Below are 110,307 nucleotides of genomic sequence, written 5' to 3'. Positions count from 1 at the left end.
TATAAACATGGACGTTTATATGTGTCCATTCTGGGCACCACAAGGCACTACAAAACGAAGGGCTAGGATGACCCTTTGGTGCTGATTTTTTGGGCACACCCTATCTATGTTAAGACCTATCAAATGAATGCTTTGGATCATCCAAACAGCGTGGGCCCACTGTATTTTTTTAAAGGGAGGAGTAGATAAGCTTATCTAGGGGACCGAGTAGAAACACTTTCCTCATATATATATATATATATATATATATCAGGTTTGCGATAGTGGATGACAAAATTAATGTAGATGGTAAGACCAAAATGGAGCGCGCAAGGACAAGGAAAAGTGTTATGCGTGGAATGACGGGCCACATCATTCTTCTAGATTATTTCATTATTATGATGTCTTTGAATCAGGGGGTTGACGTTGGAGTTTGAATTTTTAGAAAAAAATGGATTTGTTTTTTTTTAAATCTTTGGTTATATCTAATTTCCACAAACTATATCTAGTATTTTTTTTTATGAGTTAGCCTGTTTCCTTCTATGATAGCGACTCAGATTTTGGGATTGAAAAAAAAAAATTGCCCACAAAAATCTAGGTCGTTACAGGTGGTTCTCCAATCACTTCGATATCTTGAGCGATTCAAAGTAATTCTTGAACTTGCTCAAGAATTGGTTTTCCATCTACCATCTTGAATTCAACATACTTATTGATGAGAAATGATCTATTCCCTGCATCTTTAGTATTATATTTAGCTTGAAGTGCATTCCATAATTCTAAAGCAGTTTTGTATTTCTTGAATAAATCAAATAACCCATCACTAATTGCATTTAAAATCATACATCGGCAAAAGTAGTCATCTTCCAACCACTTGTGTTGGTCTTTGGTACATAGTCCACTCATCACTTCATTACTTGTTCCTTCGCTAGTCGTTCCGTCATTGATACTCGTTTCTTCATTGTTCGTTCCACCATTGTTTGTTCCTTCAGGATATGGAGTTTTGAGAACATATGCCACTTTTTGCATTGAAAGGTAGAAGTGAATCTTCAATTGCCATCGTTGAAAACTTGATTCGTCAAATCGTTTTAGTTTATCACCATCTTACATATGAATTTTGCCAATGGACGATGCCATTTGAAGAAGAATAGAGTTTATAAATTGCTGGCAAAATCTTGTTATGGAAGCAATTGAGAACAGAGAAATGAGAAAAGAGAAGTAGGCAAGCCAAGCCAAAGCTTTCTCTTATAGACTCTATTTCCCCACTGATGCAGGTGGCTTCACAGAAATAAGTCCCGAGGATATAATGCCTACATCAAGAACAAGGGCTGCACCCCAAGTTCAAGACAACCAGTTTGCCCACTTAGAGATAATTGAAGAAGAGTGTAAATATCAAAACGAAAACAGTAAACATGAAGAAAATTCCAAAGAAAGAAAGACAAAAAAATGGCTAAGTGCTGGAAGTTTTTAACCTAGTGCCTTTGAGTATCTTTTATAGATAATTAAAAGGCACGAAAGACACCCCCCGAAGTGTCCCTTGAGACACCCCTTTCATGATCGGTAGTGCCACGTCATCGACCGTTGTCATGACCGTTAAGACACCCTTAGGTTTAAACTCTTCTAACCGTTGAGATCCAACAGTTAAACCCGCTAGGCAGAACCCGAAAATTTTAAACTTTGATTTGAAGGGATACGACATTTTCAACGGTCGGATTATCCCTCCTAATCTTTTTGATTGATTTATTTCTTTCTTTCTTATATATATATATATATATATTCTCTCGAGGCTAGCCATATATGCCAAGCCATGGTGCCTCACACATGTGAGGACTTGTGTAAAAGAAAGAAAAGGGAAAGGCCATTTTTATAACCTCTTCCCACCCTCCAACTTTTTCACCAAACCGATGTGGAAATATTCTTTACAAGAGCTTTTCACCACTTTTCAACTTTGTTTTTGGTTTTTTTGTCTTTTACGAATTTTGTTTTATTGACAGTTGTTTTTTGACTTTCACTTTCTCTTTTATTGTATTAAAATACACCAACAATATATGGGATGGGGCCATTATCTCTACCCAAACAGCCAAACCTATGCATTAAGCTGGGGCCTACCATTTTACACCTCAGATTTTGAAGGATACAGCCCACCATTTATCCCTAATGTTATCGATGGGATGGCGTCACTATCTCTACCCAAACCTATGCCTGAGGGTGGGGTCCACCATTTTACACCCATCCATAGCATGGTCCTGGAGCACTAGTATATATAGTAGGTCCCACATGAATATAAAATTTTACTGAACAGCGATAGCAAGTTTGGGAATTAGAAGAGATAGAGTGTAAATATGGGGAGATTTTAATTTTTTATTTTTTTGGTACTTTCGGGTTTATAATGGAAAAAGAAAACTAGAATATTAAAAAGGAAAATTTCTAAAAAATAGTGATTTTTATCTGAAAATCTCAGAAAAGGGTTAAGTTGGCTAATTTCAAAAGAAGGGGTGAAACGCATCCCAATGAGTGTCTTAGGACAAAAATGCCCTTGTGTTGGTTTTCCCTCCAAGAAAGCAAGCAACGGAACCCAATGCATTTCACCTAACATTTTGACATTTTCCCACCTCTCTCTCTCTCTTCCCCCCCCCCCAACAGGAACAATTGAGGGGCCCCCAAAATTCTCCTCCTTGGTGAGTTGGTGCCCAAATCCAACCCACTATGACGGTGTACCGTCCAGACCATAGGATGATCCAAGCAGTCCATTTGATAGGCCACATCGTAAATAGGTTGTGTCCCAAAAAACCATTTCCATATGATGATCCTAGCCCTCAGATATAAAGAGAAATTGCTTATTATGGAAACCTCTATACATTGGAGGGTTTGTGATCATCCTATGCAAATGATTTTTGGGGCACAAGCCATTAATGTTATGGCCCATCAATGGACGGCTCAGATCATCCTATGGTCTGGACGGTACACTTCATTTTAAAAATATGAGTGGGGCCTAAATTGGGTTAATGTTACTGTACGAACCACACCATAGGATGATCCAAACCATGGACAGCTTGGATCATCCTATGTTATGGACGGTACGCTTCAATTTGAAAAATATAGGTGGGGCCAACGATTGGGCCTTAATGTTACTGTACGACCAACTCTATAGGATTATCCAAACCATGGACGGCTTGGATCATCCTATATTGTGGACGGGCCTTAATGTTACTGTACGACCAACTCCATAGGATGATCCAAACCATTCATTTGATGGGCCACAATGTAAATAGGTTGTGCCCCAAATATCATTTCCATAGAATGATCCCAACCCTACAATCTATAGAGGTTGCATAAGATGTAGTTTCTATTTAGATTGAAGGGCTAGGATCAGCCTATCGAAATGATATTTTGGGATGCAACCTATTTACGTTTATGGCCCATCTAATGGACGGTTTGGATCATCCTATGGTGTGGTATGGGTGGGGCCTACGTTGTGCAAAGATGGGCCCACCATTCCACCAACGGTTTCTGTTGGGCCCACCATCTTTGAACAACATAGCCCCCACCCATACCACACCATAGGATGATCCAAACCGTCCATTAGATAAGCCACAATGCAAATAGGTTGTGCCTAAAAAATCATTTCCACAGGGTGATCTAATGAAATACAATGCAAATAGTATTGTACGGGTCACACCTGAAGGTCGACCTTTTTACATTCTTCGCAAACATGTGCGGATTTGCCATAATAGGTCGACCTTTATAGCATATGTACAAACAGGTTGGAATTTGCCTTGATAGGTCGACCTTTTCACCATTTGACCAAACATGTAGGAAGACCAATTACAGGTCGACCTGTAGGTCCACCTTTCCACCATTCCGTCAGACAAGTGTAAAACATGTGAAAAGGTATAATTAGTGGTTCCTAGGTATAATTAGTGGTTCCGAGTGTTTAAAATCCAATAAATACAGTCATTCTCACTTTTTATAGTGGTTTTGACTGCAAAACTATTTCAATCTCACAATTTAAACTCTTGGAACGGAACAAGTACTAAGCCATCTAAACTATGAACCACTATAAGATCTAACTGTTTAGACAACTATTTAACCCATTGTTCATACATTCATTGCATCTTTGACATCCATTGAAGTAATATTAGATTGTGTGAAGCAATATTTCTACCTTGGAACCACTATTTATACCTTGGAACCACTAAATACTAGTAAATAGTGGTTCCTAGGTATAATTAGTGGTTCCGAGTGTTTAAAATCCAATAAATACAGTCATTCTCACTTTTTATAGTAGTTTTGACTGCATAACTATTTCAATCTCACAATTTAAACTCTCGGAACGGAACAAGTATTAGGCAATCTAAACTATGAACCACTATAAGATCTGACTGTTTAGACAACTATTTAGCCCATTGTTCATACATTCATTACAACTTTGACTTCCACTGAAGTAATATTAGATTGTGTGAAGCAATATTTCTACCTTGGAACCACTATTTATACCTTGGAACCACTAAATACTGGTAAATAGTGGTTCCTAGGTCTAATTAGTGGTTCCGAGTGTTTAAAATCCAATAAATACAGTCATTCTCACTTTTTATAGTGGTTTTGACTGAATAACTATTTCAATCTCACAATTTAAACTCTCGGAACCGAACAAGTATTAAGCCATCTAAACTATGAACTACGATAAGATCTAACTACTTAGACAACTATTTAACCCATTGTTCATACATTCATTGCAACTTTGACATCCACTGAAGTAATATTAAATTGTGTAAAGCAATATTTCTAACTTGGAACCACTATTTATACCTTGGAACCACTAAATACAGGTAAATAGTGGTTCCTAGGTATAATTAGTGGTTCCTAGGTCTAATTAGTGGTTCTGAGTGTTTAAAATCAAATAAATACAGTCATTCTCACTTTTTATAGTGGTTTTGACTGCATAACTATTTCAATCTCACAATTTAAACTCTCGGAACGGAACAAGTATTAGGCCATCTAAACTATGAACCACGATAAGATCTGACTGTTTAAACAACTATTTAACCCATTGTTCATAAATTCATTGCAACTTTGACATCCACCGAAGTAATATTAGATTGTCTGAAGCAATATTTCTACTCTGGAACCACTATTTATACCTTGGAACCATTACATGGTTCCAAGGAATATTGTGTGAAGCAATATTTCTTCTCTTGAACCACTATCTATACCTCGGAACACCTATTTATACCTCGAAAACCACTATTTATACCTCGAAACCACTACATAGTGGTAAATAGTGGTTCCTAGGTATAATTGCTGCTTCTGAGTGTTTAAATACTGGTTCCCAAATATCAATAATGGTTCCGAGAACAAAATATTGCTTCTACACATTTAAATAGTGGTTGTAATTGTATAGACATGAGTTTCATCCTGGTTTACTCTAAATAGAAACATAGAGGGCAATAGAGAGATAGAGAGATTATGACAATACACCATAGCATTGGAAAGAGGATGATGACAATAACAAATGCCTAACACAACCATAACAAATCCCTAACAAGTAAACAAGATGATGACAGTACACCATAGCAGTGTAAGGAACATGTTAAATGTATGCAAATGTATCACAATGGACCTACTTGAGAAGCTTAGGTTTGAAAGCCAAAGAAAAATAAAGATGCAATAAAATCTACATTTTAGGAGGAGGGCGTTTCACCTCTCTACAATGGAATTTCGTTTGGAATTTTTGCAACAGCCAATGGAGTTTGATTTTGGTGTGGGAAGAAGAAGGTAAAAAAGTCAAATTGGTAGGTGAAATGCATTGCGATTTGTTGCTTTGTTGCTTACTTTCTTGGAGGGAAAAGAACCATAAGGGCATTTTTGTCCTAAAACACTTATTGGAATGCGTTTCACCCTTTTTTGCGAAATTAGCCAACTCTACCCCTTTTTGAGATTTTTAGATAAAAATCACAATTTTTTGAGAATTTTCCCTATTAAAAGCTATAAAATGTAAATTAAGAAATAATATAAAATAAAAATAGGACACTGTTATTGGTTCTATACGTTTTGATAATAGACCAAACTCACATGGTTGACTTTATAATTTAATCATCTATCAAAAGCTATTATAATTCCCAAAAGCTCTAAGTAGCCAAGTAAAACAGAAATGACAAGGTGAGTTTGGCCCCTTATCAAAACGTGGTAGGTGCACAACAATGTGAGTTTGGCCCATTATCAAAACGCGGTAGGTGCGCCTAAAAGTATTGTAAAATTATCACAATTTTTTCATTATATTTTCACAATAAATGATTAATATGAAAGTATCACAATATATTTTTAAATCTCAATATTATTTTGGAATTGTATCATATTAACAATTGCAATAAAATCGCGATATTTTGAAAAACTCAGATATTTGTGACTATGGTGGAATCCTATATGAATTATAAAGCAATCAGGACATTAATGAAGAGTAGTGTTTAATGTCAATATGAGGTTGGTGTCATAAGGTTACATGAACTTGCAGCATCCACATCAAATCACAAAATCTACATATAAATATCCTTCACAGAAGCAGGTAGTGACGGGAGCAATAAGTTATGTATAATGGTGGGAAGATCAGTAGTACAAAAGACTAAACACAGATCAATTGACGCTGCTACTCTTGCTTGGTACGCTTCGCTGCTCTTTTTGCTTGCTTCTTAGAACCATCAGTTTCTAGTTGTATCTTCTGAGAGGCTAACCCATTGCCGTTCTCAACTATTTTGGGGGTCCTTTTTGATTTACCTGCACTTTCTACTGCTTCTTTGAGCTTGCCATTGTTATCTTGGTTCGAACACTCAGATGCTTTAACAATGTAAATCTGCAATAATACGTTTGAAACAGGGAGCATGTCACTTGTAGTGCATAGAATACAGTGATGGCAAGACAATAGACTTGAAGGAGCTATTGTTAGCATCAATTTTTGTTTAAGCTCTAAGAATTAAGAGCAAATTTCTCGCTATATTTATTAGGGGGAAAGGAAAGGATATTAATGAATTGTCATACCAGTCACCCAGTGATTTCCAATTGGAAAGGAATGATGTACCTGCCAACTAAGTTCATGGGTCCCCCTCATTTACATCAACAGGAACCCCTTGTAATTGCCTGTAGGTGTTATGGTACTACGTAATTGTTTCTGTGGAGTTTTGAAGGAGCATTACCAATGGCAGGAAAGTTGGCATTGCCATTGTACTAATTGTGCAACTTGGGGGAATTTGGATTGAGCTTTTACCTTGCCATTGGTTGGTTTTTCAGCAAGATCTCCGCTCAAACCAACAGATGTTGCACCTGTAATCTCTGCCCAAGGAATGGGATGGATCCATAATAGTGTTACTCGAGGTGGGAGACTTCCTCATCTTGCTTGTACCACATGGGTGTTTGTAATGTACTATAGTGACAACTCTTCTGTTCAAGGCACTGCTTTTCTTATATAGTTCTCGTACCTAAGAGATGCCACTACAAAATCTCCCAGAGAAGATATGTCTCAACTTGAGTGGTATGTACCAGTATCTGATTTGAGGCAGGGGGCCAGCTTTAGCAGAGGGACAAATAACAGTAGCATGACAGTCTTTGAGAAACACAAGCTGAAATGTACCCATTGTGCAAAAGAAGACATACCAAAGAGATGCATTTGGATCTTAACCCTCATCTTCCGCAGAGGTTCAAGAGATGTAGTGCTTATGCAACAGCCACACAGGAAGGTCTTTTCTTATATGGGCATGGTTTCCTATGAAGCTCTATCGCAGTTAGACTCAAGTGACACATCCACAGTCCTGCTCATTGACAGTCTTTGATAGCACCTTGCTCTTCTAGATGCATCTACAAGTTCTAGACCGACTGTGGAGCAGCCATGTACTCGCACCCCTGCCCATATTTCATTTGGTAAGAAATATGGTTTTCTTTCATTTCTTTCATGTCCTAGTAGTTCAATTCGGAAAATTGCAAATGGATTTGATACTCCAGTGTCATGGAAAGGAAGCTCAGAGTTTCTTCTTCCTTGACATTATCTTTTGTACTTGATGCTCCTTCTGTTTCTTCAAATCTATTATCTGTTAGCAGCCTGACAAGAAATTTTAATTGCAGTGTGATCTTTTTCGTTCATATTATATTTTTCAGGACTTCAAAAATGAGGAAGATGATTGGTAGTGATCGTGGGAGTGCTGGTGTATCTCCTCGACCCAGCTTTCTCCTTCATTCAAACTCCATCTAGAATAAAGATTGGGTGAAGCTGCATGCTCACCTTGGTCATGTTTTTTTTTTTTTCTAATTTTGCATAGTTTGTTTTCACACTTTTGAATGCGCATGATATGATGGATCTATAAAGCCAGACTTGCCCGTTATTGAAATATTGTAGAACCATCTTTTCTTCCATTGGCAATAAAAGCTCAATTCTATGTTATATTGTGCATTCTGATGTATGGGGACCTTCTACAATTGTCTCTGTGTTTGGATATCGCTACTTTGTTTCTTTAGAGATGAAGTTCAAGGATCTTTCCGCACTCAATTTGAAACAAATATCAAAATTATTTGATCAATTAATGGAGGTCAGTACACTTGCCACAGTGCAAATTATATACTGGGAATGGTATTGAGTTTCAAAGTTTATGTCCTTAATACTCCACAACAAAATGATGTAATGGAGAGAGAAAGAAAGAAATCTATTGGAAGTCACCAGGGCCTTGCTCCTTGTAATGTATGTTTCAAATGCCTATTGGGATGAATCTATCTTGACTATTCCCTATCTAATCGATCATATTCCTTACAGAATCCATAATGGGAAATCTCTAATTACCATGCTTAAAGCATTTGCTCCCATGTTTGTCACCCCTCAGAAGGTTTTTGGATGTGTTTGTTTTGTACACATCCTAAGTCAAGGACCGGACAAACCAGGAGCACAAGCAGTCAAATGTCTATTTCTGCGTCCTCTAATACCTAAAAGGGTATGTGTTATAGCCCTGTGACAGTGTGTGTGTGTGTGTGTGTGTGTGTGTGTGTGTGTGTGTGTACGCGCGCGTGTATCCATGGATGTCACCTTTCATGAGAAGTTTCTTATTTTTTTTCTACTTATCAAATCCATTCATGTTCCAATTCCAGTAGAAGTCTGGTTCATCTTCCAATCATCTTTGATGTTTATGTACTTTCCATTTTTTTTCCTTTTTGATAAGTAAGCCTTCAAGTAATCCATCTAAACAACTCCAGGTCTACACTCAACGAAAAAAGGGGATATGAGCAAGGTACGGTCTCTAGCGACCAGTAATAAGCAAAGGCCTTTGATTCAGTTGGTGATCCTTCTTTTCCTCAAATTTTAAACTTAAAAATGAACTTACCTAATGCCTTAAATGAATGTTAGAAGTCGTTTACTAATCGGCATAGTTGTAAATTTCATTTCGTTTTACCCGAAATGGGTGAAACTTTTTGGTTCCGGCCGAAAACCGGAATGAAATGGGTATAAATACCGTTTCGTTCCAGATTTCAGTGGATTTCGGAAATTCTCAATGAAACTTTCTGAAATTTTGTCCGAAATGGCCGAAATTCCGGATTTCGTCCGAAATTTGAAAATTTAGTGATTTTTTCTTCTCTCCTTGTTTCTTCTTGGTTCTCTTATCTTATTTTCTCCTCTTCTTAGTATTTACATATAAATGTTAAGTAAATGTCCATTTACTTAACATTTACATGTAAATAAATAAGGGAATACCCCCCCCCCCCCCCCCCCATTTGGATTTATTAAAAATAGTTTCAAGACCCAATTCTAAATGGATAAAAAGTCAACTTTCTAGTTCTAGTACAAAATTCAAAAAAAACCTAGCAGGTCCAAAATCTTAACTTCCAAACGATAGGGTAGTTTTTCAATTTTAAAATTCATAAATTCTATCATGTCGAAACATTATTGTTAACTTACCAACTTCCCCAAAAGCTTAAGTTGTTGGAGAAAGATGTTATTTATCTTTTATACTTTAACACTCTCCCGCACATCTGACCCACTTGGCAAACACGTGGCACATGTGGTCCCACTTTGGGCCGACCATCGCATGTGGATTTTTGCTATCTAGGAGGTTTGAACTCTAGACCTTTGGCTCTGATACCATGTTAACTTACCAACTTCTCCAAAAGCTTAAGCTATTGGAGAAAGGTGATATTTATCTTTTATACTTTAACAATTATTAAATCCGAAAAGTCCAATAAAAAAATCTCATAATTTGGTCTCTAAATTGTTTTCATCGTGTCCGACACTGGTCAACACATGCATTTTAGCTGATAGTGATCTCCCTTTAAGTAAATGTTGGAACTTTTACATATATATGGTTCATTTAATTGTTTCTTATATTTTTTCTAACAATTTCTGATTTTTTTGAAAATTTGCATATTTTTAAGTAATAAAAAAATTCCCCTCATCATAGCAGAACGAAAAGTTTTGATCAAAATTGGAATGGAATGACCAAAATATTCCTTTCCGGTCGCCAAAACAAAATGGCGACTAAAACAAAATTTACAACTAAACTTCTCACCCAATTTCTAACTTTGTTTCATATGAGTTGTTATCCCCTTCCTACAAAGCTTACCTTTCATCCATTGCATCTGGTTTTTGTTCACACTAAATTTTTTGATGCCTTGGCTCAACCACAGTAGACGGAAGCCATTCTTGAAGAGATGCAAGCACTCAAGATAAATCACATAATGGGTCTAGTTGAGTTGCCAAATGGAAAATATGTGGTAGGGTGTAAGTGGGTATACATCGGGAAACATAAAGCAAACAAATTCATAAAGCGCTACAAAACCCATTTTGTAGCCAAAGGATTCACCCAATTGTATGGGGTCGACTATGAGGATTCACTCTCTTCCATTGCCAAAATCAACTTCATCAGAGTTCTCTCCTTAGCTACCAATGAAGAGTGGCCAATGTATCAATTAGACGTGAAAATGCCGTTTGGCAATTTTTAAGAAAGTCTACATGTATCTTTCACTAGGATTTCCGCCAAACGATGAGAGAGGGAAAGTATATAGGCTGAAAAAGCGACATAAGGGAGATAAAGGAGTGAACAACAAGAATATGCACCAACAACCAACAGATTCTAAGTTCTGAGATATTAATTTTACTCCACTATAAGTTATATAGATTTCATACATGCACGCAAGTAGTTCATAGTTCAAGGTTCAAACAAATACAGCTTATGCAAGTTCAGATTAGAAGTAATAAATTTAATGTTTTAAGTCCTAAAATGTGTTTTTTTTTTATTATTAAAATTTGTCCGTGGTTTCTTATATTTCAATTTTTTATTTTTTGGATTGTTAAAAAAATTTAAGTATTAAAAAAAATTCTTCAGTCATAGCATTTTTTCTGAAACGAAATGCCGAAATGTTCTGTTCCACTGTCCAAAACAAAACAAAGAATGAACCAAAAAATGCAACGTATATTGGTGTGCTCATTTTTTCATTAACTTAAGATAATCAAAGGAATTTTGATTGACCTAGCATGGCATTAGTCGGAGTTGGAAGGGAACTCGGCCAAGGTAAAAGGAGTCAACCGAGAGTCAACGAATGACTCCAAGTTTTTAAACAATGATCAAAAGTTAATGAGAAATAATATAGCTTTAAGAGAATAACAAAATCAAAGGAGCAATAGATGATCATAACCATCTCCAATAAACAATTCAAATGCATAAAACTTAATAATACCTTGAATCTTTCTGGCTCGGTCAATTCAAAAACCAAAGCATCACCATCGTCCAACCCATGATCCATGGAGAAACCTCTCCATCCACCACTCATACCCGCTCTACTTCCAATGTAGATTGCATCATATTCGGACCCATTCTCATCCTCCAAGACCATTTTCAGCTCATGTGGAGGAAGGTGGTCTTTGCAAAACGTAGACGGGAGACCCTTAAGATCATAATAAAATAAAGTACATTTCTTGGTAAGATCCGACCTTTGACACTTAATTTATACCGAGACATGATATAATAAAATGCTAACTTACCAGCCAAAAACAACTAGACACGTGTGATCGAACCATCGATTTAATAAAAGATGGATTACCGGATTTTAAATTACTTTGAACCTTCTCTGCACACTTTATGGCATATACTCGCTCTTCATAAGATGCAGCAGTTACTGGTCCAGACGGTCTTCTAACAGAGCTGAAATTCCATAATAACAAGCATTAGCAACTCAAGAAGAACTTGGAATAGACAAGAAGTGGAAGATTAAATTCAATTAAATTCAACCTTCTGCGGAAATATCGAAGTTCATTGTCAACCTGTTACAAATTCAAAAACTACTTTAGTCTGGGATGATATCGAAGTTTAAATGCAAATTCAAATTCTTTTCTGATGACATTAAAACACATATTTATTACTTCATCACGGTATGAAGGAACTGGATTCCGGGCTCGTGAAGAGCGTCTTAACTCCAACACCTCTAGGCTAGTCTTTGATTTGTGATTTACATGCCGTTGCTATATTTGAAAAAGAAAAAAGAAATTAAACAAAATTCAAAATCAATAACTGACCTAACGTGATAAATTTTTACAAGAGCAACAGACTGAGATTTAAAAACAGCATAAAAAGCTCATGAACTACATTTGGCTAAGCCACCAAAATGCTTCCATAAGAAGCCTATTAGACCAAAATGCTTTCATTAATTACTGAACCAAATGAGGAATTGCCTCTGACTCTGAGTCAATTTCATCCCCATCCCCTCAAACCCCAAACCCACATACCACCCAAGACAAGAAAAAAAGAAAGCATTTGACATTATAATTAGGGAAATGATATCAGCAGCGCAATGTTTTGTTATATGCGCGGAAGCATCTTGTGTTTTAGTATTTAAAGGGCTTGTAAGAGCTTTTTGAGAACTGTAATATCCTTTTGACGGCCCTTTAAATACCTAATGACAAGATGCTTCCGCGCATCTATTTAAACAGTACAGTGCGGATATCATTTCTTTACAATTATCCAATAAGCTACATTTATAAAAATCCTAATCCCAATGAAGCATGTTTGTGATTGCATTTAGCTTGTGAACAACTGAATTCCTTCAGAGATTTAAAATGGGGATAAGTTCAAACTTACCAGAGACTTGTGCTCAGAAGTCTCAACTTCCAAGAGGCTTTTGGAAATGCCTGAAATTCCCAAATCCTTGAATTCAAGAAAGAAAAAATACAAACAAGTAAATCACCACATTAAATGTCTACAACAGATTCACTTAGTTTTATATCTGTTAGAGAAATTTACTTATAAAGTGTAAAAATAATAAATGTCCATTTGAAAGCCAAGAATATTGGCACATGTTCAATATTCATCAGTGACACACACAGGCAACACACACATGCTAAAAATGATCTCTTGTATACATGCATGCTTTGATACCACTTGTTGCGGCAAGAAGCCGCCGCTAGAAATCCGGTTATCGGAGACTACTCAAAGCAAACAATGACAATAGCCTCTGGCAACCCTCAAAATTAGCCCAAACTGGTGTATGCAACAATTCAAGAGTGTAGTGAAATAAAGAAAGAAAACAAGAGAGCAAGAGACACAAGAGATTTACGTGGTCCGGCACTTTGCCTACTCCACGGGCAATCCGGCAAGTAGAAATTCACTATGAACAATAGGAAATTACAAACAAGGGTGAAAAACCCTTACCTCTCCAACAATGGTAAAAAAAACCCACCAACAACCTCTTCTTTCAACCCGAGCAAAACTCAATACCTTCTTCCCAATGTCTTCACAACCCCTAAAACACCATAAAGAAGTCCAATAACCTTGGTTCAAAGCCCTCACAAGAGAAGAAGTAGAAATCCTTGGAGAGAGAAAACCCCTTTTTCTTGTAGAGAAAAGCTCTTTACCTCACCTAAGAAAACAAGTCCCCCACTTAGAGATAAAAGCCCTCCGTAGTGGTCTTATAAAACACATTCCCATAATGCCCTTCTTAAAGCGATTAATTCCAAGTGATTTTATATCACTAATCCAACAGTTTTACTCTAATTTCTAGATGAGCTACTGACATTATGGACTTGCTAACTAAGTTCAGAGCTCGAAGGGAAGTATTGCTTATGGGGCAATCTCTGTCCCGTTGTAATCTTCTTTTCTTCATGTAATATGCATTTTTCCATCTCAAAAAAATGCATGTAGGTGTATACATACACCAATATTTTGAAAGAAAAAAGGATGTAAGTGTTCTTCCAGCATTTCTCTCAGCACAATAGGCTAGAGAAGAAAAGGAATTCATTTTTTAATGTGGTTCAGTCACTTCATTTTCTTAGACTGCAGAAAGTTTCTATCCAATCATAAGTTTGTTCTGATCAATCATCAGTGACAGAAGAAACATTCGACTATAAAAAGATAAACATACTCTTAAAAAAAAGATAAAATACTGTGGGTTTTATTTTTCTTTTATTTTGTTTTCAGAAAATCCTATGGGACCTATGCTTACTTGCTCCTTTAAGAATGAAATGTTAGAATCTTTGAGGGAGTGGCAAAATCCTCCCACTTCCTATATATCAAAGTTATCACTGCAGTAATAGCATGCGCAAGGATACTTCTTCTATTTCAATTTGTATCGGCCTATGAGCTTTGAGAAGGATGGAGGGAGGTATGCTTCAGCATGGAGAGGAGGTTACTGATTGTCCAAGCATGGATACCTCCATTAGAATGTATGCTCAAATTGAATTTTGATGGGTCTAGTATGGGAAACCCGGGTTCGGCAGGCATTGGTGGGGTATTGAGAAATTCAGAGGGGAATACCGGGTCAATAGGGACAGTGGAAGGTAACGAGGCAGAGATTAGAGCAGTTCACCGGACGTTAAAATACCTAGATTTAGATATGTTTGATAGAACAACTATTGAAAAATTGAAGGTGATTCTATGAATGTGATACGTTGGTTGAGAGGGTCGTTGGTCCCACCCTGGCGCTTCGCAAAGTTTTTTGATGAAATTCAGGACCAGATTGGTGGATCCCTCCTTGACATTTAAACATATCAAAAGGTCGGCTAATAGTACTGCAGATAGACTGGCGCGGGACGATGTTGGAAAGGTTGGGGTCGATTTTTTCGATTTCTTCACCCCTTGACTTCTACTACAATTTTGCATGTCTTCGATGTAACCCTTTATATTGATCATTTGCAGTTTTGTTGAACCATCTCTGTCTGTTTTAATGAAATTGCCACCATTCATTAAAAAAAAAAACCTAAATTTCAAAAAATAAAAAATAAAAAATCATACACTTTTTCACTTACAGCACTAAGTATTTTTCAATTTCAGAAGATTTCAGTCAAATGATATGTAGGTTTTGATCATTCACCACCCTGAAGAAAATAAAAGTTCAATAGCTAACACAAGGAATCCAATTGGGTTTACTTCTTACATATTTTTCCATGACTAGGCTAGGAAAGAAAAACAGAACTACTTCTGAAAGAAAATAGCATATGGGTTGCCAAAGCCCATCACTTCCTTTATTCCGATTACAAAAGATTTCTACCCAACACATTAGAGAGAGAGAGATGCAGAGTTTTTGCTTTGAGAACAGACCTGAAAGCGCTTAAGGTTATCCTGGAGTCTTTGCTTTCGAGCTTCTTCGTAAGAGTTACTCTTCCTAATCTTGGCCATGCCGAATGCAAGGAGCTTATGCTCCCTTCTAAAACCCTTTTGAAGAGGTTTTAGAAATGGCGCCTTTTCAGCGTTTTGAATGTGTTAGGCTCCGTACTCAGTGCCCCGCGCGGACCATGGAATTTGTGGTCCCTGGTTCCGTTGGTTTCATGGTGGGCCACATACGCTGCAGTACCTTGTTTTGAATTTTGTTTGAGCTTTTGTTGTCAGCCCTTAAATTCGCCGTTTCACCCCTCTCTATTTTGTCTTCTTTTGCTTCTCCCCAGAATGTATGATATATCCAATTCCCATCATCTGCATCCTTAGATAACGGGAACACTTGGGTACTCCCCAGGGCTATTTAAATCCTTATAAAAGTAAACTTCGTTTAACAATCAAATTACGAGGAATGCTAAAGTGAAGGGCGCCCTTGAAAAATATCAGTAATCCTAAGGGTGTCAATGGATCCAGACGGTCCGATGGATCGTCCAAATCCGAACGTTAATGAACGGGATCTAAACATACTAATAGGATCCATGGGCATATTTTGGATCATCAAATATGAGATCCGAAAAATTTCGGATTGGGTATGGGCATGCCACAGATGCCCATTGGATAGTCACGATCCGAAATGTTTTGCAAAAATACCCTCAAAATTTTGTTAATGCTAACCGTTCTATGAAGGGTATTTTGGTCAAAACCTCTCTTATCACTTGATGAATCATATGATAATGTGATTTCACTCATTTCAGTCGTTTCATTTCATACTTTCACAAAGAAAAAGAGAGAGGGGTTTTAGGGTTTTGTTCTTTTGGCAACCCGGCTGCCATTAACAACAACAGGGATCCCAAATCCCAATATCTCTTTCAAGAAGACAAGAAACTCAAGAGGACTCCATCGCGAGACTCCCTCATTCTTAGATCTTACATTGCCCTAACAAGCTTTCAGATTTTTATTCCATTTCATTTTTTTAACATAAAAAACTCATATCTAGGGTTCCGATTTCTCTTTCCTTTGCAGCTCGCCATCAACAAGATCGATCCCTCTGCACTGACATCTCTTCAAGCTGTTAAATTGCTCGCCTTAAAAAAAATAATTGTTTACTTAGCTTAGTGGGACATAATAGGACACTCCAATGGACGGTTCGAATTAAAATGGATCATGATCATGACGTGGAAAGCAGGATCCGAAGAACAATCCGACTCCAACCCGATCAATAAGGAATTTGAATGGATCGTGACTTAGGTGGATCCGTTGACACCCCTAGTAAGGGCAGCCCAATTGGATCCACTTAAAATTTGACTAGGTGGATCCAGGTTTTTAAATTTTGGTTTCGGCTAAAATTCCGGACTTATCCAAAAACCAAAATTTCAACCGAAATTCCAAAATTTTGGGCAAATTTTGGCAATTGCGCATGAAACGCCGGATTTTTTGGACGAAATTTCAATCGAAATTACCTAACTTTCGATCGAAATTACCTAAATTTCACCCAAATTTTTAGTAATTTCTTTTGAAATTCATGAGATTTCCAAAATTTCGAACGAAATGTGGTAAATTTTGAGAATTTCAGTTTTGGTCCTCACCGAAATCCCAAATTTCTGATTTCGGTCGAAATTTAAAACCATGGTGGATCTAATGGGGCACAGCAGTTTAGCATTCCTCTTAAATTAAATATCTTATAAATGTAAACATATGTCGAGGAATGCTAAACACAAGGGTGCCCTTGCATAAATGAGATGAAAGGACACCCCATGGTTGAAAGCATGGTTTGAAATTTCGACCGAAATCCGGATTTCGGTCAACACCAACACCGAAACGACCGAAATCTGAAATGGCCGAAACGTACAAAATATTAAATTTTAATTCCTTTACAAATTTTAGCCGGAATTCCGGCCCAGAAAAACGACATTAGGAGGGTCTGTATCGAATTTTGACCGAAATTTCAAGATTTCGGCTGAAATTTCGGTTTCGGTTGGGTCTGAAATTTATGCCGAAACCGAAATTTCAAACCATGGTTGAAAGTCACCAAAGTGCACTCAATGCCTTTGACTTTTACATTTTTTTATGCTGTTATAAATGCGCTCTGGTGACTTTCAACCAATGAGGGTGTTGTTTCATCTTATTTATTCAAGGGCAGCTTTGAGTTTAGAATTCTTCATATCTTTATGATTGTTAAGCATCTTTTATGTTAAATTCCTTTTCTTTTCTAAAATTCAAATGCATTCTACATACTTTATCAAAAGTCTATATCAATTACAACAAAATTTAATGCCTTATTACAAGATTTAGCGTAATCATATAGTTTGCTTATATCATAATTTAATATCATAATGCAATTATAGGAAAAGGACATAATACAATAGTACGGAACGGTCTACCTACCTCAATTAGTTTTTACATCTTTGAAAATCATACACTGTGGACCCCGATCTTGAAGAGGTAGTGAGGTGAGGGAAACTAGTCCCCACACCATCCTCTGGATCATCCACGTGTGAAGGAGAGCTCTGCCAAGGAACTCTCGAAACGGATGCCACCCTCATAGCATAGCACGAGTGGCGATATAAAAAGAAAGAGATATGTCTTGATCCGGAACCGGGGTTCGAAATCGAGACATACCTAAAATAAACTCAGAGTCGCCATCCATGGATATGCCATGGAACCCTAAAATCAAATCCTCTGTGCAATGGATAACCAGAAATATATATGGGTTCGTGCCTGATTACGAATGGGAAAGGTCTGAAGAGCACCCCCAATTCGTCCGAGTGCAAGCACTTGGTCTCTTATGCCATTTTCATTAACTCCAAAGAAGTTTGGGTAAAAATCATGTGAAATGGGAACAATCCTCAGGAATCGTCTACCTAAGCATGCATTTCCTGAGGATAGAGAAATAAGAAGACATAAAAAGAAATGAAAGATGTATTACTTAAGCAAAGCTAGGTTATAAGTGACAAGCCTAATGGGTGTCTAAGTTTCTGGTGGACACGCACATGCAGGCTACAGCTAAAGGTATAAGGTCAGTACAAGAAAGTAAGAAAACATATCAAAACATGAAACGCAAATCCATACTATATATGACTGAAACAGACAAATCCTAAAACTCTAATGTAGGACTGGACTCGGACCAGAATGGCCATCCATCCTAGCTGCACTACGTATCCCGGCCTTGGGAAGAATCGGAGTCCACGTAGTTCGATGCCCTATTCTAAACTACGATGCCTAACCATCTAGAACCGCTATCCTAGACTCGATCCGCTAGACTCGACCGATTTTTAAAAGCTTTTTGTATTATTATTTAAATTCCAGTGAGTGGTGGATTTTAGGACACCCTATATGCCCTAACTAATGCAAGTTGATTAGCCTTAAGCTAATGTAGATTGATTAGCCTTAAGCTAATGCAGGTGGTTCCTACAACCTATGTGTAACTAGGCCGTGCATCCTAGGAAAAACCAAGGGCTGACTATATGCCTAGTCTAGCCATCGGTTCGACTAAATGTCTAACCGATCGACTCGAGGCCTCCTAACTCTAGAGACACTCACACGACAGGACACACCATATCAATACAAATCAAGACAAACTCCTAACTCTAGAACACAACCTAAATAGCTAGGACACAATCCTAACTCTAGAGGAAGATCTTTTTTGAAAAGGGCTTGAATATTTTTGTAATTTTTGAGAGATTTAAAATGTTTATTTTTTAAAAGTTTGGCTGGACTTGGGATGTGGATCCCAAGCTGCACTACGTACCCTGTTGAAAGGGATCAAGCCAACGTAGTTCGAAAACGAACTCTCTACCGATCAAACACTTACAACAAATCAACTATTTTTTTGTATTTTAAGTTTCTAATGTTTTTGAGATTTTTAATGATTTCAATGTTTATGGATTTTAAAATTTCTGATGTTTTCACCCTTTTGGTCAAAGACCGGAGGGAATATACAAAACAACATCCTAGGGACGAACCCTAGGGCTAATAGGAGAAACTAGGCTCTAATAATACCATTATAAGAGCAAATGAGTCCAAGATTCTCTAATAGCAGTAACTGACGAATAAATGAGTCAAAGACTCTCTAATAAAAGCAACTGAAGGATAAAAGAGTTAAAGACTCTCCAAAAAGAGCAACTGAGGGATACAAGAGTCAAAGACTCTTCAAAAGAGAGCAAATGAGGGATACAAGAGTCAAAGACTCTTCAAAAAGAGCAACTGAGAGGTACAAGAGTCAAAGACTCTTCAAAAGAGATGGAAACACGAGTGAAAGACTCCACTAACAACAACACAAGTCAAAGACTCCACTGACAACAACACAAGAAAAGGCAAATGAGTCAAAGACTCTCCTATAACACCACCTAAAAGGCGAATGAGTCAAAGACTCTCTAATAATACCATCTAAAGGATGAATGAGTCAAAGACTCTCTAATCAAGGACTGACTCTTATGCGAATTGACTATCGAATAAGGAGAGGCTCACAAGTAATAAGGAAAAAGAGACCCTGCATATTTGGCAAAGGTAAAACACCCAGCCGGGCCGGACAGCTACCTAGCCCTAGGGTGCAACAAATGTGCAACCCAATACCCATAAGGGTAGGGGTATGCAGCCAAGCCGAGTAGGGTGTTCTCCCAAAAACCAAACGGCGCACTAAGAGAGGAACTAGCGAGAGAATGAGACCGGGCGGGTCTCCCAAACACACACAAAGATGAGCTCTAAGCGACGAGGCTTGCTCCCAGAGGAGAACTGCCTAACGAGACAAAACGTGTCTCCTAGAAAGGAACTCTCTAATAAGACCAAATGGTCTCCTAAAACAGGAAAAAGAAACTACCATCTAAAAGTTTCTAAAAACTAGAGAAGTCTGTTAAAAGAGAAGGGAACACTACATGGACTAAACAAGTCCCGTGAGCCTAAACTAACCTTACAGAAACACAAATTGTCTCTCTAAAGGGGAGGCTCCAACTATCGCCATCATAGCCCTCTTGCAATGAATAGAGAAGCAACACCAAAAGACTAAACAATTGCTGCAAATATTCAGAGCACTCAAAGGAATGAGTTCTACTCAAAGACAATATTTCATATCATGCAAACTTAACTAAATTACCACTTGACCAGCCGCTGGGTAGCCTAATGAAATAAAAACAATATCAAACACTTCAAAGCCAACCACAAACCCCAATACAGGGACTCCAATGAAATCAGATGATGCCAAAGTAATCATCTGATTTCCTACACATATAATATTTCTACAAACCGCCTTGAAATCAGACGATATTCGTGTCAAGGACATCGAATAGTGCAAATCATCTGATTTCCTTCTTGAATTAAACAATTTATTTAAAATAAAATTTATTAGCCCAGACCAGCCGCTGGGTAGCCTAAAAAGTTAACTAAATTACAATTACAAAGACTATAAACTTGCAGGACAGTAATTATGCATTGATGGATAGTATATATGCATTTTAGCTTAACCAAAATCACGATTATAAAACACAAAGTTGTAGGACAGCAGCTATGCATTATTGGGCAGTAGAGATATGCTTTCTAACTCACCTAAAATCACAATTATATAAAGCATTAGAGACTATAGAACAGCAGCTATGGATCAATGGACAGCAGAGATGTCCCTTTTGGTTCAACCAATCTCATAATTACGATGTATAGCAATTATAGAACAGCAGCCCTACTAAGATGAACAGCAAATGTGCAGTATAGAACAACAGTTCTATGCTCTTTGATCCAACCCAAAAACAACAGCTATATAGCACATAGAATGTGGGACAGCAACTATATGAAAACAGACAGCAAGTATGTGCTTCTGAACCAAGTAAAAACCACAAATGTGAATACATAACCAGTAGGACAGCTGTTAAATGTGAAGATAGACAACAGTTCTATGTTCTTTGATCCAACCCAAAACAACAGCTATATAGCACACAAAATATGGGACAACAACTATATGAAAACAGACAGCAAGTATGTGCTTCTGAACTAAGTAAAAACCACAAATGTGAATGCATAACCAGTAGGACAGCAGTGAGATAGCAGTGGTGTGCTTTTGAAACTAGTGAAAATCACAAATGTGAATACGTAACTAATGGGACAGCAGAGTGCACATAATTATATCTAAATTGGGGCTAAACTATGGACCAAACTGGCTGACATGGGCTGAGATTAAGCCATAACAAGAATTATCGCCATGTATAGAATTGTGCTAAAACAGGGAGCATATCCCTGGGCTAAAATGTGCTGGCAAGGAGCATATTCATGGGACAAATTAAATCTAACAAGTCAAATATGTACAGCATTCAATTGATTCAACTAAAATTCTGGAGTTTAAATGACATAATTGTCTCATAAATTCCAACCAACAATCTAAACTATGAAGCTTCACATATACAGCCATGAAATCCCATTGATATCCCCATCAATACACAGACATATGTATGCTTACACGCACAGCACGCATGAAGGTAATCACATAGATGAGACAAAATTCTTCATGTATGAATAGAAGTATATTATTTCCAAAAATGTAACACTATTGATTTCCAGATCCAAGAAATTTTGGTCATTAGATGACAGAATAAACTCAAATTGAACAATAAATATAAATAAAAATCAATAGAATCACCATCTCTTTATAATCTAGTAAAAATAGATTAACACTATCTCCTCCATCGAGGAATAAAACAATCAACATTTCCACACAAAGCTTAACATCATATAAAAAATGAACAGATTCTAAGTAGGAAATATTAGATCTATAATTTAGAACAAAGATATACTGTAATAAAGACTCTTCGCTTAGATAATTGAAAAATATGATATGATGACGGTATTTACCTCTAGAATTTGAGCTATCTTATGAATTTCTCCACTCCCGCCTTGCAGATGACGAACACTCCTTCAGAATTTTTCCGAAAATTGAACCAAAAGACAGAGAGTCATTGGATCGGCAATGACTTCGATCGGAAAAGACTAGATTCAAGGTTTTCACAGCTAGATCTAAAGGTTAGAAACCTAAATTAGAGTTTCAAGGTTAGGGAAAATAGATCTAAGGGTTTAAACATGAAAAAGGGTATAGATCTGAGATTTGAGGACTTAGGATAGCTAGATCTGATAATGAAGGAGACGGCTATGGTAGGAATGAGGTCTGGACACGTGAATTGAGGTAATAGACGAAGAAATAAAAGGAGAAGAAGAAGGTAAGGTCGAGCTCCGGTGAGGCTTCCCGGAGAAGATGACCGGAAAAGGAAATCCCCTTTTCCAATCCCTCACTCCCTTTCTCTGGAATGAAAATGAGAATTCTCTCCCTCTCTACTTGGATCTGAGATCTCAGATCTGAGATCTCTTCTTTCACAGATAGATTTGAAGGCGAGAGAGATAGTGGTGAGAATGAAGGAAGGTAGAAGAAGAAGAAGAAGAAGAAGAAGAAAGAAATCGGAGGCTTACCGGAGTTAGATCGGAGAAGGATTTCCGGCCATATTCCGGCAAAAAATCGCTGGAAAAGAAGAATATGCCGGAGAAGAAAATAAGAAAAAGGGGGTTAGGGTTACAAAAATGCTCTTCTCTCTCTCCCTTTTCTCTCTGCTTTGGATCGGAGGACGGATCTCCGACAAACGATCGGAGGAAGACGATCGGGGAAGGAGGAAAAAGGAAAGAAAATCCAAATTTCCCTCTGCTCTCGTTCTCTCTTTTCTCAGATTTGACGAGAAAATGAACAGTCTTCTTTTTCCTTTTTGATTTTTGATTTTTATATTAAAAATAAGGGTGTTGATATCTGCACCCCTACTTGATGAAGCGCACGGGAATTGATGAGGCACGCCCGCCAGATTTGTCCTATTAGGTCTGGGCGCGCCCATCACAGGATAAATCGCCCCCCTTTATACATTCAAGCCCCACTTCTTTCCCGGCTCGTCCCATTTGACAAATTGAGTCGGATTTTGATGAAACTTGGCGGGGGTCTTGGTGAGACCCAAACCTAACCTAGGGTAGAAATTGGGGTCCTAACTCATTGATTGGGTAAGGCTTCACACAAATACCGCAAACACGGGTCGGTCAAAATGGGGTGTCTACATACACACACCACAAAATGTGTTTGAAAACCTATGACTTAAGCCCAAAGACCATGGCCCAAAAGCCCCTGAAATTTAAAGTAAAAATGAAATTTTATACAGGGCCGGTTGACCGGGGTGTACCCGGCGACTGCGGCAAGGTAGCTGGAAATCCAGCACTTATTAAATTTTAACGGGCCGTGCGACCGCGGAGGTGTCCCTAGAACGCCAGGAACAATCCGTCATTGGTTTGGGCGGGCGACCGCCGTGGGTCAGTCGACCGAGATAGGCTTTTTAGCCGAATTTTTGACCAAATATGTTGACCTCGCCGAACGACCACCATGGGCCGGTGACCGTGACGACAAGAAATTTGAAAATAAAAAAGGGCTCCAGATAGGGGTGGGAGACCGCTGTGGCCCGGTCGACCGCGACGGTCGGGCAAATTAGCCGTTGGGGCTTGCATAGGTTGACTTTTTCAACCCCGTTTTTTCCAGTTTTACCCCAAAACCGTCATATTTTCAAATACACTATATATACATCATTAAAACCTATCTAAACAAGTTTTTGAACATTTTCTCATTTGAAAACCTTATAAATACAATCAAATTTCAAATTTCAAATTTGAAATACAATCCAATTTCAAATGCTTGAGTTTCCACCAGTACATGCACTATCATAAATGAATCATGTAATTAAATAACATAATATTTACAAAACATGCATAGAATACATAACCATTTGAAAACCTTTGAAGTACAATTTACAAGATATCAAGAGGACTCTAAATACATTCTAAAACAATACCGTTGAGTCTTCTTGGAATGTATTTGCTCATTTGCACTTCCTTGGACTTCGACTTGAGTGAATATCTTGAACTTGATTCGGCTCTTGTGACTTCTCCTCCAATCTTCAAATGATTCCTGAAATACAAGTGTGACAACCCAAGAGGGGGGGTGAATTGGTCAATTAAAAATTCTTGGCTTAATTAAGTGGATTATTAAAATTATTTTTCTAATCAAGCATTAATTAGTCTAACCCTTGTTCAAATAATCAATATAATGAAAGCTAAGGTTTAGATATTACTTTATGCTTATGTGCTCTAACCCTTGTTCAATAAACAACAAACATAAAAACAGGCAAAGGGTAGAGTTTACCAATCACAAAGATGTGCAAAGAGAAGGAGAAGAGAAAACATCCGCAAGGCGCAAGATTTATAGTGGTTCGATCTATCACAAGACCTACTCCACTCTTCCAAGTTTTTCTCCTTGGGCACTCCACTAAATATGAGATTCTTCAATAGGGCGAATCTCCAAGCCGTACACCCAACTCCTCCAACTCCAAAGGGAACAAACCCTTTCTACACGAAGCCTTGCCGAGGGTCACACCCTCTTACAATGATTCACCTTTGTTAACAGGCCGAATCGAAGACCCTCTGATACAAATGAAGAAATAAAAAGAAAAGAACTCTCAATGCCTCTTAAATAGGCGGATTACAAACTTTTATAGCTCACAAACAATCCAAGAAAGAATACAATGTAAAGCCTATGGAGTACCTCTTGATAGAATGTAAACATCAAGTTCAAAGAGGTTTAGCTTTTGATAAAAAGGTTTTTGGCTCAACACATGGCTTGTTGATCAAGAAGCAAAGGAACCAAGAGCTTGCACCTACAGTGAAGACATTCTCATTTGAAGATGTTCAAGTCAAGAAGCTCAACATGAAGATCCCACAAGTTCCCTAAGCAAGTGTCAAGAAAGAGCTTAGAGTGGAACATGCCATGGTAACACCTCATGCACCTTTCAACATATGCACAAATTTCATAGAAAATCTTGAAAAGAATAATTCACATTGGAAACAAAAATACATGTTTTTCTTTAGCTTGATTACAATATCCAAATTTGAAATGGATAGAAAACTTAAATTTGATTGGGTTGAGTATAACCTTGGTAAATCACATGATCGGGTTGAAGATACCCTTGTCATTATAACGATCCGGGTTAAAAGATACCCTCGACATATACTTTCGAAGATACCTAAAATATTGGGAAAAAGGGGTTGAAAGATACCCTAAGTACCTTGAGACCTAAAGATTTTCTAAGATTAATTATAATCTTCAAATTGAAACTTACCCTAGTCTTAGTATGGAATTGTCAGTATGAGTTGTGTTTCGCTGATTTGGTACCCACTACCTGCCAGCGGGTCTGTACACTGGATGTGGTCACGTACACCATGGTCAAGATGGAGCCCATAATGAAGCTCGGTCCTCAGTGATGGATTTGCTGGGTTATTTGTGTCCTTTGCCATAGACGATGGATTTCACAGGCCAACACTGATGGATTTCAGGGTGAGGACGATTGATTATATATTTACGCACAATTAGAACTGTTTGGGGGTAAAACTGTAAAAAACAGGGTTGAAAAAACAACATGCGCAAGCCCCAATGGCTAGTTTGCTCGACCGTCACGGTCGACCGGGCCATAGCGGTCGCCCGCCCCTATCGGGTGCCCTTTTTATTTTCAAGTTTCTTACCGTCACGGTCGACCGTCGATCGGCCCATTGCAGTCGTCCGGCGAGGTCAACCTGTTTGCTCAAAAATTCGGCTCAAAACCCTATCTCGGTCGACCAACGCACGGCGGTCGCCCGCCCAAACCAATGACGGATTGTTCCTGGCATTCCAGGGACACCTCCGCCGTCGCCCGGCCTGATAAAATTCAGTAAGTGCTGGATTTCCAGCTACCTTGCCGCGGTCGCCCTGTACACCCCGGTCGATCGGCCCTGTATAAAATTTCATTTTTACTTTAAATTTCAGGGGCTTTGGGCCATGGTCTTTGGGCTTAAATCCAAGGTTTTCAAACACATTTTTGGGTGTGTCTATGGTTTTCAAAGATGTAAAATCTTTAGTATGAAAACCATTTGAAACCCTTTGAAAGTGCAATTTACAAGATATCAAGAGGACTCTAAATACATTCTAAAATGATACCGTTGAGTCTTCTTGGAATGTATTTGCTCCTTTGCACTTCCTTGGACTTCTTTGGCTTGAGTGAACATCTTGAACTTGATTCGGCTCTTGTGACTTCTCCTCCAATCTTCAATACATGTTGAAAGGTGTGTGAGGTGTCACCATGGCATGTTCAACTCCAAGCTCTTTCTTGACACTTGCTTAGGGAACTTGTGGGATCTTCATGTTGAGCTTCTTGACTTGAACATCTTCAAATGAGGATGTCTTAACTGTAGTGCAAGCTCTTGGTTCCTTTGCTTCTTGATCCACAAGCCATGTGTTAAGATGAGTTGTCTCATGGCGATTATGACATGAAATTCCTGTATATAACACAACACCTCAAAGCAACACATTAGTCCATAAATGCTAATCAATTTGGTTTGCTAGCATCAAAACAAGAAGGTAAGGTGAATGATTGACCCATGGGAACCCTTGGGCTTACAATTCCGAAGGCTAATTTCCAAAGTCCCAACTCCTTCCCTTCTTTTCCCTTGAATTATCAAGATCCTCCCCCAAACAGCCTTTCCTCTCCCTCAAAATCTCTCTCTCCCTCAAAATCTCTCTCTCTCTCTCTCTCTCTCTCTCTCTCTCTCTCTCTCTCTCAACAAAGCAAAGGTAAGGAGCATGGGGTAGTCAACTTCTTTAAATGGAGAGTAAGGATGAGTCATGTGACCCTCCCTCTCTCCTTAATGCAGGACATAAGTGCTTTGTAAATCTGAAAACACATTCATCTCCCCCTTTTAAAGCAAAACACAAATCCCATCTTAAATCACACATTTTCTATACTCAAACATGTGCCCTAAGTGAGAACTCAAAGCTCTTCTTCAATAGAGGTGCATCTATCTAATGAAGTTATTCTTGATAATTTAAGAGGTTGGGAGCCAAAAACACCCATGGTTTTCACAAGGCTCCCATCTCACTCAATATGGTAAGCATCTATGGCAGTTTTCTGTAGTTAATGGCTTTATTTATGGAAGACCATTCCTTTTCCAGTATGTAATTTAATTTTCCCTAAAACCTAGCCAAAGAAGCACCAAGGCCTGGACGTTTCCATGCTTGGAGACTCCATTAAAGAAAAAAACCCTCCTTCAATGGTTAATTAAGGTTCATCTTTCTAAACCTCCCCCTCTCTCTAATAATAATTGGTGAGCCTCTCTTCCTATCGGCTACAGCTAAAGGAAAAGATGCACAACGTAGGCTAGAAATCTCCCAAACTTGTATCCAGAATTCAATTTACATATAGGCTATTTGTTTGATAACCACACCATCATACAAGCATCTAAAAACTTATGTCCATCTTTTGATAAAGATACCCCAAACATAACAATTTGGGGCCAGGTATCTACAGCTTGTGCATTTGATTTCAAGGGTAATTGAGATAAACAATTACCGTTTATTGAATTTTCCGACAATAACAATTACCAGGCCAGTATCCAGATGGTACCCTTTGAGGCATTGTATTTCTAACACCCATCCCATTTAAGACAAATAAAACTACAATTTTTATAACATCTTGGCCATTGATTTTTCGTTCAATGATCAACGAATAATAAGGGAAATTTTAGGGGGTTAAGGTTAGCAAGATTTGGAAAATTATTCTCACAAACATGTATATGGCACTCCTCCCTCTCACGTCAAAAAATTAAAAAAATTTGACGCCCAAGGGAGAGAAAGAGAGCAGAGAGAGAGAGAGAGAAAAGAAAAGAAGAAGAGTGTGAACCATTGGAGAGTAGACTCAACATTCTTCGATTCCTTTCATCAGCCAAGTAAGTACACCAACCCTTTTATTAAAAATTTAATTCGAGATTGGGGGTCTATACTCATGTTCTGCTGGATCTAAATATGTCATATTATTTAATAAAAGTTACGGATTTCAATGTTGTTCAATTTCTAATCAGATTTATAGTTGGTTTATTCAATAAAAATCTTGTGTTTCATTTATAATAATAGACACTCGGATTAACAGTTGAGTTTTTAGTTAATAAAAATCATAGGTTCTATCTGCATAATTTAATACATACATTAACAGTGAAATTTCTTTAATAAAAAAATCATATATATAGGTTGTAGTAATCAATACTACAACTATCAGTAATATATGTATTAATAAAATCATGAACTTTAATTATAATCAAAATTAACAGTGGCCTTTTTGGTTAATAAAAATCGTAAAATCCATTTCTTAAATACAAATCATGAACTTTTTGATTTTATTAACCATCTTATGCGAAACTATATAAAGTTTGATTTTTATTATTTGTAAACAAGATTTGATCATAGCTAGTACCCAACTACACAAGGTTTCTATTCTCATTAGTTGACCCTTTCTTTCTATATATATATATATATATATATATATATATATATATATATGAGAAAAGTGTTCCTGAGCAGCCGCTCAAATAGCTTATCTGAGTAGCTGCTTCAAAAACTCATGTGACCCTCATTTTTGGGGTGATCCAAAGCATTCATTTGAAAGGCCCTTCCATGGATAGGGTGTGTACCAAAAATGAGTCTTATAGGATCATCCTAACCCAGTCAAAGGTGGAGGGGAAAATGGACAGACACTGTTTCTGACCATTTTTTCCCTCCACAAATGGCAGGGTTAGGATGATCCTAAATGGCTCATTTTTTGTACACACCCTATCCATGAAAAGGCCTTCCAAATGAATGCTTTGGATCACCCCAAAAAAGTGGGGCCACATGAGTTTTTTAAGCAGCTGCTCAGATAAGCTATCTGAGTAGTTGCGCAGGAACACTTTTCACTATATATATATATATATATATATATATATATATATATATATATATATAGAGAGAGAGAGAGAGAGAGAGAGAGAAAACGGTTCCTACACATATGTGTAGAGAGTTCTCTACTCACTAGCTTAAAATACAGTGGGGGCCCACATTATTTGGGTGATCCAAGCCATCCATTTTAAAGGCCCTCACATAGATAGGGTGTCTACAAAAAATCAGATCCATAGGATCATCCCAACCCTACGATTTGTGGAGGTAAAATGGATGTCTTTAAACCTTCACAAATTAGTCCATTTTTTGCCTCCACAGTTCGAATGGTTAGGATGATCATATGGATCTAATTTTTTGTGGACACCCTATCTATTGAGGGCCTTAAAAATGAATGGTTTGGATCACCCAAATAATGTGGCCCCCACTGTATTTTAAGCTAGTGTGTAGATAACTTATCTACACATATGTGTAGGAACCGTTCTCTCATATATATATATATATATATATATATATATATATATATATATATATATATATATATATATCTTTTCGTGTGATCATCAGGACAAAAATGATTTCCATATATTTTCAAAGACTCTTTTCTTAAAAATCAATATTCAAAACAGTGAATAAAACACAGATTTGTTAATAGGAACTTACGTGTTATGGTCCCTATGTGAAGCCTATGTATGTGTGATAAACCAATGTAAGTTTGGCTATACGAATATCGAAAAAAATCAGCGCGCAACTGTTGGTTATGTGGGCTGTTTTGTAAAGATTCTATTGAATCATTGTTTCCATATTATATGTATGGCATTCTATGAAAGATATGGTACATGTATATATTGAATAAGCCTTAGAGAGCTAGTTTTTATAAAAATCAGTACCTAAATATGTTAGATAACAATTATAAGATATTTATAAAGTATTATATTGAGTACAAGAATTTGATAGATAGGCCCTAGAGTTAAGGGTTAGGTTAGGAATCAAATTAATAGCGATATCTGAACTAGAGGACTTGAAAATCGACTATAAGAGGGTCAACTTGACAATGTAATCAAGAAAATAAATAAGATAACAATTAAAGATCAAATAAGATGGTGACATCGGAAGGATGTGTTTTCAGAGCAAGGACGTCAGCTCTCGTAAGGATTACTAGTATTCATTCTCAGACCCAATATCAAGGCAGGTGATAGCTAAGTCAATTATATGAACTTCAATACATGTGATGGTGATGGTGCAATTTTGTGTTACTTATTTGGAATCTGTTCCTCACATTTTAAATCCAATTTTTATGATTCGTTACGCTCTTGAGTATCAACTTCTTGATGAATTCTGAAATCTTGTTGCTTCTGTCTTTGTTAAATCCTCGAAAGATATTTCTAAAAGATAACTAAAATGTTGTGTCCTTCGGAAGTACGAAGCAACTTGAAAATAGCTAAAGTACAGAATAAGGGATGATCTGTGATCAAAGAGCCAAACACAAAAAAGCTTGAAAGATAGTCAAAATGCAAGGGTGGGAAGAGCAGATACACGAAAAACTTGAAAGATAGCTAAAGTGTAAAATGTGGGAAATAAAATATGAAAATTCGAGAAACCGAAACGACTTTGCCTATTCTGTAGTTAAATTGTGCTTTGGATTCATTCTCTTTCTCTTTTGAATTCTGTCTCAAATTAGTAGATTTTTGAAAATTATTTCTTCAGCCATTCTATATGTCTTTGTCATTTGTATTCTGCCTAGATCCGTTATTTGTATTTGGGCTTTATGTATGATGGTTTTCTGTCAACCTGCTTCTAATCCAATTTCTCTACAGGACAAGAAGAAAAGCGTATGAGTGCTTTTGCGAACGAGGATATCTAATTCGTGGGGCAGGAGTGGAGTCAAATAAAGAATGGAGATGACAAGCCTCGTCAATCTCTTTTAATTATTTTTCTTAGTTTAGGAAGAACATTTAGTTTTTGGAAAGATGATGTTTATTTAATTCATTTCAGTCTTTTGGGAACTTATAAATTGTAGTGGGATTCTTTTAAATTGGAATAAGATGACATGTCAGGCAATTTATGATCTGGTTATTATAAAAAAAAATTCAAGGTGATTTTTGAGCAGGTCATGCTGTTTGTGGCGACCCGTCTGATTGGGTTGCTACAGTATGAAAGGAAATGCATGCCTCCCATTTGCTGGGATGACGCGGGTGAAAGGAGAATCTTGGGTCCGAAACTGGTTCATCAAGTAGAGAAAAAGATTCGTTTAATCAGAGAGCGACTTAGGACAACCCAAAGCCGACAAAAAAGTTATGCTGATACCAGGAGACGAGATTCAGAGTTTTAGCCGGGTGACCATGTATTTTTGAAGATCTCTCCTACCAAGGAGGTGATGAGATTTGGGATCCGACGAAAGTTGAGTCCCAAGTATCTAGGACCATTTGAGATCCTGGAGAGGATCGGGAGGGTAGCATATCGGCTTGCCTAACCACCAGCTTTGGTGGGTGTGCATAATGAATTTTACATCTCCATGCTTCAGAAGTATGTCCCAAACTCAAGTCACATTATTGTGCCAGCCCTGCTTCATCTTAGGGAAGATCTCACATGTGACGAATAGCCAGAACGGATTGTGTATTGGAAAGATCAAGTTTTAAGGCACCGAACAGCTTCCTATGTCAAGGTCAAGTGGAGTAACCCTTCAAATAGGGAAGCGACTGTAGACACCCTCATTTTGCTCCGTTTCAAAGAAGTTAGGATTTCCATGCTAAAACTCCCTAAAGTAAAGACTACCCAAGTTATTCCAAGTCATTTCAGACCATTTTCTAAAATTTAGGAAAAGCCCTAAATTGTAGGAGAGTCCTAGATTTTAGCGTAGTTCCTACATTTTAGGATAAAGCTTTGGACCCGGCAAAGATATCCAATAATCCGAGTCGTGTCGGACCATTTCCTAAATTTTAGGAAATGCCCTAAATTGTAGGAGAGTCCTACGTTCTAGGGTAATTCCTACATTTTAGGATAAACCTTTGAACATGGGAAGAACATCCAGTAATCCGAGTCATTTCGGATCATTTCCTAAATTTTAAGAAATGTCCTAAATTGTAGGAGAGTCTTAAGTTCTAGGGTAGTGCCTACATTTCAGGAGAAACCTTTGAACCCGAGAAGAACTTCCAGTAAACTGAGTCATTTCGGACCATTTCCTAAATTTTATGAAATGTTCTAAATTGTAGGAGAGTCCTACATTTTAGGGTAGTTCCTACATTCTAGGAGAAAGCTCCGAACTCGGGAAGAATGTCAAGCAATCCGAGTCGTTTCAAGCCGTTTTCTAAATTTTAGGGAAATTACTAAACTATAGGAGAGTCCTACATGTTAGGGTATTTCCTAAATTTTAGGACAATCTTCGTGTCTTGAAGGAACATCCTACGTTTTGAATCGTTTCGGAGTGATTTGGAAAGACCCCAAAAATGTAGGAGTCCCTACGTCTTAGAACATGGTCGGTATCAAAGAGTCCCACCCTACTTCAGACTCCTTACTCTCTCGGGTCGACCCAAGTGTTCTATGACCCCCTGAACCATCTCCATCCCTTGTTCCACCCATTTCCTATCTTTCCTCTCTCTTCGTGACCCTACCTCCCGTAGACACCCCATTTTGACCGGACCCAAGTTCGCGTCGCTTGGGTAAAACCTCGTCAAATCAGTGAGTTGGGATCCCAAATTGAATCCTGAGGCAGCTTAAGGTTTTCCATAGGTCTCCATAAAATTTCGACAAAATCTGCTCAGAAATTACAAATAGGACGAGCCAAGAAGGAGGTATAGCATGAGTATAAGAGGGGGGTGAATTATCTGCGAAAAAGGATATCTAAATGAAAAGGGGGGTGAATTATCTGCAATAGGTAGCTAACCAAAGTAAGGGGTGAATTAGCTCGTCTCGGACGGAGCTGATTCGCGCGCTCATCAAAGTTTTGTGCGCTTATTAAATCTGGTTGTGCCACTATCAGCAACCATATATGGGTATATAGGAAAAATCAACGAAAAAATGAAAAGGGGGGGGGATTCTTATTTTTCGTCTAAAATTCTAGAGATTGAGAGAGGGAGAAGAAATCTTCTTCTCCGTTTGTTTTGATCGGAGTTCCGATCCGGTTGTTCTTCAACCCAAACCTCTCATCTTCTTCTTCATCACCTCAATTAGAAATCATTCCTTCTTCTCTGCAATTTTGATGGGATCTAGGGATTCCGACAAGCCCTGTTAATTCTGAGAAATCGAGAGAGTGTGAGTGAGATTTTTCCCCAATTACAAACCCTAACCTCGGCCTTCTTCTCTCCGATCTACTTTTCTCCGGCAAGGTTCTGAGCTCCAGTTAGGTTTTCCGACTAATTTCGAGTTGTTTTTTTTTATCTCTTCTTCTCTTTGTTTTTTTTTTTTTTGATCTCTGTGCAAGTTTTTGAACTTTAGATCCTTCTTTTCCCCAAATTAGAACCCTAAAATCTAAGCTAGAATTTCATATCTGTTTATTTTCGTTTGTATAATAAACCCTTGCTTCAGTTCTGTCTATCTAGATTATTTCTTGTAAGTCTTAGATCCAAGATCTGTTGAAGGAAGAGGCGATCGGAGCATCCATACGTCTTTTGGAGTGTTTTCTCATCGATTTCATTCTCAGTTACTCTTCTTTTGTTTAACTTAATTTCTTTAGATCTTGTAGTTATTTTCATGAGAATTTGGGTTATAGTTGTAATTCAGTACTTAATCTGCTCTTTGATGTTTGGAATTGTACAGAGTTGTGATGAATTAGTTATTCTAAACCTATGATTTCATAGATATGAAGTTATTTCATCATCACTATATTGATCTAAGATTTGTTATTGTTGTGTGATTTTTGGGCTAAGTTGTATGATTAATTTTCTCGACTGATGTTTGAGATTTTATGAATTTGAGATACTTTGGATACTCCTCGTTTATGATTTGTGTTCATTATGATTTTAGTCCTAGGTTGTAGCTAAGTTTGAAGAGTTTTACATGATCTCTGTGGATTTATTCTTCTTCAGGTATTTGGCCAAAATAAGTTAAGAAAATTATCGTCCAAATTTGTTTGTGTGGAAAACAGGCATTTGGCTACATTCTTCTTATTGATGCTGCTGGAATCTGTCACTGTGGATGATTGCATGCATTTAGATGCATAATTTGAGATGCAGATCATGCTTTGAGATGCATTTTAAGAATTCTTGGAACTATTTGCATTATTCTCTCACAGGATTCGCACACTCATGTTGTAGTTTAACACATATTATGTGTGATAAAAGACAGCTCAATCAGTGTCTTGATATGGATCAAATTCTTATAAGATTTGTTTGGTTCCAAGGTAGTCACTTAAATTTATGTTTACTGTGTAAAAGGAAAATGAGACAAGGTAAGTTAGTGTAGTGTAAAAAAAAAGAAAAGAGAAAAAGGCTATGATGATATCATTTCTTTAAAATAGATGTAGAGGGCTGAAGATTGTACTCACATATTTTGATATCTACACTGCTAGCCTGACAATTGTATAGTTCCATTTTATCTTCAAATTTTTAATTGGCTTATGAGATTAATAGCGTCCTTGGTATTTAAAAAATAAAAAATAAAAATAAAACATATATGCTTGCAATTTGTTGGATGATTTTAGAGGAAGAGATTGGACTCTCATCTCATTAATGAATTGAATGCACTGAGTCTAAAGGAATGATATATGTGTTCACAAATTAAAAGGGCATTGATTATGCTAGATTGATGGTTTCTTTTTATCATTCTTCTGTGCTTGGATTCTAAGTAACAACAGTTTTGATAGAAGCAATTCTTTTACACTTTGGATTTGTTTGTGGAAATATTTCTTTCAAGGAAAAGATAACAGTATCCTTTAATCAGATATTCTAAAATTTGGGGAGGTATTTCATAGGTAGATTTTAACTCTATGTTCTCTTTACTTAGTTTTTTTTATTCATTTATTTTTGTCTTAATGATAGAAAAGTGAAAGAGGTGAAATTGTTGAACTTAACATGATGGAATGAAGTGTGTGTGGGTCAAGTATATGAGTCAGGGTGATATGCTCTGTTCTGTGTTAAATTTATGGACATGCAATGTCATTTCAAAAATTGTTTTCTCACAGAAGTACCTCTTATTACCATCATTTTTTTTTTATGTAATGACAAGCATTGTGTTTTTTTAAGGAAATATGGCTTATATATATATAGGTGATTTATATAGTTGTCTGCTCTTCTAACTAAATTCAAAATGATACATTCAAGTCCCACGGTTCATTTCCAAGGTGCAATTTTTTTATGTTGTTATGCGTTAAAGTATATTTTAAGTGTGAATGCATGTATCTTTAAGTGTATAGCTGTGCGAATATGTGCATGAAATGGATGAGGTTATATTGTGTTCGTTTGAAAAATCCTTTAGGTTAGATGATTTCCATGTTATAAAGCCACATTATCTCCTTCTAGTTCAATGATGTTTTCCATGCTTCAGCCCCACTGTGTAGCACAATTCTTTCCATTGTTTCAGCCTTGTGTTGGCCCAGTTCAGCCCCTGTTTGGTAGACACAATTCAGCCCTGTTTTGGTATGGGTTCAGCACATTCTCTACACAATGGATCGGCCCCTGTTTTGTATAGTTAAAGTAATTGATTCAGCCCTTGTTTTTTTTATGGTTTAAATACATGTCCATTGGTTTCTTGTCAATGGATGAGTATTGAAGTATATGTGAATGTGTGGCTATGTGTGCTTGTAAGAATGTGTAATTGCGGACATGCTAATAATTGGATGGGGCATTTTTGTGTCATGTAAGTTTATCAAATAGTTTACTTATCTTCTTAGTGTTCCTTGAGTGAATTGTGGATCGAATGATGCTTTGGATAATTTGTTAGGCACTTTTCACATGAATATTTGTAGGACAACTTCCCAATGATCATTGCAGGATAAAGTTTATAATGATATCCGTCATATGGAGTTTATATTGATATCTCCTCTTTGTACCTAATGATTAGATGAGCTAGACCTTCCCTGATTAAACTTGAGCATAAGGGGAGGATTGTTAGTTGATGTTTTATATGGGCAAGGAAATAGTGCTGCTGTTTCATGTCTCATGTCATAGTGTATCATATGGTTCGAAAGATAGATTGAGTTAAGATGATTGCACTAGCATTGTGAAATTTTATGATTTTTTGGGAGTTATTTGTACTGGAATTTGCAGAATTTATGTGGCATTCTTTTCATTTTTCATTTTCAGTTGTAGTGTTAAAAATAAGATCCACATGTTCTGTTCCTCCTGAAGTGTCTCTTCAATGTTTATGCAATGGTTATGATTTGACCAGGTTTTTATTTGGAGTCCAAAATAACTTCAGATCTTTAACATTCTATTGATCAAAGGTAAATTAAATTCATGTATTTCATTAGGTGGGAATTGGTTGGACATAAAAATGTTGGAATAAATGACTTAATATGTTCTTATGACTTGAGCTGGGGATCTGAGAAGGCTCATCATTGTGCTTTGAATCTCTTGAATAATTTGTCTTTCTTTGGATAATTTAACTATTTTTATTCAAAATAGGAGAATGGGGTACTTTCTACTTGTGAGAAATAATGTTTATTTCATTAGAAATGGTCTGAGTCACTCATGAATTTATGCATGGCGAATGGCCATTTGATGAGTTGCATACCTACTATACTATAAGTTTGTGCTTTTTACAATTGCTTTTTTGGTTTGGTCAAGAGTACATAACTGCTGTCCTATAGGTTTCTATGCTTCATAATTGTGATTTGGTTGGCTTAAAAATCACATTATCTGCCATCCACTGGTGCATAACTGCTGTCCTATAGGTTTCTATGCTTCATAATTGTGATTTGGTTGGTTTAAAAATCATATACCTGTTGTCCACTGGTGCATAACTGCTGTCCTATAGGTTTCTATGCTTCATAATTGTGATTTGGTTGGTTTAAAAATCATATACCTGCTGTCCACTGGTGCATAACTGCTGTCCTATAGGTTTATATGCTTCATAATTGTGATTTGGTTGGTTTAAAAATCATATATTTGCTGTCCATTAGTGCATAACTGCTGTCCTATAGGTTTCTATGCTTCATAATTGTGATTGGGTTGAGTTAAAAATCATATATCTGCTGTCAATTGGTGCATAACTGCTGTGCTATAGTTTCTATGCTTTATAGTTGTGATTTTGGATGGTGCTCTGAGATCATGCTTTCTCCTTTTGACTGTCTCAACATGAGCCCGTCTTTTGAGGGACTTGCCGAGTCCAAGTAGTATTCCCTCTGTAGCGTGGTAGACTTACTTAGTCTTTTGGAAGATCTTTGAATCTTGAGTTAGCCCTTCTTGTTTAAAGGCGATTAGGGAGTTTCCTTTTAGGTGGCTTATCTAGCCTCATGTTAGAATATCTTTCTTTTAAAGCGAGTCTTTGACTCGTTTGTCTTTTCAGTGATATTATTAGCGAGTCTTTGACTCATTTGACATTATCAGAGTCTTTGACTCATTCGTCCTTTTAGGTGGCATTATTAGAGAGTCTTTGACTCATTTGTCTTTTAGGTGGCATTATCAGACAGTCTTTGACTCATTCGTCTTTTTAGGTGGCATTATTAGAGTCTTTGACTCATTTGTCTTCTAGGTGGCATTATTAGAGTCTTTGACTCATTCGTCCTTTTAGGTGGCATTATTGGAGAGTCTTTGACTCATTCGTCCTTTTAGGTGGCATTATTAGAGAGTCTTTGACTCATCTGTCTTTTAGGTGATGTTATTAGAGAGTCTTTGACTCATTTGTCCTTTTGGTGGCTGTTTTGGAGTCTTTGACTCATCTGTCCTTTGTGTACAGGAGACTTGCTCAGTCTCATTAGAGCTTTGCCTTTTAGGATCTTAGATCATTTCGTTATCCTTGATAGTTAGCTTACTTGGTTTAGGGTTTTCCCTGTTAGCCCTAGGGTTTGGCCTAGGGTGTTGCTTTGTGTATTCCCTTAGGTCTTTGACCAAAAGGATGAAAAACATCGGAATTTCAAAATCCAAAAACATTGGAAAAGCTTTAAAATGCAAAAACATCTGAAATTTAAAACATAAAAAACATTTGAAAACGTAAAAAGCCTTAAAGCATCTAGAGTGTTGAGTATTTTTTTAGAAGTAGTAATTAGAAGAGTTCATTTCGAACTGTGTTGGCTTGATCCTCTCTCACGAGGTACGTAGTGCAGCTTGTGATCTGTATCCCAAGTCCAGCCAAACCTTATAAATAAACTTAAAAAAAGATCTTTCAAAAATCTTTAAAACCTTGTTTTCAAAAGATCTTCCTCTGGAGTTAGGAGTTTTTCCTAGATAGAGAGTTTTACAGTTAGGAGTTTATTCTTGATAGGTTCTTTGATTGTTTGTTTGTTGTGTGCTTGTTTTAGAGTTAGGGGTCTGTCCTAGAGTTATAGGAACGCCTCCGTCCGGTCAGTTGGCGATCCACATCGCCGACTGATGACTAGAATAGGATGCATTAGTCAACCCTTTGTTTTCCTTAAGAAACACAGCCTAGTTACACATAGGTTGTAGGAACCACCTGCATTAACTTAGGGCTAATCTACATTTAGTTATGGCATATGGAGTGTCCTAAAATCTACAATTCATTGAAATTTAAATAATCGCTCGAGAAGCTTTAATAACTAGTTCGGTCTTTTAGATCGAGTCTAGGATAGAGGTTTAGGAGTCTTAGGCGTCATAGCTTAGAATAGGCGCGAAAACTACGTTGCTCTGATTCTCGTGGAGGCGGGGATAGGTAGGCTTCTTTGGATGAACATCAGACCATCCGAGGACTCGGGCTCAATCGTTTAAAGTCTTAGGTTTTGTTATGTTGTGTGTTTTGCTATGTTTTCTTACTTTCATGCATAGACCTTATACCTTTAGTTGTAGCATGCATGTGTTTGCACATCAGAACTTAGACACTCATTAGACATGTCACTCATAATCTAGCTGCGCTTAGGTGACACATTTTTTATCTTGTTTTGTGTGTGCTTATTATTTCATCCCCGAGTCATGCATGATTAGGTAGACGTTCACTCTGGGATATTTATTCCCATTTCATATGATTTTCGTCCGAAACTCTTCGAGGTTAATAATAAATGGCATAAGAGACCAAGTGCTTGCACTCGGACGAATTGGGAGTGCTCTTCGGACCTTCTCCATTCGTAACCAGGCACGAGCCCATATATATTTTTAGTTATGCATTGCACAGAGGATTTGATTTTGGGGTTCCATGGCCTATCCATGGATGGCGACTCTGAGTTATTTTAGGTACGTCATGGTTTGGAAATTTATCCTTGAATCAAGAGGTATCTAGTTTGTACCGGCACTCGTGCTATGCTATGAGGGTGGCACCGTTTCGAGAGTTCCTTGGCAGAGCTCTCTTTCACGTGGATGATTCCAGAGGCCGCTGGGGGCTCGTCCCTCACCTCTCTTTGGATCGGGGTCCACACCTCCTTGTTTCTCTCTCGCCCGAACCCGCATTGGATAATGGATTATCGATGATCGCAAGATCATGAGCCAAGATCAATTTTGGAACGATGATCGGCAAGTTGGGATCACTTTGGACTGTAGTTTTATGAACTAATGGCCGAGACCATCTTATCTCAACTCGATGATCAAGATGGGAGTGTTTGGATCGCTTATCGCCTAAGAATGCAAAGGCTTGGATTATCTGCGATATTAATGGCTCTCATTAAAGATGGAGCATTTGAGATTGAGATGATATTTTCCTTGGAATTCTTATTCGAGGAAAACATCTCCCTCATCATTTTACTTTCCTTGGATTCATTTTTTTTTTCTCTGAAACCATTATCCAAGTAAAATGATTTCCCATCTTTGAGTGCCACATGGTGTAATCTTGTCGGTCCAAGCAATTCTTATTTATTATTTGTTGGGAAACACAATCTTGACCTCCAAATCGAGAGAAGATCTCAAGATAGTCAATCAAAGCACATCTCAGCCGTCCCTCGGAAGACAAAAGCACTGTATGTAAAGGCCATAAAGAAGGGGTAGATTTTCCATTTGCAAATAAATGGGGCATTCCCACGATTCTTATAAAGGTTAGGGACAATTTGGGCATTCCACAACAAAAGCAAGAGAAAAAGTATGGAAAAGATGAGAACAAGAGAGAGAGAGAGAGAGAGAGAGAGAGAGAGAGAGAGAGTTGGCCATTGGCCACTCTCTCAATCTCCCAACCGACCCCCCTACCTCTCCCAAACGATTACCCCCCATTCACCCTAATTCGTCTCCCATTTCTTCTCTCTCTCTATCTCTCTCTTCCACCTCACTCTCTCGTCTCCCTCCACTCAATGAATCTCAAATCTATCTCAATCTCTCTTTCACTAGAAAATTGATCCAAGCCATCCATTTGATAGCCCATCCAACCAACCACCCTCTCCCTCCACCTCATTCCCCCATGTGCAAAGAGAAAAAGGATTTTCCTCCCATTTTTGTTCGATCTTGACCGCCCATGGTTCCCTCTCTTAGATGATTGCAACCGAACCATCCAAATCAAACCACTTTGGGGAGGTGGCAAGCTTATCACTTGCTAGCCAATTATGGCCTTTCCATCCCTCTATTGATCATCTCAACCATCGGATCCCAACCAAAATAATCCTAACCTTCCACCCCATCCTCTTTTTGAAAAACCTAAAATGACCCTAACTTAGCCTATGAATAGACCCCCCCCCCCCCAACCCATTGGACAGACAAGAGAAAAGCCTATTCTCCCCACCACAAGTTCACTAACCCAAGAGCCTCCCCCAGAAAGGTTAGTCCAATTGCCCCATCCTTCATCCCCCCCTCAAGCCACACAAAAGACAAGAAAATAGCCTACTCTTCCCACCACTTTCCAATTGTCCCCTCTCCACCCATCTCTCAAGCCACACAACCCAATTAGGAATCACAAGAAAATTCGTCCAGCCCTCCCACAAGAAAATTCGTCCATGTTTTATTTCCCATTTTGATAGAAAATAAAGGAAAAACCCCCTTAGTACACCACAAATTGGATCTCCACACCGTTTTCATCGAAACTTCACCGCCTTGGATCGAGCGAATCTATCGGAATCGGCCACAACCATACGAAGTAAGGTTATCCCCTTCCGGCAAGATCGACATGCGCAGCGAAACAAAAATTGCATACAACTTTAAAATTTTCTTTTCGATCTTACTATTGCCCAAGATCCTAGAGCCTAGATTAGTTAATTATGTCAATTAAACAAAAATAAATACCTTTTGAAGATGAAGTCAATGAACAACGCTGCTTGATCTGCTCCTTGAACGGTTGCGATCGTTCTGAGCGCTGCGAGCCTCGCAAGTAGAACCGATGGATTCTTTTTCTTTGCTCGAATTATAGTGGATGTGAATAACTCTGATTCACTTCTTTAAGGTCTGATCTAATCGGTACCTTTATTATAGAGAACAGAGAAATTGAATGGAAGCCTTTCTGTTTGAACCTTTTTCAATTGGAAGAGAGAGAGAGAGAGAGAGAGAGAGAGAGAGATGAGAAACGATTTTCCAAAGAGGGGGAGAAGAGGGGACTAATTTTGGAGTATTCCTACTTCTAAATTTTGTTCAGCTCTCTCTCATATATAGGGGTGCAACTCGGGTCATGTTGGGTCGGGTTGAGGCCAACCCGACCCAACCCGAGGAGCTCAACCTCCAACCCTAACCCGACCCAACCCGACTCTCAACCCGGCATTGCTAACCCAACCCAACCCAAATTGGTTTTTCCCTAACCCGAACCCAACCCAACCCAACCCAACCCAAATTCCCAAGTTGGGTTTTTCTCTAAAATAAAAAAATGATGGAATCTGCCCAAATCGAAAATAAGGTAGAAAACCCTAAAACCTAAAATCAAAAAATGATGGAATCTGCCCAAATCTGCACTCATTTTCTAAAACCCTAAAATATAAATGCTTTCTCAAGAGAGCAAAACACTAAAACGAGAGAGAGGGAGGGAGTCGTACCTGGTTTGTGGAGGAGATGGAGCTTCGGGGCTTCAATGGAGAGAGATGAAGTCTGCTTGAAGAAGATGAAACCGAGCTTCTCAATGGGTTTTTACTTTTAGCGCACGAAAAAAAGACTAAAAAGTTATGGGACTATGCAATCGTTTGAGACTTGAGATCATCCAATCAATCGTTTTTTGCATGCTTCAATCTTGCAGTTGATGTCTCTTCTAGGTTAGGGTTTTTACTTTAGTCTGCCTTTAGCCCTTTACTTTTTGTCTTTTTGTTTTTGATAAGTATCTATTATTATATTTGCAATTGTAAGGATAGAAAGAAAAAACAAAACGTCAGGAACTACAAAAAGTCAATATTTATCTTTGCCGGGATACGGGTTGGGTCGGGTTGCCTGATGCCCAACCCAACCCGAATTTTGGTCGGGTTTCCCAATCCCAACCCGGACCCGAACCCAACCCGCCCAAAAATCGAGTTCAACCCGACCCAAGTTGCACCTACTCATATATAGAAAATAGAGTTTTGGTTTGATAAATCCTTATTTTTCTCTCCCAATTCCTATCCAATTGAGAAAACGACTTGAATTGATTCCTTGAAGAATGGGACTCTCCCAAACATCCAAGGCTATGTGGGGACATTCAAGATACATAGGAGAACATGTATTGAAGTCTCTCCCGCCCTTGTGGCCTTATCTCATAAGTTGGTATTGGAAATAAATTGCTTGCTTTGTAGATCCTACAATTTAGCAATTCTTATCCAACAAGGAGTTTGAGTGCAACTCAAAGTCCTTGAGCAATTGAGACTCTTTTCCCCAGCTCTCCAACTGATTTGGGCATGTGGTGGGCCCTACCAAGCTTATCCAAATGTGTAGTCCTATCCTAATTCCCAATTCCGTTCCAATTCCGCAAGTTTTGCAAAACCGGTTTCGGAATAACTATCCTCATTTGGATTACACATTATTTTGCTTATTATTAATCAAATTAATAATACATAATAATGTATAAGAAGTAAATAATTAACTAACAATTTAATTAATTAATAACTCACATCAAATGGGAGTTATTTTGACTCCAATTTGTCTTCGAAAAATTCTCTTATTGTTTCTTGTTAACAATTAACAAAGACATGTATATATATAAATATATATACATATATATATATATTTAATTAATTAATATCCACATTAATCTAACGGATTATATCCGTCCGTGCAATTACATAAAATGCATAACCCTGATCCGTTTGGATATTACCGGGTCATTCGAGTTATGAGTGGGATCGTCGCAGGGATTCGACGGTCGATCTTGCAGAACCCTATGGTGGGCCCCACTACGATCTAGCTCTGTAGTTAAACTACACTCACATTAGGTCAGTCGCCTCCATCAAGACGTAACCCTGAAGATGACCGTCAGATCATCTTACCCCTAATCAGATCTTGTACGTGCAAGTCATTTCTTCTTGACTACGTCTACTGAGTTGAGTCATACGCGGGGAGGGGGGCATCTTTTACCGCCTTGGCCCACTCTTGGTATATCATTTTAGTCAAGTGGTGTTCGGCCTCCAAATGCAGTTGTAAAATCCTTTGAAAAACTATTCAATATTTTATAAAACTTTCTAATAAACATTTTATCAAATCCGCCTGGCCAGGCTATTTAATAGGCATACCGCTCTGACAAAATTGTAGATGTCAATCCCTAAATTTTAGAGCGAAGAATCCCTTGTTGAGTATCACTATTGGTCTCGAGTGTTTGCTCTAGGATATAGCTCTATCCGAATGTGACTCTAAACTAGAATCACTATGAGATAGACTAAGACCCTAGAACGGGCCTACAGACCAATAAGATCCCTCAGGTCTAAGGACATGTGAAGGGTCCTGTCTGGAAGAACAACTTTATAATCTCTTGTTCACAAGTTGATCTTTATTTGATCTGATTCAATTGCGCGATCCAATAGTCGCACCCACTCTTCTTGCTTAGGGTCCACTACCCAGATTAATGAGATAAGTCACCTCACGACACGTGCATGTAAGCAAGACTGATGCTACTTGTATATAGAAAGAGATGTCAAGTCTCTTTCCCAACTAGGAACCATTAATGCTTACATAGAACCAAGATGTCATATCTCCTTTCTCCCTTGGATCTGTGAATCCTTTGAGCATGGACTTTCTACTATGCTACCTAAGGATGAACATGTGTCAATAAACAAGCACATCACAAACATTTATTAGTATAATTACTCATTCATGTCATAAAATAAATCTGTATTGATTAATATAATGCCATTCTATTGGCTTTTCAAGGCATATACTCTAACACCATCATCATTCAAGGCATTCTCCTGAAGATTACTACAAATCAAAGGAGCAAAAATCAGAGGTAGGTGTATATTTGCTAGGATTATAGTGTAGGATCATTTTATGCATCCTAGATCGTACAATTTTGTCTTTTGTGATCATTTCTTGGAGATCAAATGTCAAATTTTGGCTAGGGCTATGATTTGATATATGTAAGTAAGATCCATGATTAGATTAATGGTCATATCTAAAGAGATCCGGATTCTTTCATAAGGTTTGGGCAAAAGATGTTGAAAATAAGATTTTAAGCCAAATCTACAAGTTCTAGAAATAAAATTGGAAATTCAAATTTTTCATAATAAAATGGTATAAAAACGTTAAAATTTCAAGAGAAACCCATTTTAAGGTGAAAAATGAGAAAAATATCAAATCAAGTAAAAAATTTACAAACTTTTGTTTCCAATAACAACTTAATGTCTGAAAGCAATAGAAAATACCACCACACAATTTTAAATAATTTTTTATTTTTTTATGAATTATTTATCCGAAAATGATACATAATGCATAAATTCAATATAAAATGTGAAAACAACTGGAAATTCAATTTCTTTGAATCTAACCTTCAACTTTAACTATTTTAAGATTCAAAAAAGACAAATTCAAAAAAGTATCTCATAAGTATTTTTGTGGATTTTCCCTTTTTAAAAGTAATAAAATTTGGTTTAATAATGGAATAATTAAGGGAAGTTTGTTTTATTCATGGAATGTCAAGTTCAAAGGGCCTTCTGAAGTTATTAATCTTGCCTCAAAGGATTTTATGATTATTTCATATATTAAGCATTCTTTTGGCATAAAAAAACCTCCTGAAGCGACGAGGTAAGTTTCGCCCATTATCAAAACATGGTAGTGACAATATCAGTAGCATAAAAATATCATAAAATTATCATGATATTTCATAATAAATGAAAAAATGAAAGTACCAAGATATTTTCTTTAAAATCTCTATATTTTTTTTTTATCAAAATGTCACAATAAAATCACAGTATTTTAAAAAATCAGATATTTGTGAGTGGTAAAAACCTATGTGGATTTGAAGCAATGAAGACAATAATGAACAGTAGTGTCTGATGTCCATATGAGGTTAGTCTCATAAGGCCACAGAAACTTTCAGCATCCACATCAAATGACAAAATCTACCTTTAAAATATCCTTTGGAAAAGCAGATAGTGATGGGAGCAATAAGTTTATGTATAATGGTGGGAAGATCAGTTGTACTACCAAAGACCAAAGGCAGATCAATTGACACTACTACTCTTGCTTTGTACGCTTTGCTGCTCTTTTTGCTTGCTTCTTAGAACCATCAATTTCTACTTGTATCTTCTGAGAGGTTGACCCCTTGCCATTCTCAACAATTTTGTGGGTCCTTTTGGATTTACCTGCACTTTCTACTGCCTCTCTGAGATTGCCATTGTTATCTTGGTTCGAAAACTCAGATACTTTGACTATGTAAACCTGCAATAATATGTTTGCAACAGGGAGCTAGTCACTTGTAGAACGTAGATTGCATTCACGACAAGACCAATAGACCTGAAGAAGCTACTGTTAGCAACATTTTTTTATATTTAAGCTCTAAGAATTAACAGTAAATTTCTTGCTATATTTACTAGGGGAAAAGGAAGAGATTTTGCAGACACAAAACTCTAATGGGATCGTTGGAGTACTGTATGCCGGTCGAAGCTACACATTTCTGCTTAAACATTTGAAACACAACAAAAAAGCTACGATTTACGGCGCCTGTGATCATCATACTATTGATTTTTTCTAAAAAAGATGTAAATCAAAAATCAAAAGAAACACCTCAAATGATACATATAAGGTCGTTTCCTTGCATTAATCGATTGTCCTTCCCTGTCTCCATCTTCATCTCATTTTTGTGATTCATCAAATCACCCACCATTGTGAGCATCGTCACCTCGCTCCTCACACCATGGGCTGCCATCACACGTATATAATCATTTCTTCGTCTTCTTCAATCAGAGACTCACCTTCTCTTCGTCGTTTGGTAAAAGGGAGAGGAAAGAAAACCAAACTTATAATCCCTATTTCTTAAGCTTTATAAAAGGGACTAATATCAGCACTACCATAATTTGATAATGTCAACAATCTCTTCATTTTACTATTTTTTTAACTTGATGTCAAAGACTATAAATGAACGTATAAAATAATATCTATCAGTCCTCCTTTGAAATTATAACTGTCTATTATTCAGCACTACCATATTTCCAACCATGGCAACAACACACGTCGCTTTCGATGTTGTTAAACCATTATGCATGGGTGTCTTAATTATGTGATGGTTTATAAGTGTGTATTTGCACTTATTCTAGCATTTCCTGAAGTTTTTTCTTAAATTTCCTTTATTTGCATGGGTTTCCATATGATTCCATGATCTTACGAAATTTCTAACTGAAACTGAAATGATTATGTTTCCATGACGCTCGAAACACATACCGAAACCAAGTTGAATACATGCCAAATTGGAAATATGTTCTAGATCTATTACAGGAGACTGACAAATTGGGAGCAAAGCAAGCTGATTGCTGCATGGAACCAGACCATCGGTTGGACGATTATTTATGCCACTGTCACTTGCCCTAACATTGTTTTTGTTGTGAGTATGGTGAGCACTCACATCAGACCACACACCTAAAAGTTGTTGAGAGGATCCTATGGTACCTCAAGGGAACCCTAGGCATAGGAGTCTTAAATGCCAAGAAGAGGCTTATTTGACCATAAATGCATATATTGATGCAGATTAAACATAAGCAATCCCACACACTGATAGGAGATCTACGAGTGGTTATTGCAACTTTGTTGGGGGTAATCTATTCAATTTGAAGATTAAGAAACATGTTTTGGTAGTCAGAATAGGGCTGGCAACGGGGCGGGTCGGATGTTGGGGTCCCCTACCCCTTCCCCTCCCCTCTGCGGGGATGGTGGGGAATCCCCCTCCCCTCCCCGCGGGGAATATCTATTCCCCTTCCCCTCCCCGCCCCGCCCCAACATCAACCCCTCTTTAGTCATTGATACACTAATGCTGGGTGTCCCTAATCAACTTGATGCAATTTCAATATATAAAAATGTTATAAACTAACATACTTATAGACGAAGGAGATATATTTCTTACTCTTCAGAAGATAGCAAACCATCCCATAAGTTGGTCTATAACATACTTATAGACCATTGGTCCAAGACCACGGCGCTTTGATGATCCCAACCATCCCATAAGTTTTTAGATCAAGTGGTGTCATAGCCACTTCGAGTACCCAACATCCAAACCCCATTTTGGATCATTAATTTTGGGAAATGTTATGAGCACTGTTGTATTCTGATGATCGCACTCCTGACTTTATTAAAAGTAAGGTATGGCCCGCACCATAGGATGATCCAAACAGTCCATTAGATGGTGCACACCCTAAATAGGTTGCACCCAAAAAATCATTTCCTTAGGTTGATCCTAACCCTCCGATCTGTAGAGGTACTGAATGATCCTATTCCTCTATAGATCGGAGGGTTAGGATCAACCTATGGAAATGATTTTTGGGGCACAACATATTTAGGGTGTGCCCCATCTAATGGATGGTTTGGATCAGCGTATGGTGCGGGCCATACCATACTTTTAATAATAAAATGCAATTTATTTTGGCTACCGATGTTGGCACTACGATTTTTTGATAATTGCATACACTCAGCTTGTCTTTATTATTTCAACATCTGTCAAAAGGTTATTATAGTTCCCAAAATGCTCTCAGAAGCTAATTAAAAGGAAAAGACAAGCTAAGTTTATGTTTGGGGGAATCTTGTAGCCGATCCACAGAGTTTCTAGTAGTTTTCCTAAAAAAAAAACACTTAAAAATATACAAAAAAATGGCATTGATTAACGGGGCAGGGCGGGACCGGGCGGGGACAACTCTATCACCTTCCCCTTCCCCTTCCCCTCCCCGCACCGGGGAATTTTTAAAATCCCCTTCCCCTCTCAAATCGGGGAATCCCCGCTCCGTTTGGGGCGGATCCCCGCTTTTTCAGGTGAAATTGCCAGCCCTAAGTCAGATTAGGTGCTAAGGCAGAATACAAAGCTATTATAAAAGCAAGCTGAGGACTTTTGTGGATATTCTATTCAGAAATTAGAATAAGAGTGGACAGTCCCATGAAACTCTATTGTGGCAATCAAGCAGCCATCAGAGGATCATATCACCGACATTCTTACCAAAGCTATTCCTAGAAATTGTCTACAAAGGATTCTTGGAAAGTAGGGCATGCTTGATATTCACAGTCCAGATTCAGTGGGAGTGTTGAAGTTAATTCATAGTTCTTTTTGTACGCCAACTACAGAATATTACATTTTGCATCAAGCAATGGTCTTCTGAGAAGTTATTTGGCATGTGGATCTTTTCTTTATAAGCTTGGGATGAATTACCAAAATAGCATCTATTCAAAAGATTCCTGACTTAGTTAAATTCAAATCAACCAATAAGGGAGATAAAGGGATGAGCTACAAGAATATGTCACCAACTACCAATAGATTATAAATTCTAAGCAATTAATTTTATTCTACCAGAAGTAAGATTTCATACGTGGACACGAGTAGTTCACAGTTCAAATGGATACAGCTTATGGTAGTTCAGCCTGAAAGCAATGTTTCAAAACTTGAACTCGGATGAGACTGGGGCAAAGGTAAAAGGGAGACAACTCAAGCTATTCGACAATTGACGTGGTCAATTTTTCATTAACTTGGAAAATCAAAGGAGTTTTGATTGACCTAGTATAGCATACTTCGGACTTGGAAGGGAACTCGGCCAAGGTAAAAGGAGTCGACCAAAGCCAGTTGACAATTGAGTCAGAGTTTTTAAACAATGCCCAAAAGCTACAGAAATGATATAGCTTCCAGAGAATAATAAAATCAAAGGAGCAATAGAATATCAGAAGCATCAGCAATAAACAATTAAATACGTAACGCTAGATACTACCTTGAATCTTTCTGGCTCACTCAATTCAAAAACCAAGGCATCCCCATCATCCAATCCATGATCCAAGGAGAAACCTTTCCATCCACCACTAAGACCCGTTCTACTTCCAATGTAGATGACATCATATTCAGAGCCATTCTCATCCTCCAAGACCATCTTCAGCTCACGCGAAGGAAGGTGGTCTTTGCAAAATGTAGATGGTAGACCCTTGAAATCATAACAAAGTGAAGCATATTTATTGGTAGGATCTGAACTTCGACGCCTAAGTTGGAGTGAGTACATGACATTATAAAATGCTAACTTACCAGCCAAAAACAACTAGACACATGTGATCGAACCATCGATTTAATGAAAGATGGGTTACCGGATTTTAAATTACTTTGAACCTTCTCTGCATACTTTATGGCGTATACTCGCTCTTCATAAGATGCAGCATTTATTGGTACAGACAGTCTTCTAACAGAGCTGAAATTCCATAATAACAAGCATTAGCAACTCAAGGAGAACTTCAAACAGACAAGAAGTAGAAAATTAAATTCAACCTTCTGCGGGAATATCGAATTTCATTGTCAACCTGTTACAAATTCAAAAACTACTTTAGTCTGGCTTGCTTTGAATAAGTTTGGCTAGCAAGTCAAATCAACATCAACTGTAAAACAATTGCAATTTGAATGATATAACATGAGCTCTACGTACAGAACAGCATATATACATGAATATGTACGTCTAAAACCAACAGTGGAATGAGTACAAGATTTCCGGAATACTTTTGTAGTCCAGCTTGTTTCGAATAATCGTACTCACCGTAGTTTTAAATTTTGCCCGAAATATTTCAGTTCCGGCCAAACTGAAACCAAAAGTACATTGAATCGGATTTTTACAGGATTTCCCCGAAATTTGCCGAAATCTGAAATTTCAGCCGATTTTTCACCCTTATTTACGAAATTTTTACAGAAAAGTTAAATATTTCCACCGAAATTTTATAAAATTTCACTGAAATTTAAAGATTTCCAATGAAATCACGAAAATTTCCACTGAAATTTTATACACTTGGTGAAAATTTAAAAAAAAAAAGACAGAAATTTTTGTCAAAGTTTTGCATGATTTCGGCCAAAATTTCCACTGAAAGCAACATTTAAAACCTTGGTACCTGAGTTATAAATTCGGTTTCGTTCGCTATTTCGTTTTGGCTACCGGAATGGGATGTTTCGTTCGGCGTTTCGTTCGAAACTTTTCGTTCCACTACGACGAGGGAATTTTTTCTAATAGTTAAAAATATGAAAAAAATCAAAGAAAAAAAATCAGAAATTGTTAGAAAAGTATAAGAAACAATTAATTAAACAAAATATGTAAAAGATCCAACATTTACTTAAAGGAAAATCACTATCAGCTGAAATGCCTGTGTTGACCAGTGTGTTGACCACTACGTTGACCAGTGACTGACTAGATGAAAAAAATTTAGAGACCAAATTATGAGATTTTTAACCGGACATTATGAATTTTTAAAATTAGAAAAATACCCCATCGTTTGGAAGTAAAGATTTTGACTAGACCCATTTTTTCGAATTTTGTACTCTAATTGGAAAATTGACTTTTTATCCTTTCAGATTTGGGTCTTGAAACTATTTTTAATAGATCCAAATGGGGGGTATTCTCTCATTTACATGTAAATCTTCATTTACTTAAATGACTTTACATGTAAATATTAGTAAGAAAAAAGGAAGAAGAAGACATAACCAAGAAGAGGAAACAGGAAGAGATGAAAAAAAACAAGATTTGGGGAATTCCGGACAAAACAACGCATTCCGCCTGTTTTGTCCGGAATTCTGGATTCCGATGGAATTCCGGCCAGAATGACTGGAATGGACTGGAACGGAATATATGACCGTTCTGTTCCGGATTCCAGCCCGGAACCGGAATTCCGGTCCATTTCGGCCGGAACGGAACGGAATTTATAACTATGCTTGGTACTCATAACCACATAACATTAACCATAATGGTGTGAGAAGAAAAATAATATAAAGAAGATTGCAGGTAGAAGTGAATACCGAAAATTATATATGAACACATGCAACAAAAACATGTGTTTCAGATCGTGCACACTGTAAGCCACTGGTTATATCCATTATGTATAAATAAATCCATATACATGCATATCTAGCAGCCGGCAACCCAAAAGTACAGCGCAAGAATAGATACTATACCAAGCATGTGTTCTTATAGCCATTAATATCCTGAAACGCAGTATAAATGCAATTTCTTTTCTGATGACATTAAAAAGATATATTTCTTACATCATCACGGTAAGAAGGAACTGGATTCCGTGCTCGTGAAGAGCGTCTTAACTCCAACACCTCGAGGCTAGTCTTTGATTTGTGATTTACATGTCGTTGCTATATTTGAAAGAGAAAAAAGAAATAAAACAAAATTTAAAATCAGTAAGTGACCTAACATGAAAAATTTTTACATGAGCAACAGGCTGAGATTTAAAAACAACATAAAAAATCATGAACTGCATTTGGCTAATCCACCAAAATCCTTCCATAAGAAGCCCATTAGACTAAATAAATTGATTTTTCATTATTTAGTGAACCAGATGAGGAATTGCCTCTGAATCTGAGTCAATATCATCTTCATCCCCTCAAACCCGAAATCCACACCCCACCCAAGAGTAAAAAAGAACGCATTTGACATTACAACTATCCAATAAGCCACATTTATAAAAATCCCAACCCAAATGAAGCATGTTTGTGACTGCATTTAGCTTGTGAACAACTGAATTCCTTCAGAGATTTAAAAGAGGGATGAGTTCAAACTTACCAGGGACTTGTGCTTAGAAGTCTCAACTGCCAAGAGGCTTTTGGAAATGCTTGAAATTCCCAAATCCTTCAATTTAAGAAAGAAAAAATACAAACAAGTAAATCACCACATTAAAATGTCTACAATATATTCACTTATGCCCTGTTCGTTTGAGATTATGATAACCAATGGTGAGGCCCCAAACCAATTATTGGACACAAAATTAATGTAATTTGAGTCTAATAATTGGTTGGGGGCCTCACCATCGGTTATCATAATCTCAAACGAACAGGGCTTTAGCTTTATATCTGTAAGAGAAATCTACTTATAAAGTGTAAATATAAAACATCTCCATTTGAAAGCCAAGAAAATCGATACATGTTCAATATTCATCAGTGACACATAAAGACAAGACATGCACACTAAAAACGATCTCTTATATAAAGGACCATTGTCCCGGGCCATGGAGATTAGCGCATTTCATTCATCTGACATGGGATCTATGCTTGGGGGTAAGATATTAGTTTTACTTTAGATTCTAAATCAGCTATTGATATTATGGACACATTAACTAAGTTCGGACTTCGGAGCCCAAAGGGAAGTTCTGCTTGTGGGGCAATCTCTGCCCCCTTGTAAGGCCCTGTTTGTTTCAGATTGTGAGAACCGATTGGTGAGGGCCCCAATCGGTTGGGCCCTCACCATCGGTTGTTACAATCTGAAACGAACAGTACCTAAGTTGTAATCTTCTTTTCTTCATGTCATAGTCATTTTGCCACCTCAGAAAAGAAAAGAAAAGAAAGCATGTAAGTGTTCTTCCAGCATTTCACTAAGCATAATAGGCTAGAGAAGAAATGAAATCCTAGTTGTAAATTTCGTTTCATTTCGGCCGAAATAGCCGAAATGGCTGAAACATTCCGGTTTTGTTGTAAATTTCGTTTTATTTCGGCCAAAATAGCCGAAATGGCTGACACATTCCAGTTTCGTTCAAAAACTGGATTTGTCCGATTTCGGTAATTTCAGACGAAATTCACCGAAATCCAGAATTCTGTCCGAAATTTGTTCCATTAGTTGTTTTTGTTCCAGTCTCCTTGTCTCTTCTTGGTTCTCTTCCCCCCTTCTTTACCATTTTTATTGTCCATTTACTTAAGATTTACATGTAAATAACGGAATACCCCCCATTTGGATCTATTACAAATAGTTTCAAAACTCAAATCTAATGGATAAAAAGTCAACTCTCCTGTTCTACTACAAAATTCGAAAAAAATTGGTCGGGTCAAAATCTTAACTTCCAAACAGTGATGTATTTTTCCAATTTTAAAAATTCATAAATTCTATCATGTCCAAACATTATTAAATCCCAAAAGTCTGGTAAAATAAATCTCATAATTTGGTCACCAAAAAATTTCCATCTTGCCAGGCACTCGTCAACACACTGGTCAACAGTCAACGCAGACACTTCAGCTAACTAATAGTGATTTTCCTTTAAGTAAATGATGGATCTTTTACATATTTGGTTCATTTAGTTGTTTCTTATATTTTTCCAACAATTTCTAATTTTTGGGATTTTTGTCATATTTTTTACTATTTTTTTCCAGAACGAAAAGTTCCGAACGAAATTTGACTAAAATGATAGAAAAATTTCACTCCAATGGCCACCGAAACAAAATTTACAACTAAGAATGTAAGTTTAAAGTAACTGCAAAAAGTTTCTATCCAACATTAAGTTTGTTCTGATCAATCATCAGTGACAGGAGAAACAATCGACTATAAAAAAGATAAGGGAAAATACACTTACACCCCCTCAACTTTCTGACACATTCAACGATGACCTTATAGTTTCAAAGTGGACAAAACCGAGATAATGTCTGTCATGCCCACCCATCTTAATGAAAATGTCCTCTTCACCCAAATTAGGACTTTTACAGCTGAAGAAAACCTCGCCGGAGGTTGGAGAGGACAACCGACTGGTTTGGTGAAGGTGGCAGGAACCGGCCAAGCCTCCTGCTTCTCTTTCTCTTCTTCTAACTTCTCAAAAACCCTAACATACCTCCTTTTCCCAAAACGTGAGAAGCCCCTCTGCCAAAAACGGAGATGGAGACGATAACGGCAGCCGGAGATGACGATGGCGGTGGTGGCAGATCTGGTGGTGGAAGGAAATGACATAACCCTAATCCCTCTGCAAATGTCTTAAAACCAGTGAGGAGGGTATTTCTGTCCTCAAAACAATAACTCAGGTTAGTTTGAGTCATCCCGTCAGGTTAAAGTGACGGACCGTCAACGGAGGGGGTCTACCTTATACACATTGAAACCTCAGGGTGTGTAGTTGATGACTTTGAAACTATAGGGTTATCGTTGAATGTGTCAGAAAGTTGAGAGGGTGTATCTGTATTTTTCCCAAAAGATAAACATACTTATTCTTCAAAACAAGATATGTGGGTTTTATTTTTGTTTTATTTTATCCTCAGAAAATATCTAGACGAGTACAATTAGTTTGGCAATAACCTGAAATTTCAGGAAAAAAAAAACACTTTTCACTAAGGCCCTGCTTGGATTGCATGAATTTTCTGGAAAAGTTTGGAAAGGAAAAATATTTCTAAAATTTCCTACTTTTTTTACACAAGAAAAAAGACAACTTAAACCAACCCTATTCAATTTTTACATAGAAGGGTCTTCAATTTATGATAAAGTTCCTCTAAATTAACCATGATCATATCAGTTTCCTCTAAATCAAGGAAAGAAAAGTTTTTCCCAAGAAATTTTTTCCTGTCCGAAATGTTTTTCTTGCAATCGAAACATCACGCAAGTTTCTTTCAATTACAGAGCACTAAGTTTCTTTCAATTTCAGAAGATTTCAGTCAAATGATATGTGGGTTTTGATCATTCACCACCCTGAATAAAATAAGAAGTTCAATAGCCAACACAAGGTATCGAGTTGGGTATGTTTCTTGCAAATTTTTTTCTTAGACTAAGCTAGGAAAGAAACACAGAACTACTTCTGAATAAAATAACATATAGGTTTTGGTTATTCAATACATATATATATCTTGCCAAAGTCCATCACTTCATTTATTCTTATTACAAAAGCTTTCTACCAAATACATTAGAGATAGAGAGAAATGCAGAGTTTTTGCTTTGTGAACAGACCTGAAAGCGCTTAAGGTTGTCCTGGAGTCTTTGCTTTCGAGCTTCTTCGTAAGAGTTACTCTTCCTAATCTTGGCCATGCCGAATGCAAGGGGTTTATCAGTTTATGCCCCCTTCTAAAACCCTTTTGAAGAGGTTTTAGAAATGGCGCCTTTTCAACGTTTTGATTTTTGAATGAGTAAGGTTCTGCGACTCAGTGGCCCGCGCAGACCATGGAATTTATGGTCCCCTGGTTCCGTTGGTAAGTGTTATGGGACCCACGTCACACTTCAAGGTGGGCCCCATACCCTGCTCTACCTTGTTGAGTTGTTTCATTGAGCTGATATTGTCACCCCCTTAAGTTGGTCGTTTCACCCCCCTTTATTTTGTCTTCTTTTGCTTCTCTCCTGAAAATATCCAATTCCCATCCTCTCTGTACGTAGTATAGATAATATGAACGCTTGGTCAGCCCCCTAGGTTATTTAAAACCTAATAAATGTAGAGTTTCTTTTGACTATCAAATTAAGAGGAGTGCTAAAGTGAAGGTCACCTTGCAAAAGTCACTTAAATTTTGATTAAGTGGATCTAATGGGCAGCCCCAATTTAGTATTCCTCTTAAATTAAACATCTTATAAATGTAAACTTAATAATGTAACTGTTGAATATCTAAACATGTAAGTTTCATGGAATATTCATTGGCCCAATTGTAAGAGAAAAGCTGAGGCCCAATTTGTTTAAGATTATGACACTTGATTGTGAGCCCACAACCAGTCGTCATAATATTAATGCCCTGTTTGTCTTAGATTATGGCAACCAATTGTGAGTGCTTAACCGATTATTAGACCCAAAATTACATTTACATTTGAGTCCAATAATTGGACGATCGATTCTCATAATCTTAAAGCCAAACAAGCAGGGCCTAATGAGGGACGAGGATAAGGAAGGAGGTTTATAACAAAGGTGATTGATATTTGGACAACCATGTTTTTGATAATGAGTCCACCTCGAGGGATTGAAGCCAGGAATGTGACTTAAAGTGGATCTCTCAAGTCTCAAGAGCTTTTAATAATGTCAATACAAGCACTCTGCTAGCATTCATGGGAAAACAACGGTCTACTGAAACTTGGTGCGGGCTCTCTCAATGTATTCGCAACCCCACCTTCATCTTGGTCTACTCAAGGCATTTGTAATTTGTAAACTCTCAATGTACACTCTTTCATGCATTTGTAATTTGTTGATGATTTGATGCTTTTCGCTCCAACTGATTTGAAGTCTACTCAAGGCATCCTAGATTGTTTGAGTAAATTTGCCGATATCACAGGATTGATAGCGAATATTCAAAAGAGTGAAGTCTTCTTTACAAGAGTGGACCCAACACAAAAAGAGCAGACTATGACCATACTTGGCATGACAGAAGGAACCTTTCCTAAGAGATACCTAGGGCTTACCGTACCCTTTTCAACTCAAGGTTGACAACAAGTGACTGCCAACTACTAATTGGGAAAATCGGGACACGGATCAGCACATGGAACAATTGGCACTTCACAAGAGCGGGGAGAGTTGAGTTAGTGAAGACAGTTCTCAACTCTTACCAGCTATTTTGGTCGTCAGCTTTCAACATCCCCAAAGGGATCTTGGCTACAACCGAGAGATTCTTCAGAGACTTCATGTGGATGGGTGCGATACAAAGAGAAAAAAACACCCCATTTCGTAGGAAAGTCTTTGCGGTACAGTCTGCCGCCCCAAAGATGTAGGCCTTGGTATCATACCACTTGAAGATATATATAAATAAGGCATCCCAACTCAAACAGCTATAGCACAAAGTTAAAGGCAGGAATACCTCTTGGATTGATTGGGTCCACAAGAAGTATATCGAAGGCCGAAATTTCGGGGTTATAAATACTCCCCCTAGTTCCATCTTGGGGGCACCAGAAGCATCTTCCAAGTCAGAGAAGAGACCAAGCAGTACATCTGCTAAATGATAGGAAATGGCAAAGGAATCGACTTTTGGACTCAGCCTTGGCACCCGGATGAATCTATAAGCTTGCAAATCTCTGAAGGACCAGTGGACAGTACCCTCACTAGAAACTTTTTTTTTTTTTTATGAGTAAGCTGGGGTTAGGCGAGACCCCCACCAGATTCAATAAAGAAAAAGGAATGTACAAATAGGCAACAAATGGCCAAAAAAGAAACAAAAATTACATGCGCCAAAAAATGAATCCTTTCCTATCCTGCTGTAACAAGTCTAGCAGTAATGGTGGCATTAGGAATGGGACTATATCATTTCCCTTACAGGGACATGCTCTTTTGGACAAAAAGTCAGCTGGGGCGTTTCCTTCTCTCCAACAGTGGGATAATCTCCACGATTGGAACTGCTGAAGAGTGGTTTTTAACTTTTTATAGCATGGAGAAGAGGGATCACCTTCCATGGCGGATCAGTGCATTGATTTTTAATGTTTACTGCGAGTTTCGAATCGGCCTCAATCCATACAACATTGATTTCTTTGGCAATGGCCAATTCGATACCATTTAAGATGGCCTTCATTTCGAGGATATGAATGCCTTCTTTAATTGTCTCAACAGAATATAACCCAACTACCATACCTTCATTGTTTCTGAGAATGCCTCCCATTCCCGCGCCATCCCCGTTCCAAAGACGCATCAGAATTCAGTTTAAATTCCTCAGCCTCTGGTTTGTGCCATGAACATTGCTTAGCAGATATCCGAATAGTTGAGCAGCCTTTCTGTTTGTATCATTCAGAATGTCTCGGTGGTTGTCACCATTGACCTTGACTTTGATCTCCTGGATAATGTGACGGAGGATCTGGGTCACGTGGTTCAATTTATTTTCAACTATTCTGCTATTTCTGTTCCTCCATATATGATATATGGTAGCCTGAAATCCGTATTTTATTGCCGCTGTTCTTTGACCTTCTCCCCTGAAGTTTTCTCGGATCCACTGCTCTTCATCTATTAGGGTTCTGTTAGGTCTTCTCCTACTACCAATTCTCCGTAATATTGATCTCCATACCCACAATGAAAAGCCACAATTGAAGAATAGATGGTTTACCGTTTCAGGTTCAGCGGAACACAGGATACATCTCCGATTATGATCAGAATTGAGGAACGGCAATCTGTCCATAGTGCTTAGTTTTTGTTGATGATTGCTTTCCATCTAACAATGGAGTGCTTGGGGATGGCCCCTTTGAACCAGATTGTGCTTGACCAACTTACGCCTTGAAAACCCAGATTGTGCTCGTACCCTCACTAGAAACTTACGCCTTGATCAACTACAACATCAGGGAGAATGGGATGAGGTGTTTGAAAAACCATCCCTTAAGGAAGCAAATCACATAATCACCAAAGCTCTCATATCACCAGCACAAAGAAAATCAAACAGTTTGGAAGCCAGCAAAAGATGGCAACTTCACAACTAAAAGTGCCTGGGAGAAATCTCGAGTTAAGCATCGATCTCAACCGTGGTCCAAAACCCTTTGGTTTGCAGGCCATATTCCCAATCACTCTGTCACCACGTGGCTAGGCATCCAGGGAAAATTGAAACAAGCGACCGACTTCATTATATAAGAGAAAGCATAGGCTTTGTTAAAATCCGAGCCGGAATTATTGGATCACCTGTTCTTTGCATGCTCCTATTCCACTTGGATTTGGAGATCTCTTCTGACTTCTATGGAGGTTCGACCAGCGACAAAGCCTCCCAAAACTATAAAGGATGAGCAAGTTTGGATAAGGAGCAACTTCACCGGTAGAGGGCAGGCTTTGAAAGCCATGAAGATTGCTATTGCAGCGGTCATCTACAATATCTAGTGGGAGAGAAACTTATGGATCTTTGAAAAGAATATCTGGCACATAAAAAGGACGTCTTGCAACATATCCTTATGGAAATCAAAAGCAGAATGCACCACTTAAAGCTATATGATTAGGACTCCGAAAGAAACAACAAGGCTATAATGACCTTCGGCTGCATTCTTGTAATGGCCCAGGAAATTAAAAAAGAATGTAGTTGGATCAAACCCAATAATATTGATGTGTCGCTAGAAAAGGATGGTGCAGCACTTGGAGGCTAATTCGAGACTCACAAGATCCAATCCTAGAAATGTAGAAAGAGAAGAAACTTTTGCCTAGGAAATGAATGAGGTCTTACAAGGGATTGGGTTAGCTAAGGAGATGTGAGGAGAAAATTTAGATAGAATCGAATTCCCTTAGGCCACGTTTGGATACCCACAAGATTTAGATTTGGGTTCCTCACGCAGTTGAGATTTGGAACTAGATCAGACCCTTCGATTTCCAAATCAGCTACATCAGTGAAAAAAAAATCCGATTTGCAAATATGTTCTGCAATACAACACCCCCCTCCCCCTCTCTCGCTCTCTCTCTCTCTCTCTCTCTCTCTCTCTCTCTCTCTCTCTCACACACACACACACACACACACACAACATGAGCATGAGGATGATAGATGTATTTTGTATTTTGTATCCAAAACTCAAATCCAAATACAAAAACATGAGGTATCCAAACACGGCCTAATAGCAGCCAACGAATAGACAGAATCTACAGCTGCCCATGGAATAAAATCCAACCCCTCACCAAGATAAAAGAGAACTTGAGAAACTTCAAATTGGAAAGTCACCCGTTTATGGATAGAAGAAAATGCAGCGACATACTAATGCAGAACAGATTGCCCGTGCAGAGGAGAGGGATCCCTCTTCCTATTACTCCGCTCCCACTTCTGCATGTTGTAACAAAAGATAGTGAAGGCGGAAAGTTCATTCGATTGTAGCATTCTTCTCATTTAATACATTGGTAGGAGTCCTGTCAACCCCAGCTTACCCATCAAACAAATGTTTTGTTAATGAGAAAAACTCACTTGTCTTTTTTATTTAACCAGCTGTCAAAAGTTATTACAATTCCAAAAAATATTCCCAGAAACCTATTAGACGACCGAGTTAGAACATGTTAGTGCAAATATCAGTAGCCCATAACAAATTCTTCCAATTAGACGAACTAGCTAGAACATGTTGACAGCTCTAGCAAAGCAAAATTGCGGCTGCAGTAAACCAAAATCATTGTTTAATAGCTATTTGAATTCAACCACCCAATTAAATAAGAGTTTGAGAACTGACTACAATTAGATATATAAATTTAGACGAAACCTTTGTCAAACCTATCTTATGCTAATCATTTTGAATGCCACCACTTCAGAAATAGTGAAAGCTCAAACTGAGTTTTTTCTAATTTTATTGAACTTTTTATGTAACATATGGAAAAGGATTTTCTTTCACATCCTTTTCAAATTTCTCTTACAAATCATCTGTCTACTTAGCTTACACACTTGAGAAATTTCAAACTGTTGATGTGGCAGTACCTGTGAAAGTTAGACTGGTAACAATGGCTGGAGACCGCATTCGATTTGAAATCATACAAAATCATGTGACAGCCTCCGGCACAGAATTGCAGTAGGGTGTGCGCAAGCAAACTAACCTGGTAAATGTCAGACAAACACCGGTGAGAACCAACCCCATCACGAGCCCATAAATGCTCCTCCGAGCATCCAACTTAACTGCCCCCCTGAATATGTTCCCAAAGCTTGGAAGCAATGCCCCACATGCAAAGACCATCCAATGGTCCAGCCCACTAGTCAATTCCAGCAAGAATCGCCCCAATGGCAGAGGCCGGGCCCCCAAAGCCAGTCAGTGCCGCGGCAGCAAGGGCCCCACGCCAACTATCAGTAGCCTCGAATATGCAGCTCACCACGGCTGCACCTCGTGGGAGCCCGTGAAGAGAGACTTGCAGGACCATGTGCCTTCTGAGTCCGTAAGCTTTTGGTGCAGCCACACCAAGTGCAAGTCCCTCTGCCAAAGCATGTAGGGCAACTGCCCCACAGGCGAAGAATGACTGGAGGGTGAAAGCACTTACTGAAAGACCTGAGGATGATGATAAGAAAGACCTGAGGATGATGATAAGTCATTGACGGAGGCCTTCTTTTGGCTTGCCAGTCTCAAGATGCTAGAGGTTGAGAAATGGAAGAATGCTGAACCTGCAGCGAGCAGTGGTAACATGGCAAAGAAACCAATTTTTGAAGACGTGATTAGTTGTAGAGGTCGCCACTCAGAGAGGACGAAGGCAATGCTGGAAGCTGCCCCGGTGAGGAGAGAGTGCTGGAATCGAAAGGCAAGGGCGAAGGCAATGAGTATGAAGAAGCCAGAGGCGTCCTCCGAGCTGCCATACAAGCAGGAACCAATATAAGTTTCCTACAAATATAAATGAAATCATAACATGAACAAATGCATACTAACACAGATAGAAACACAAATAGAACTGTTTAAAACTATTATGTTTGAAGCCTGCTTTGGTAATCTCTGCCATTTGACCAAAATTAGTGGACCCACAGCACTATCGGTGATGGAAAATGATGGAACCCGCCAATTTGGATCCACAATACAATAAAAACTCTCTAAACAAGAGGCCTGTTATAAGGCTAAGTCTACTGGACGACCAAATTGGTGGGTCCACTGCACTAATAATTTTCAAAAAGCAAGGGACCTAACAGTTTAATGGAGACCCTAATTTGGTAATGCGGAGGACAATGATGCTTTTTCCAATAAAACAAGGATAAATGAATATTGTTGAAGAATGCCCAACACAAAAAAAAATTAAAAAGAGATGGAGAGTCATTATCACATTGCTCACAGGGAAATATAGCAGAAAACAAAATGATTAGTGCAAATTTGTTGCACGAGAAGCAAGAGCTCACCTATAGCCACAGCTGAAAGTCTGGAGCACTGCACTAGGAGTTTCCATAACAGCTACATGAAGTGTCGCTGCAGATGCAACTTGAGATGGAGAGACTTCCTGAAAATAAAGGAAAGTCATATCAAATGCACAAAGGCATGTATTTCATCTCTCTTCAGTAAAATCAGGGTAGAATGAATTTCGGCTGAACAACCATAGGTACTAATCACTAGGCCAGGGCTGTTGGGTTCCGTTAGTCCCTTAAAAAGACGTTCACATTAGTGGCATGAATGAAAATTAACTGATTTATTACCTTGAACCCATCTAAGAGGACCTCCGCTATTACCATCCAGATTCCAGATCATACACCCAGCCGCAAATCCCTTACAGAAAGGAAGGAACTTGTGGAAGGCATCCTCACATATGAATAAGGGAACAGCCACAATGGGCTACATTAACAGAAAAAAAAATGTTGTCAAGTTGATGAAATGTGGATATAACATAGCTAAATAGAAAACATGATAATGAAATTTTAACAGATCATAATTAGGAGGGAAGATTCCATTTCTCCAACAGAAACCACCAATCAAGTCCTTTGGCTCAAATCAATTATTTTGTTGAAGATCACATAAACCCACAACTTGACCACAAGACCGCGGGAAAGAAATACATGCCTAATACTGAAAGGAAACTCAATACAGATTGCAATCACCATTTTATAGGGATCCAAAACATCCATCACGAATTGTGGGATTCTGTCTCGAGTTGGCAAGACAAGGATTATTTCACAATTGAGGTGGGCTAAACAATTCAGCAGATCATTTTAACTCAATTTACCCATGTACAGATTTTGATAGCCTTTTCATAGCAAAAGGCAGTAAGGACTGCCAACGCCGGCTGCTTATTCACCTTGGTTGATATTTCAAGACAGGATATGGGATGAGCACCACACCAGGTGTGACTTTTTATGTGAAAAAAAAAAAGTCTTTTTGTAATTCAAACTTACAATGGGGTGTTTTTAGTCTTTATATGTATGCTTTTGGGCCTCCCTCCAAAAGACTAAAGTCATGAGAAAACTTTAGTCCTAGATGGGAAGTGTGAGAGTATGAGAGTGGCCATATATATACTTTCACTCTCTTAACCTTGTAATAAGCAAGAGGTCATGGGGATCCTACGCGCACGAATCGCCCACTTGGGTCCGGTGGGCTTTTGATCTTACCACACACGCGGGCCGCCCGGCCCGGCGCGGCCGGCCGCGCGCGTGGACCTAAGGCTTTTCTTTTTCTTTATTTATTTTTTCCTTTTAACGGTCAAGAATTTATTTAATTTTGTTTTAACTCTTTTTTTACCGTTTGAGATTCCTTAATCATGGTTTAGTGACCGTTTGGAAAACGTCTCTCACGCACTAAAAGAGTGCGACGTTTCACCCTAACGTGTCGATTAACTTTCTATATAAATCGGTTTTAGAGAAAACAGAAAGAGATCCTTGACGGATTCTTCTTCTGCTCTTTCTCTTCTCTGGTTTTCTCTCTGGTTTTCTGCTCAAGGCTTTTGGCAAATATAAGCGAGTTCTTAGGCATCCGGGCTGCGTGAGTGCACACCCCTGGAGCGAGAGTTGTTGTATCCTGGAGGCATACGCCGAGACGCCCATCTACACCATTGATTCGTCATAGTGGAGGCGAGATTTGCCTTAAGGACAGCGAAGATTCTTCGTGCCTCAACTCGATAAGTGATCTAACGATTTCTTTTTCCTTTACAGATTATTATTGCAGAAAATAGTATTATTGATCTCTGTCTTCAAGTTGTGAGATTAATTTGTTATAAGGTATTCTCGAATCCTAAATTACAGATTTGCACATCAATTTTTCTAACAATCTTAAGGCAAATCCTCGATCTGTGATCTGTAATTTTTGGGATTTCGATTATTGGAAATTAATCATCATGGCTTCCCAAACCGAAAAACCGGAGAAATTTGACGGATCGGATTTCGGTAGATGGCAGGAAAAAATGCGATTCTTTCTGACTTTTCTAAACCTAGACTATATCTTGAATGATCCTGACTCATTACCTGATGAGGAAGAACCTGCTAGAACACATCTCACTGAGAAAAGAAAAAGAGATAATTATCTCTGTAAAGGTCATATACTGAGTTGTCTCAGTAATCAATTGTTTGATGTATTTTTTAGAATTGAGTCTGCAAAAGTGTTGTGGGAAACTCTAGAAAAGAAATACCTAGTCGAAGTAGCGGGTTCTAAGAAACTTCTAATTGGAAAATATTTTCGATATCAGATGGTAGATGGAAAATCCATTATGGATCAAGTGAATGAGATCCAGTTGATTGTTTTTGACATTCTTGCTAGAGGAATCAAAATAGAAGAACAGATACAAATTGGTGCAATTATTGAAAAACTACCACCTTCATGGGAGAAATTCCAAGACACATTATTGCATGACAGAAATGATTTTTCTCTTCAAGACTTGTTTGTTTATCTTAGAACTGAAGATGAAAATCATTTCAGAAAACAGAAATCTAAGGCCTATGAGTTTAACTCTAGGCAAATCTCACTGAATCTTCATCTGGAAAGAAAACTTCTTATAAACCTGCATCTGGATCAGGAAAAGGTCATTTCAAGAAAAATAATAAGGATTTCAAGAAAAAGAAGAGTAACTGCTTTGTGTGTGGGAAAGCAGGTCACTATGCTAAAAAACTGTCGGAAAAATGATAAGAAGAAAAACCCTTAAGGAAACAATGCGCCTCAGGCTAATGTGGCTGAAGATCAATATCTGTCGGCCGTAGTATCTGAAGTGAACCTGGTTAGTAACGTGAAGGACTGGTGGGTGGACACTGGTGCCACCAGACACATCTGTAGTGACAGAAGTGTATTTTCTTCCTACGAGCTTATAGGGGATGGAGAGCAGCTTTTCATGAGAAACTCGTCCTCATCTGTTGTGACGGGTAAAGGAACAGTGCTGTTGAAGCTTACATCTGAAAAAGTTCTGAAGCTCTGTGATGTTCTTCATGTACCAGATATAAGAAAGAATCTGGTGTCTGGGTCACTTCTGATCAAGAAAGGTTTTAAACTGGTTTTTGAGGCTGATAAACTTGTAATCACTAAAAGTGGTGAATTTGTGGGAAAGGGTTACTCTAGTGAAGGTTTATTCAAACTGAATGTAACTGAGAACATTATGAATAAAGCTTCATCTTCTTCTGTTTATATTACTGATTCTTCTTGTTTATGGCATGGTAGACTAGGTTATGTTAACTATGCATCTTTAAAGAAAATGATGACTATAGGTTTAATTCCTAAAAGTGATCAAGTAGTAGAGAAATGTGAAGTATGTGTGCAATCAAAGTACTCTAAGAAGCATTTTCACAAAGTAGAAGAAAGAAAAACAGAACTATTAAATTTAATTCACAGTAATGTATGCGACTTTAACAATGTTTTATCTAGAGGAGGTAAAAGGTATTTTATTACATTTATAGATGATTTCTCTAGATATTGTACTGTTTATCTTATTAGAAATAAAAATGAATCTTTTGATAAATTCATTACATATAAAACTGAAGTAGAAAATCAGTTACAAAAGAAGATAAAAATGTTAAGATCTGATAGAGGTGGTGAATACACTTCTAATGCTTTTAGTGAATTTTGTGAAAACTAAGGCATAATACATCAAGTTACTGCACCATACTCTCCACAGCAAAATGGAGTTGTTGAACGTAAAAACAGAACTCTAATGAACATGGTAAATTCTATGTTAGGAAGTTCAGGATTACCTCAAAATTTATGGGGAGAGGCTCTTCTCTCTGCTTGTTATATTCTGAACAAGATATCTTTTAAAGATTCTGACAAAACTCCTTACGAGTTATGGAAGAATAGAAAACCACATTTTAAATACCTTAAAGTGTGGGGGTGCTTAGCTAAAGTTAGGATTCCAGATCCTAAGAGTACTAAGTTAGGTCCTAAGACTGTTGATTGTGCATTCATTGGATATGCACAAAACAGTAGTGCATATAGGTTCTTGATTTATAGGTCAGATCATGTTGATATGCAACCTAACACCATAATAGAATCCAGAGATGCTGAATTCTTTGAAACCTTATTCCCTTATAAGACTAGTCTAAGTGAGAACACAATTAAAAGACCCTTTGAATCTATATATAAAGATCATCTAGTGTCTGAAGAATCAGTAGAGCCTAGAAGAAGTAAAAGGGCAAGAGTAGAGAAAAACATTGGTCCAGAGTTCATTGCCTATCTTCTAGAAGGAGATCCAAAGACATATAAAGAGGCAATGTACCTTCCAGATTCTTCATTTTGGAAAGAAGCTGTCAAGAGTGAAATAGACTCCATTTTGAGTAATGGGACATGGATCTTGACAGATCTACCTCCTGGTTGCAAACCTATTGGTTGCAAGTGGATCTTTAGGAAGAAATTAAAAACTGATGGAACTATAGATAAATATAAAGCTAGATTAGTAGCTAAAGGGTTCAAGCAAAAAGAAGGAATGGACTTATTTGACACCTATTCACCTGTAACCAGGATAACTACAATAAGAATTTTAATTGACATAGCTGCAATCTATAACCTGGAAATCCATCAAATGGATGTCAAAACTGCATTTTTGAATGGTGAATTAGATGAGGAGATCTATATGGATCAACCTGAAGGCTTTGTAATACAAGGCCAAGAGCAAAAGGTGTGTAAACTTATAAAATCTCTATATGGTTTGAAACAAGCCCCAAAACAATGGCATGAGAAGTTTGATAGTGTGATGCTATCAAATGGATTCATAATAAATGAATCAGATAAGTGTGTATACAGCAAATTTAGTGAGGATAGTGGTGTTATTGTTTGTCTGTATGTAGATGATATGTTAATCATCAGAACAGATATTTAGTGTAATTAAAGACACTAAAAAAATTTTATCAAATAATTTTGATAAGAAAGATCTGGGAAAGGCAGATGTAATCCTGGGTATCAAAATTAAAAGAAACCCAGAAGAAATAATTCTATCTCAGTCTCATTATGTAGAAAAAATTCTTAGACGGTTTAATCAATTTAATTGTAAACCTGTGGCTACCCCATATGATTCTAGTATAAGATTATGTAAGAATAAAGGAAGTGGAGTAAATCCACTTGAATACTCTAGAGTTATAGGGAGTCTAATGTATTTGATGAACTGCACTAGGCCAGACATAGCCTATGCAGTGGGTAGACTCAGTAGCTATACCAGTAACCCTGGTAGTGATCACTGGGAAGCTCTAATTAAAGTATTGAAATATCTTAAAGGAACCATAGACTATGGTTTGCATTTCACTAAAATCGTGTTGTACTATAAGGGTATAGCGATGCAAATTGGGTATCTGGATTTGAGATCAAGGAGTGGCTCACTCTAGGAAGTGCAGCAGTGTCTTGGAAATCAACCAAGCAAACGTGTATAGCCAGATCAACTATGGAGTCTGAGTTTATTGCTTTAGAGAAAGCAAGTGAGGAAGCTGAATGGCTTAGAAACCTTCTGACTGATATTCCATTTTGGAATAACCCAGTACCGGGTATTACAATCCGCTGTGATTGTCAAGCTGCTATTGGAAGAGCAGGTAATAATGTATACAATGGTAAATCCCGACACATTCGTCGGAGGCATAACTCCATAAGACAGTTGTTAAAGAATTGAGTGATAACCATTGATTATATAAAATCAAGTGATAATATATCAGATTGTCTTACAAAAGGACTAAATAAAAATTTAGTCATGAGCACATCGAGGGGGATGGGGTTGAAGCCCACTGTTTAGATCACCTATAACAGGAACTCAACCTATCTGACTGGAGATCCCAAGAAGTAGGTTCAATGGGAAAAACAAGTTATTTGAGTGATCTGTTTTGCACCAAGTTGAATGTGAATTAAGTTCATTAAGCCTATCCCTATGATGTGGGTGCAACCTGTAACAAAAAGAGGATGAGTTGTAGGACTCTTAATGTTATCTATAGCTAACTAGCTGACTAGCTGATTGTCAGTGGGGTGCATAGTTACAGGGCACTCCTGATAGATACACCTATATGAGTGTGGAAGTGTGGTCGATTCCTATGAGAATGGGCTAATTTCTCTAGAGCGCTCATGAAAACAGGACATAGCACATGGCCGAAAAGTGCAACACCGTATGAACTTGCTTATGCCTTCTGTGTTGTGTGTGTGGTATGTTGTCTCAGTTTATTACTAAAAGTGCTTGCTTCAAGACGTATGTTCACCGAGTACTTGAGAAACTCGATATACCTACACTAAGTAAAGGTTCAAGTCCAAAAGACACCTCTACTGATGCATAACACATCTTGCCTTGATCAAATCTATTTACATTTATGATTTATTTATTTCTTGTAATTTTGAATTAGTGGGGGATTGTTGACTTTTTCTGTGAAAAAAAAAGTCTTTTTGTAATTCAAACTTACAATGGGGTGTTTTTAGTCTTTATATGTATGCTTTTGGGCTTCCCTCCAAAAGACTAAAGTCATGAGAAAACTTTAGTCCTAGATGGGAAGTGTGAGAGTATGAGAGTGGCCATATATATACTTTCACTCTCTTAACCTTGTAATAAGCAAGAGGTCATGGGGATCCTACGCGCACGGATTGCCCACTTGGGTCCGGTGGGCTTTTGATCTTACCACACACGCGGGCCGCCCGGCCCGGTGCGGCCGGCCGCGCGCGTGGACCTAAGGCTTTTCTTTTTCTTTATTTATTTTTTCCTTTTAACGGTCAAGAATTTATTTAATTTTGTTTTAGCTCTTTTTTTACCGTTTGAGATTCCTTAATCGTGGTTTAGTGACCGTTTGGAAAACGTCTCTCACGCACTAAAAGAGTGCGACGTTTCACCCTAACGTGTCGATTAACTTTCTATATAAATCGGTTTTAGAGAAAACAGAAAGAAATCCTTGACGGATTCTTCTTCTGCTCTTTCTCTTCTCTGGTTTTCTGCTCAAGGCTTTTGGCAAATATAAGCGAGTTCTTAGGCATCCGGGCTGCGTGAGTGCACACCCCTGGAGCGAGAGTTGTTGTATCCTGGAGGCATACGCCGAGACGCCCATCTGCACCGTTGATTATTCATAGTGGGGGCGAGATTTGCCTTAAGGACAGCGAAGATTCTTCGTGCCTCAACTCGATAAGTGATCTAACGATTTCTTTTTCCTTTACAGATTATTATTGCAGAAAATAGTATTATTGATCTCTGTCTTCAAGTTGTGAGATTAATTTGTTATAAGGTATTCTCGAATCCTAAATTACAGATTTGCACATCAATTTTTCTAACACTAGGATCTTCCATGTCATCAAGCAACAAGGAGGAAGCTTATATACCAATCCATGAGTTTTTTGTCCTAATGCTCTCAGTTAGGAGAATTTATTCGACGCAAAGATTTTGATAACTGAGATATAACATTCACTCACTCGGGACCTCTCTTTTAAGAAGTGGGGAACAGGATGATATAGACGAAAGAAAAAATGTGCCCACCACATTGAAATCCCCACATCAGTCCCTAGGTGGCCATACAGGCATATGACTGGAGTTGGGATCCCAGTTGTCATGTAGCAAAAGGCATGACTAAAATACTCATCTTTAAGGGGTTACATTCAAATGCTTGGGTAACAAAAGGGATAACCGGTAGCTATAACTCTTTTCGATGGCTGAAAGAGATCGAAAAGATGCCAAAGAATTATATCTACACCTCCCACCCCTCTCCCATGTGGAGACCTAGGGAGTTATATTTTATTCTTGAAATATCAGTTGATACGGTGCTCCCTCAAGCCAAGTTACCCTCAGGGAAGCACAAAGCATCAACTTTGATGATGTAGTAGAAGTTGCAAACAAGAAAAACAATAGTAATAACCTATCAGGCGTTACCTGGGGCAAAGATGTAATCATACTCCACAGCATTGAAATTATGCGGAGAAACTCCTCTTGACACAAGAACCATACTCACGGCTAATCCTTCTGGAATGTTATGCACAGTTATAGCCAAGGTTACTAAAAGACCTTGGGAAAATACTTTTGAGCCAGCGAAAGAGACTCCAACACCCGAGCCCTCACCAAACGAATGGAGAGTCATTATCCAAATGACAAGAACCACGTTACTTGCATCAGCACCTTTTGTGTCCAACATGCTCACTTAACCATATTGTTCAAGGAACAACATAGGAAGAAGGATGATAGCTGTAAGTACCTTCAAATCTTTGTTAGTGAATGTTAGAAGTGTGTGCAGGTGTGTATTTTAGTCATAAGGGCATAGTAGTCTTTTGTATGTTCTCTTTCCTATAATTACATAAGTGAGGGGGAGGATACCTAACTCACTCTTTTTCTTCTTCCTCTTTCTCTCTCCTTCTTTGGTGGCTTCTAAAATGGTATTAGAGCCATAGGGTTTGAGGCCCTAGGGACCACCTTGCAAGCCCCCTTCCTCCTCCCATCTCCTCTCCTTCACTCTCTGCTACAGTAACCCACTACAGTACCTGTTACAGTACCCGTTATAGTACCGCTACAATACCTGCTACAGTGACCCTTCACAGTATAGCTACAATGACCCGCTACAGTACCCGCTATAGTTCCACCACCACCACCACCCTCCACCTCCTCCTCCTCCTCCTCCTCCACCACCACCTCATCCACCCCAACATCTACCATTTGAAGCCATACATATTCTAAAACCCTAGTCTTCTTCTCATTTTCTTCATTTTTCCTTTCTTTTTGGCCCTTTCCTTCATGCCCTAAATATTTTAGTCCCCATAAATCTTTTCACGGCTCCGATTCCTTTGTATATTTATGTCTCTCTCTTCGAGGCCTTATCATGCCTCCCGCCTCTCTCGGTTGTAGTGGTTGTCATCGGAGCCGTGGTATTCTCTCTTGGCTTATCTAGTGGCCCCTCTTCCTTTCGGGCTCTACACTTATAGTGCTTGAGCTCCTTCTTCTATCTTTCTCTTCATGGATCCTCCATTTATTGCGGATCCCTCTCTTAGCCTGACCTTTTCGGTGCGTCCCTCTACATTATCTTCAGCTTCCTCTTTACCTAGCTCTTCTTCATTGGTGAATGGTTCATTCCCACCTCATTATGTGCCCTCTCTCATAGAGGACTATTCGAACATTGAGAGGTGCCTTGTTAGCGCCTCTACTCATTCTGATTCCTTTGATGGCTCTACTATTGCTGCCTATAGCACTAGTGATCGTGCTACCCGTGGTGGAGGTACCTTTGACAGTGGTCGTCGCCGTAGTGTATGTGTTGGTGGCCTGGATCTTATTGGCGGCTGTGATACTGGTGGTCTTCCCCGTCCATATTGCTCTCATTGTCGGTGGGAGGGACCTTATCTTGACACTTGTTATGCTCTTCATCCCGAGCTCCATTCGCCTGCTGAGCCTCGCATCGTTTACTCTATACAACATTTGGCTTCTGCTCCTTCAGCTATATTAGCTTCCTCTTCACAACACAGTACAGCCGCCCCTTCTGAAGGCTTCTTTGTCTTTCGCGCTGACTATGATGAGTTCCAGCACCTTCGATTAACCCGTCGCCCGCAGAGTGCCATCTTTGCCCAGCCAGGTAGTTTCCCTGCCTCTTTTCTTTCTAGCTCCAACTCCTATATCATTGATTCCGGGGCATCAAACCATATGACAGGTACTTCTTCATCTCTTGGTTCCTTTCGGCCCCTATCCTCACAATCTATTACTCTTGCTGATGGGAGTAGTACTCTGTAGACACCCCATTTTGACCGGACCCAAGTTCGATGTGCTTGGGCGAAGCCCCATCTAATCACCAAGTTAGGATCTCGAATTGCACCCTAAGCTAGGTTAGGGTCCCCCATAGGTCCCCGTAAAATTTCATTGAAATCCGACCCGATTTGTCAAATAAGACGAGCCGGGAGAGGGTGCATAGTACAAATCCAAAGGGGGGTGAATTATCTGCAGAATGGGATATCCAGTTGAAAAGGGGGGTGAGTTATCCTGTGATGGTCGCGCCCAGGCCGAATAAGACAAAAATGGCGGGCGCGACTCATCCATTTTTGTGCGCCCATCAAATGGGGGTGCAGATATCAACAGGTTATTTTAACCTATATAAAAAAAATCAAAAAAACGAAGGGGGGGGAGCTCATTGGTAAAAGACAAAAAAAGATAGAGAGAGAGGAAGAGGGGAGCTCATTTCTACAAAAAAAAAAAAAAAAAAAAAAAAAAAAAAAAAAGATACAGAGAAAGGGAGAGAGAGAGCTTCTCCTCCGGCAACGGTGCCGGAGCTCCGATCGGATCGGCCACCACCTCATCTTTGCCTCCATCCTATTTCTGCAACCCAACTCCTCCGACCACATCCCACCGGAGCCGCCCATATTTTCCCTCATCACCACCTCCGATCGAGCTTTCACCCAATCACAACCACCAACAGCCACCACCTCCATTGATTCCGGCAAGCTTGCCGGAATCCGATCACCACCGTCGAACCATCTCCACCTTCTCCTTCATTTTCCCCTTTTCTCCTCTGCAAAACCCAAACCACCACTATTCGGCCATTTCCAGCCCTACCACCATCTCCTCCACCCCACTTCCAACTTCTTCTTCTTCATTTTATTTTATTTTTTTTATTTTTAAAAAAAGAAAAGAAAAAAAGAAGAAGGAGAGATCTGCAGAGAGAAAAGAGAGAGAGAGAAGGATCTTCTTCTCCGACAGAAATTTCGTCGGAGTCCGATCATCACCACCTCCGACCGGCTGTGCCGGAATCCGGCCCCAACTCCGGCCACCCTTACGCTCAGGTATTTTCATTTTTTATGTTTATTTATTTATTTATTTTTAATTTTTTTTTTGTCGTTTCATCATTGCATGTTTGACTGTTCGTTGATTATTAATATTAAATTATCGAGAATAGTAACAGCTGTTTGAATAGTAATAGGATTAAATTTTTATTTTCGTGAATAGTAAAGGTTGCGTGAACAGTACCAGGTCGATTAATATTATTAAATCATTATTTTCGTCGATTAATATTATTAAATTATTAATTTTGTCGGTGATTAATTATTGTTTTTTGACCGTAATGATTATTTTATTTAAATTATTATTTTTGTCGATTATTAATATTATTAAATTATTAATTTTTTTTGACCGCGATGATTACTATTAATTAAGTATTATTATTTTTCTTTCGGTGGAATATTTAATTGTTATTTCGTTTCCAATTACCGATGTGGGACCCGTTTGTGTGGGGCCCGCCGATGTATGAATAGTACTTGGTAGGTCCTACTGTGAATAGTACTTTTGAATAGTACTTTTGAATAGTACTTTTGAATAGTACTTTCGAATAGTACTTTCGAATAGTACTTTTGAATAGTACTTTTGAATAGTACTTTTGAATAGTACTTTTGAATAGTAGTTTTGAATAGTAGTTTTGAATAGTAACTGTGAATAGTAGTTTTGAATAGTAACTGTGAATAGTAGTTTTGAATAGTAGTTTTGAATAGTAGTTTTGAATAGTAGTTTTGAATAGTAGTTTTGAATAGTAGTTTTGAATAGTAGTTTTGAATAGTAGTTTTGAATAGTAGTTTTGAATAGTAGTTGTGAATAGTAGTTGTGAATAGTAGTTGTGAATAGTAGTTGTGAATAGTAGTTTTGAATAGTAGTTTTGAATAGTAGTCTTGAATAGTAGTTTTGAATAGTAGTCTTGAATAGTAATTATAAATAGTAGTTTGTATGCTTTATTTTCTCATCACATTTACTCAAACTTAATCTAACAAAACCTGAAGGCATCATAGATTGCGCGAACTTATTGCACACACTTACATCACTTTCATCTAAACCCCTGCATCTCACATGCACACACGTCCTATTTTAGGAACCCGGAGTGTTATCTAGCATGGTTGACTGGGATTTCATTACCTGGTGCCTCTGTGCTAGAGAAGCATTCCACCCTTAGCCTAGTACCTTTATGGTACGTAAACGGATCTCTTGTTCACGTACTGATACGCCGGACACTGGTACAGTATATCGAACATGGATTCGCGCTAAGGGAACTCTTGGCCTTACCCCTAGATTAACCCACACATGCATGTAGTATACGAACACATGTGCATCACGTGTGTGAGCCTAGTTTAGGATATCCTACCCACTTGTGTCTAGATTAGGCCGTAGTCCATCTTCCAATGGCTACGATCGGTCCTAGGTACACAAACAAAGTCATGAGTCGAGATCCTCTCTCCACTCCGCTAGATTAGGGTTAGGGTTGATGCCTTCAGGTAACACTGATAAAATGTGTGAAGATTAAAAAAAAAACTTTTCCTTTGGGGTTAGGATGTAAATCCCATTCATTTTCAAAGATCTCATAGGATTAGTCATTCATGATCCATCCGTTGAAAGCAATCTTATGCTATCTCATCTCATCTTGATCACATATTTTCAATCTTCTATTATCTGATTCGATCGTGTTTCCATCTCTTTTAGAGAGTCTTTGACTCATTTGTCTTTAGTTGTTGTCAGTGGAGTCTTTGACTCGTATTTCCATCTCTTTTAGAGAGTCTTTGACTCATTTATCCTTTAATTGGTGTTAGTGGAGTCTTTGACTCGTGTTTCCATCTCTTTTAGAGAGTCTTTGACTCATTTGTCTTTAGTTGTTGTCAGTGGAGTCTTTGACTCGTATTTCCATCTCTTTTAGAGAGTCTTTGACTCATTTATCCTTTAGTTGGTGTTAGTAGAGTCTTTGACTCGTATTCCTTTTCTTTTAGGGAGTCTTTGACTCATATATCCTTTAGTTGGTGTTAGTGGAGTCTTTGACTCGTATTTTCATCTCTTTTAGAGAGTCTTTGACTCATTTATCCTTTAGTTGGTGTTAGTGGAGTCTTTGACTCGTATTTCTTTTCCTTTAGAGAGTCTTTGACTCATATATCCTTTAGTTGGTGTTAGTGGAGTCTTTGACTCGTATTTTCATCTCTTTTAGAGAGTCTTTGACTCATTTATCCTTTAGTTGGTGTTAGTGGAGTCTTTGACTCGTATTTCTTTTCCTTTAGAGAGTCTTTCACTCATATATCCTTTAGTTGGTGTTAGTGGAGTCTTTGACTCGTGTTTTTCATCTCTTTTAGAGAGTCTTTACTCATTAATCCTTTAGTTAATGTTAGTGGAGTCTTTGACTCGTGTTTCTTTTCCTTTAGAGAGTCTTTGACTCATTTATCTTTTAGTTGGTGTCATTGGAGTCTTTGACTCGTGTTTCCGTTTTTAGAGAGTCTTTGACTCATCTGTTTCATTTGCAGTATTATTAGAGAGTCTTTGACTTCGTTATCTCATTTCAGTGTTATCAGTTGCTCTTATTAGAGAGTCTTTGACTCGTTTATCCTTTAGTCGCTTTTATTAGAGAGTCTTTGACTCATTTATTCTCCAGTTACTGTCATTAGAGAGTCTTTGACTCATTTGCTCTTATAATAGTATTATTAGAGCATAGTTGATTTGCCGTAAGTGTTTGATAGGTAGAGAGTTCGTTTCGAACTACGTTGGCTTGATCCTCTTCCACGAGGTACGTAGTGCAGCTTGGGATCCACATCCCAAGTCCAGCCAAACCTTTAAAAATAAAAATTTTAAATCTTTCAAAGTTACAAAAATATTCAAACCATTTTTAAAAAGATCTTCCTCTAGAGTTAGGAGTATGTCCTAGCTGTTTAGGTTGTGTTCTAGAGTTAGGAGTTTGTCTTGATTTGTATTGATATGGTATGTCCTGTCGTGTGAGTGTCCCTAGAGTTAGGAGGCCTCGAGCCGATCGGTTGAACATTTAGTCGAACCGATGGCTAGACTAGGCATATAGTCAGCCCGTGGTTTTCATTAGGTTGCACAGCCTAGTTACACATAGGATTGTAGGAACCACCTGCATTAGCCTAAGGCTAATCAACTTGCATTAGTTAGGGCATATAGGGTGTCCTAAAATCCACAATTCACTGGAATTTTAATAATCATACAAGAAGCTTTAATAACTGGTTCGGTCTTTTAGATCGAGTCTAGGATAGAGGGCTAGATGTCTTAGGCATCATAATTTAGAATAGGGCATCGAACTACGTGGGCTCCGATTCTTCCCGAGGCCGGGATACGTAGCGCAGCTAGGATGGATGGCCATTCTGGTCCGAGTCCAGTCCTGCATTAGAGTTAGGACTTGTCTTGTCCCGTCATACATAGCATAGATTTGTGTCTCATGTTTTGATATGTTTTCTTACTTTCTTGTACTGATACTATACCTTTGGTTGTAGCTTGCATGTGCGTGTCCACCAGAAACTTAGACACCCATTAGGCATGTCACTCATAACCTAGAATTGCTTAGGTGACACATTTTTCATTTCATTTTACGTGTTTATTTCTCCATTCTCAGGAAATGCATGCTTAGGTAGACGATTCCTGAGGATTGTTCCCATTTCACATGATTTTTACTCAAACTTCTTTGGAATTAATGAAAATGGCATAAGAGACCAAGTGCTTGCACTCGGGCGAATTGGGGGTGCTCTCAGACCTTCCCCATTCGTAACCAGGCACGAACCCATATATATTTCTGGTTATCCATTGCACAGAGGATTTGATTTTAGGGTTCCATGGCCTATCCATGGATGGCGACTCTGAGTTCTTTTTAGGTACATCTCGGTTTCGAGCCCTGGCTCCTGATCAGGATGTATCTCATTCGTTTTGTATCGCCACTCGTGCTATGCTGTGAGGGTGGCATCCGTTTCGAGAGTTCCTTGGCAGAGCTCTCCTTCACATTGTGGAGATCTTAGAGGATTGCTGTGGGGACCTCGCGTCTCCCGCCGCACCCGTCCTCTCGGATCGGGGTCCACAGGCTGGCGACTCTGCTGGGGAGTTCTTGAAACATTGCCTAACTCTATATAAATGCCATTTTTGCTAACTTTGGAGAAATTTGGATTAAAATCATTTTAGATGGGAACTTTTTCGCTTAGAATCCAGGGGCACCAGACAGGTGCGTGATTAAAACAAGGGATTCACACACTGCACATCATGCATTATCATATTTGTTATTTATTTCATTGTTTTTCCTTCTTGGCTCCACGGGATAGATTGAATGCGTGCCCGACTGGGATGTCATTACACCCTGATGGTACTGTTGAATCTATTTCCAAGCTATGCGCCGGTGCTGCAGCCGTAAACACTGGGCGTACTTGTGTTTACAGCAGCCGATGAGCAATGAAGCATACTATGTATAACATTGGGCGTACTTTTGTTATACATATTAAGTATGTTTCATACGCATAGTACCCATTAGATTGAGTCCGGAGCCCTACTTTGTTTTATATATTATGTATATACGTATTGACTTAGTGAAATCCAACTAGGAAGTACCCGTGTTTATATAAGTATATTGCATTCATATAGGGTCGAACATGTGTTGCTCACACATGTGGAGCCTAGAGTTAGGAGCTTTGTCCCATTTGTAGACTAGGGTAGTTCATTTTATATGGCTACAACACGGTCCTAGTACACTCATCAGTCTGTCTTGAGTCGAGACTTTCTCGACTCCGTTAGATTAGATTAGGGCTGGTGCCCCTGGTTAGGATTTGTGTGTATGTGTATATACCTATATATATACTGATTATGTATATTAGGGTTCTCCTCTTAGTTAGAGTTCCTTATTCATTTCAGTTGGTTATATCCATTCTCTGTTCAGATCCTAGTCAGTGGCTTTTGCTTGCCATTACCTTGGCCATGATCTGTCATTTGATCTGTTGTTTATAGGATTTGACCCGTTGTCATATGTTCTCACCTTCGGTCGGTCCTTCATTTGGTCACCTTTCTAAGGTAACCATAATTCGAGCTTGTCTTACCACCATTATTCGTACCTTTGGTTGAGCTGTGGGAATCCTTTGTCTAGCCGTTATGCTGCCGGATTTTATCCAGAATATTTTGAGCATGACCGCTATCTCTTAGAGTTAGGAAATCCATGAGTTTACCCTACCTTACTTCCTTGTTTAGCGTCGTTATGCTGCCGGATTTTATCCAGAATATTTTTTAGCATAACCGATATTTCTTAGAATTAGGAAAACCATGAGTTTGCCGTACTTTGACTTCCTTGTATAGCCGTTGTGCTGCCGAATTTTTCGCAACACATGTCAGTCATGATTGCTATCCTTTGGAGTCAGTCTACTTTGTCTTGATTCCCATATATACATGGCTCAGTAGGATTAGATCCTTACCTGTTTTATCTTGAGATCTGGCCGATAGCTCGTTTGCTGTCCTTATGACCATGATCTATCATTTCTGATCATATTGATCATACAGTTGTTGATATTCATCATTCAGATTTTAGATCTGGTCTTTGACCCTACTTTTGTCATTCTTATGGCCATGGTCTATTATCTGAGCCATTGATTTTCATTGATCCATGTTTACCTATCATATATCTTTTACCTTTGGATCATATCGAAATCATTAATGGAAAAGTTTGATCTTACCTGTATTCTTTGAGTGCATGATCATTGCTGAGATCGAAATTTATTTTGATTATGGATGTTTATCGTTCCTGACTCTTTCATTCCCAAAAAGAAGAGCAGTTATACTCAAATGAGACTTCAAGGTGTGGATTGAGAATTCATTGAAACCCTGTTGATGTAGGTCATAATATCACTGTCTATTTCGCTTTGACCTTCATAGACAATATTTCTTTGATTTTTAGAATAAAATACCCTTTGGTGTATTTCAAGATTACTCTTTTCTCTGTTTGTTCAGAATCTTTATCCCATGACTATTGATCTAGTGTGTGTGCTTCCAAGTCAAGAGTCTATGTTTAGCGAAAGACCATTTTTTCTAAAGACTGACTATTTCTAATCATACTTGATCCAGGCAGTCTATTGTTTTACCCACATTGTCAACATAAGCCTTTTGTTGCCCCATTTAACCTAGACCTTGTGGAGTTGCCTTTTCTGTGATTTCTACTCCGGGATTGAACTTTATAGTTATCATTATCATGAGGAAAGGTGTATCACCTATAAGCTTTCAGTGTCAGTTCACTACCTTTGAAGAAGTGTCCTGTATCTTTAGATTTGTCTTTCATTGAGTGTACATCAACTTTCTTCTCTCTAAGTTGAAAAAGTTCAGTTACGTAGATGTTAAAAAAAAAAAAAAATGAAGTCATGTCTGTCAATCTTTCTTATACAGAGTCAGTATTCTGTTTTCTATCAGAACTGTTGAAGAGCCCATTGAGGTGTGTCAAAAATCATCAATGTACTTACAGTCCTCAATTCAATAAAATTGTTGATTTCGTATCTTTGATACTCTATGATTCACTCTTAGATCTAATGTTTAAACAACTAAAGACCCCCTTCTCGGATGAGAATGCAGACGAAATTCACCTCGAGATCTGAAAGATGGTCGAACGAGAGGAAGAGCGTCGAGCATAGCCACTTAAAGAAGAAATCAAAGCCATTGATAGTGGTATCGAAATCCGAAACTCGGGATGGATGGATTGGAAAAACTTTATCTCCTAAGGAGCGCAAAGAATTGATAAACCTGTTTAGAGGGGTTTGAGGTAGTTTTGCTTGATCCTATAAGGATAAACCAGGGGAATGCCCTGTCGTTGATCAACGCAAGACTTCATCTGCTTTAGACATCCAGTTGAGGAATAAAATTTTAAAGAGATAAGCGTCAGGCATCCTGTGGAGCTGATGAGATATTGAGAGAAGATTTTCAGACAGAGTTGTGGAATCTTGAGCATAAATTCAAGATCTTTGAGACGGGAGTGGAGCACAGTGGTTGAAGTTTTGCCAGAAAACCACCAGACTCCTCAAAAAAAAAAAAAAAAAAAAATTTCAAAGGCTTTAAACCTTAAACAAAAGGGCTTGTACATCAAATACATCAGGAGGCCATCCTTGATCGTTTGAGCTTTTATAGCCAAAATCCTAATGTTTTAAAATCCATTTGTAAACCCTTTGGGCCAAAAAGTCAAATCAAACCATATTTTTTCTAACCATATTATAAACCCGGGGCATTTATGCACCCGAACTACGTCGGACCTGATCCCCATTTTTCTTCAGGGGTACGTAGGCAACTTGATTTATTCAGGTTCGGTCAAACCTTGGGATAAAATCCTTTTTAAAATTTTGAAGCTAAATGCTAAACCATTCTTTCAAAAACCCCAAAGCGAACTACGCGGATCTGATCCTCCATTTTTGGGGTACGTAGGTAGTCTGGCTAGACCAGATTCGGTCCAAATCGTTTGAACTTCAAATATCCCCCCTTTTTTTATCCCAAGCCTTCCTAGAAAGTCCTTCTGGTAAAACAAGCAAAGGTTCAAGGCAAATGAAAGCAAAAACAGAAAAAAGAATGAAAGTCTGAAGACCCACTAGGTTGAAAACCCGAAAGGGCGGCCTAGAGAAAGGTGAAAGTTGTTTTCTTGCTAAGTCAATAACCAAAGAAGTTAGCTTATGCAAAGGTAAGGGTAGCGGTCTGCTGGATTGAAAATCTGAAGAGGTAATCTAGTCAGAGGCAAAGAATTCCCATGAAGAGAAAATGGATGAGATATCGAAGGAGTTCTTCAGTTATGCAGAATTTTCAAAGTTTGAGTTGTGACTTCTTTTGGAGAGAGAAATCAAGGAGACAGAGAATCATTCTCAAACAGGGCAGGATCCCAGAATCCGAGTAGTGTCGGCAAGACTTGCTTTGATACTTTTCTAAACTAGGGGCATTGAAACTGAGCAATCCGAAGGTGGTATAACCTTGACGGAGATCCCGATGGAGGAAATTAGGTCATCTTGACATAGTTTTTGAGAGTGCTCTAAGAGTGGCTAACCTTACCATAACAAAATAACACATTTTATCTAAGGGTGAATCAAAATTTAGTCAAGTCCCTTGAATATTGTAAGTCTTCTTTGAAAGAGTCATCAGAAGTCTGTTTCTGGTTTATCATTGTTTTTCTTTTAGAATCAAAAGTGTTTGGCACTGGAGAGAATGGGTGTATACCTTCCAAAGTGAAAAGAAAATTCAAAGTAGATCCTGGTTTAAGAATCAAAGAAGGGCAAGAGATTTGTTATTCAGACCTGCCTGAAACATCAAAGCCTCAAGCACTGAGCAAAATGAAGAATTCTTACATTCAGCCTTTGTGGAGATGGTTTTACCACTATACCAAAGAAAGAACCCATGCAAACTCAATTTTTTCCTACTTACCTCGGTTCTGCTTTCTTAAGACCTTGTCATGGAAGCACATCATACTAGGGGCATCTTTTATGACTTGCGTCATAAAAGATATTACACAATGATAACTGAGATATCTATTCTTAGCCAATAGAAACCAGAGAAGCTTGAGCATACTCTTTGAGTTGAATTCCTTGATCAAATTGTACCTTCAGGAGTCAGTTTCAGAAACTTCAATTCCCAACGGATTATAGAGTCTACTCCTGCATCCTTCAAACTTCATCAGAATGCTTTTCACCTGTTAAAGAGAGTCAGCACCTAAAAATCTCATCAATCTACTTGAGTTTTGCTTTCAGCAAAGATCATGCGCTCTTAATTATTCTCGGTAAGAGATGACTGGCCCATTAGTGAATTTGATTACAGATGATAAATTCTTCATTCCTTTAGAAAGTTTTTCGATATATCTCCTTGGTTCCTAGCTTTGCTATGTTATAGCCATTGTTTCTTCTCTCGACCTCTAACTTTGTTATGTCAGGTGTTTTCTGGCTCTCGATTCCAGGATAAAAACTCGATGTATCTCCTTGGCTCCTAGCTTTGCTATGTTATAGCCATTGTTTCTTCTCTCGACCTCTAACTTTGTTATGTCAGGTGTTTTCTGGCTCTCGATTCCAGGATAAAAACTCGATGTATCTCCTTGGCTCCTAGCTTTGCTATGTTATAGCCATTGTTTCTTCTCTCGACCTCTAACTTTGTTATGTCAGGTGTTTTCTGGCTCTCGACTCCAGGATAAAAACTCGATGTATCTCCTTGGCTCCTAGCTTTGCTATGTTATAGCCATTGTTTCTTCCCTCGACCTCTAACTTTGTTATGTCAGGTGTTTTCTGGCTCTCGACTCCAGGATAAAAACTCGATGTATCTCCTTGGCTCCTAGCTTTGCTATGTTGTAGCCATTGTTTCTTCCCTCGACCTCTAACTTTGTTATGTCAGGTGTTTTCTGGCTCTCGACTCCAGGATAAAAACTCGATGTATCTCCTTGGCTCATAGCTTTGCTATGTTATAGCCATTGTTTCTTCTCTCGACCTCTAACTTTGTTATGTCAGGTGTTTTCTGGCTCTCGACTCCAGGATAAAAACTCGATGTATCTCCTTGGCTCCTAGCTTTGCTATGTTATAGCCATTGTTTCTTCTCTCGACCTCTAACTTTGTTATGTCAGGTGTTTTCTGGCTCTCGATTCCAGGATAAAAACTCGATGTATCTCCTTGGCTCCTAGCTTTGCTATGTTATAGCCATTGTTTCTTCCCTCGACCTCTAACTTTGTTATGTCAGGTGTTTTCTGGCTCTCGATTCCAGGATAAAAACTCGATGTATCTCCTTGGCTCCTAGCTTTGCTATGTTATAGCCATTGTTTCTTCCCTCGACCTCTAACTTTGTTATGTCAGGTGTTTTCTGGCTATCGACTCCAGGATAAAAACTCGATGTATCTCCTTGGCTCCTAGCTTTGCTATGTTATAGCCATTGTTTCTTCCTTCGACCTCTAACTTTGTTATGTCAGGTGTTTTCTGGCTATCGACTCCAGGATAAAAACTCGATGTATCTCCATGCTCCTAGCTTTGTATTGTTATAGACTTTGTTTCTTCCCTCGACCTCTAACTTTGTTATGTCAGGTGTTTTCTGGCTGTCGACTCCAGGATAAAAACTCGGTGGTAAAAAAAAAAAAAGTAAACTCTTTGAGTGTTTGGATTTATGCTTGTCTTAGACAAGTTACATTGTGGTTTCTAAAAAAAAAATGAAAACTCTTTGAGTGATTGGAATGATTTGTTTGTTTGTTTGGTTGATGCTCTTTGAGCAATTGTTATGTTTACTTTGGCTTAGCCTGATGAAAAAGGAAGAAGAAGTGTTTGTGTTTTTGTAATCGTTCGTTCGTTTTTTGTTAACTAGTTTAGAGAGTTGAGTCATGAGTATTAGGGAGAGACTATCTCTTTGAGTTGTCTTGGTTGCCGAGTTAAGAGTCGGTGAGAGGCTATCTCCCTATTGTTGGTAGAGTTTTATCTTTGTGAATATCGTTTTAAAACTGAAAACCCAAAAATTTGCTTTGCTTTCGGGTCAGTCAAAATGTGTCGTCTGTTCAGCTTTTCCATTCGCGTGTTACACACGCTCTGCCAAAGAGGGGCATCTGTAGACACCCCATTTTGACCGGACCCAAGTTCGCTGTGCTTGGGCGAAGCCCCATCTAATCACCAAGTTAGGATCTCGAATTGCACCCTAAGCTAGGTTAGGGTCCCCCATAGGTCCCCGTAAAATTTCATTGAAATCCGACCCGATTTGTCAAATAAGACGAGCCGGGAGAGGGTGCATAGTACAAATCCAAAGGGGGGTGAATTATCTGCAGAATGGGATATCCAGTTGAAAAGGGGGGTGAGTTATCCTGTGATGGTCGCGCCCAGGCCGAATAAGACAAAAATGGCGGGCGCGACTCATCCATTTTTGTGCGCCCATCAAATGGGGGTGCAGATATCAACAGGTTATTTTAACCTATATAAAAAAAATCAAAAAAACGAAGGGGGGGGAGCTCATTGGTAAAAGACAAAAAAAGATAGAGAGAGAGAGGAAGAGGGGAGCTCATTTCTACAAAAAAAAAAAAAAAAAAAAAAAAAAAAAAAGATACAGAGAAAGGGAGAGAGAGAGCTTCTCCTCCGGCAACGGTGCCGGAGCTCCGATCGGATCGGCCACCACCTCATCTTTGCCTCCATCCTATTTCTGCAACCCAACTCCTCCGACCACATCCCACCGGAGCCGCCCATATTTTCCCTCATCACCACCTCCGATCGAGCTTTCACCCAATCACAACCACCAACAGCCACCACCTCCATTGATTCCGGCAAGCTTGCCGGAATCCGATCACCACCGTCGAACCATCTCCACCTTCTCCTTCATTTTCCCCTTTTCTCCTCTGCAAAACCCAAACCACCACTATTCGGCCATTTCCAGCCCTACCACCATCTCCTCCACCCCACTTCCAACTTCTTCTTCTTCATTTTATTTTATTTTTTTTATTTTTAAAAAAAGAAAAGAAAAAAAGAAGAAGGAGAGATCTGCAGAGAGAAAAGAGAGAGAGAGAAGGATCTTCTTCTCCGACAGAAATTTCGTCGGAGTCCGATCATCACCACCTCCGACCGGCTGTGCCGGAATCCGGCCCCAACTCCGGCCACCCTTACGCTCAGGTATTTTCATTTTTTATGTTTATTTATTTATTTATTTTTAATTTTTTTTTTGTCGTTTCATCATTGCATGTTTGACTGTTCGTTGATTATTAATATTAAATTATCGAGAATAGTAACAGCTGTTTGAATAGTAATAGGATTAAATTTTTATTTTCGTGAATAGTAAAGGTTGCGTGAACAGTACCAGGTCGATTAATATTATTAAATCATTATTTTCGTCGATTAATATTATTAAATTATTAATTTTGTCGGTGATTAATTATTGTTTTTTGACCGTAATGATTATTTTATTTAAATTATTATTTTTGTCGGTTATTAATATTATTAAATTATTAATTTTTTTTGACCGCGATGATTACTATTAATTAAGTATTATTATTTTTCTTTCGGTGGAATATTTAATTGTTATTTCGTTTCCAATTACCGATGTGGGACCCGTTTGTGTGGGGCCCGCCGATGTATGAATAGTACTTGGTAGGTCCTACTGTGAATAGTACTTTTGAATAGTACTTTTGAATAGTACTTTTGGATAGTACTTTCGAATAGTACTTTCGAATAGTACTTTCGAATAGTACTTTTGAATAGTACTTTTGAATAGTACTTTTGAATAGTAGTTTTGAATAGTAGTTTTGAATAGTAACTGTGAATAGTAGTTTTGAATAGTAACTGTGAATAGTAGTTTTGAATAGTAGTTTTGAATAGTAGTTTTGAATAGTAGTTTTGAATAGTAGTTTTGAATAGTAGTTTTGAATAGTAGTTTTGAATAGTAGTTTTGAATAGTAGTTGTGAATAGTAGTTGTGAATAGTAGTTGTGAATAGTAGTTGTGAATAATAGTTTTGAATAGTAGTTTTGAATAGTAGTCTTGAATAGTAGTTTTGAATAGTAGTCTTGAATAGTAATTATAAATAGTAGTTTGTATGCTTTATTTTCTCATCACATTTACTCAAACTTAATCTAACAAAACCTGAAGGCATCATAGATTGCGCGAACTTATTGCACACACTTACATCACTTTCATCTAAACCCCTGCATCTCACATGCACACACGTCCTATTTTAGGAACCCGGAGTGTTATCTAGCATGGTTGACTGGGATTTCATCACCTGGTGCCTCTGTGCTAGAGAAGCATTCCACCCTTAGCCTAGTACCTTTATGGTACGTAAACGGATCTCTTGTTCACGTACTGATACGCCGGACACTGGTACAGTATATCGAACATGGATTCGCGCTAAGGGAACTCTTGGCCTTACCCCTAGATTAACCCACACATGCATGTAGTATACGAACACATGTGCATCACGTGTGTGAGCCTAGTTTAGGATATCCTACCCACTTGTGTCTAGATTAGGCCGTAGTCCATCTTCCAATGGCTACGATCGGTCCTAGGTACACAAACAAAGTCATGAGTCGAGATCCTCTCTCCACTCCACTAGATTAGGGTTAGGGTTGATGCCTTCAGGTAACACTGATAAAATGTGTGAAGATTAAAAAAAAAACTTTTCCTTTGGGGTTAGGATGTAAATCCCATTCATTTTCAAAGATCTCATAGGATTAGTCATTCATGATCCATCCGTTGAAAGCAATCTTATGCTATCTCATCTCATCTTGATCACATATTTTCAATCTTCTATTATCTGATTCGATCGTGTTTCCATCTCTTTTAGAGAGTCTTTGACTCATTTGTCTTTAGTTGTTGTCAGTGGAGTCTTTGACTCGTATTTCCATCTCTTTTAGAGAGTCTTTGACTCATTTATCCTTTAATTGGTGTTAGTGGAGTCTTTGACTCGTGTTTCCATCTCTTTTAGAGAGTCTTTGACTCATTTGTCTTTAGTTGTTGTCAGTGGAGTCTTTGACTCGTATTTCCATCTCTTTTAGAGAGTCTTTGACTCATTTATCCTTTAGTTGGTGTTAGTAGAGTCTTTGACTCGTATTCCTTTTCTTTTAGGGAGTCTTTGACTCATATATCCTTTAGTTGGTGTTAGTGGAGTCTTTGACTCGTATTTTCATCTCTTTTAGAGAGTCTTTGACTCATTTATCCTTTAGTTGGTGTTAGTGGAGTCTTTGACTCGTATTTCTTTTCCTTTAGAGAGTCTTTGACTCATATATCCTTTAGTTGGTGTTAGTGGAGTCTTTGACTCGTATTTTCATCTCTTTTAGAGAGTCTTTGACTCATTTATCCTTTAGTTGGTGTTAGTGGAGTCTTTGACTCGTATTTCTTTTCCTTTAGAGAGTCTTTCACTCATATATCCTTTAGTTGGTGTTAGTGGAGTCTTTGACTCGTGTTTTTCATCTCTTTTAGAGAGTCTTTACTCATTAATCCTTTAGTTAATGTTAGTGGAGTCTTTGACTCGTGTTTCTTTTCCTTTAGAGAGTCTTTGACTCATTTATCTTTTAGTTGGTGTCATTGGAGTCTTTGACTCGTGTTTCCGTTTTTAGAGAGTCTTTGACTCATCTGTTTCATTTGCAGTATTATTAGAGAGTCTTTGACTTCGTTATCTCATTTCAGTGTTATCAGTTGCTCTTATTAGAGAGTCTTTGACTCGTTTATCCTTTAGTCGCTTTTATTAGAGAGTCTTTGACTCATTTATTCTCCAGTTACTGTCATTAGAGAGTCTTTGACTCATTTGCTCTTATAATAGTATTATTAGAGCATAGTTGATTTGCCGTAAGTGTTTGATAGGTAGAGAGTTCGTTTCGAACTACGTTGGCTTGATCCTCTTCCACGAGGTACGTAGTGCAGCTTGGGATCCACATCCCAAGTCCAGCCAAACCTTTAAAAATAAAAATTTTAAATCTTTCAAAGTTACAAAAATATTCAAACCATTTTTAAAAAGATCTTCCTCTAGAGTTAGGAGTATGTCCTAGCTGTTTAGGTTGTGTTCTAGAGTTATGAGTTTGTCTTGATTTGTATTGATATGGTATGTCCTGTCGTGTGAGTGTCCCTAGAGTTAGGAGGCCTCGAGCCGATCGGTTGAACATTTAGTCGAACCGATGGCTAGACTAGGCATATAGTCAGCCCGTGGTTTTCATTAGGTTGCACAGCCTAGTTACACATAGGATTGTAGGAACCACCTGCATTAGCCTAAGGCTAATCAACTTGCATTAGTTAGGGCATATAGGGTGTCCTAAAATCCACAATTCACTGGAATTTTAATAATCATACAAGAAGCTTTAATAACTGGTTCGCTCTTTTAGATCGAGTCTAGGATAGAGGGCTAGATGTCTTAGGCATCATAATTTAGAATAGGGCATCGAACTACGTGGGCTCCGATTCTTCCCGAGGCCGGGATACGTAGCGCAGCTAGGATGGATGGCCATTCTGGTCCGAGTCCAGTCCTGCATTAGAGTTAGGACTTGTCTTGTCCCGTCATACATAGCATAGATTTGTGTCTCATGTTTTGATATGTTTTCTTACTTTCTTGTACTGATACTATACCTTTGGTTGTAGCTTGCATGTGCGTGTCCACCAGAAACTTAGACACCCATTAGGCATGTCACTCATAACCTAGAATTGCTTAGGTGACACATTTTTCATTTCATTTTACGTGTTTATTTCTCCATTCTCAGGAAATGCATGCTTAGGTAGACGATTCCTGAGGATTGTTCCCATTTCACATGATTTTTACTCAAACTTCTTTGGAATTAATGAAAATGGCATAAGAGACCAAGTGCTTGCACTCGGGCGAATTGGGGGTGCTCTCAGACCTTCCCCATTCGTAACCAGGCACGAACCCATATATATTTCTGGTTATCCATTGCACAGAGGATTTGATTTTAGGGTTCCATGGCCTATCCATGGATGGCGACTCTGAGTTCTTTTTAGGTACATCTCGGTTTCGAGCCCTGGCTCCTGATCAGGATGTATCTCATTCGTTTTGTATCGCCACTCGTGCTATGCTGTGAGGGTGGCATCCGTTTCGAGAGTTCCTTGGCAGAGCTCTCCTTCACATTGTGGAGATCTTAGAGGATTGCTGTGGGGACCTCGCGTCTCCCGCCGCACCCGTCCTCTCGGATCGGGGTCCACATACTCCTATTTCTGATCTTGGCAGTATTTCTCCACACCCTGGTATGGGAGCCGGTTTTTCCCGCGCGGGCTAGGGCGGCGGAGGATCATCACATCAGGTTCTCTGGGAGTGTTAGTTGATCTGCGTTTCTTGCGAACTCGGGACCGTGATCCTGACTTCGCAGGAAAGAAAAACTCAAAGTCTCCACCTAGGTTAGGGCCTAGGACCCGTGCCTGTTATTCCGATAAAAAGGGGAGTAGTGCCCGGGTTTTATTGGAAGAACAGTAACCAAAGGGGTTCTTTTGCTCTGGGCTAGAACCTTGTAATTTTGCTCTATTTGTTAAAGCATGGTCCTTCCAGATATTTAGGTAAGGGTTATGGTTACAATCGGGGAAGGTGTTAGGCACCCCTCTTGCCCGGATCAATCCGGTCTCTTGACTTAATTTGGCATTCTCGAAGAATTTAATAAGAAAACTTATCTTTTTTTGCTTTTATTTGGATTAAGCTTAATTCTAATATGTAAATAAAATTAATTTACAAAAGAAATGAAAGGAAGCAATCGTTAGCCTGATTCTGATTGTATGCTATGTATGAGTCTCGAAAGATCTCGCAGCAGATTACAATCAGGTTAACTAGAAATCAAACGGAAAATACAGTACAGAAAGTAAAGGAAGATCGTATGCTGTAAAATGAGTACATGTTAACCTGATTCAGATCGTATGCTGTAAATTGAGTCCCAAAAGATCTCTCAGCTGACCACAATCAAGTTAACCAGTTTAAAAAAGGCAAAGGGGTTTATATTACAGGATCTGAGGGCAATGGGAGCCGGAGATCCTATAACGTCACCACCTCGTACCTTACTTCGTAAAGAAAGTGCAGAAAGCTTGGAAATGAAACCGAACGTAAAAGACAGTACATAAAGTAAAAGAAAGATAAAGGGGTTTATATTACAGGATCTGGGGGCAATGTGAGCCGGAGATCCTATAACGTCACCACCTCGTATCTTTCCTTGTAATGGAAATTCTAAAAGCTGGAAAATAAATGTAATTTTACCAGAGTCTATACAAAAATCGGTAGCGTAACGACACTATTCTGAAAAAGGGGCTCCGAGTTTGTCGAGATATCGACGGCTTAACGGCGCTATCAGGACAAAGAGGCTCCGAGGTTGTCGAGAAATCGGCGGCGTAACGGCGGTATTTGGACAAAGGGGCTCCGAAGTTGTCGAGATTTCGGCAGAATAATTGTATTTGATGAGCAAGTAAATGTTATGGCTAAACATGTGAGTAAGCGGTAATCAGTAAAGAGCTACAACCAAGCAGATAATCAAGAGATGAATAAACAAGTAAGCAATAAAGAGCTACAACTAAGCAAATAATGAACAGATAAATGCTACAGCTAAGCAAGTGAATAAACAAGTAATCAAGATAAGATAAACAAATAAATGCTATAGCTAAACATATGAATGAACATGCGATCATAGCAATAAAGTAAACAATACTGCTGCTAAGTATGTGATCAAGGCAATAATAATACTACAACCAAACATACAATCAAAGCAAGTCTATACTAGTCATGTCGACAAACCAATCAAAGAATCAATAAAAAGGGTTTGCAAAAGAAACGGGGCTTATAGGCTCGAGAGGGCAATCGTCCTTACCTGCAGCCTGTGTCCAATGAAATCAACTCTTAGAAGAGTGTTGACTTCAAAGTGCCGTCGACAACAACATTTTCTTCCTCGTTATTGGTTGAAAACTGTTTTTTCTTAGATTTTTGAAAACCGTCTTTTTAGCTTTGAAAATAAGCTGAAAATGTTTTATTTGAAATGATTTGGAAGATTTGAAAAGTTTTGTTTGAAATGTTTGACTAGACTTGGGATGAAAATCCCAAGCTGACTATGTACCTCGTGGAAGAGGATCAAGCCAACATAGTTCAGAAACAGCTTTTCCTAATATGTTTCTAGTGTTTTTAACTTTTTCTGATGGTTTTTTTATTTTTCAAATGTTTTTGGTGCTTTTTCAATTTCTGATGTTTTTTGTATTTTTAAGTTGTTTTCACCATTTTAGCTAAAGGGAACCTATATGACTACACCTCGTAATCCACAGCCTGACGAAGTGTCATCACTAAGGACAGAATCCCTATAGCCTAAGGGTATCCCTAAACATGTGAACTAGTATCTCGGAAATGAAAACTAATGATCCCAAATAAGTAAAGCTCTAACAAGACTAAGCTAATCTCTAAAAAAGTGAAAAGATATCTAGACAACACCTTAAACTAGAGGACAAACTTCTATCTACAGGACTGACTCCTATATAGAAGACAAATTCCTAACTAACAACTCTAAGAGGGGAGTGCTAATAAGACAAGGCATGACTCCTAAAAGAAGAGGACAATCAAGGCTAATGAAACAAAGCATGTCTCCTATGGAAGAAAAAAAACAACTGAGGCTAATGAGACAAAGCATGTCTCCTATGGAGGAAAAATAACTAAGGCAAATGAGACAAAGCATGTCTCCTAGAAGAAGGGAATAACTGAGGTGCTAATGAGACCTGGCAAGTCTCCTAAATAAAGAGGAAACAACTATCACTAATGAGACAATGTATGTCTTCTATGGAGGGCTCCAAGTAACCTTATCATTGCCCTTGCAATGATAAATAGGGAATAGGATGTCTAAAAGACTACATTAATCTTTAACTTAAAGGGGGTGTTCTATCCATGAGACTTGGATAGTCTCCTAAAAGGGTACTTTTCTAATGAGACAAAGTGATGAGCACATTTATGTGTGAATTGTAGGTAGAAAAAACATGCATTTTTCTCATTTTAAAGCAATGCTACTAAGGTATTTTATTTGTTTTTGGTGTTTCAGGGCTACTTTCGGATTTTCACAGAAAATGGAGCTAAAAAGATGAAATTTCAAAGAAAAATTCAAGTGTGAGAACAACTGTGAGTCAACTACAATTGTGGCTCATCATTTGTACGGCTCGGATCAGTTTATGGGGAATAGATTAGAGGGGCAATCCAATTTACATTGCAACCCACCATTTGAACGGTTCAGATCACCACATAGAAATAATTTGGGGTGGATCATTTATATTGTGGCCCAATCTAACGGATGGTTAAGATCAACCCATGAAAATGATTTAGGGGCTATGACCAATTCACAATTTCGCCCATCAATGGTACGGTTTGAATCAATTCATGGAAATAAATTTGGTCGTCAATTGGATGGCTCGGATCATCTTACGGAAACAATTTAGAGGGCGTGGTTGATTATCATTATGTCCCAGCAAAATGAGCTGATTAGATCAATCAATTGGACAGTTAGGATCGTCTTATGGGGTTGATTTTTGGGCCCATGAGTACTTCACATTTTGGCCCATTTAATGGACGATTTGGATCAGCCCCATATGTGGTTCGGTTGCTATTAGGGGGCCACAATAAAATTCGTTTTATGTCAAGTAGGGCCCACTTGAGGTGTAAAGAGCACTGCTGTGGAAATTTTCACCACTTTTGGCAAGCAGCCACGTTTTGGGTTTGGAAGTAAAAAAAAAAAGAGCAATTTCTAATTTACTTCATTAGAAAATTGGAAAGTGGGACCCACTTGAAGTGCACTTGAATGAAACTCTACTTTGTATAGAGCAGCCCACGTTTCCTCTTATACGAAAATAGTTGTTTTTATATGCATGCATGCAATCACGTGGGATATGGAAACTTGCCAAAAGAAAAGAAAAAACATACAGCAAGAATTCTTTCTATTCCAGTTTACACGTTTTCACCTTGGAGAAACTTCATAGTTTCTAATTTATGCTCATGCGCACATGTGGGGCCCACGTGTGGGATTTTAGTATATATGCAAAACAGTAGCCACGTATGGAGTGAAGTGGGCTATGGAAACTGTGAAGCAAGGAAGAAATTTGGGAACCGACCTATTGACCACCAACTATTTTGGCATCTTGCCAATTTCATATATTATAGTTTCTAATTTTTGCCATACTAGTGGGTCCCACGTTTCCTTTCACAAGCAGCCCACGTTTTTTTTGGATTAGAAAATAGTATTTTCTAATAATATATTCCAAATACATACAAAACATGTGGGACCCATTATGGAAAGAAACAAAGTAATATTGGCAACTTCTCATTCACAGCTTCACAGCAAGCATGCTTCATCCTTTTGTTTTGTTTTATTATTGCTATATAGGTGGGACCCATCACCATGAAGAAAAGAAGGAGTTGCCCAAATTTCCACTCACATTCCTACCTTGGAAAAGTCAAAGGGAGAGAAAGACTTACCAAAAGCTAGTGCAAAGTTACTAAAATTATGAGGAAAAGAAGAAGTTGGTGAAAATACAAACAAATGGTGAAGAAGAAGAAATTACCAACTACAAGCGGTGTTGCCAAAAATACAAAAAACAAGTGCCAAGTTTGTGTCTTTCCATGAGAGTTGAAAATAGAATGGGAAGAAAGCTATATATTGGAATCAAGAAGGCTCTCTTACTTTCTCTACATTCTCAAGCTTGCTCTCTTGCTCTCTACTCTCAATCTTCTCATTCTTTTCTCTCTCTCAACCAAGGACCAATCCACCATCATTCAAGGCTCAAGGTGACATCAAGGCCTTAAAGGAGGGAGATTTGGCCATTGCAAGAAGAGAAAAAAACTAAGTTTTTTTTTGTTTTGCTTTTCATTTTAGTTCCAATTTTATGTCTTTTTGCTTTCAAGTTTAATTAAAGAGGAGTTATTTTTATTTTCTTTTCCCTTCTCTCAATTTCTTGAATGGATCTCTACCTATTTTTCTTTTTATTTGTTTCTTTCCCTTTCTCCATGAGTAACTAAACCCATCTATTTGGGGTTTAGATGAAGCCATGAGGAAGGAGAAAGATGATGAATTAAAATCAATGGTATAATATAACATCATATATAGGGATTTATATTTGTTGGATCCCAATCACTCATACCATTGGCTTTCCCCTTTCGTATGAGTAATTGTCGATGAACAAATATATTTTCTTATATAATCTATAAAATTTTGTAGTATATTTGATCAAACACTCATGAGCAATGACATCCATAGATCTTATTCCTCATTGACTAGATTTATCAAATACACTATCCAATGCAAAAATTGGTTTAATTGATTATCCAATCCAAACCCATGGTAGATTCTAACCCTAAGTAATATTTTAATCGAATTAAAGTTTCAATTAGATTCCCAATTACTTTTCCAATAAAATTTCAATTTACTTTAGAGTAGTTTCCAACCAATTTTTCAATCAATTTAGGCTTTAGATTTTGATTTTCTAATTAGGTTAGATAATTAATAGAAATCTTTTATTGGTTCACTTTGCCGAAATATAAGGGTTAAATTTGTAATCGTTACTTTATTGTTTTCGATTCTTGTCTATTTAGTTTATGAATTTAAATATATTTGTTGGATCCGAGGTTGTAGTCCACGGAAATCTTGAGTCCATTCCAGACAACAATATATCATAAGTTTATTTTCTAAGTAGTATAAGGGTAGAAATCACAATTCTCTTCCCTGAGTTCGACCCGTATCTACAAGCTACCCGTGCACTTGCGGTTATATAATATCACAGTCAAGTTTTTGGCGCAGTTGCCAGGGAAGAGTACAGTTACTTTAATTCTTATATTATTCGAAGTGATTTTTAGTTTTCTTTTAATTATTTTAATTATTTGTCTTTCTACTTTGGTTTTCGGCTCCTTCTTTTGTCTAACTTGCCTATTTTCTGTGTATGAGTGCAAGTTGGATGCGCAACTCCGTCAACCGCTTAGAGAGAGTATTTCGATCAGAAACACAGAAGGACATTCAACCAATTCTAATAGCCATGGCGGAAGAGGAAGTTCCCAAAACCCTTCGCGGTCATTTCTATCCTTCCCGAGCAGCACAACCTTCTTGTATTCGATTGTTAGGTGCTCAGGCAATAATTTTGAGTTAAAATAGTAATTTATTATGATGCTCCCTCACTTTCACGGGCTCCCTTCTAAGGATGCCTATTTATTTTTACGCGAGTATGAGGAGGTATGTGCTTTAATTAAATTACAACAACTCATAGATGATGCGGTAAAGTTGAGGTTCATTACCTTCTCACTCAACGAGGGAGCCAAAAATGGCTTTATGGTTTGCCCACAAACTCCATCACCACTTGGGAGGAGTTTACAGTAGCGTTTCTTAAAAAAAAAAATTCTTTCACATAAAACTAATAAATTAAGAAACGGTATCTTCAATCTAGGCAAAAGCCCCATGAGTCGCTTTCAAAGTTTATGAGGAGATTCAAAGATCTACTCCAAGAATGCCCTCACCACGGATTAGATACGTGGCACTTGTGCCAAATCATATATGAGGGCATTGATTTTCAAACCAAACAACTTTTAGAATCCACGTGCCCTACAGGATTCACATCCTTTACGGATGAAGACAAAGCTTGGAAATTCTTGCTTGATTTGGCAAAAAAGATCCATGAGTGGAAATCCACTCAAGAAAACAAAAGAGCCACATCAAGCAAGGGATTCTTTATTGAGCGTACGGTGGCCAAGGAGGCCCAATTAGATAGCCTAATCAAAAGGCTAGAAGCTATAGTTGTAACGGGACCCACACAAGTAAATCAAATCATACAAAGTGTCCTTATGTGCAATTGGTGCTAATCTGCTGACCATGTCATGGAAGAGTGCCCCAATTTTTTAAATTTTGGTAATCCAACTGAAAATGCAAGTGCTTTGTTTTCAAATAACCCATATAGTAGCACTTATAATCCGGGATGGAGAAATCATCCCAATTTTTCTTGGAGCCAAGGGAACTACTAAGGCCATCCAATTTCCAAGGTCAAGGCCAATTCGGCCAACCTAGGTCCACATTCCCTCCCACTTATGTTCGGCCACCCCTAGCCACACCCCAATCCTTTTCAAAATCCAATTTTAAATAATGTTTCGAATCAACATCCACCGGGTTTTCAAAAATAAGGGGAATCGGCCCGCATAGCTTCTTTGGAGAAGAACATGAAACTTCTCACGAGTACCTCCATGACAAGCCAACACAACATGGAGAAATAAATTTTTCAACTTGCCACGGCTTTGCATGAGAGGGAAAAGGGTAAGATGCCAAGTCAACCCGTTCCTAATCCAAGGACCACGAATCTGAATGTGAATCCACAGGTTCCGTCAAATCAATTGAATTCCATTCAACCAATTTTGCCGCCGCAAGAGCCCTCCAATTAATGCAATGCCGTATATGCTTTAAGGAATGGCAGAGGACACCAAAAGGAAGAGGTCAGATCTGAACCCTCTAAAGATCATCAAGAGACAACCGAAGATGTAAGTAAAGACTCCATTTCAATAAGTTCAACTATGGAACCCGAAAAGGTAAGTGAAGAGCAAGTAGTTTCACCACCTGAAAAAGAATATGTGCCCAAGGCTCCTTTTCCAAGGAGACTTGCTAATAATAAGAAGGTGGATGCCATGGATAAAATTATAAATGTGTTGAAACAAGTGCAAATTAATATTCCTTTGTTAGATGCGATTTCACAGGTTCCTATTTATGCCAAAGTGCTTAAAGACTTGTGCACACAAAAGCGCACAACCAATGTGGCCAAGAAGGCTTTCTTGGCCGCAAACATAAGTTCTATCTTGTCTCAACAAATGGTGGCTAAGTATAAGGACCTGGGATGTCCTACTATTTCTTGCACTATTGTAACACTAAGATTGAACATGCTCTTTTGGATTTAGGTGCAAATGTATATCTCTTCCATTTTTCTGTCTTTAAACACTAGGAGACCTCAAACCGACCAGCGTCACTCTCCAATTAGTGGATAGATCAATTAAGACACCCAAAGGGATGGTTGAGGATGTGCTAGTTAAAGTAGGAGACTTTCTATTTCCAGTAGATTTTGTTGTGCTCGATACGGAACCTGTTGCTAATATCAAGGATCAAATCCCTATCATTCTTAGTAGGCCTTTCCTTGCTACTAGCAACGCTTTAATCAATTGTAGGAATGGCCTAATGAAACTCTCTTTTGGGAATACCTCAGTAGATTTCAATGTATTTCGATTAGGTAAGCAACCTAATTTTCATGAAGAAATCAATATGTTACATTCCTTTCCTGAAGATATTATTACTAATTTTGAAATTGATTTTGATGCGGGTTTTCAAGAATGCTTGAGCGAATTAGGAGATGATGGAGGAGGTGATTTCTTTTCCAAAGCCTTTGCCATCCAAAACGTGGAGCCCGTGGGACCATTAACAACATCTCTTCCAAAGCCTTTAATCGAAGAGACCCCACAACTGGAGTTGAAGCCTTTGCCTTCAAATTTGCATTATGCTTTCTTGGGTGATAATTGTACTTTGCCTGTAATAATTGTTGCGGACCTAACCTCTACTCAAGATGAGGAACTCATTAAATTGCTAAAAGATAATAAGGAAGACATAGGTTGGACAATGGCCGACATCAAAGGAATTAGCCCATCGATTGTGCAACACCATATTAACCTCATTGAGGGTTCCAAACCTTCAAGGGAACCTCAAAGAATGGCTAATCCTATAATGAAGGAAGCCATCTAAAAAGAGATCTTAAAATGCCTGTATAATGGGATCATATATCCCATATTGGATAGCCAATGGGTGAGTCCCGTTCAAGTAGTGCATAAGAAGTCGGGAGTCACCGTTATACAATCCGCCACCAATGAGCTTATTCCAACTCGCATTCAAACGGGGTGGCGGGTTTGTAATGACTACCGAAAGCTTAATACGGCTACTTGGAATGACCACTTTTCTTTGCCTGTTATTGATCAAATGTTAGAAAGGTTAGCGGGTGTAGACACCCCATTTTGACCAAACCCTAAACCTGTCATTTTGAATAAAAATTCTATCAAAGCAGTGATTTAAAACCCCAAATTTCTCCCAAGGGTAGGGTAGGGTCCCAGCTAGGTCCCTGCAAAATTTTGTCAAAATCTGAGCAAAATGCCAAATAAGACAAGCCAAATTAGAATTGTAGTGCAAAAGATGAGTGAAATATCCTGTAAGCCAGACAATTTTTTCACTAGAGCAGAAAGGGGAGTCATTATCCCTGTAAAGTCACCCATGAAAAGTTTCATTTGAAAATACTCATCATTTAGTTAAAATACAACATATATATGAATATGGGGTTTGTCCAAGGTAACTTAAGGGGTGAAAAGTTTATTTTAGTTAATTTTTCATTAAACTTTTTCCAAATGGCCACCCTTTTGCAACCAAAATAAAAACAAGATTTTTGAAAAGGGGCTGCCCTACAAACTAATGGGGGACAAAAATTAAGGAAAACTCTATAGATAGAGCATTTTGGCTTTCACTTGAAAAAAAATTAGGGTTCTTAATCTAATTTTAGAGAGAGAGCTTTCTAGAGACAAAGAAGATTCTAGAGAGAGAGAGAGAATTCTAGATTGAGAGAGAAAGAATGAGATCTAGAAAGAAACATGAGGAGAAGAGGCTTTCAAGGAGAGATTCAAGAGAAGAGTATAAGATTTGCTATAATTTAACTCATAAGGTTGGTGGATTTTGAGTTTATTTTAAGTTTTCTCTTGAAAATTGACCTAAAAATGACAAATCTAGGCTTAATATGCATGAAAATTGTTAGATCTAATAACCTAGGGCTGAAATTCATCAAAACATAGCTAAAATCATGTCTAATAACAAGATATAAGATAATTCTCCATGGATTTTGAGTTTTGGTTGAATTTTTATTCAAAATGGCAAAATTACATGATGTCAAGTATCATTTTTGCCCATTTTCATCAATTTTCGGCTAGATCTAGGTGAAATCTCTAATCTTAGGTCGTAGAGAATTTTGAGATCTTCGATTTGGCATATTATGACCCAAAATCGGCCAAGAAACAAAGAAGTTATGCCAATTTTAAGATTTCAGCTGCAAATTTGGGTTAAAATGGTGAATTCTTAAATAATTTTGTGAAAATCTTTACATATGATGTGTTAGGCTTTGGAAATTAAAAAATATGTGTGTCAATATGTGATGTAAATATCTAGTGAAATCCATAATAGATCTAGAGTTTTGATGTGAAATGCTCTTGTAAGATGTTGAAAACTTCAAAATTACAAGCTGTCCAGATTTGTATTTGTGCATTTTCGCTAAATTTCAGTTAGAATTTGCAAAAGTGATACATGTAAAGTTCTAGAGCTTTTCAAGACCTTCGATTTGACATATTTTAAGCTAAAATCGGGTTAGAAATAAGAACGTTATGGCGATTTTACTATTTCACCCATTTTCAAAGGCTCAAATGGGAAATCTCCTTAATTTTTCTCATATCAATCATCTTAAGTTTGAAATTTGAGCCTAATATTCATTAATTCAAGTCTTGAAACATATGTAATGCAAAGGTTTAGAGCTAGGCTTCTTAGATGTAAATTTTACTTTGAGATGTCTTGAAAAACCTCAAAATTACACGCTGTCCAGGTTTATTTTTTATTATTTTTTATTATTTTTTATAATTTTTAGTCAAATTTGAAAGTAATGGACAACATAAGGTGGTAGAGCACTCCAAGAAATTCAATTTGACATATCATGACCCTAATTTGGCTAAGGAATGAAAAGGCTATGACATTTTTATGATTTCAGCCAAACATACCATATTTCCAGCTTGCGGCTTGACCGGAGATGGCCTTTTTCCGGCCACTTCCGGCCAAATCCAACCGAAGTTGTCAACTCAGAAGAAAGTTTTCATCAATGAATTTTCTGAAATTTTGGTGTTGAACACTTTTCCTAAAATGTGTTTTGATTTCTCTGTTTTGCAAAATAAAATTGGAACTTTTCAAAACAAAACTGCATAAATTAAATCTAAAATCAGCTCAAAGATGGCCATTTTCTGGCCACTTCCGACGAGAACCATCCGAAGTGCATAACTAATCAAATGTTTTCAAATGTGTCCCCTACAACTTTGATGGGTATCACTTTTGCTAGTTTTTCCAGTTGGATAGTGTGATTTGCAATACAAAGTTTTAGCTTTCATGTAGAAGGCAAATGCATGCTTTTGATGCTTGGTTCATACTTAACATAGTTTGTGATGGATGAGATGAAATGCTTTGAATGTTTTGAGTTTAGTTTCTGATATTATACATGTTATAGGCTTTCACTCATGCTTAAGTTAATTGTTTTGAGTCTTGCTATGTTTGGATGCCTTGAATTCCATACTTTGTGTAATATTTTGTGATGCAAAATTGTTAAATGCATGCAAGAGGAAATCAAAACTGAAATGAAAGATGTGAAAATGATTAACTAAAAGATGTTGGGAGGCAAGCTCAGTTACCTTAGAAAGTCACTCATAGGAGGGAAGCTTGGCCTTAGTTATATAACCGTCTCTAAGTTATACCCCAACTTGTACCTCCTTTTAGTAGAAGACTAACTTAGTCTTTTAGTTGCCTTACCATATTTATCATTGCAAGGGCAATGATAAGGTTACTTAGAGCCCTCAATAGGAAACATCCAGTGTCTCGTTAGTGATAGTTGTTTCCTCATTATCTAGGAGACTAGCCCAGTCTAATTAGCACCCTCCTTGTTAGAGTATATAGTTTAGGAGTTTGTCCCCTAGCTAGGATTCTACCCTCTAGATAGGAGTCTGTCCTCTAGCACTAGGATTTTGTTCTACAGTCATAGAGTTTAGGAGTTTGTTCAACCTTTATAGAGTATAGGAGTCTGTTCTTTTCTTTAGGAGTCTATTCTTTATATATGAGTATACCCCTTTAGCTCTAGGGATTCTGTCCTTAGCATTTTGACACTCCGCTGTGGATCACGAGGTGTGATCCTCTCCCACGGGTGAAAACATCTATAAAAATACAAAAACAATAGAAACATAAAACATCAAAAAATATTTGAAAACTTCAAAACATCTGAAAAAAGTCACGAGTCATTAGGAGAGTAGTTAGGAAAGTCTGTTTCCGAACTACGTTGGCTTGATCCTCTCCCACGGGGTATGTAGGCAGCTTGGGATCTTTATCCCAACTCCAGTCAAACTTTATAAATAAAACTTTTAAGAACTCTTTCAAATATAAACTTTGCAAATTGTTTTCAAAAAGATCTTCCTCTAGAGTTAGGATCTGTCTTAGATGTCTTGAGTGCTTTAGAGTTAGGAGTTTGTCCTAACTAGGAGTATGTTATCGCCTCTGTCCGGTCAGTTGGCGATACTCTTCACCGACTGATGACTAGATTAGGATGCGCTAGATAGCCCATTTCTTCTTTAGGGTCACAACCCAGTGCACATAGGATGTAGGGCCCACCTACATTAGTTTAGGGCTAACTTGCATTAGTTAGGACATTGTTAGCCCAAGGGTTCAACAAGTACTCCCATTGATATGTTTTGTTCATTAACAAACTCAATTTGACATAAAATGGTTTTATATACTAATGATCTTCATTGTCTAAGAGAATGTGTTCCAAGCTTTAGATCTTTCAAGATTGCACAATCAAGGTTCAATTTAAGCTCAAAGTGACAGCAAAGACATGAAGAAGGCATCAACAACACAAAGGCATATCAAGGCAAGTCAAGAAAAAGTCAGAGGCAAAGAAGGGAAGATCGAATTCAAGCACAACAAGGATGAACATCAACTCAAAGGCTCAAGCTAGGGCTCAAGCACCAATGGAGTTGATTGAGGACAAGTCAAGGCATCTTCAAAGTGCCAACAAGATTGAAAACCAAGCTAATTTTAGAATGTATATGGCCAATCATTAATAGTCTAGGTCAAAGGTACAAAAGGGAGTTAAAACCAACCCATACTTAAACTTAATTGGATAGTGAATGATCATGTTGGTGTCCTCACATATTTGGACCCACATAACATTTCAATTAACAAGGTAGATATGAGTTCCGAAGGCCCAAAGAAAATCAGCACTTAAAACTTGAAGACATACTTAAATAGCCTTCTCGGAACTCCGAGAATAATTTTCGGAGCTCTGAGAAATGTTCCAGGTTAAAAAAAATAACCTGTAACGGCCATCTCGGAATTCTGAGCGCGGACTCCGAGACGACCATTGCGGAGTCTAAAAAGGTGATATTTTCATCTCCTCTCTCTCTCTATATATATATATATGAACCTTGGGGCGTTTAGGAAAATACTTAATGAGATAACCTAACATTCCTAGAGCATTTAAAGGCATATTTACTCTCCCTTTCTCTCTTGTGCTTTGACCATAGATTATTCTAGAGAGACCTTAGGACCTTCATTTGTTTATCATTTTCTTGTGTGAGAGTGAGTGTTATTTACTTGTAATCAGCCTACTAAGAGGCAATCAAGCTGCATCTTCAACTCTTCATTGTATTTGGCAACAAAGGGCGCCGTAGAAGACTCTTGGAGCTTGGAAGCTCGGATTGTACTTTGCGAAAGGAACGCCGTATTTAAGTTCCTTCGGAAGAAGATAGTGGATACCTCAAGGAGACAAACTTGAGAAGAGTGGAGCAGGCCTTAGGTTTAAGACCGAACCACTATAAAAACCCTTGTGTCAATCTTCTTGTCTCTTCCTCTCTTCTCTTGTGGTAAGTGCTTAACTCTTATCTTTGAACTTTAGTTTTAATTTTTTAATCAATTTTTAATCAAATTAAAACTAGTGCAAACTAAGTTTTTAAATTCTTAAAATTTTAAAAGACACCCAATTCACCCCCCTCTTAGGTTGCTAAGTGAAATTTCAGACATATAGGGAGTCTTAAAACTCAAAAACAAGTGGAACCTAACTAATCATATGCAATAAGCTGTTAACAATTAGTCGAGTCTAGTTGATTGGGTCTAGGATAACAGTCTTAGATATGTTAGACATTGTAGTTTAGAATATTTGCGAGAACTACGTGGCCTTGATTCCTGTAGAGGTGGGGATACGTAGATGGCTTCGGATGAACATCAGACCATCCAAGATTTGGGCTGAAATAATTTAGAGTCTTAGGGTTTATTATTAGAGTCTTAGGGTTTATTGTTAGTGTTTTAGGGTTTGTATTTGTGGTTATCATTGTTTCTTGCATAGGACAATGACAGTGTGTTTTCTTTTAGACTTAGATTATTTTCTTATTTGATTACTCACATGCTTAGCTGTAGCTCTCACATGCTTAGCTGTAGCTCTTTACTATTGCTGATTATTACTTTTGCATCATCTACTAACATTTGCTCACTAAGCAGGTTTGTCTCTTTAGCTATAGATGTGCATGCGTATGTGAAATACTCAAGAGGGGGGGTGAATTGAATTTAACTCAATATTAGGCCTTTTCAAAATTACCTATGAACCCTAATTGGAATTTTTCTTCACTTAATTAAATATTTGGTTAGTGCAAATATAATTTGAAAAACAAAATGAAATGCCAAATCAAACAATAATGGAAATGCAAGAGTGAGAAATGACACACCGATATATAGTGGTTCGGCCAACGGCCTACTCCACTCTACTCAAGGTCGTACTTGAGGGATTCCACTATTGGAGACCTCCACGATGCCCGGCTCCGAGGCAGTTACAATTCCAAGGGATATTAAACAAGGATGCACTTATACCTTTACAAAGACTCTCCTTCTCCGCCGAGTTCTAAGCGGTTGCTCTCTAGGGAATTAAAAACGGAATGCCCTAGCCACCTATACAAGATATGAAAGATTGATAGCTTGGCTTCTTCTTGAAAGCTTGATGCTCTTTGTAGATCCTTGATTGCTCTTCAATGATGGTTGCAAGTGAAAGCTCTAAAATCCCAACTCAAATAGATTTGCAAGTTGCAAGGCAAGTTTGGGGAAAACAAAATCTCAAGCAATAATAGGTGGCAAGTTTTCTTTGATGCTCAAAGATGTTTTCAAATGATCAAGGGAGAGAGAAAAACTTCTCTACATATTGTATTTATAGCCTCTCCAAAGAATATGACCGTTTGGGGGTGGAAATATCAAAAAACAAGAATTAATTCAAATCCCAACGGCTATATTCTGAGCTGTCGCAGGGTTCTCGGAGTTCCGAGAATTCTCGGAGTTCCGAGAAATATTCTCGGAGTTCCGAGAAAATGTCCAGACGCTACTGGACCTTTTCTCGGAGTTCCGAGGGAACTCTCGGAGTTCCGAGCTCGGAGCTCCGAGAAAAATCTCGGAGTTCCGAGAAGCCTAAAAATCCACATATTTTGAGATTTTATTTCTTGTTTGATTTTTGGCTTTTGGAACTCATCTCCTATGATTATTTTGGAATGTTTATGAGGGTCCCAACATGTTGGTCCACCACATAAGCATTCACTAATCCATTTTAAGTTCTTAAGTGTTCTTTGAAAAACATTTTGAAAACACTTTGCCTTGACTTGGAAATCTAAAGAGAAAGGATGTACAATGATACCTATGTAGCTTTCAACTTCTCTTTAGTCTTGGTCTTCAATTGATCTTCCATCTTGTGTATGCTTGCTTGAGAGATGAGGTGAGCTTCACTTAGCTCCTTTGACTCTTGTATGGGATATCTCCAAGCATGACCATGTTGTGTGTTGGTTTCTTCAATGATCAATCCTATCTCAAACACAACACTTCAAAGCAAATTGATTAGTATTCAAAAACACAATCAATTATGTTTAGAATCATCAAAACAAGATAGGAGAGTAGACCCTTGGGCTTACAATCTCCCCCTTTTTTATGATGACAAACAAAATTGATTATGAGGTGTGTGTGGAGTGACATAGTAGTAGGCAAGTGAATACTGGAACTCCCCCTCAATATATGCACACATATAAATGATACAAGTTATAAGCATGTGGTGCATATAGTCAATTGAATAGATAATCAATTTCAAACTTCTCCCCCTTTTGTCATCGACAGAAAGGGTGTAAAAAAAATTAGGAGTGGATAACTCCCCCTACATCAATGCTTATGGTATAGAAATATATAACCAAGTAATGTACATATACCTGTACATGATCGAGATGTTGACATATGTCAAAATGTTAGGTATTTTAATTAAAGTGAAGATACCTCTCCAACTTAGAAAACTAAGAAGGCTAAGAATATCAATTGAGTGATTTTTAAGATTAGTATTTTACATCTCATTCATGCAGATACTACCAAACAAAGATGATATATATATATAAACACTATATAGATAAGCTGGTGAAAGGCACAAAGTATTTATTTGGCAATTTCTTTGATTTGATCCGCACTCCATATGTTTAAGGCACTTCGGATATAACAAATTCTATCATCACTAAGGGGTTTTGTAAAGATATCCGCTAATTGATCTTCAGTGTTGATATATTTTAAGCAAATATCCCCTTTTTGTGAGTGATCTCTGATGAAGTGGTGCCTAATCTCAATGTGTTTTGTTCTTGAGTGTTGTATGGGGTTCTTTGTTAAGCTTATAGCACTAGTATTGTCACATTGGATGAGAATATTTTCCATTTTGATTGCATAGTCCATCAATGTGCTTTTCATCCATAGGACTTGAGCACAGCAAGCTCCGGCTGCCACATATTCTGCTTCTGTTGTGGACAGAGCTACTGAATTTTGCTTCTTGCTAAACCATGAAACAAGTGATTTACCCAAGAATTGGCAAGTCCCACTAGTGCTTTTCCTATCTACTCTACATCCAGCAAAGTCTGCATCTGAATATCCGATGAGAGTGAAGGAAGATGATCTTTCATACCACAGTCCTAGACTTTGGGTTCCTCTTAAGTACTTGAAGATCTTCTTAACTGCTGATAGGTGAGATTCTTTAGGATCCGATTGAAATCGAGCACAGAGACAGACAGTAAACATAATGTCTGGTCTGCTGGCTGTCAAATAGAGCAAACTACCTATCATACCCCTATACAATTTCTGATCCACAGATTTGCCAAATTCATCTTTTTCTAGCTTAGCAGTAGTACTCATGGGAATTCTTGATGTCTTACTGCTATCCATGCCATACTTCTTTAATAACTCCTTTGTATATTTTTCTTGATTTAAAAATATTCCATTTTTGTATTGTTTAATTTGGAGTCCTAAGAAGTAGGTTAACTCTCCCATCATGCTCATTTCAAATTCATTTTTCATTAAGGTTGCAAATTCATCACACAATTTTTGATTAGTTGAGCCACAGATGGTATCATCCACATAGATTTGGACAAGGAGGATATCATGATTTTCTCTTTTGATAAATAAGGTTTTATCCACCTTTCCCATCTCGAATCCCTTTTCAACTAAGAAAGTGCAAAGCCTCTCATACCAAGCTCTAGGAGCTTGCTTTAATCCATATAAAGCTTTATCAAGCCTGAAGACATGATTTTGATGTTTGAAGTCTTCAAAACCTGGAGGTTGCTCAACATACACTTCCTCTTGGATATAGCCATTTAGGAAGGCACTTTTGACATCCATTTGATATAGTTTAAATCCTTTATGAGATGCATATGCCAAAAGTATCCTAATAGCCTCCATACGGGCAACAGGAGCAAATGTCTCATCATAATCTATCCCTTCCTCCTGATTGTACCCTTGGGCTACAAGCCTAGCTTTATTCCTAGTGATAATTCCATTTTCATCCAATTTATTTCTATACACCCATCTCGTGCCAATGACTGGATGATCACTAGGTCTAGGCACTAGCCTCCACACTTTGTTCCTTTCGAATTGACTTAGCTCTTCTTGCATAGCCATCAACCAATATTCATCCTTTTCAGCTTCCTTGATGGATTTTGGTTCTAATTCGGATAGGAACGCCAAATTGTTACTCACACTACGATAGTATGATCTAGTTCTTACTGGCAATGTGGCATCACCTAAAATTTGGGATTCAGGATGATCTACCAATGTTCTCCTATCCCTAGGCAATGAGTCATCATCTTCATTTTCTACTTCCTCACTAGGTAATGTATGACTTGTTGATGCATGAGGAGGAGCACTCAATTTTGGAAAAAGATGTTCAATGGGTTCATCCTCATCATGTGGCATTTCTTGTGGTGTTGGCTCTCTTTCATCAAATGTCACATGCATGGATTCTTCTACTACTAGGGTTCTCCTATTAAATACTCTATATGCCTTGCTGTGAGAAGAATACCCTAAGAATATTCCATCATCCGATTTCCTATCAAATTTGTGTAGATTATCTTTGATGTTTAAAATAAAGCATTTACATCCAAACACTCTAAAATAGCTTATATTTGGTTTCAAGTTTTTTCAAAGCTCATAAGGTGTTTTCTTAGAAATTGGCCTTAGATATACCCTGTTTATGATATAGCAAGCGGTGCTAACCGCTTCCGCCCAAAAATATCTAGGGAGATCATTTTCATGCAACATAGTTCTAGCCATTTCTTGGAGAGTTCGATTCTTTCTTTCTACTACTCCATTTTGTTGAGGTGTTCTAGGTGCGGAAAAATTATGTTTTATGCCATGTTCATTACAATAAGTGTCAAAATGTACATTTTCAAATTCAGTTCCATGATCACTTCTAATGTGGGAGATGGCAATACCTTTTTCATTTTGAATTTGATTGCACAATGTAAGAAAGTTTTCATAAGTTTCATCTTTATGTCCTAGAAATATGACCCATGTGAATCGTGAGTAGTCATCAACAACTACAAACACGTACCTCTTTCCACCTAGGCTACTAGTCTTCATTGGTCCAAAAAGATCCATATGAAGTAGCTCCAAGGGGTAGGAAGTTGAAATCATATTTTTAGGTGCAAATGAGCTTTTCAATTGTTTTCCTAATTGACAAGTTCTACAAATGTGATCCTTGATGAATTTGAACTTAGGCAATCCTCTAACACTTTCTTTTGAGGAGAGGGTCGAAATGAGATCCATTCCGGCATGACCCAACCTCCTATGCCATAGCCAAGAATCCTCACTAATGGCATTTAGACAAGTCACATTTTGGAGTCTAAGATCATCTAGTCCAATTGTATAAATGTTATTGTCTCTAGACCTTATGAATTTTACTTCTCCATTTATCTTATTTTTAACAATGCATTTATCGGGATTGAAGACAACTTCAAAACCATTATCACATAATTGACTAATGCTAATAAGATTATGGGACAAGCCATAAACAAATAGTACATCATGTATGGGAGAGGTAGAGTTACCTATGGTGCCTTCACCTTTGACTTTTCCTTTCTTATCATCTCCAAAGGTAACGTCTCCACCATCCTTGAGCGATAGGGATGCGAATTGAGTAAGGTCTCCGGTCATATGTCTAGAGCATCCACTATCAAGATACCATGTGTTCTTCTTGTTATGGCTTTTAAGGCATACCTACATATAAATAGGCAAGTGAGATCCCTTAGGTACCCAAATCTTCCTAATCTTGCTATGTTCATTTGTTTTCACATTAGAGTTCAACTTAATCTTATCTTGTTTAGCATGTAAGCAAGCAACCTTGTAATGACCTTCTAGACCACAATAAAAGCAAATTTTGGTACCGCTAGAAGAAACCTTTTCAAGTTTAGTTTTATAGTTGGATATTGTGGTGTTCCATTTATGTCCAAGTCCACTTTTGTCACTTGACATTCTTTGAAGATTTACAAGCCTATCCAATTTTAATGAACTATTTTCAAATTTTTCAAAAAGTTTCTTTAGTTCATCATACTCAAAAGATAATCTACCATTTTCATGCTTTAGATTGTTGTTTTCATTTGAGAGTTCTTGTCGGTTTTTATTTAAGATTTTGATAGAAGCATTTAACTCATGAATTTCTACTTTGTATTTTTCATTCTTATTATCTAAAAATTCATGATCTTTTTTTAACCAACCAAATTCTTTTGTCATGTTAGCAAGAGAATTTTCAAGTGATGCAATTTTATCAAATTGAATTTCAAGTTCATCATTTGCATTTTGTAGGGAATCAAGAACTTCTTTTAAAACAATAACATCATTTAAAGTGTTTACCTCATTGTTGTCGTTTGTTGAGGCCATGAAGCATACGTTCCTTGCTATCAAGCAATCTTCGCCATCATTTTGTTCGCCTTCGCTTTCAATTTCTTCATCCCACGTGGCGGTCATTCTTTTCTTGCCTTCTCTTCTCTTGAAGCGGTTGTTTGAAGTGGGTTCATTGTTGAGTGGACAATCCGGGCGAATGTGTCCAAGCTTCTTGCAACCGTAACATCGTGGTTGAGAAGATCCATCACCGAGTTCTTCTTTCTTCTTGAATGGAGGGTTTGTCCTTCTATTTCTCATCCCTCCCATGTTCCTTTGCAAGAATTTGATCCTTCTTGTTAGGAGGGCAACTTCATCTTCCATGTCTTCTTTTGCATCTTCATTTTCACCTACATTACAAGCAAAAGCAATTCCTTTTCCTTTTTCGATTTTAGTTTCGATTTCGGGTGCTTTTGTTTTGAAAATCATTTCATGGGTGATCAAGGACCCTATTAGTTCATCTAGGTTCAATGTGTTCATGTCCTTGGCTTCGGTGATTGCGGAGGTTTTGGATTCCCAAGACAAAGGTAAGGACCTAAGGATTTTAGTCACTAAATCTCTATTGGAAAATTGTTTTCCAAGACCCCTTAATCCATTTACAAGATTGGTGAATCTAGTGTACATGTCGGCAATTGTTTCATCGGATGTCATTTGAAAGAGTTCGTATTACCGAAAAAGATGGTTCATTTTAGATTCTTTTACTTGATTGGTTCCCTCATGGGTGACTTCTAAAGTGTCCCAAATTTCCTTAGCCGAATTCAAATTTGATACTCTATTGAATTCTCCGGGAGATAGAGCACAAATAAGAGAATTCATGGCTTTGGCATTATAATTCAAAGCTTGTTGTTCGGCTTCGGTCCAATCATTTAAATTTCTTGTGGGTAAGATGTATTCATTATTAATTGCTCTCCACATTTGATAGTCTTGGGTTAAAAAGATTTTCATTTTGGTTTTCCAAAAACCATAGTTTGTTCCATCAAAATAGGGTGGCCTAGTGTTTGAATAACCTTCATGGTGTTGAGGGTAGTTTGCCATTTTAGAATCTTTACTCTATACCGGTTAGGGTTTTCTAAAAATTAGAGACGAGGCTTTGATACCAATTGAAATACTCAAGAGGGGGGGTGAATTGAATTTAACTCAATATTAGGCCTTTTCAAAATTACCTATGAACCCTAATTGGAATTTTTCTTCACTTAATTAAATATTTGGTTAGTGCAAATATAATTTGAAAAATAAAATGAAATGCCAAATCAAACAATAATGGAAATGCAAGAGTGAGAAATGACACACCGATATATAGTGGTTCGGCCAACGGCCTACTCCACTCTACTCAAGGTCGTACTTGAGGGATTCCACTATTAGAGACCTCCACGATGCCCGGCTCCGAGGCGGTTACAATTCCAAGGGATATTAAACAAGGATGCCCTTACACCTTTACAAAGACTCTCCTTCTCCGCCGAGTTCTAAGCGGTTGCTCTCTAGGGAATTAAAAACGGAATGCCCTAGCCACCTATACAAGATATGAAAGATTGATAGCTTGGCTTCTTCTTGAAAGCTTGATGCTCTTTGTAGATCCTTGATTGCTCTTCAATGATGGTTGCAAGTGAAAGCTCTAAAATCCCAACTCAAATAGATTTGCAAGTTGCAAGGCAAGTTTGGGGAAAACAAAATCTCAAGCAATAATAGGTGGCAAGTTTTCTTTGATGCTCAAAGATGTTTTCAAATGATCAAGGGAGAGAGAAAAACTTCTCTACATATTGTATTTATAGCCTCTCTAAAGAATATGACC

General features: G+C 38.0%; 3 protein-coding genes and 1 pseudogene across 5 annotated transcripts; 1 reads left to right on the top strand and 3 right to left on the bottom strand.

The window, feature by feature from the left end:
- Positions 1–6,423: 6,423 nt before the first annotated feature.
- LOC143878596 (B3 domain-containing protein Os05g0481400-like) lies at positions 6,424–15,672 on the bottom strand. Of its 2 annotated transcripts, XM_077380869.1 has the most exons (7): positions 15,528–15,672; positions 13,074–13,139; positions 12,359–12,457; positions 12,228–12,259; positions 11,981–12,140; positions 11,677–11,883; positions 6,424–6,823 (listed from the first exon to the last, which is right to left on the bottom strand). In XM_077380869.1, exons 1-7 carry the CDS (start codon positions 15,603–15,605, stop codon positions 6,620–6,622), a joined length of 846 nt encoding a protein of 281 aa, XP_077236984.1. In that variant the 5' UTR covers positions 15,606–15,672; the 3' UTR covers positions 6,424–6,619. The 2 variants fall into 2 exon arrangements, with proteins under 2 accessions (XP_077236984.1, XP_077236986.1); XM_077380871.1 differs by lacking the exon at positions 12,359–12,457.
- A 30,136-nt stretch (positions 15,673–45,808) lies between these two features.
- On the bottom strand, positions 45,809–55,722 carry LOC143878595 (B3 domain-containing protein Os05g0481400-like). Its single transcript, XM_077380868.1, has 7 exons — positions 55,595–55,722; positions 52,472–52,537; positions 51,946–52,044; positions 50,194–50,225; positions 49,957–50,116; positions 49,652–49,858; positions 45,809–46,136 (listed from the first exon to the last, which is right to left on the bottom strand). The coding sequence occupies exons 1-7, from the start codon at positions 55,670–55,672 to the stop codon at positions 45,933–45,935; spliced, it is 846 nt and encodes a 281-aa protein (XP_077236983.1). The 5' UTR covers positions 55,673–55,722; the 3' UTR covers positions 45,809–45,932.
- A 5,052-nt stretch (positions 55,723–60,774) lies between these two features.
- LOC143878989 (putative zinc transporter At3g08650) lies at positions 60,775–70,506 on the bottom strand (annotated as a pseudogene). The gene is made up of 5 exons (XR_013251111.1): positions 70,215–70,506; positions 62,635–62,770; positions 62,344–62,441; positions 61,537–61,808; positions 60,775–61,504 (listed from the first exon to the last, which is right to left on the bottom strand). The product of XR_013251111.1 is annotated as a putative zinc transporter At3g08650 (transcript).
- A 25,507-nt stretch (positions 70,507–96,013) lies between these two features.
- On the top strand, positions 96,014–97,223 carry LOC143878987 (uncharacterized). Its single transcript, XM_077381198.1, has 2 exons — positions 96,014–96,284; positions 96,436–97,223. Exons 1-2 carry the CDS (start codon positions 96,014–96,016, stop codon positions 97,221–97,223), a joined length of 1,059 nt encoding a protein of 352 aa, XP_077237313.1.
- The last annotated feature ends 13,084 nt before the right edge of the window (positions 97,224–110,307 follow it).

This window comes from Tasmannia lanceolata, unplaced genomic scaffold, assembly GCF_043159265.1.
Source record: "Tasmannia lanceolata isolate RefF3 unplaced genomic scaffold, GAP_Taslan_0.1 ptg000006l, whole genome shotgun sequence".
NCBI classification, from domain to species: domain Eukaryota; kingdom Viridiplantae; phylum Streptophyta; class Magnoliopsida; order Canellales; family Winteraceae; genus Tasmannia; species Tasmannia lanceolata.
This window is presented reverse-complemented; position numbering and strand designations above follow the sequence as displayed.

What these genes read in the sequence shown, in the direction of transcription:
- LOC143878596 (XM_077380869.1), bottom strand. Translation starts at nt 15,605, where the DNA reads ATGGCCAAGATTAGGAAGAGTAACTCTTACGAAGAAGCTCGAAAGCAA. An exon ending in CTTCTGAGCACAAGTCTCTG is followed by an intron (nt 12,458 to 13,073) that starts GTAAGTTTGAAC and finishes TTTCAAATATAG; the next exon opens with CAACGGCATGTAAATCACAA. An exon ending in CCGAGCCAGAAAGATTCAAG is followed by an intron (nt 6,824 to 11,676) that starts GTATTATTAAGT and finishes GTATTATTGCAG; the next exon opens with ATTTACATTGTTAAAGCATC.
- LOC143878595 (XM_077380868.1), bottom strand. Translation starts at nt 55,672, where the DNA reads ATGGCCAAGATTAGGAAGAGTAACTCTTACGAAGAAGCTCGAAAGCAA. An exon ending in CTTCTAAGCACAAGTCCCTG is followed by an intron (nt 52,045 to 52,471) that starts GTAAGTTTGAAC and finishes TTTCAAATATAG; the next exon opens with CAACGACATGTAAATCACAA. An exon ending in TTCCTTCTTACCGTGATGAT is followed by an intron (nt 50,226 to 51,945) that starts GTAAGAAATATA and finishes AATTTGTAACAG; the next exon opens with GTTGACAATGAAATTCGATA.
- LOC143878987 (XM_077381198.1), top strand. Translation starts at nt 96,014, where the DNA reads ATGGAACCCGAAAAGGTAAGTGAAGAGCAAGTAGTTTCACCACCTGAA. An exon ending in TTTCTTGGCCGCAAACATAA is followed by an intron (nt 96,285 to 96,435) that starts GTTCTATCTTGT and finishes TTTAAACACTAG; the next exon opens with GAGACCTCAAACCGACCAGC.